Here is a 144,179-nt window from a genome sequence, read left to right on the forward strand (position 1 = left end):
CATAGTGTAGTGATTTTAGAGGAGGATGTTAAGGGAGAAATTGAATTCTGGAATTTAGCCATTGTATGCTATGTCCTTGGGATCAAACCTCCTGCTAGTATTGTTAATGGTTTTGTTAGGCGTGTGTGGGGTAAATTTGGAGTTGACAAAGTTGCAATGGGGGTTAATGGAGTGTTTGTGGTTAGGTTCAGGAATTTAGAGGGAAAACAACGGGCTATGAATGCTGGGTCAGTTCTATATGATAATAAATCTGTTATCATGAAGAACTGGTCCCCTGATATGGACTTATTGAAGGAGGAGGTGAAGGTGCACTAGTACAAAATAGACGATTTGCGTCCCCTAATTTGCGTCGCTTAGACACGAAAGCGACGCACAGTTGGAATTTGCGTCGCACGTGGGAGGAGTGCGACGCACAACATGGCCCATTTGCGTCGCACGTCTTATAAGTGCGTTGCAAAATACCTAATTTGCATCGCACCTATTTAATGTGCGACGCACATAAGCCACGAGGCCACTACCTACCCTTTTTATTCCATAAACCCTAGCGCCTCACACTCTCTCTCTTCAATTCTCATTCTCAGCCGCGCCTCACATTCTCTCTCATTCTCAGCCGCGCCTCACACACTCTCTCTCTTCAATTCTCATTCTCAGAAACTCTCTCTCTTCAATTCTCATTCTCAGTAACTCTCTCTCTTCAATTCTCATTCTCAGAAACTCTCTCTCTCCTCAAAGACTCCGCCGCTTCAAACTCTCACATTCCTTCTCAAATTCGGCCTTCTCACATTCCTTCTCAAATTCGGACTTGAACGGATTATTTCAGCCCATTTGCATCACATCATATTGGCGACATTCCTTCTCAAATTCTCATTATATTGGACAATTTCAGCGAACGATTTCAGCTTTGACAGGTTCGAAGTTGTTTCAATGTTTAAATCTGATATGTTTTTTCATTTTTAGATCTGATTTTCTTTTTCGTTTTCAAATCTGAAAATTCGTTTTTCATATTCAGATCTGAAAAACTAAAAATTTAGTTCATGCAAATGAAAATTAAAAACTCTATTCTTTCGTTTTTTTTTTGTTTTTTATATCGATTTTGTTTGTTTACTTTTTGGCATTTTTAGGGTTTATTTTCTGATTTAGAATTTACTCTATAATTTTCAGATCTGGAAGTGGTTCTTCTCGAAGTCGTCTCCCTCGAATACATCGAACCGTTGCAATGTTCCTTTCTAGATTTAGTTTTAAATTTTTTACAATGTAATTTGTTTTGTATATATTGTAGGTTTAGTTTTTTAATTTCGTGTTTTGTTGTATGTTGGATCCGATTTTTTAATTTTTGATATTTGTCTAGTTTTTGGCGATTTGTTTAGGTAAATTCTAAATCAGAAATGATATTTGGCGATTTGTTTTGTTGTATATATGTTAGATCCGATAATATTTGCAATGTTCCTTTGGCGATTTTTTCGTTTAATTTTTGGCGTTTAATTATCATCTTTGTTGTATGTTAGATCTGGTAACTTCTAAATCAGAAATGATATTTGGCGATTTGTTTAATTTTTGGCTCGTTTCTTTTTTCTCCTACGCAGTACTAAAGCATTCATGCTTTAGTATTGCGTTTTTTTATTTTTCACACAATGGAATTTGCGTCGCACCGTATACACAGTGCGACGCAAATAGCTACTATATCTGCGTCGTTTAACGTACGACGCAGATCATGTCTGGGCTATCTGCGTCGAGGCCTTTGGCGTCGGACCCATGTCCGACGCAAATAGGCGCCTCACATCCGACGCAAATCACCTTTTCTGTACTAGTGGTGGTACCTACATAGGTTCGATTTCCTGGGTTGGCGCTGAAGTAATGGGGACAGGTAGCACTAATAAACAAGATTGCAAGCCTTAGTAGGCAAACCTATTAGGACAGATCGAGCTACGACACAAAGGAGTGTATTGAGTATGCAAGAGTAATGGTGGAAGTGAACATGGGGTAGTGTTTTCCTGATGAAATTCAATTTATGAATGAGAAGGGGATAGTTGTAAAGCAGAAGGTGATTTATGAGTGTAAACCAATAATTTGTGGTGATTGTGGAGGGATTGGTCATAAAGTGGAGATGTGTAGACAGAAGAAATATGAATTGGCTATGAAGAAAATCAAGCCTAAACAAACTTGGGTGCCCAAAACCAGGGTGACAGAGGGTATAACACAGGTGGTGCAGGGTGCTGGGCCAGCTCCAGTATAACTGTAGATGCAGGCAAGGCCTGTATGTCATGATTCAGTAATGGTACTTTCTCCCAAGTTGCCAGTTCAGGATACTATAGTGCAAACTGAGGATCCAGGTAGTAAGGGGGGATGAGAAAGTTCAGGGGCAGGCTCAGGAGAAGCTAGTAGTTGAGAGCACAGGGAAAGAAGGTAAGCAGCAGGGAGAGGAGGTTCCCATTCCTCCAAATGGATAGAATCTGTTGTTGGAATATTAGATGTCTAAATATCCCTAATAAACTTAATGATGTTAAAGTCTTCTTAAATCATTATAATATTGGGTTGTTTGGACTTCTAGAAACTAGGGTGAAGACTAAGAATTTCTCCAAAGTCTTTCCTAGTTTCTGTAAGGATTGTTCTGTTGTTACAAATTATCAATTTCATGCTGGAGGAAGAATTTGGTTAATTTGGTTGCCTTCAGTATTTGTGGTGAATATATCTAGTTGTGCTGCATATATAATACATTCATTGTGATGTGCTTCATAGAGCTACTAGTGGAATCTTTGAGGTTACTATAGTGTATGGAACTAATGATGTTGTTGTAAGGGAGGAGTTATGAAGGGATCTTGAGAGGATAAGCCATCATGTGAAAGGAGCTTGGATCATAATGGGTGACTTTAATAGTGTTTCAAATCTAGGGGAAAGACTGGGTTCTGCAGTAACTTTGGAGGAAGTAGCTCCTTTTAGGAAGTATATTAGAGAGTGTAAACTACAGGACCATCCTACATCTGGCCCTTACTATACATGGTCTAATAAGCAGGCAGGGGAGCAGAGAGTTTTTTCGGAGATTGATAGAGTTCTAGCCAACTCTAAATGGCTTGTAACATTTAGGGATGCTTATGCAATGTTTCTTCCAGAGGGAATTTCAGATCATTGTGCTTGTGTTGTGAAAGTAGATAACACTCTAGTTGAGAAGGCTAGACCCTTTAAGTTTTGCAATATGTGGGCTCTTGATGAATCTTTCTTACATATTGTGCAAACTGGGTGGCAGGAGAGGGTTGAAGGTGTGCCTATGTACATGGTGGTGAGGAAGCTAAAGAAATTGAAACAAGGATTGAAAGGTTTGCACAGGAATAAATACTCTCATGTGGAGAATGATGCTGTTGTGGCTTCAACAAAGCTGATGGACATCCAAAAGAGTAATCATTTAGATCCTCATAATACTGATTTGGATAGACTGGAGCAGGAAGCTAGGAGAAGCTATGACAATTTCAATAAAGCCAAGATGAGCTTCATTAGACAAAAAGTGAAGTAAGACTGGATTCAAGGAGGTGATGAAAATACTAGCTATTTTTATTCATGTCTGAGGAAGAGAAGACATCAGATGTATGTTTATAGGGTCAAGGATGAAAATGGCAGATGGCATGAGAATCCTAAGGAGGTGGAGGGAGCTTTTCTGAATTATTTTAAGAGGTTGTTGGGATCTGAGAGTGAGGCTACAGGGCATGTTAGCAATTCAGTAATTGCTGAAGGGCCCAGGGTGGAGGAAAGTATGAAGCAGAGGCTGATAGCTCCTTTCAATAGTGAGGAGGTGAAGAATGCTTTCTTTGAGATTGATGAAAATAGAGCTGCTGGGCCTCAAGAAGGCTTGGGTCAGGTGGGGCTGGAGGTCACAAATGTTGTATTGGATTTATTTCAGTCAGGATAGCTTCTTAAGCATATTAATGCCACAACACTTTGCCTAATTATATTCCCAAAGTGGAACAACCTGAAGAAGTTAGTCAGTTCAGACCTATTGCATGCTGCAATGTTATATACAAGGCAATCTCTAAATTACTATGTGGTAGACTAAAATTGATATTGCCTAGCTTGGTGGATCAAGTGCAAAGTGAATTTGTAGCAAATAGACAAATTTTGCACAATATCCTTATTTGTTAAGATATACTTAGGCATTATAAGAGGAAAATTCAGCCTAGCAGATGTACTATGAAGATTGACTTGAGAAAGGCATATGATTCTGTCAGTTGAAGGTTTATTGGGGAGCTGCTGGAGAAATTTCAATTCCTAGAACAATTCAAAAGATGAATTTTAACATGTATTTTGTCTCCCTCTTTTTAGCATTAATGGGGGTCTAGTTGGTTTCTTTAAAGGGAAGAAGGGGCTTAGGCAGGGGGATCCAATTTCCCCCTTGTTGTTTGTTTTGGTTATGGAGTACTTCACAAGAATTCTGAAGAAAGTGGGCAATAAAGAGACATTTGGGTATCATTACATGTGTAAAGATTTAAAAATGAATCATCTGATATTTGCAAATGATCTTATGCTGTTTTGTAAGGGTGATACTCATACCGTGACACTCATGGTTAGAGCCTTAAAACCCTTTTCAGATGCTTCGGGTTTACAAGCTAACCACATGAAATCGGCCATTTATTTTGGCAATGTTCCAGAAGAGGTGAGGAGTAGAATACTTCAAGTGACATGGTTCCAGTTGAGCTTGTTCCCATTTAGATATCTTGGAGTTCCAATTACATCCAAGAGAATCTCTATTGCTGATTGTGATGTACTGATTGACAGAATTCTGAAAAGAATCATGTGTTGGTCTTCTAGGAATCTATCATATGCAGGGAGGACTACTTTAGTTAATGTTGTGTTTCTGAGCATTCATACCTACTGGGCTCAGGTGTTCTTAGCTTGCTTCCTCAATATGTTTTACAAAAAGTCACACAAATTTGTAGAGCATATCTCTGGGATGGTGCAACATACCTTCATAAACCCCCTCTAGTCTCATGGGAATGGGTTTGCAGGCCTAAGAAATGTGGTGGGCTAGGAGTAAGGGACTATGTTGTGTGGAATACTGCAGCTTTGGGGAAGTATATCTGGCAAATTGCAAAAAAAAGAAGACACTCTCTAGATAAGATGGATTCATAGTATTTATATTAGAAAAGCAGTTTTGTGGGATTATGTTGCACCAAGTAATGCAAGTTAGGTTGGAAGATGATTTGTAAAGTCAAAGAGAAATTAAGACCTGCATATCAGAACAATATGTGGCTTGATGGCAGTAAAGAGTATACAATTCAGGAAGGTTACCTATGGCTCAGGGGTGACCTGGAGAGAGTGAGATGGCATCATTGGGTTTGGAATTCAATGAATATCCCTAAACACTCTTTTATTGCATGGCTTGCTGCATGGCGGAGACTGAGGACAAGGGAGAGACTTAATCAGGCTGGTATCTGTAGTGATACAAGTTGTTTGCTTTGTAATGATGGGGTTGATTCCTGCCAGCACCTCTTTTTCCAGTGGGAGTTTAGTAGGAGACTTTGCCATGGGTAATGAGATGGCTGCAAATCTACTGTAGTGAGCAGGAAAACTTGTATGTTCCTTGGAGGAAATGGGGGAGAAAATTCAGAAAGAGACACCAACAGAAGGTGGCTTATGCTAGTCTAGCAGCCACAGTGTATCACACTTGGAAGGCACGAAACCATGCTCTTTGGCATGCTGTTGTGTGGAACCCTGAAGTTCTTATCAAGACAATTCAATGTGATATTATCATTAGAATTAAGTCTAAAATCAGTAACAAGTGGAGTGAAAGTGAGTGTATCTGGTTTGAGAATCTTATGATTGCTATTGTGTGAGTCTGTTGTGTAGCCTTACATGCACGCGATGCGTGCGTTAATTTAAAATAGCGTCTTATATCCACGTAAAATGTAAAGTTAAAATGAAAAAACATTCTCAAATTGTTTGCTTTTGTAATTTTTTTTATTCCATTAGATCATTAAGGGTAATTTAGTATTTTTTAACAGAGACACCATCTTCCTCCTCCCTTCGCTTATATAATAGAGATATGTATGTGTGCGATAAATATATGGATGATAACGAAAAACTAATAAAAAAACTATATTGTTTATCGTGATATTTAGTGTATTCAGTTAGTGAACTGTTATTTCGATTAATCAACTGCGTAAAATCACACTAATGAGTAAAGGAGTAGAACGACACTTCATATATTCTAATATTATATATTAAAACCAACGACAATAATAAGGAGTAGAGATCAATTGCAAGCTTTGTACAAATGCTTTATTATTAGAAGCATTATGATTGATATATAAGTTTGTAAATAGCTATGATGATAATGAGAATAATAATAATAAACATAATACGATGATGATAATAATAATAATAATAATAATAATACAAATAGATAAGAATAATAACAATGCTAACAATAGCAATAGTAATATAAATAAAATCAGGAATAATATAACAATAACAATATAAATACTAATAGTAACAACAATAATGCAAATAATAGCAATAACAATAACAAATATAACGCGTTATATATGCATTATGTTGTGATTTATATGAAAAAGTATAAACAAACTATTTCATCAATATATTTAATCTTGGAAAAATTGATTCTAATAATCCAACCTTTGGGCCGTTCGCTCAAAATAATCCAACCTTTTCATTATTATTTAATAATCCAACCTTTTTAGTTGTATCTGCTCATAATGATCCATGAAACCGGTAACCTGTTGAAGTTTGTTAAAAAAAAAAATTCCATTTTTTTTCTTCTCTAACCCTCCCTCCCTATCTCTCTTCCTCCCCCCTTACCACCCTACTCATCACTTCACCAGGAACCCCCTCCCCTGCCTCCCTCACCCCCCCCCCTGCCCTCCCTCAGCACCCCCTCCCCTCCACCGCCCTTCCCGACCCCACTGTGAGCACCCCACCCCTCCCGTGCCCTCCCCTACCCTACTTTGAGCACCCCACCAACCACCTCCCCCGTAGCAGCGCCTCCCCTCCCCCTCCGCCGCATCCCCCTTCGAATCCCCCTCCCCCTCCCGCTCCCCCGCATCCCACTTCGAAACCACCACTACCTCCACCTTCGAACCACCAATTCGCACCACCACCGCCAGCTTCTCCTTCCTTCGCACCTCCGTCGTCCTTCCTTTCCTCCCACTTCGCGGCGCCTTCTGCTGCGTCCTGCAGCCTTCGCGAACCACCACCACTCTCAAACCCAACCTCATTCTTTTTCGCGGTGCTGAGCTTTGCCGGCGAACCACCAGCGCCAGCACCACCGAACTCCCTCTTCCTCTCCCCTGTTTCGGCCTCCTCTGCTTTCTCCTCCTCTTCCTTCGTTTTCCTCTTAATTGAGGAACTAAAATCCTCCTCCCTTCGAATCTCTCTCTCTCTTCTTCTTATTGATGGTGGTGGTGGTGTTATTTGGGGTGGGGTGATATGGGGTTGTTGGCAGTGGTGGTGGCCGGTGTGGGTGAAATGGGGGTTGTTGGGAGGGCAGTGGTGGTGGTGTGGTGGGTGGGTGGGGGTGGGGGTGGGGTTGTTTGGTTATTTTAATTAAGATTAATACTGATTAATTAGATCACAACAAATCAGGGCAAGACACGTGTGCAATTAACCTATTCTAATGGTCACCTACCTGTTTCAACAGGCCACGGTGCATTGTTTGCAAATTGTCCTAAAAGGTTGGATTATTAAATAATAATCAAAAGGTTGGATTATTTTGAGCGAACGACCCAAAGGTCGGATTATTAGAATCAATTTTTCCTATTTTTTTATAATAGTACTTTAAACATTCCTAAATTATTAAATGGCTTTGACAAATAATTTGCTTTTGCAAGTAATCAAAATAGTAAAAGCAATACCGAGTGGAAGTGAACAAAAACAAAATAATCAACAATCAAAGTGGGGTGAGTTGAATTAACTTTTATGTCAAAAAGATAACTTTTATTACAATGATGAATTTCATGATTTATATTTGAAGAATCAAAACAATGATGTTTTTGATTTATTGAAATTAGTTACTTCCTCTGTATCAAATTAATTGCAACAGTTTTCAAATATGGTTGTTTCAAATTAATTGCAACAATCTTTTTTCTATACATGGTAAAGAATAGGAAAAATTGACGATAAAAGTCTCAACTTTGGGTGATAATTTTTAAAAGGTCTGAACTATTGATTAACCTGTGTAGGTCTCAACTTTATGGGGTATTAACTTTTAGCGGGCCTTAGTGACTTGAAATTGACTTAAAAGGTCATAACTTGTAAAACTTGGGTCACACCAGAAGGGTTACTTGAGGGAGGGAAGTAGGAACTAGGTGATATTTTAAAAAAAATCGTCAGTTTTAAGTCACCGAGACCCGCTAAAAGTTAAGACCCCCTAAAGTTGGGACCTACACAGGTTAATCAATAGTTCATTTAAAAATTATCGCCCAAAGTTCAGACCTCTATTGTCAATTTTTCCTAAAGAATATGAGTGTGAATTTACTAAATACCCTTAGTAACATTAATTAACCAATCTTATATTCTCCTAATTTAGACTAACAATCAGATTAGTAACTCCCTCCTAACTTAATGATTCCCACCAATTTTACTTTTTCACTCCTCGCCTTTCAACTACCCAACAAACATTTATGATCAGTTTTAACATGATCATAAATGTTCTTCATCAAACCCCCAACCCAGAACCCTAATTTACTTCACTCCTCAGCCGATTCCATCATTTTCTCTCGATCTCTCTCTCTTCATCTCCCTCTCTATGCATCTTCTTCTCTCTCTCACAATTCTTCTCTTTGTTCATCTTTTCACAGTTCTTTCTCTCTCTCACTGAAATTCCAAAAATGGTGAACACCCAACCCTAATGCATCTCTCTTCATCTCCCTCTCTATGCAGCTTCTTCATCTCCCTAATGATGCAGCGTTTGCTGCAAAATTGCAAGAAGAAACCATCATTTGCAGAGATCTAGCGAATTTCATATCTGATGGCTCTCTGTATGCATGGAAGCTATTTTACTCCGGTGAAGCGGAGAAGTGCTTGACCAAAAATTCCATGAAGGCGTTGGAAAAGGTGATTAAATCTGTTGAGAAGGAGGAGGAGAACAAAGTGGCACAAAAAGGCTACTATTGAACACACCAATCGGTAAGTCTCTCCCTCCAAAATCTAGATCTAGGGTTTCAGCAAGAAGATCGCAGGGGAAGGGTGTTAGAATTACATAACATAATTCGGATGAGGAGAGGGAAAAAATTAGGGTTGTAGGTATGAACAAACCGCCAATTGTTTACGGTTTATTGGCGGTGGGTGCACTTGTCCTTTGTTAAAAGAAATGGGAAAGGGAAGATGCATGAGGAGGTAAAGATGGAGGCTAAGAGTGAAGAGGAAGAAGAGGATGGGGATGACTGTGAGTTGATTTCATGGAGGAAGAAGACGGTTTCATGCGTCACTTCAAGATTTATGAGGAAAATTTATATGACTTTGATGAAGCAGGTGTTCCAAACATACCCTTGAGTCTCTTCCATGAAGGAGAGGATTAGGATCCAAGGCAGCATGCCTATCTACTGTTGCGAACAGGAACTCATTAGAGTTCCTGAGGTTCTGTTATCTTCTCTATCCTATTTCTAAGTAATTTGTGATTATATGTAGTTGCTACCTTATGATGATTTATGATGTTGGTATGTTGTGTGTGCTGAAATTTTTTGACATTGCCAAATCTGTTATGAGTCTCATGGCACCCATAAACATTATTCTCAGTCTCTGTTTGTTGTTTAAATTATCTATGGTTTCATGTTTGGATTGTGTTTGAAAATTGGTTGGATTTATTGTTGGATTGTGTTGGATTTGTTGGTTGGTTGACTTAACTATTGGATTAGATTGGATTGTGTTGATTGGTTGGTTGGACTGTTGGATTGGATTGTGTTGGATGGTTGGTTGGACTGTTGGATTGTGTTTGTTGCATGAGAATTTGGTTAAATTGCATTCCTGTCATGCACTACTACAAAAAAGGGCAAAGATAATTGTTAAATAAGGCTTTACATAACAGTTTTGAGGTGTTATCCAAGTCAATGTAATGTAAAGTAAACATAACACCTGACTGAAGTGTTAAGTTTGCTAGAGAAAACATAACAGTCATTTATAATACACGTTATATCGCTAGATAACACATTTTGTAAATAAGTGTTAGTTTACTATTTATATGAAAAATTGAGAGAAGGAAAATTTAACACTTATCTTGAAAAACTATTATGTTTTCCTATAATATATATAACATATGTTACTTCACTGTCACACTCGTGAAATTCATTTTCCATTTAGGCACATAAATGCATTGTTGTTTATTGATAATATTGCCATATGAGGCGCAATGCCCCTTATATGTAACTATTACGCTTATGGAAAAGTTTGGCAGAAGTTGGGCATTTTCAATCTAACGACCTTAGTGAACTTTGACAGAGAAAAACTTAACAATAGAAAAAATCTAAACCCTAATGCCAGTGCAAAGATGTTTGCACAATGGAGACAATAATAACCGTCGTCGTGCCATCAAGAAAAGAGTGTTTAGATTGGCTTTCTTAAAAAAGATTACTTAAAGAAAGATGGCAAATACATTCTCCTTGAACCTTGCAAGCTTTGCCAGTTCGCTTCCTCAGATTGCAAGATTTTGGACATTGATTATTGCTAAAAAGTAGTTATACCAAGCAAAATTATAGATAATAGGTGTCAAACTGCAGATTGCTAGGAGGTCATCTAATGATTTAATTATATAGATCTGATGTGCACAGTGTAGATAAATGTATGTGATGGCGAATTGGTATGCTCAAGTTTTAAATCCTAAATACAATGCAATTGTCACCTGTCAGTCATAGTCCTTCAATTTGTAGTTCTTCGAAATGTTGGTGGAATGTACTCTGGAGCGTCTCCTCTGGACTAGTACAGCCAAATCACAGTTAAAGTAAATTGTGCAATTATTTTCACCAGTAGTCTCCACAAGAACAAACTCCGTCTTCAAAATGATGAAATCTATTAGAATCTCAAACGATTATTTCTGCGATTGGTGATTTTGTTCAATCTCCCAAACAGAAACTCTATTACGCCTTTCTCCAGCAGCTAACCCATCCCAACCAACCTACGCAAAGATATCGAGATTCATGAGAATACACCATTAAAAGACCTCATCCACCATTAATAAATCTCAAAAGCTTCATGAAATTTCTTCTTCTCACAAACTAATAGAATAACAGAATTATGTTTAAAACTTGCTATTACTTTTTCTCACAAATAAATTTTGAAATGCTCATGGAGATGTGTGATTAAATACAAAGACTTGCATTACCCAACACTTCATGAAATCATTCTAACGCTACCCTAGCAGCAGAAAATGAAGATTAAATTACCAAAATTAATTAAATTAACATAATTTGAACATAGCGATAGAAAATTAACAAAATTAACGCTGCACTAACGCCACCAAAATAAGTTTTTTTTTTTTATGTTTTAGTAATATAAAGGGATAGAAAATTAAGAATTACCTTTAATTGCCGGTAATAATGGCGATTATGGTTGTCGATTTTTCCCGAAACGACTTGCTCGGTTGAATGAACTTGCGAATTCCACGAGGTCTCACTAGTAGAATAAATGCTATTTGCTGCGGTGATATTGCTGCGGTTTTACCTATACGCAGCAATATAACACAAAAAAAAAAATTAGAAATTGACAATATTGCTGCAGTTCTCGCCCAAAACCGCAACAATATTGTCTAACTGACACTTTTTAAAAATAATGTGGGCCCCTGAAAAGCTAATATTGCTGCGGTTTCCACGTAGGACCGCAGCAATATATTAAAAAAATATTTTTTTAATATATTGTTGCGGTCCTACGTGGAAACCGCAGCAATATTAGACTCCCCAAATTATTTAAAATGGCCCCTTTCTCGCTAAACCCTAAAGAAACCACTCAGACGCCCACATCTCTCACACCTCCCTCTCTCCTCACTCTCCTCTCTCTCCCTTCTCAAACTCACGCATCTCTCTCTCCTCTCACGCATCTCTCTTTCTCCTCTCAGATTTAACCACCCACGACATCAGTTTCACGCCTCCCGTCGTTGTTCCTTGCCGGCGAAACCACATCTGCGTCGTTCCAGTTCGTTCGTCGGTCCAATCCTTCGTCGTTCGTGCGGCGGTCCTGTCTTCGTCGTTCGTGTAGATCTAGAGAGGTCCAGTCCTTCGTCGTTCGTGCGGCGGTTCGTCGTTCCAGTTCGTCCTTCGTCGACCGTTTCACTTCGCTCTAGTCGCGGTCCAGTCCTTCGTCGCTCGTGCGGCGGTTCGTCGTTCCAGTTCGTCCTTCGTCGGCCCTTCGTTCTACTCGCGGTCCAGTCCTTCGTAGTTCGTGCGGCGGTTCGTCGTTCCAGTTCGTCCTTCGTCGGCCGTTTCACTTCGTTTTGCTCGCGGTCCAGTCCTTCGTGGAATTTTTTTTTTTTTTTTTTTAAGAGATGTTGTTATTGTTGTAATTATAATAGTTTTGTAATTATTTGTATACGATTACTTTCAGATTTAGTGTTCTATGATATTACTATATTATAGTTGTATGTATTTTTTCTTATAGTTTTTTTGGAGTGACATTTCTATTATTTTGTTGGGTGTTGTTTTTTTTTATGATAATTGTTAAAATTTCTTTTTAGATCTGTTTTTTTTTACTATAATTTTAACTTTTTTACAATCTGCCTTAAATATATTTTAATAATATATTTCAATCTGTTTTTTTGTATTTTTTTTTATGTTTTTGAATTTTGTATAATAATTTTTTGTTATTAATTTCAAGCAGTAATTTTTTGTCTTTCAAATTTAATGGTAAAATGCAAAAAAAAAAAGAAATTTTTTTACCTGCACCAATATCTATTGCTGCGGTTTTGACTAGGAACCGCAGCAATAGATGTATTATAAATCTGATATTAAATTATTATATTGCTGCGGTTTCACTTAAAAACCGCAGCAATATGTTCAAATATTGCTGCGGTTTTAAACCGCAGCAATATATTAGTTAGCTATTGCTGCGCCCTTAATTGTTGCGCGTCCAAATCCGCCGCAATAGACCACTTTTTGACCGCAGCAAATGGCATTTATTCTACTAGTGTCTGTTGGAATCAACCGAAGGGGAACCAAATATGAGTGCCGGAGCTGAGAACCGAAGGCGGGAACGGAGGTGGAAATCGGAGTTGAGCGAGCCGAGTACAGTTCTTGCCTTCTTGGTTCAGTACTTCAATTGCAGAAAATTGTAAATAAAAAAAAGGGTTTAGCAAAGAGTAAGGAATTTTGTTCCTAATTTCTAGCCAAGTAAACGGTTATTTTTTAATATAATAATAAAGCACCACGTTTTCATAAAAAAAAATAAAACACCACATAATAATTTTATGGCAAAGATAACACACATTAAAATAAGTGTTAACTAATATACTATCAATACAAGCTAAGATAACAGTTCTTCTGTCAGAACGTTAAATTTAGACTTTACATAACGGTTGCTAAAGATAAGAGTTAATTTAGCCGTGTTATCTTTGCCTTTTTTTGTAGTAGTGATGGTTGGATTGTATTGATATTTTTGTTGCCCTGAAAACTATTCCTCTGTTTGTTAGTTGGATGCTTGGTTGCTTGGTTGAAATGAGTCATTTACATCTTAATGAACATTTTGTGAGAGATAATAGCCACAACTAATGCTAATGATGAAGGGACTCAACATATCACATTGTGGGTATGAACATACCGCCAATTGTTTACATCTTAATGGTGGTGGGTGCACCTGTCCTTTGTTAAAAGAAAGGGGAAAGGGAAGATGCGTGAGGAGGTAAAGATGAAGGCTGAGAGTGAAGAGGAAGAAGAGGATGGGGATGAATGTGAGTTGATTTTTGGGTGGGAGAATGAGTTTGCAGTAGGGGGGCTTACCATGATTTGTTCATGGAGGAAGAAGACGGTTCCATGCGTCACTTCAAGATTTATGTAGAAAAATTTATATGACTTTGATGAAGGTATTCCTGACATACCCTTGAGTCCCTTCCATGAAAGGGAGGATTAAGATCCAAGGCAGCATGCCTATCTACTGTTGCGAAGAGGAACTCATTAGAGTTCATGAGGTTCTGTTATCTTCTTTATCCTATTTCTAAGTAATTTGTGATTGTGTAGTTGTTGCCTTATGATGATTTATGATGTTGGTATGTTGTGTGTGCTGAAATTTTTTGACATTGCCAAATCTGTTATGAGTCCCATGACACCCATGAACATTATTCTAAGTCTCTGTCTGTTGCTTAAATTATCTATCTATGGTTTCATTTTTGGATTGTGTTTGAAAATTGGTTGGATTTATCGTTGGATTGTGTTGGATTGGTTGGTTGGTTGACTTAACTATTGGATTAGATTGGATTGTGTTGATTGGTTGGTTGGACTGTTGGATTGGATTGTGTTAGATGGTTGGTTGGACTGTTGGATCGGATTGGACTGTTGGATTGTGTTTGTTGCATGAGTATTTGGTTAAATTGCATTCCTGTCATGGTTGGATTGTGTTGGAATTTTTGTTGCCCTAAAAACTATTTCTCTGTTTGTTAGTTGGATGCTTGATTCGTTGCTTGGTTGAAATGAGTCCCTTACATCTTAATGAACATTTTCTGAGAAATAATAGTCACAACTAATAATGCAAATGATGAAGGGACTCAACATATCACATAACCCATGTTCTGGGCTTCGAGTTTGAATGCACTTTGTGGTTCAAACTTGTTGAGGAATCAAATATGGGTTATGTGTTGATGACTCTGTTAATCCCTGATGCATTAGAGAAGTCAAATGATGTTAAGTTATCAATTTAGTGATTTGTCTGCCATATACAACTTGGGTGGGTAGTTCTAATAACATGATCTCATTTGTAAATAAAAATAGTAAAACATAAATGCAACTCTTAATTATCATTATCTTCATAACATGCATTACATTATATGACCGCTTCAACATTTACATATTTATACAAAAGACACATAACCATAACTTCTTAATATTCCTTCTACACAAAAAGATGTCAAACAAAAAAAAAATTCATCATGTTCCTCCTAATACTTAGTCTCTGGTTAGGTGTAGCAGTCATCAATAGTTGCATCAATAGCAGTCAGCAATGCCAAAAAAAATTAATGTAGCCCCCTCACCTAATCTGCATCCACTTCATCCCTTTCATTGAAGTTATGTACATTAGAAGATATAGGAACCTCCCTTTCATTAAGGTACTTAACTGCCTCACCAAGTAGGGATTGTTCAACCTCCACATTCTCTGGCAATTTCACAATTCTTTGTAAATGTGCCTTTCCATGATCAGGATTCTTGTAATTGTTACCCCCTTTGTCCTTCATAATTTCAGTCATCACATATAGTAAGTACGATTTTTTCACCAAATACCCCTGACAAATCAAGAAATTCACAATATACCCTCAATGTTTCAACAATTCACCATATACCCCTGACATTTCATTTTTGCACACCAAATACCCTTTTTTTAACGTCCGTTATTTCTCCGTTAGCTTTATTTATGATTTTGCCATTATTAATCCTAAACCCTAATTCTAATCTAACCCTAACCCTAATTAACCTAACCCTTATCCTTACCCTAATCTTAAACCTAAAACCTAAACCCTCACCCCAAACCCTAACCCATCCAGCCCACCACCCCTCCACCCCAGGCCCAACCCCCACCCCCAGTCGCACTCCTTCCCCCTCCCCTCCACCACCGCATCCCCTTCCCTTCCACCGCCGCATCCCCCTTCCCCTCCCCCTTCCTCTCCGCCCCTACCCCTCCCCCAATCTCGCAACCCCCGTAGCCCAAAAATTTGAAAACCACCACCCTTCCCCCTCCCCCTCCCTTGTAGCCCAGGAATTCGAAACCCCCCCCCCCACCACCCTCCCCTTCGATGCCGAAAAACGCAGACCAAACGGACGAGTGGTGTTTTTTAGGGGGGGGGGGGAGTTTTCGGGACCTTTCGCCATTGTTGAGAGCTTCAAAGGAGGAAAATGAAGATCGAAGCTATAGAAGGGGACTGGGGAAAGGCGCGTGAACCGTTTCACGAGAAATCGAAGGGGAAGGATGGCGTCTGAGGAAATCGACGGAGAGGAGGAGGAAATCGACGGGGAGGAGGAGGAGGAGGAGGAAATCGACGGGAAGGAGGAGGAGGAAATCAACGGGGAGGGGGTGGGGGAGGGGCAGCGATGATGGAGTAGGAAATCTACTGGGAGGGGAGGGGTGGAGGCTGTGGCGGTGGAGTGGAGTGGAGTGGTGGAGGAGGGGTGGGGGCTGAGGTGGATGGGAGGGGGAATGGTGGGGCAGGGCTGTCATGGGCTTAGGGTTATGGGTGTGTTAGGGTTTAGGGTTAGGGTAATAATTAGGGTTAGAGTTATGTTTAGGGTATTAGGATCTTAGGGTTAGTAGTTAATGGTGGCAATATTGTAAATAAAGCTAACGGCTACTTAACTTCCGTCAGAAAAAGGGCACCTGGTGCACAGTTTTGAAAAGTCAGGGGTATATGGTGAATTTTTGAAACATTGAGGGTATATTGTGAATTTCGTGATTTGTCGGGGGTATTTGGTGAAATAACTGTAGTAAGTATACCCATGCAAACTTAATCTTTTGTGCGTCATAAAAGTCATATGCATCTTGAACTCTAGCTATAAGCTCATCTACATTATGTGGAAATGACTGATTTTGAATTGATTGAAGTGCCGTAAATAAACATAAATCCAACAAATTGAGATCAGGGGATTGGGGTGGTTGGTTTACCATTTGTATGTCGAACTCATTCTGTGTTGCAGCTTGTTTGAATTCCATATCATCATCTGATATCTGTAGTCTTGCATTATCCTGCTGCAATTGAATGTTCCTTGGTAAAAAGACAGACCAATTTTGCATAATCTTAGGTATGACATTGTCAATTAGCATTCTTCTAATGACTTCTTTTGTGACTGATTCAACCACACCTTTGTTTCGATAGTCCCTGCTTCTCTGTTGCAACCTATTTTCTTTGCTTTTACATAATGAACAAAAGCGAAAATCCTATACTTTCCATCATGATGGATTTCCAATCCATTTGAATCATAAATTGGCCTCCCAATAACACCAATGAACATAATTTTTATCCTAAACCTCTTAGATTGACAACACCTATATGGGTCCAGAAGGTAAGAGATAAAATCTCCTCATTTCTGGGTTTAGGTAGAACCATTTCTCATCTATGTATATCGCATTTTGCATGTCATGGCATATTGCTTTTGTAGTTTGTGTAGGAGGATAGATATGGCTTAATACCCACTTCATTCTTGTCAATTTGTGTGCCTCTATCACTCTTGGATGTGTACTTGATGTGTGTGACCTGAGTTTCCTTTTTTTCAACAACCTTGCAACAGTAGAGTGTGGAAATTTGAGTGCTCCTGCAAAGCTCCTAATTGTTGTTCTAAGATGCAATGGGACAGATTGTAAAAACACATCAATATAGTGCTTAGGTTTCCTACCACATTTCTCATATCTCTTGTGCATAACATCAATTGCATGACCTTCAGTTTTTTGTAGATGTGATTTATAGTACTTTTATGTACACCTAATTCCTTTGCAAGTTTACTTTGAAATCCCCATTTCATTACCCCCCCTCCCCCAATTCTCATTTAGTAGTAGACAATCAACAAATTTTCTCCTTTGTGCTAGTGTTAGACATGTTCTGTGCCGTGTAATAATTGCATTTATGTGTGCTTCTTCTTCTGTAATTTCTTCCTCCTCATCTTCAATTGCTTTTTGTAGCTCAAAATCTTCCCACAGTAGCTGCTCAATTGAGAAGAAGCTTGGGTCATCAAGTCCTCCATCCTCCACAATGCAAATTCATTAATTATGTGATGCAAATTGATTTTTTTGAGATTTTTTTGTTGTACAAAGTTATGGGTAGAACTAATTTAACTACGGTGCTGTGTGGGCCCTGTGTAATTGTTGAAATTTTTTTTTTAAACAATGAAACAGTGAAGGTAGGAGAAGAAGAGGAGAGAGGAAGAAATTATAATGTAATGAAATGAAAATAACATTTGCTTTTGGCTCCAAAAAGCTGAAAATTTGGAGCCAAAAAATTTGACCATTTGCGGTCCCCACAGCCCCACTCCCCCTCTTTTTTTTCAGCCAGTTTTCCTTTCGTTTACCCCTTGGCCCCACTTTTTCTCTCATTATTAATATACCCACAAATTCTAAACTTTTGCTCTAATCTTACCTTAAGAAATTTTGCCTAGAAGTCTGTGACGAAGGATTGTTGCAATTAATTTGATACGGAGGAAGTATATGAATTTATAAATAATCATAAATCCATAGTCGATACAAGTGATACAATCATGTAGGTATTTTTCCGAAATAATCATAAAAGGGTCTTGTATATTAAATTTTGACTACTAAGAATTCAACTTTTATATTTGTCTAGTTTTTTTTTTTTGAGGGGATATATTTTTCTAGTTATTAAGGTGTCATATCATTGTACGCCAATAATTTAGGTAAATTAAAAAATTACGAAATTAGATTTTACATTTTGAAACAAATCAGTTTGAGTATTTGAGACAATTGTATTCTATAATTTAAAATTGTTTCATTCAGTTTGATTCGATTTAGTTTAAAATAGTTTTATTCAATTTCATTCAGTTCAGTAAATAAAAGTTTAATTCAATTCAATTAATAACAGTTTTATTCAGTTCAGTTAAAAAAAGTTTGATTCAATTCAGTTAAAAACAGTTTTAATCAGTTTGATTCGGTTAAGTTAAAAACATTTTGAAATAGTTTCCAGTTAGACTCAATTCATTTTCAGTTTAGTACAGCTTAAATCGATTTTTCATGCAGTTACTTTCAGTTTGGTATGTTTTCGGTTAAGTTTCAGTTTAATTTCAGTTCAGTTAATTACAGTTTACTTTAATCTGATTGACTTGTCGTTTTTAACTTTTCAGTTATGAGTCAATTCAGTTTAGTTTATTCAATTCATTTGATCAACAATTTGCGGTTTAACCATCGATTTTCAACCAAACTGACAGCACTTACTGCAAGCAAGACTGATCTAGTATCAAAGAAAGCATAGTTCATTCGACAGTTTGGTGGCGAGGTTTTTCTTACACTGACCAGTTGACCACCCATCTAAAGCCTGGAAAGTTTGTAGGCAGCTTCGGTAAGATGAGGGGCTTAAATCTCGACAGCAATTGACATAAGGTTTCACACTTTCACTAATGTATGTCTATCCAAGGAGGACTGTGCACCGGTCCAAAACCTAACCGAACTGGAATTTGTTTGGGTGCTTTTAGATGGACCTGATTTAGGACCGATAGGATTTCTGTAATATTTAATTCTTTATAAAAAAAGAAACAAAAGCCAACATTGCAGAAAACCCACAAGTCTTAAACTACTACTGTTCGTCTGCTCAAGTTAGAGCTAATCATTTTGGCCCGGCTCGCGGCTCGGCCCGATTTTGGGCAAACATTTTTTGGCCCGCGACCGGGCCCGGCCCAATTCTTTTTTTTTGGGTTTGGACGGGCTTTAAATGACTTTTTAGTCAATTTTTTGGCTCGACTCGATTTTGGTCCAAAAAGCCCGCTCATTTTGGCCCGAAATAGCGGACTTTGGACACAAAATTTCGGTCCGACATATGGGCAATTTTGGCGCGGCCCGAGCCATACTCATCTCCAGCTCAAGTCTACCCAGAGGTGATCATGAGCCGGACCGCGCCTAAAAACATTTGCCTATAGGTCGTACAGGGCCCAAATTTTGTGCCAAAAGCCCGCTATTTTGGGTCAAAATGAGCAGACTTTTCAAGTCAAAATCGAACCGGGCCGAAAATAGACTAAAAAGTCATTTTTTGCTTGTCCAAAGCCCGTCCAAAGCAAAAAAAAATCGGACTGGACCGCGCCCGACCGCGAGCCGAAAGTTCTGCCCAAAACCCGACCCAAAATCAGGCCGGACCTGGCCAAAATGATCAGCTCTAAGTATACCGCCTATAATTTCTATGTTAAAAGGTTCAATGAATCAAGTAGTATCAACTCAGATGAGCATATTGAGGTTAAAAAAACATAGCAATGTTCGAAATTACAAACAAAACAAAGCATGTACTACATTATAGAGAACCTCTAGTTCATCATAGAGTCCATGACTAATGACTCCAATATCTTTCTTGATCCACTGTTCATATTAAAGGATCCACGTTCACAACATCTTCCTCCAAGTTGTTATTTTCGAATTCTGTAAAAAACAAAACACAGATAGGTTCAAAAAAATCCCCACACAGAATAACAAAGTTATATAAATTAGAAATCGCTTGAATGTTAGGAACCTCATTTCACTAATTCAATTTCATTGTACTAAGCAGAAAAGTCTAGAAATAGTTCTTCACTCTTATTTGCAAGGATCCCAGTTTTTTTTAGTAAGTCCATACAATTCCCAGGTCGCGTCAAAGCATTTTGCAAAGATGAGACGAAAGATTTAGATAGACAGAAGTGAAAGCATGAAAATTCATAATGTCAGAAATAGGAACAGGTTCATAATTCCACCAGGTAGTAGAAAGCTGATTACATTGGACGCGCATATAAAATGTCTTTGAACATGCACCAATATGCAGGCATGAAGCACCACAGATTCTATTAGCAGTAATATGTAACAATGTAATAATGTCTCATCAATCTAATAAACTAATTTCCTTGCCCCCATTCAATGGTTTTTCTTTTTTACAAAGGCAAAGGGCAGGTGGAGAGAGGCTAGCAGAACATATGGATCTAGTCTCTAAGCTCAATTACTATCTCCAATGAAAGCTTATTCAGTTGAAATGGAAGATTTTGATTCAATTGGTAATAATGTGTATGGACAGTAATTTTCCAATTTTCTCTTCAAATTACAGTATACAAGTCTTCCGCGTCAACTCCCAGAAAAAGGAAAAAAAAGCATTAATAAAGACTAAGTAGAGAGGATAATTACCTTCCTCAAGTTCTAATAATTCTGGCAAAGTTTCCTCCAGATCAACTCTCTGTTCTCCTTTCGGTCGAAGCCAGTCTTGTGCACATACAAGAGTTTGTACCATCTTTCATTGAACATGAAGTGGAAGTTAAACAAAAATAAAGTTAAATACGAAATTAAAATGAAATTAACAAATCATTTTTTCTATAAAAAGAGATAAGATGCAGTACCATGGGAGGCAGAGCACTCCTATACGGATCAAGCTGACAACCTCCCACACTAAAACTTGTCGATAATGGAATGGCTAATATGTCCCGTGCCATTCGTGAAACGATCGGGAACCGATGTCCATTATTACCCCACCATGATAAAGTATCCGATTCTTCTTTCTCTCCAATTTGTTCATTCAAATACCTATCAAACTCACTTATCATACACCCACTAGTTCCTTTCATCATCGTAACTCTATCCTTGAGACTTTTCATGTAGTCAACAAAACTTCCTAAACCATCCTCCTCCATTGGCGACAATTCAATGTTTTGCCTACTTTCAGGTACCAAAGAGGAATGCATGCTTCTATACTCCTCGAATAAAGAATAAGCATAATTCTTCACAGCATTAGCCAACTCCTCGCCTTTTTCCTTACCATACATATCCATAAGTATCAATTGAACACCTATTAACTTGGAATGTGGATCAAGAATCACGGCAATATAAATCAACATGTTCATTTTCTCCACGTTGCCCCAATATTTATCATACTTTTGTTTCATTGAAATTGCCATAGCTTGAAAATCAAGATCCACATTTTGCACCCACTTTTTCAATATATCGTTTAAAGCCATAATTTCATATAGACCTTTGTTACTTGTCACATAGAGTGAATTGGAAATGCGGCGAGTAAACAAGTAGAAACCCTCCAAGAACACAACCAATCTCTCTATTTTTTTCCAATCATGAGCATCAGGAGGTCTTTCGTTAAGTGAAACACCCATCTCATCAGGTAGATTTAACGCACTAAAAACACGTTGAAATTTCATTGCCGTTTCTAACATCATATAGGTAGAGTTCCAATTGGTAGGGTCATCAAGACACAAGTAACATTTGCTTTCAACATTAAATTTTTGAGCAAGATCTTTAAACCTTCGCTTCCTTGCTGGAGAGACCTTGACAAACTTTACAGCATGTCTTACCCTTTCAATGCACAAACCGTTTAAAAGAGGTTAGGAGTATTCAAACACATGTGCAGCGAGTTCTTTTTGTATATAGCTCTAATCTAGCTAGCCTCCTGTTGTTTTATATTGGGCTACCTGGTCCAGCCCATGTTATTTTATTACTAACCTAGCTTGGCTTTCTCTTCCTTGTATATATTTTAAAACCCTTAGGCGCAGCTTTCTTTTTCTTAGGTTGTAATATACTACTGTATTACTTTTCTTGATATGAAAGAACACAAAAGCAAATTCCTTTGCACTCATCTCAACATGTCTTACTTTCCATCATTGGGAAGATGAATTATTTTTATCACAAAACTTTCATGGTATCAGAGCCAACTCATCAAAGTTCCTCACTTTAAAGTTTTTTTTTTTGCCTTTTATCACCATCTCTTTTCGAAAGTGCTGAACTTTCTTTATCATTCTTCATTTTCACCATGGCTGCAAACCCAGAAGAAAACATGAAAGAAAAAATCGACCAGTCACATGTTTTATTTCTTCATCATGCTGACCATCCTAGCTACATTCTCTCTCCTGAGCCTTTGGATGGAAACAACTACAACCAATGGAAGAGAGCATGTGTTATATCTTTGAAAGCCAAGAACAAGTTGGGCTTAGTTGACGGAAAATGCAGCAAACCAGACCCAAAATCTCCTATTTTGCCTCAATGGGAAAGATGTGACAACATGGTCATATCTTGGCTTATTCATTCCATGGCCAAGGACATTGCTTCAAGCATTCTGTATTGCGATTCGGCAGCGGAGATATGGTCCGAGCTTAAGGTGAGGTACGCTCACACAAGCGGTACCAAAATCTACCAAATACACAAAGAAATCACCAACTTCTCTCAAGGTAATATGTCCATCACCAATTATTTCACCAAACTTAAGTACTTACACGACGAGTACAACGAGGCCATGGACATTCCTCCTTGCACTTGCGGTTCTGCTTCGGCTTTTCTGAACCTCCTCCACAACCAACACCTTATGCACTTTCTTATGGGTCTCAATGATCCATACAACACCACAAGAGGAAACTTGCTCATGAAATCACCTCTCCCTTCTGTGAACCAAGCGTACCACGCTCTGTTAGAGGAAGAAAGACAAAGAGAAATAACTTGCAACACTGGGATAAACTCGGATTCTACTGCCATGGCTGTTTTCAACAAGAAATTTCAACAAAACTTCAACAACAACAACAACAACAGAGGGCAACACTTCAACAACAACAACAACAACAAGGGGCAATACACCTCGGGTCAGAAGGCCTATGGCTATAAAGGACACAACATAAAAATGAACAATTATTATTGTGATCATTGTAAGTGTCCAGGACACTCAACCGAGAGGTGTTACAAGCTCAACGGGTACCCGGCCAATTTCAAGTACAACAACAACAATGGAAAAGAAAAGAAAATGGCTGCCTACTGTCACAATGAAGGAATGAGTGAGGATGAACGCAGAAATGCAACGGCCAGCTCTCAAGGTCAGGGTATGATCAATCAAGACCAATACAACCATCTCATGGACTTGATTAACAAGCAGAATCTGGGCAACAGCACTACCACTAGTGCCGACAACACTACTTCAGCCATGTTGGCAGGTAAGAGCTTGTGCTCGATAAATTTTAATATGCAACATTTTTGGATATTGGATAGCGGTGCAACCGATCATATAACTCCCCACTTGTCGTCCTTCACTAATTACAAAAAGATTTTCGGTCCAAACAACTTTATTTCCACTGCCAATGGGCACAAAGCCGAGATTAAACACATAGGAGATGTGAAACTTACCTCAGATATAACCTTGTATAACGTCCTTCATGTCCCGGAATTCCAATTCAACTTAATCTCCATTAACAAAATTTCTTCAGATCTTTGTTGTGAGGTCTCATTTTCTTCTACTTTGTGTGTCATCCAGGGCCCTTCCATGAACAAGCCTTTGCTTCTTGGTAAACACAAAAACGGCCTATATCATGTGGATCCGGCTTTGATGATGAATGATGAAAATCAGAACACCAAGAGTCTCTCCTCTTTTTGTAGCTCTTCTTCATGTTTAGTTGATAATATTCGCTTATCGTTTTGTAAAGATGAAAAACATCAGAGAAAAAATCATCCCTTTTTTGTACCCAGAGACATGTCTTGTAATGTTTCACATACTTTTAATGAAAATGATGATGCTTTATTATGGCACTTGAGGTTGGGCCACTTACCCTTTCATAGGTTCAATTTTATTCCACATACTGACATTTGTTCCCTAAAAAACAATCATCACATCTGCCACATTTGTTCAAAAGCGAAACAGACCCGTAAACCTTTTCCCACTAGCGCCATTAAAACCACTGGTCCCTTTGAGTTGATACACGTCGACACATGGGGCCCTTACAAAAATCAAACTCACGCAGGTCACAAATATTTCCTCACCATGGTAGATGATTTTTCTAGATGCACTTGGACTCATATGATGCAATCCAAAACTAATGCCATACACATTATCAAATCTTTGGTGTTGTATGCGGAAAATCATTTTAATGTGAGAGTTAAGATCATAAGAACGGACAACGCTTTAGAACTTTGTGAAGGAGTTGCTAAAGAATTTTACTCTCAAAGGGGCATAACTCACCAAACTAGCATTAGAGACACTCCACAACAAAACGGAGTTGTTGAACGAAAACATAGACACCTCCTTGAGACCGCAAGAGCTTTATTTTTTCAAGCTAATCTTCCTATACAATATTGGGGTGAGTGCATATTAACGGCCACATATTTGATTAATAGGTTTCCGCTCACTAGTTTGAAAAATAAAACTCCATTTGAAACTTTCCACAAACACAAACCCGATTACAACCACCTTAAACCTTTTGGATGTCTATGTTTTGTCTCCACTTTAAAGAAGGATAGAAGTAAATTTTCCCCAAGAGCTAAACCTTGTGTTTTCATGGGCTACCCTTATGGTCAAAAGGGTTATAAAGTCATGGACTTGGATAGTGGTGAATTATTCACTAGTAGAGACATAATTTTTCATGAAAACATTTTCCCTTTTCACACTAATGCTCCTGTACCGAATGAAACTCCAAACACCACTCACACTCATACTCCTATATATGATGTTCTTGACCCTATCTATATCCCTACTGTGGTCCCTAATACTATCTCTGAAACTGCCCCAGACAACATAACAAATGCTGCACCAATTTTTCGTGCAAATGATGACACCTCACCTCTTTCCCCACCTCCTACCCACACCTTTCCACCAAATAATAACACTCCAGATACTTCCTATACACCATCTCCTTCCTCAACTCACACAAATAACACCACCCCCTCTCCTCACCAAGCCACACAACCCAGACGCTCCACCCGTGAACACAAACCACCATCTTACCTTGAAGATTATGACACCACCTTCCCAAACCAACCCACTACTACCCATTGGTGTAACGTTGTTCAATATCCAATGTTGCCTGTTAATTTTCGTGCATTGGTTTCCAGTATTGCTTGTCATTATGAGCCCAGGTACTATAAAGAGGCAGCCCAACACCGAGAATGGGTACAAGCCATGGAAGATGAGCTCCTTGCAATGCATCGAAATGACACATGGGACGTCGTCCCACTCCCAAAAGGCAAGAAAGCAATTGGGAGTAGATGGGTTTACAAATTAAAACACAAAAGTGATGGCACAGTGGACCGCCGAAAAGCTCGTCTCGTGGCCCGCGGTTATTCTCAAGTTGAAGGTGTGGACTACGATGAGAAATTTTCCCCTGTGGTAAAGATGACCACCATACGCTGCCTTATTGCTCTCGCAGCTGCTAGAAAGTGGGATTTACACCAATTGGATGTAAACAACGCTTTCCTCCACGGGGACCTACACGAGGAGGTGTATATGAAAATGCCGGAGGGGATGCCTAATCCTAACAACCATGTTTGTAAACTCAAGAAATCTATTTACGGCCTCAAACAAGCGAGTCGCCAATGGTTCGCCAAACTCACTGATGCCTTAGTTTCTCATGGTTTTACTCAATCCAGAAATGATTATTCTATGTTTACAAAGAGAAGGGGACCCGACATTACAATCCTTACCGTTTACGTGGATGATATACTCATCACTGGTAACAATCCACAGGAAATTCAGCAACTCAAAGATTTCATGGCAACCACCTTTAGCATCAAAAATCTTGGCAAGGCTCGCTATTTTCTAGGCTTTGAACTAGCCTACCTTCCTGATGGGATATCCTTAACTCAGCACAAATTCACCCAAGACCTCCTCTCTAACAGCACCACTACAAACTTCAAGCGTGCAGTGACTCCCCTCCCATTAAATTTAAAGCTCAGCCATGCCGACGGTGAACCCTTGCCCGATGCCACCCCATACCGCAGTTTAATTGGCAAACTAAACTTCCTCACTCACACCCGCCCCGATATCTCATATGCCGTTCAAACTTTGAGCCAATTCATGCAAAATCCTCGCACAACTCATCTCCAAGCTCTTCATCATGTCTTAGCCTACCTTCATCACACTAAGGGGCAGGGTATTCTTCTTCAAGCCACCCCTAACCTCACCCTCCAAGCTTTCTCTGATTCCGATTGGGGAAGCTGCCCCGATACTCGCAAATCTCTTACTGGTTATGTTCTCCTTCTTGGCTCTTCTCCAATCAGTTGGAAATCAAAAAAGCAAAATACGATTTCCAAATCCTCATCGGAAGCTGAATATCGTGCCATGGCACAAGCAGCCGCAGAAGTCACTTGGGTTGTTCGTTTATTGGATGAAATGGGAGTGCACAACCTTCAACCCGTTACCCTTCACTGCGATAATCAGTCTGCAATCCACATCGGAAAAAATCCGGTCTTCCATGAACGCACAAAACACATAGACATCGATTGCCACTTCACTCGTGAAAAAGTTCTTGAAGGGCTGATCCAGTTAACATACTTGCCTACTCAATCTCAGATAGCCGACATATTCACAAAAATTCTGCCTTCCTCCCAATTCCAACTGTTAATGTCCAAGCTGGGAATGGTCGACTTCTCTCTCCCATCTCAGCTTGAGGGGGGGTAAAAGAGGTTAGGAGTATTCAAACACATGTGCAGCGAGTTCTTTTTGTATATAGCTCTAATCTAGCTAGCCTCCTGTTGTTTTATATTGGGCTACCTGGTCCAGCCCATGTTATTTTATTACTAACCTAGCTTGGCTTTCTCTTCCTTGTATATATTTTAAAACCCTTAGGCGCAGCTTTCTTTTTCTTAGGTTGTAATATACTAGTGTATTACTTTTCTTGATATGAAAGAACACAAAAGCAAATTCCTTTGCACTCATCTCAACATGTCTTACTTTCCATCATTGGGAAGATGAATTATTTTTATCACAAAACTTTCACCGTTCTCCTCTATGGCATCCGAGACAATGACATTGATGACATGAGCAATGCATCTTATTTGCAGATACTTCCCATCACTGACACATCCAGTTTGTTGAGCCATCTTTCTTAAGTATGTACATGCAAAATCATTATAACTAGCATTATTAACCGTGACAGTGAAAAGCTTATCTTCTAACCCCCAAGATTCCAAACATTCCTTGATCCCCTTACCTATAGCCTCGCCTTGTTGAGTAAACATTGGACAAAAATTGATAATCTTCTTATGTAATTCCCAATCATTGTCAATAAAGTGAGCTGTGACACTCAAATAATTCTTGTCTTGAATTGATGTCCATGTGTCAGTTGTCACGCATATTCTTTGACAAGAATTATGTAGTTGCTCTTTCAATTTTGATTTTTCACTCAAATAAAGTCGATAACAATCACGTGCCAGCGAGAGACCCGAGGGAATGAGAAACCCAGGACATACAACAGATATGAAATGCCTAAACCCACTCTTCATCACATGTTGAAAAGAAAGTCCGTCCACTATTATCATGTAAATCAAGGCTTTCCTAACTTCTCTTAAGTTTACATCTACATGCTTTTTCATCATCCTTGTCCCCATCGCTCATTTCAGTTTGCTTTTTCACAAAAATATACTTGCGCCCCTCGGTTAACTTCTTCCCTGATGGTAAGTATTTGCTCGATTCTTCAAGCTCCCTTTCTATAGAATCATCAGAGACAGAATTTGTTGATTCATCAGAGGAGTATGCAGGTGCTCTTTTGGATTTGGAGCTCGACATCTATTGACACAACAAGATAAGTAATTATCAGCTGCTTTTTTTAATTTCTTTTTTAAAGTTAATTTTTTTTATTTTTTAAAAGTCTAATAAATCAATGGACAAGATTGAACTCAACAAAATAAAAGGTTGAGATTCAAGCAATTATAGTGGCTACATTTTCATTGTAGCCATTGTAGAATTGTCCATTCAATTTGCTTTTTTAACACTTTGAAAAAGTAAAAGCAAACCCATTGAAAATGGGTGAACTTTGGAAGTTCATTCACTCCCCCATCCCTTTTTGTTTTTTAATTATAGTTTGTTATTGGAAGTCAATACAAACAGAAGAATTACACCAATACTAATTAGAATCCAATACCAATTCAAACAGAAGAATTACACCAATATTAATTAGAATCCAATACCAAACAGAAGAATTACACAATACCAACCTATTATTCATGGAAACGACCCAATTGGGTCATTTAGGGGGAAAATTATCCAAATTCACTTAGCTTAGCTTAGCTAAATCAACAAAAAAGAAAAAAGAACCTAAAATATAACAATGCATAGAAATTTAATTCGTGGGTTGTTAAGCAATCAATTTTAAATAGGATTTGTGGATGGGATGACCCAAAACTAAAACCCAATTTAGGGGAAAAATGACCCAATTTCAGGGAACTTAAACCCAATTTACGGGGGAAAGTGACCCAATTTCACTTAGCTTAGCTAAACTCGATTAACATCCAAATAAGCCATAGATTTCCACAATTAAGCTAATAACATAGCATAAAAACCTGAACTACAAAACCCCAAACATGTAAAATAACAGATTGTATGGACATAAATGGATCAAATTGGCATATAATGACTTTTACCCTTATCAGGGCCGAACCTGGGGCGGGGCAGGAGGGGCACCCGCCCAGGGCCCAAAGGAAAAAGCTTTCAACTGTGGAGGTAGCTGCTAACTTTCAACTACAGAATTAGCTGCTTAAATAATTACAAAGCGTGGATTATGCATTAGGGTGCACAATGCTCATCGTGCACCCAAAAGAACATACCATTTATATAAAAGAACATGAAGTGTTCGGTAAAAGTAGCTGTAGATAAAATTGTAACATAATATATTTGTAAAAAATATTAGCTTTAGACATAAGCTACTCAGAAAGCTACAAATATTAGCTTTGGACAAAAGCTACAAATATTAGCTTTGGACAAAAGCTACTCAAAAGCTAAAAGCTACCTTGAAAAGCTACCTTGCTGAACACCAAAATATTTTTTTAAAAGCTAAAAGCTATCTAAAAACAGCACAAAAGCTACTAAAAGAGTTGCGCCGAACACGCCCTTTACTAATTAAGTTTTCAACTCTTTGGCATGCATTGCGTGCATATATAGTGGTGTCAAAACAGGTTAGTAAACAGGTTCTGGGTATACCCACGGCGAACCAGGTCAGACCCGGACAGGTCAGGATTATGATTGTCAGTGCCCCGGGTCATGACTGGTCAGGTTTTGTTCAACTGGGTCGAACACATTTGAATCATTGGATTCCCGGGTGCCGGACAGGTCTGAACGTTTCGTTTACAAGTCGATCCATTCCCGGGTATAATCGCCCTTTGACATTTTTTTAGCCGGGTTTGCGAAGGTCGTATTTAGGTTCCATGTGCGGTTGAGTTAAGTGAAATGTACTCGGGTTGAATTAGTAATGAACTTAGTTCGATCATTGTGAAACATCGGGTCCATTCGCTATTGAACGTCAATTCAACTTCGGGTAAGTCCTGGTCGGGTCATCTTGATTTTGTTATGTATTTTGTAAACGAATCATATTAATAAAAGTATTAATAAGATCGATATATATATATATATATATATATAAGTGAGTTCATATGAGAATGCATACTTATATAAGAAATGAGAATGAATATTACACGCTATAACTTTTATGAATAAGTGATGTAACTCTAATGAAAAAGTGATGTAACTCCAAAAATAAAATATTATTTGAAAAAAAAACAAATTTTTTGTTTTAATTCGAAATTTTTTAGAGGTATATAACTCTAATGAATAAGTGTTGTAACTCTAAACCAATCGTGTGGTTGAGATTCATTCTCATTTCTCATGTAAAGAGCATTTTCATGTGATCTCTCTCTCTCTCTCTCTCATATATATATATATATATATATATATATATATATATTACATATATATATATAATATATATATATATATATATATATATATATATATATATATATATACATATGTGTGTGCGCGATAAATATAAGGATGACAACGAAAAATCAATAAAAACACTATATTGATTACCGTGATGTTTAATGTATTCTTTTAGTCAACTCTTATTTCTAATAATCAACTGCGTAAAACGACTCTAATGAGTAAATGAGTAGAACGACTCTTCATATGTTTTAATATTATATATTATAACCAACGACAATAATAACGAGTATACGATCAGTTCCAAACTTTATATAAATGATTTATTATTATAAGCATTATGATTGATATATAAGTTTGTAAATAGCTATGATGGTAATGAGAGCAATACTACAAATAAACATCAAATGAAATGATAATAGTTAATCATAAGAACATGTAAAAGTAACAACAATAAGTTAAGTAAATAGTTAATCATAACTTATAGAATAAGTTAACTGTTAACAATAACAACCATAAGTTAAGTAAATAGTTAACAAGTAGTAACTTGTTAACATTTAACAACCATATAGTTTAATACTAGTATAAGAATTAACAACAATAACACTCCCTTGTCTTTATAAGCTATAATATTATTTAAGTTAATTGTTTTTATGTTATACTATAGTTTAATACTAGTATAGTATTTGTGGTATTCTCTTTAACTTTGTATATATATGTAAATGAATCGTATTAATAAAAGTATTAAATCAACATATATATACATATGTGTGTGTGCGATTAATATGTGGATAATAACGAAAACCCAATAAAAAACACTATATTGATTATCGTGATGTTAGTTTTCTCTAGTCAACTCTTATTTCGACAATCAACTGCGTAAACTACCTATTGAGTAAAGGAGTAGAGCGATCTTCATATGTTTTAATATTATATATCATAATTCATAACCAACGACAATAATAACGAGTAGAAGATCAATTCCAAACTTCATATAAAAGATTTATTATTATAGTAATACAAATACGAAGAGGAATAATAACAATAACAATAACAATAAATAGTATAACAAATGATAATCATACATTCATAGATTTACAACGACGGTTCATATGACTATATGAGATCTACGCCTACCGTGATTATAACGCGGTTCTGTTTCAATGTTGGCAAACCAATACTAAAATAGTAAATTATATCCCTAAATCATTACCCCATATAAAAGCTAACTATAAACTTATTAAAAGTAACATCAATAAGTTAATTGCTAAAAAGTACTTACTATTACTAAATATAGTATTTATGGTATTCTCTTAACTTTGTATATATATGTGACTATAAAGAAACTATTTTATTAGTAGGCTTAAATGTATTAGGACGATTATAATATTGGAACAATTATAGCGAATACGTGATTGATTATTTGATTATTAACGAGTATGAGGAGCATCGACTCTTAATATGCTCTAATAACATAACTACCGATAACATAATGAGAATTATATATTAACAACAAATATACGATCAATTACTAAATTTATATAAAATATAAATGACTCGATTATGGTACGCATTACGATTTGAAATAATAATAATAAAATCACACGATAACTATAATAATAATAATAATAATAATAATAATAATATAGATTATGAATATTTTAATTATTACTTTAGATAATTATGATTATTATTTTAAAATGTTGTTATATAGTATGAGATTTGGGTTTAGTTGTTGGTAGGATTATTATTTTCTTAGGCAAAATCCAAAATCATTAATAGCAAAATCTAAACCGTTAGATGATTAGAATCAAGGGCACATAAGAAAGCAATACAAAGCACATGGATCATCAATATTACCCGTTGGATACAAATCACAAAAGAAGCTAAACCGTTAAATCGTCTTTTAACCTATCACCTTTTCCCTCATCTCTCTCCAAACCCATATTTCCTGCCCAGCCTCCCTTCTAGTTCCTACTTCTCTCAACTCATGTTATCATCTCAAATGTAGTATTTTTTTCGTCTGTAAAGTCGAGTTCAAGATGGAGGGTTTTGGAAGCGCAGAGGTGGTGCAATACGGCTAGATTGTATGAAGCTTGAAGCACCGAAGAAAAGAACATCCCATATGTAGATTCATATGTTACTGAGGATTATAATAATGATGGAAAATATAGTTTTCAATCTGATTTTTGATTTTCTCTCTCTTCGTTGCTCGCTTCATCATCTTCTTATTCTCCAAACATACATAAAGTCGAGTTCAAGATGGTGTAAATTATGGTTATATGATGAACTATGTGTTCGTTTGCTTCTTCTGGATCTCTTTATTTATTAGCAATTTGATTTTAAAGCTTAGATTTGTATTTGCACTTGACTGATATTATCACCGGCGGAGGCATAAGCACCGATCGACGTCTAGCGGTAGCAACAAGGACAGATCAGCAACATCGAACAAGAACAGGGAAGAGAGAAAATTCACAACGCGCAGCCGGCAACAAGCAAGGCCTGCCACAGCTCTAACGACCAAACGAATCGCGACTTAGCGACTGGTGGTAGGTCCGACTTCCGAGGAACCACCGCAGGTAAGGAGAAACAGGGAGATGTATCAATTTTGAGTTTTCTTCCCTTCCTGCTTCATTGTTGTTAGATGGTAAGTTACTCTTTAGCTCTCGTTAATTATGGAGTATCAACTTTGATTTTGAAAATTTTGTCTTTCTTTATTTTTTTTCTATTTTCCAGATCTAAAGACCAGGTTATGTAGAAGATTTGAGCTAGAAGTTGAAGAAACATCTTTCTTGCAAATTTTTAAGTGAAGAATGAAGATGCAATATCAAGCACTAAATTGTTTTTTTTTTTGCCCAAATTTCTGTAAATTACTTAATTGTAGATTCATTTCTTTATTTTTCTGGATGTAAAGTTAAACAATCAATTCAAATTTGCTGTAACTTTTTCTTCATTGTATATGCTTTAACTTCTACTTCAATAAGAATGAATTTCATATTCATATGTTGTTCTTTAGTATAGGGTTATAGAGTTTGAAATTATTTGGTAGCAAATTTGGTAGAATATTAAATGGGATAATTTGGTAGAAAAAATGGAGAAATTTTGGTAGAATACTAAAATGGATTATAAATTTGGAGTATAACTAGATATTTTTTAATATTATTTGAAAATGAGGACATTGGATAATTAAATGAAAATATAAACAAGTACATGATATTCATAATTCTTAAATTAAATGTAATTTAATCAATAATCAATTATTTATTTAATCATTAAATATAATAAGTTTTATAAATTAAGATATTTAAATGATTTTGTAGATATAAAAAAATTATTGGATTTTAATAATATCTTGTTCATTACGGTCGGGTTCGGGTTTGAGAGCAGGTCTGTCTGAACAGGTCAGGATATAATCTTGTCAGGTGCCGGTCAGGTCTGGGTAATCCCAGGTCAGGTTTCGGTCAGGTTTGGGGATTGACCCTCACAGGTCGAACCAGGTTCAAGTCAGGTCAGAATCAGGTTGACCCAATGGTCAGGTCTGTTTCTGACACCACTATGCATATGAGACTAGTTATATTATAGTACAAGAAAGCACAAGCACACACAAAAAACAAATACTCCCTCTGTCCTTTTTCTATGCACCACTTAACCTTTCATGGTCTCCAAGACACGTCTTTAAACCAATATATCTTCAATCACGCTTAAGTAAAACTTATAAAAAGTAGATACTGTGAATATATCAATTGACACAAATCTAACAAGATTTCAAGTGACTATATTTTTTCTTCGCCAAGGTTTTTCCAACTCACAACTACTACATATAGAGCAAATTGCAAACACATTGTTAAAGTATAGCTATATAAGCATAAAAAACCGAGCTTTTACCCAACTTACATTACAAGAAAACGAATCCTGCCCTTCAAAGTCCATAGGTGTTCTGGTTTCTGGCCTCCTATTAACCAAGCAAGTTTCACCCTCAATATGAAGTTGGAACCAATGGATTAATGTAACTTAAGAACTCATCCACCCTACATAAATAAGGAGTCACCGGATGCATTAGAAAATAGAGAAACATCAAGTTAACAAAAGTGTGTCCATTAACAAAAGGGCTCAAATTGCAGATGAAACACAGGCTTTAGATTATAAATTGAAATAATGTACTAATTTGATAAATGCCAACTGAAATACTTGATAGTCCACAACCGAAAAACAAAGCCTCATCGTAAACTAATTTAAATAGAGTTTACTCATTAGATTTTATGCCTAAACATTGCGTGTTTATATTCAAATAACAGTAAACCAACACTACCATCAGTTCAGGATACATCCGAATACACAAAACTGGCATATTTCTCCTAAAATTTAAACTAGTCTTGTTTTTTTTTTTTTGGCCTTAATTAAGGAATAGGTGAACCCCATGTGATTTCAGTATAGAAAATAACTAAATCAGTTCAATGTGTACACAGGATATTAACAATGAGTACCATATATTAATCTCCATGATTCCATGGCAGTTACCAAAAATTGCCAAGTAAAATCATAAATATTTCAGCCAAATAACCACTAATAGTGGAGGACCTACATTGAGGCAATCGGTGGCAGTCGACAACCCCAATTCAAAATTTTAATTTACTTATATATCCATTAGAATTACAGAAAAAAACTACACCATTCTGTTAATTTTCGATTTTGCAACGCCAATATACCAATATCAAAATCTTTAATCAACACCCCAATAGTAAAATCCTAGGTCCGCCATTAAACTGCATGAGATCACCATGGTCCTTTTTACTGTATTAAAAAGATGGAAATGATCCATGCTTAATCCTTGGCAAAAGAGCACATAATTCACATAGACATTTCAACGAACACATTGTGGGCATGGCAATACGCCAATACCATAAGGCATAAACCAAACCCACTGATATAAGTGCCACGAAATTGAGGAATTTAAGCAAAAAAGTTACTGGGATTGTTGAAGAAACCACTTAAAGCATCGATTTTCGTATTTAGCAAAAAAAAAAATAACAAGCAATTTCAATATTCATATGAAGCAATTTAAAGAAGCAATTTTTTTGAAGAAGCCAGTTGAACAAGGGAGTGGGGAAAACCGAGGAAAAGAAAAGACTTACTGTGTGAATTGTGATTGTCGAAGGAAGAAATAAGTGAGGGAGATTACTGAGTGAGACTAGCGAGGTCAAAGAGACTCAATATTTTAGTCAAATACTTGGCGTTGGTAAAAGTTGACACGACATGATATTTTGATACAGAATATGAGGTTGGAGACAAGGATTCTAGACCCGTTTTATTAATTGCATCGACAATAATTGGATGCGAATTTAAACTAATTAGGTTCTATTGTAATGTTCAACCTAAAACCGCAACACATAACCTATTTATTCAAATTGGTAAAACATCAATGCGATAATTGGCTAATTTTACAACACATTTACTAGAAATCTAGAATAGGCCAACATTAATCATATTTAAAAAAATGGTGGAGAATTTTGCGATCATCTTGCCCAAAGAAGATAGAATGACAAAACAAATTAGTAAAACTTTTGTTATTGCCTCACTAATAAAAGAAAAGGGCATAGTATAGTCCTTAGTTGTCGTTTTTCAGCGAGTAGTATGTCTTCTTATGTAGATAATTTGATCTAAAATATCTAATGTATCAATGCACTTTCCTCTAAATCTAAAGTTTTTATTTATCTAATGGTGGTTTTTTTCAACGATAAATAATATTATGGTAAAAGGTTATTTGGTAACTCGTTTAATAAGGGAATTTTGTCCAGGTCAATGGTTGTGGACTTATATAACAATTGGGTTGGGTTTGGGCGGGCCAAGAATTTCTCAATTCGTTTAATGTTGACATGAACAAACCCTAAATGCTAAGATCCATTTAGCAGCCTTACTTAAGACTTATTGAAACTAAACCGACCCTCTTTGTTTGACAAGTATGATAATAATCAAACTTTTTAGAAACCTTTTCACACACCAAGAAAAACTACCAAAGAACAATTGAAACCACCGAATAATTTTAGTGGTACATAGCAATACATATCATTACTCATTCATTAGTCACCAAACTAGTTGTTGGCTTGATCAAAGTCCTGGACTCTTTAAAAATTCATGGTTTCATTAATGAATGAATGAATAACAATTACAATCTGGCCTAATATTCCCAGCTTTGGTCACTAAACGAAATTTAAAAATTAAAAGCTTATAACAAACCCACCCTAGTTGTTAACTTGTTATACTTGATACTCAGCTTCAACTGCTATCAATATCCACCATAAATATGTTGCATTATGTATTTGGCTGGTATAGATGGACTGAGTGGACTTGGATCATATACTCCCGTATAGCTTTTTCAATTTTATATATCAGACCGTCTAACACAAAACCAACTCCTTAGGGGCGGTTTGGTTCACATAGTGGTATGAGTTTGGAATGAGGAATGAAATCAAGGTGGTATAGGTTTGGAACTTGATACCTAATACTATGTGTTTGGTTTTTATTTGGGAATGAAACTTTTTTCTTCTATTTAATACCTAAAGGTATTGATATGAGCCAAACCCACCTCCCCTTGGGTTTCTAAACCCCATACCTTATGGGTTTGAGGTATGGGTTTTAAATCTATCAAATAATAAAACAAACACTAGGTATGGATTTCGCTCATTCTAAACCCATACCTGATACCAGAATCATGTGAACCAAACGCTCCCTAATAAATCGGAATGACAAATGGTCGTATTACTCTCACCGTGCTTGCACATTTTCCATGCTTTCAACGCGGAGACAAGTCACTGATGACATCCTCTACGACAATACCACGGCTTTCAAGAGAAACGATTGGCTTCTCTTTCTTGTAAGGAAATGCAGGAGGAGATGTAGGTAGCAAGAACGTAACAGGCTGAGTGTTAAGCATGAGCAAGACTGAGGCAATACTTGGTCTTTTAGCAGGATCTTCTTGAGTGCATAATAATCCAACATGTATACATCTTTCAACCTCGCCTTTTGAATAATTATTCCCCAGTGCTGAATCTACCAGCTTCAAATGATCCCCCGCATTCCATAGTCTCCATGCCTAAGAAATCAAGTGCAGTGGAAATTAAGCAACTGCGAAAAATCCCTTTTTAGGACTGTAAAAGTATAAAATTCATGGTGATTTTGAATGATATGAGCTTACATAATTCAATAAATTCTCATGATCTTCTGCATTTGGATCGAAGTAGCCATTTCTCAGTCCGCTAACGAGCTCTAAGAGTATGACACCGTAACTAAAAATGTCTGACTTGACTGAAAATTGCCCTGTTGTTACATATTCCGGAGACATGTATCCACTGCATCATAGTAATTATCTCATTGTTTAGCTTAATTTTTCTTTATATGACAATTATTGTTACAGTGGTATTTGAATCTATATAGTAACATTAAGTTTTGAAGTAAAGTTCTTACAATGTTCCTGCAACTCTGCTTGTATTTCCTTGAGTTTGATCTGATCCAAATAGCTTTGCCATGCCAAAGTCTGCAATTTTAGGGTTCATCTCTCCGTCTAACAAAACATTGCTTGGTTTGAGGTCCCGATGAATGATTTTGGGTCGGGAATCATCATGGAGGTATGATAGGCCTCGTGCAATTCCCACTATGATTTTATAACGAGTTTCCCACTTTAAATTTGCTCCTCGTTTTGCATCTGCATAGTATATAGTAAACATTTATGTATGATCAGGATTCAAAAGAGTAATTTTCTTGACAGGGAATATGCTTGCACATTACAAATCAAAATTCCATCAAGTTAATTATTTCATGCCTGAAACGATATGCTTCACTTGGATAAAATCAAACTTCGAAATAGGCTTATTTGCAGATTGCAGTATAAGTATAACATACCAAACAAAAAACGATCTAAGCTCTTATTAGGCACATATTCATAGACCAGCAACTTCTCATCTCCTTCCAAGCAAAACCCATAAACTTTAACAAGATTTCTGTGCTGAAGTTTGGCAGCTAAAGAGGCTTCAGTCTTAAACTCTCGAATTCCTTGGCCTGAACCAATTGACAGCCTCTTTACGGCCACTGCCTGACCGTCTGAAAGAGTGCCCTGAAGACATCAAATATGAGTGCTAAGTAAACAATTGCCAAGCAATAAATAATGAACATAATCTGATTTGTAACTTCGGTAACAGGATTGAAAGTTATACCATATAAACAACTCCAAATCCACCTCGTCCAAGCTTATGGGACGGGGAGAAGTTATCTGTTGCAGATTTAATTGCATTGAAATCAAAGTGCAAATTTTCCCTGCTTTCGATTTCATCCAACCCTGCAATGGTGATGAAAGTTCAGTGCATATGGTCACATTTAGTTTTATACACTGAGCATATTAACTTGTTTGTCTTCCTCTGTTTCTTTTGACCATGAATCAGCAAGAAGTATAAACAACTGATTTTGAAAAATACACATTGAAACAAACCTAACAAGATCTAATACGATATTGTTTTGATATGTGGAGATCAATCTATCAGGATTCAGGAGTAACATATAGCATGCAAATTTACAGTCAAATTCGGTGGAGACATCGAATCATAATAAGATCTCAGATTGGTCTGGGGAGTGCCATGAGTTGATGTCTAGAGAACCAAGCCGAATCCCCAACTACCTTAGAGAGGGGGTGTTGGCAATCTGCCCAACATCTTATGAAGTTGCTGCTGCTACTTCAGCCTTTTTTTCATATCCAAGGCAGCTTACCACAAGCACCCCAACCCAATCCAACTTTGAACACAAAAGACAAAAGAATGAAATAGAGGCAGTGATTGATCACTTAGATTGCGAAGAAAAAGAAAAGTCTTGCCAACACCAAAGTGCCTCCCGTCTAACTAAGGTTTTGTTCTCTTCATCCGAGCTATTCTACTCCAAACTATTTAAGCTATTTTTATTGAAAGTTTCTACTTTTTGATGAAAAGAACAATATCTATGTCCCTATAGCTCATGTAAAAAGGATTTACCTGTAGGCTTCACAACAGGCTTTCTTCTCTTCCAGAAAACAAAAACGACATTGAAGACCAAAGACGCACCAGCAACTGCTAAGGTAATACCTAATGCAACATGTCTCTCCTTTCCTACATTGTACAAACAGAACCATTTCAAAAATAAAAGATCAGTAAATCTCGATTCATATCTGGTATCAACATTTTCTGTTCATATTGATTTACAATGGTATATTCAACAGAAGATGTAGTATATATGATATTGAATTCAATTGTTGACTAACCTGGTTTGAATGATCTAGTATCATTCAAAATATACACCAATTTACAACTCGGTTGTAAAAGTACTCCAATAAAAGCCCCAAGAAATGGAAACCTGCTACGAGCTGTCTGCAAACAGTTCATACAATCTGTGGTGCTCAAATCAGGTGTGCAATCTACATACCCTGTCAATGACAAATCTCGTGCAACATCAACCACATCTGTAGCTGACTTAATTGACGAATTCCCATTGCTAGTAGTAGTAGCATCATTGATAAGTCTAGTGAAAGCACTTGACAATGTTTGGTTTAAGTCACTATAAATCATAGGAGGATGCATGAAGTTGTAATATATAGAGACATCATTAATGGAGACTATAGCGCGATTTGAGTATCGCACCATACACCCCACATACCACACCATATACTCTCTGCTAAACGGGCAATTCTGCTGAATTTCTCCAACAGCATTTGCGACACATTCTTGGCATGTCTGATTTCCGCCAAGGCTGTCACAATAGAAAAGGCCAAAAACTTGATCAGGTGTGTCTCCTGTGGTGAAGTTGTAGAAGTTGGTTGTGTTTGCTCTCGAGGCGAGACTAGATGTTAGAAGATAAAGATTGGTTTGGAATTCGCTTCGTTGATTGTAATGCTCGTAATCTGAACAATAGCTTACTATGTAGTCACCTGGTATTTGAGCATTAACACATTTATGCACAATAATTGAATGACAAAAGAAGTAAAATGTAGTAACTAGGAGATATGCAGGATTTTTGTTTGCTTTTTTCATTCTAATTTGTTTGCTAAATCTTTAAGCATTTCTTGAATGTGTGTTTTTGTTGATTTGTATTTGGTAGGAGACTTCAAATTTCCAGGTTATACTTTTATATTTTAGTTTAAATTACGATGAAGTTTCTTTGTTCAATTTTAGTTGGTTGCTTCCTGAATGATTGTTGCTTCCTGAATGATTCAGTTAGACTTTTATGGTGTTTGATTCCGTTGACTTGATGGATTCACATTTCACACAAGGAGAGCTCTGACAAAATGAAGATAAACCTAGGTTTGTTAATAAGTTTAACTAATTGCATTTCATAGACGTTATACTTGACTGATCAATAATTAGACACGAGCAACTATTTTAACTTGCTGTCCACACAATCTCAAATACTAATTCGGACATGTTTGACAGCTTTAAATCATTAAATATGTGCCACTCTTTTCCATTGATTGCTATTATCTCTATGGCCCGCCTTTTAAAAAACATAAAACTTACAATATACTCACAACTTAGTGGCACAGACAGGGGCAGATTTAGAATTTTGAATTTAGGTGGTCCTAATTAAACCAAGCAAATAGATAAATAATCACAACACAAGATTTTACATAGTAAAATTGTTTTTTTTTGTTTAAAAAATCTTGGTCATACTTAATATGACAATAGGTACAAAGTGAAAAAAAAGATTGGTTAAAGTTAAGAGCTAAAAAGATCCAAAGGGGAAAAGGAAAAATGCTAAAAGAGGAAAAAGAAAAAGGATAAAAAAAAAAAGAAAAGAGAAAAATAAAAGCTGAAATTGGTATCTTGGGAGTCGAACCGGTGACGTAAAAGGTCCGCATGCAATAAGTTGGTAGAGCTTTTACCACTGAATTAAGTTAGATTCTATAAATTCCTGACGTGCGGGAATTTTATTTGTTTAACTATAAATCTACCTAATGTTAAAACAAACAGAAAACTATTTTTGTTTTGATGGAGGCATGGAGCCTAGGCCACCCGGGACCCTAAATAGATTCGCCCCTGGACACAGAAATTACTGGATAGAAGATCTAGTCTCTTTTGTGCCGAAAATCTTCAAATGCGCCACCGATATCGGTCTTCTGTATGGATTCTACATGCTATATCATTATGTAATTTTCCTTTTTGCACCAGAAAATAAATAAAATTATGGGTTTGTCCTCCTCAAGCTAAAAGCATATAAGATCGTCTATACAACTTTTATCACACACCTGAGTGTATCATAAACAGGGCTGGCCGTGGGCCTGTGCAAACAGACCCATAGCACAACGCCTCAAATTTTTTGGGGCCTCGCATCCTACAACTTATTCATTTTTTTTTTTTTGGTAATAATAGAGCTGAAATAAATTAAGAAAGCTTTAGTACATGATAACTATCTATGGTCCGAGTGTTGGCGATTACTAGCCACCCTTTTACAAGCGTCTAAGTCTTGTTCAAAATACTTAATACATTCCGGGGGAGGGGTAGATAATTCCTGCCAAAAATTTAAACTTGCGTTCCTCCCTTAGCCAAACTTTGCCATTTCATCCGCAAGCTTGTTAGCGTCTCTCCTTTCATGCTCTAGCTCGATCCCTGTTGTTCCTTGGAGCAACTCCCTACAATCATGAGTAATATGATATAGATTACTTCTAATGTCCCTGTTAGTCTTTATTTCATTAATCGCATTAATACAATCAGAAGCAATTATACACTTGTCCCACTGATGGGTTTTTGCCCATTTCATGGCCATTTGGATGCCCATACAACTTACTCATTAATTCCCTTGTTTTTCTCTCTTTCTTAACAACAGTTGTCTTGTACTTTTCTTATTTTCCCGTTAAATTTTCAACCTTGTATAGGTAGAAACTTTTGATCTTCCCTTCTCCTGGTTACTCTTTCTATCTTAGAATTCCACAAAATTAATGGAACTTTCCAGTTTCATTCTTGTTTTTCTTATTTATTAATTTAATTTTCTCTCATAATCAAAGTTTCCAATTCACCATCTCACCTTCCTCTCTGAATTAATATCCATTTTAAATACATTTTCCTCAGTCCTTGAGAAACTATCGATATCAAAATTAACTTTAACTTCTCCTTAATTAAATCAGCTATTACCGACTAATAATATTATTCCCCTAATAGATTTCTACTCGATCTTTAATTCTTTACCTATCCATCAAGAACCTAAGGTCACAGTTATCGATTATTTTGTTTTTGGGACAAAAAACCAAATTCATTGGGGAAAAGGAGTTATGAGTGCTGTTGTGAAGATTTGACGAATTTTCTGTGCAAGCGGCTGCCAAGCAACTACCAAAGTGTAGAAATATAAGTTCATAAGATTGTCTTATTTTTGCTAATCTTATTTTTTAGATTACTAATGTTATCTTCGTAGTTGTCAAACATATAGGATATGTTTAGATGTATTGAATTTTGGTTAGTCCTGCTGTTTTCCATAATTTGTTTTTGTGTGTATTGAATCAGAAAGGTAAATTTTCATTTATAAGCTAGTTACATATCTTAACAGTTTGTTGTAGGTTAGACTTAGTCAATACTGTAACCAATTGTTTGTTTTATATTTTCATCCATTTTCTTCTCTTATATCTATATTTCGAGTTATCTATTAATTATTCTATAGTGTTCAGATAGTGAGATAATTGATTATAATTGCAATGTTTTTTTTTTCTTTTTCTTTTCAAAAAGGCATATATTAATAGTTAATCTAACTATTAGTAGTAGTACTGATGGGAATGAATTATGGTTAGGGTTAAAAATACTAAGAGAAATGTTAGCTAAAGAAAAAAAAGGCACCTATTGATACTAAGGGCCTAATTTTTCATATTAGAATAGGATCTTTAAAGTATTTAAGACGGTCCTGATCATGAGCATGGTGTACTCAAGACCATTTTTTGCTCATTGCTCATATGAAGTTCTAATTTTACTCATTTGGACGTGGGTAGAAATAGCGTCTCCCGACCAGACAAACTTGCTCAATTGATCGGGCAAGTAGAACATAGTCAACTTCCGAAGGTCATATCTTCCTAACCAGACGTTCGATTGATACGTGTGACCTACCACTAGAAAGCTCTTGAAATCTCGTTTTCAAACCAATTAAAGCTTATTTATAATCATTTTTCTAACAAATGTTATGAGTAATTTTTTTTTTTAAGGAAAATGTTATGAGTAAAATGGTTGAATTATTGTGTGTGTTTCATTGATGGATGCTTGAGCCTTTTGTAGACGTGGAAAAACAGTTGAAAATAGTTTTTGCCGAACGATCCCCCACTTTATCCATGATCTTTGTTGATTCCCCACTCGTGGAATTCATTTAAATCGTTGTTGATAGGAATGGCAACTGGTCGGATTTGGACCGGATTATGCATAATCTGATTCCGACCCTATAGAAAGTCGGATTTTAAATCTGAGTCTGACTCCGACTCCGACATCCGATTTTGAAAATTCGAATCCAACCCGACTTAAAATCCGAACATCCGACTCCGAGATCCGACCCGACTTAAAATCCGGACATCCGACTTAAAATCCGAACATCCGACTCCGAACCTGATCCGACTTATTTTTCTTCCAATTTTTTATAATAGAATAGTCTTTTATAATACAATAATTTAATCGTTACAATTTATTCTAATCATCATATGGAAATCTTATATAGTACAAATAATCTATGTAATACTATTATTTTTAACAATCATTTTTTCTATGGGAAAATCCTATATAATATAATTGGTTGAAAGTCAAAGTCAGATTATACATAAATGATACATTACATAAATAAGAAAGAAGGATTGATTGACTCAAAGTCGGAGTCGGATTTGGATGTCGAATTATTTTATGAGATCCGACTCCAACCCTCCTCCGACTCGGAGTCGGATTTTTTAAACGGAGTTGGAGTCGGATTACTTTTTTGTCAGAGTCAACTCGGATTTTTTCCTTCGAATCGGAACGGATTAGGGTCGGATTCGGACTGGATTGCCATCTCTAGTTGTTGATGATAGTGGGATTATTCCCCCATGTGTATTGAAAACCTTGTCACCATATCCTCTACAACCACGTTCTTCAAGATCTCACGCGTTGCTTGATGATTTGGCCCTCTAAGATCTCACGTCCTTTTATTTTCCTTGGACCGGGTTTTAACCTTTCTTTTTTGACTTGGAACTGTGTTTTTTCTTAGGGAAAAGCTAAAGTTCGGGCCGTTAGATAAAAAAAATATTGTTATATTTAATTACTCATATTTATTAATAATATGATAATGTATGATTCTAATACAATGCATTTAAATGTTTTGCATTGGAATTAAATGTTTTTTCCTTTTCTATTGAAGAACATTAATTATATGCTTTGCATTGAAATTATATATTATTCTCCTATGGTGAAGTTGTAGAAGTTGGCTGTGTTTGCTCTCGAGGCGAGACTAGATGTTACTCCCTCCATTTCACAATATATGGCACGCACGATATTCGAGGTCGAACTTTGACCATCAATTAATCTCAATTTATGTTAATAGAAAATTTTTAAAAATAATATTATTATAGTATTTTTCAAGACGAATCAAACGGTATAATTTTTATAATTTTTATTTATCGTATTTGGAAGATATTTGGGGTCAAAACAAATTTTCGTAAAGTATGAATGTTTTATATTTTGAAACAGAGGGAGTAAAAGATAAATATTGGTTTGGAATTCGTTTCGTTGATTGTAATGCTCATAATCTGAACAATAGCTTACTATGTAGTCACCTGGTTGTTGAGCATTAACACATTTATGCACAATAATTGAATGACAAAAGGAGTAAAATGTAGTAACTAGGAGATATGCAGGATTTTTGTTTACTTTTTTCATTCTAATTTGTTTGCTAAATCTTTAAGCATTTCTTGAATGTGTGTTTTTGTTAATTTGTATTTGGTAGGAGACTCAAATTTCCAGGTGATACTTTTATATTTTAGTTTAAATTACGATGAACTTTCTTTGTTCAATTTTAGTTGGTTGCTTCCTGAATGATTCAATTGACTCTTATGGTGTTTGATTCCGTTGACTTGATGGATTCACACTTCACACAAGCAGGACGCTGACAAAATGAAGAGAAACCTAGGTTTGTTAATAAGTTTAACTAATTTCATTTCATAGACATTTTACTTGACTGATCAATAATCAGACACGAGCAACTATTTTAACTTGCTGTCCAAACAATCTCAAATACTAATTCAGCCATGTTTGACAGCTTTAAATCATTAAAAATTTAGTATAAAAGGGAGTGAGTCCATATCTTCTCACGCATTTTCTTTTATTGCTTGTGTGCCACTCTTTTCTATTAATTGCTGTTATGTCTATGGCCCGTCTTTTAAAAAGATAAAATTTACGGTTTCTTCATCAGGTTCCCCAAGTTTTTAAAAAATTCACGTGGTACCTTCTAAGTTTTAAAAATACACGGGGTATCCCTAAGTTTAATAATAATTCACGTGGTACCCTCGAATACCCTTAATGACTACTGACGTTAACCGACGTTAGTCATTGACCCTAATTTTCTGTTTTAAACCCTAATTAACCCCTACCTCTAACCCTAACCCTAACCCACCACCCTCCCACAACCCTACCTAGGAGCTATAATCACCTTGACAATCACCCATTAACAAAGAGTTACAAATTTTGTAATTAGTAAAAGAATTTACTAACCTTTTAAACTTGGTTTTAAGTTGAGGTCAAAGTCCACTTATCAATCATGTTTGAAAGGATCTTAGAACCACTTGATTCATAATGGATATTTTGAAGTAGATCAAGTGCATAGCTTTTATTTTAAAATGTTTAAAATTTGTTAAAAGCTATTATGATAAACATACTTATTACTTTTGTATCTTCTATGTAGATATCATGTCTGGTAACAATAATAATTCACCTTTTAACTTACGTTCAATCCTTGAGAAGGATAAGTTGAACGGGAACAACTTCCTTGATTGGGAGAGGAATCTAAGAATTGTTCTAAGGTCCGATGGTTGAGAGGATGTTCTTGAAACCCCGATCCCAGTTTTAACTACGCATGCTACCTCTTCTGATGCTGATAAAGAGGCCCATAAGGCCATTGCAGATTGGTCAATAATTGTTACTTGCATTATGCTCGCGGCTATGGAACCAAGCCTTCAAAAGAGGTTTGCAATCTTGGATGCCTATATCATTATCCAACAGTTGAAAACCATGTTTCAGCAACAAGCTCAGCTTGAGAGGTATGAGACTCACAAGGCTATTCTTGAGTGTGCGTTAGTTGAAGGCAAGCCGGTCGCCACTCATGTCTTCGAAATGATCAGTTATTTAAAGGCAATGGAGAGGTTGGGTTTTCCTTATAGCCAAGAGTAGGTTACTGACATCATTCTGCACTCACTTCATGATGGGTTCAATCAGTTTCGATTGAACTTTAATATAATGGGGTTGTTTCTCCGTTTATTTGAATTCAATGTTTTAACATAGACAGGAAATTAAAAACATAGATCTATTGGATAATGAAGGGTTTTCATTTACAATTGAGAAAGGTTGTTTCTATGTTGGAAATGATCAGTTATTTCTATTCTTGTTTTGGATAATGAAGGGTTTTCATTTACAATTGAGAAAGGTTGTTTCTCCGTTTATTTGAATTCAATGTTTTATGCCAATGCTAAAAGGTTTAATGGTCTATATTTCCTAGACTTAGACAAAGATGTCCTTAACATAGACAGCAAAAAACATAGATCAAACGATACTAATTCTACTTACTTATGGCATTGTCGTTTAGGACATATAAACGTGAAACACATTCAGAAGTTACATAAAGATGGACTTCTAACATCCTTTGACTTTGAGCCATTTGATGTATGTGAATCGTGCTTAATGGGTAAAATGACAAAGTCACCTTTTACTGGAAAGGGTGAAAGGGCCAGTGATCTATTGGTGGTCTAATACATACTGATGTGTGTGGACCAATCAGCACAAAAGCAAGGGGAGGGTTTGGGTACTTCATTACTTTTACTGACGATTTAAGTAGATATGGATATGTTTGATGAAGCATAAGTTGGAAAAATTCAAAGAATTCCATAATGAAGTCGAAAACCAGCTTGGTAAGACAATCAAAGCACTACGATCCGATCATGGTGGTGAATATTTGAGCCAAGAGTTTAGTGATTATTTGAAAAGTTGTGGAATTCTTCCACAACTAACTCCACCTGGAACACCTCAGTTGAATGGTTTATCCGAAAGGAGGAACCGAACCCTACTTGATATGGTTCGGTCTATGATGAGTCTTGCTGATCTTTCAATATCCTTATGGGGATATGCTCTCAAAACTGCTACTTTCACACTTAATAGAACTCCATCAAAGGCACTAGAAGAGACACCTTATGAGATATGGAGTGAAAAAGTTCAAAGCTTGTGTTTTCTACATATTTGGGGATGTGAGGCTTATGTAAAGCGTTTACTTTCAGACAAACTTGTACCTAAGTCAGATAAGTGTTTCTTCGTGGGTTATCCCAAGAAAACTAAGGGCTATTACTTCTACAATCAAACTGAGGGCAAAGTGTTTGTTGCTCATCGCGGTGTCTTTTTGGAAAAATATTTTATTTCCGAAAAGGCAAGTGGGGGTAATATATTTCTCGAAGAAGTTTGAGAAAAGCAACAAATGGACATAGCTCAACCTATGTCAGATTCAGAAACATAAGTGCCAGTTGGGGAGCTAGAAGTAGTTCCTCCTTTGGAGGAAACTTCTCCCATAATTGACCAAGTGTTGGAGGATGTGCATCCCGTACACGAACCTCCTACTGTCCCACTCGAATCTAATTCGTGCGAAAATTCTCAAATTGTTGAGAAGAAAATTTCTCCTGTTGCAGCCCCTCGTAAGTCTAGTAGAACAAGAATACCAACCAAGAGGTTTGTTGATTTCTTGTTAACTGAAAATTCTGAGATAATGATTTTAGAATTTGAGGAACCTACTACTTACAAGCAAGCTTTGATGAGTGAAGACTCCGAAAAATGGCTTGAAGCCATGAGGTCCAAAATGGCATCCATGTCTGAAAATCAAGTATGGGACTTGGTAGATTTCCCGATGGGGTTACACCTATTGGTTGCAAATGGGTTTTCAAAGTGAAAACAGACAAGGATGGTAATATTCAGGTTTACAAAGCAAGGTTGGTTGCAAAAGGGTTCAAGCAAGTTCATGGTATAGACTATGACGAAACCTTTTCACCGGTAGCCATGCTTAACCGTTCGGATACTCCTAGAGATCGCAGCCTTTTATGATTACGAGTTTTGGCAAATGGATGTCAAGACCACTTTCTTGAATGGGTTCTTGAAAGAGGATTATATATATGCACAACCGGAGGTTTTGTGGATCCAGAAAATCCTAGGAGGGTATGTAAGCTTCAAAAATCCATTATGGATTGAAGCAAGCATCCGGAGTTGGAATCTTCGTTTTGATAGACAGTCAAACAGTTTGGTTTTCTCAAAAACGGAGAAGAGTCTTGTGTTTACAAGAAGGAAAGTGGGAGTAACATAGTCTTCTTGGTCTTGTATGTAGATGATATACTTCTCATAGGAAACAACATCCCCATGCTTGAGTCAGTCAAGGAATGGTTAAAACATTGTTTTTCTATGAAAGACCTTGGAAACGCTGAGTACATTTTGGGGATCAAGATCTATAGGGATAGGTCTAAGAGGATGATCGGACTTAGCCAACGAACTTATATAGATAAGATCGTCACTAAGTTCAACATGGAAAACTCTAAGAGAGGTTTCTACCCATGCAACATGGCGTGTCGCTTAGCAAGACTCAGTTCCTTCTCGACCTGATGAGATTAAGCGAATGAGTAATGTTCCTTATGCGTCAGCTATAGGTCCATTATGTACTCCATGATTTGTACTCCCAGATGTTTCATATGCCTTGAGCATGTGTAGCAGATTCAATCAAATCCAGGTGACGCACACTGGAGTGCAGCTAAGAATATCCTAAAGTACTTAGAAGGACTAAGGATAATTTTTTAGTGTACGGAGGTGAAAGTAAGTTAATTGTTGAGGGTTACACAGATGTGAGCTTTCAAACTGACAAAGATGATTTCCGATCCCAATTTTGTTTCATCCTTTTTCTAAATGGAGGGGAAGTGAGCTGGAAAAGTTCAAAGCAAAGTATTGTTGCTTATTCTACAACAGAAGTTGAGTACATTGCTGCGACAGATGCAGCAAAGGATGTCGTTTGGATGAAGAAGTTCATTCTGGAGCTAGGAGTAGTGCCTAGTGTTGGAGATGGTATTGTTTTACATTGTAATAACAATGATGCCATAGCTCAGTCTAAGGAACCAAGATCACATCAAAGGTGTAAACACGTACTTAGAAAGTTTCCTCTTATTCGAGAAATCGCTGAGAGAAAAGATGTAATAGTTAGCAAAGTTCATACGGATAGCAATGTCGGTGATCCTTTGATTAAATCATTGCCTCAACCTAAGCATGAGAGTCATACTAGGGCTATAGGACTTAAGCATATAGGAGAGTGGTTTTAATTATGTACTATTTCCTTTTAATTAGTTCACAAGTAAAAGTACTCTTATGATATGTTTGGTTATGTTTATCAATTAAAGGATATATTCTTATTTAATATTGGTTTAGTATTAAATAAAACGTTCACAGTATTTTATAACAGTTGAAAGGATTGTCAAATACGTGATTTGACAAATCAAACCCTATCTAGTGAACAAGAGTTATAATATACCTTGGTCCCTAGTCCAAATCATTAAAATTGAATGTAAACGATTCAGTTTCATGGACTATATTGCAAGTTGATTGATATCGCAGTTTCATGGGTTGTGGGGACATAGTGATGTCTAGTCACATGTATAGTTGATACTTGTCGGGCAGACCTAGTAGGAGTTCTCTAAACGGTTTACGAGAATCTCATTAATATATTAAGTGGATTCTTTGGACATGAGTATGACACTATTCATACTTAAGGATTAGTATGTTTTTAACACTGCAAAATATCGTGTCGTAAAAGGATGCTATAAAGGCAGTGATTGGAACTACTATGAATTGAGTGGGAGTTTGGTTATACAAGATGGGATAAAGTCCTCCTAAGAGTTAGGATTGGTGTCTTGGCCTCTTGAAGAGTGAGAACTGAAAATGCATGGTCGTGCTCAAATGGATTAAGAAGTTAATCATTTGTTTCGACAGTTCGAACTCGGATTTCAAGAAACAACTTGAATATTTGTATGGTTTACATACGATGTTACCATGTCATCAAGTTAGACATTAAGCAACTTAAGGAGTTTGAAGGCTACACACTAGTTCTTAGACAAGTGGGAGATTGAAAGATTTTTTCCTCGATCAAGTGTAACAAACTAAATATATATGGACATATTATAGAGATAATATATTCAATAATATATATTAGGTGACCGCAACATTTTGCTAGAAGATAATTGCGGTTTGTTGGACTAGTATAAATAGGGCCAACTACTAATATATATTGGGTCCTATGAGGTCACACAATGTGACAACCCTTGGATATTACCCGAATCCATTTATGAAATAGGTTGGATGGTTTTTAGATGCATGGGTGGATTGAAATGTAACTTATGAGTTTATTAGGCTCATAATGTGTATGACATTATGAGGCAAATAAAGCCTCATGAAGCACCTCCTTTGTAACCATCTTATATAGTAATACGGGGGTTACAAAGTGAGTACACTTACATTACATTTTCTAGAGAGAAAAATTAGTTTTTTTTTCTCTCTACTCTTCCTCTCTCTATTTGAGTGTCATACATCTAAAAAAGCAAGAGAATTATACTCTCTTCCGTACTAGCATACTGGGTGATCCAAGGGTTGTTCGTCGACCAACATTAGAGGAACGGCATTTGACGTTCTAAAGGATCTCCACTAGAAGGCTAGTGGTGTAAGAAGAATTCACGCATCAAGAGGTATTATTCTATATACTCTTATTAGATTCATGTTAATTTTTGCAAAGCTCTTGGGTTAGATTTTTGAGTATGTGATACTCATTTTCCGCATTAAGCATCTAAATTCCTACAGATTCCTGATGCGAAGCTCAGTGCTTTTTTAGTTCTTCCTCATCTCACGAGTGCAACCATTTCGGGTCTGAATTAGTGGGGTTTCCTCACTTCACTGGTTAGGGCTGAGAAGGTAACAAGAGAGAAGCCGGCGGGCAGTTGGTCGTGCGTATTGTGGCCGACGGGACGGTGCGGGTAGGCTAACGAGAGAGAAGAGGAAAAAATTAAAAATCGAAAGCGAGACCAAGAGATAGAAGGTAAATGGTGGTCGTACGGTTAGCGGACTAATGGAAGATAGAGAGAGAAAAGGGAGTGACACTGGAGGCTGATGGTTGTTTTAGGCTTTCAATATTTTGTGAGAGAATTGCCAATTGGAAATGGAGGGTTATGAGAAGGAGTTGGGAACCATTGATGATGGAGCTAATCAAAGGTGGAGATTTGAGTAGAGCAGATTTACATGGATTGTGGTCTTGTGGATTGATGACATGGAGATACTTCCCGCCACTTTATTGGGGTTTGAATGTTTCGAAATTATTTATGGTTTTACGCTTTTCATTTTTGAGTTTCGAGTTTGAGTTTTTTATTAATATTATCACTATTATTTCAAATCATAATGCTATCATAATCGAGTCATTTATATAAATCCAATGATTGATCGTATATTCGTAGAATCGTAGTTCATATATGTATAATACTCATTATTATTATTGTTAGTTATATTATTATAGCATATTAAGAGTCGATACTCATTAATAATCAATCGCGTATTAGCTAGAATGGTTCCAATATTATTCTATCGTACTAAAATATGTATGCCTACTGATAAGATAGATGTTTATAGTCACATATATACAAAGTTAAGAGAATATCATAAACATTATACTAGTATTAAACTATAGTATAACATAAAGACAATTAACTTGAATAATCTTATAACTTATAAAGACAAGAGTAACTCACTAAGTGTTGTGTTACCATATTGTTGTTAACAAGTTACTATCTAGTAATTAGTAAGTACTATATTTGTTAACTTATTTACTTATGGTTGTTACTTGTTAACAATTAACTTATTGAATTTACTTTTTAAGAAGCTATGGTTTGCTTTTATATGGGAGAATGATTTGGGGATATGTTGTTATTATTATTATTATTATTATTATTATTATTATTATTATTATTATTATTATTATTATTATTATTTTTGTGCAACATATGAACCCTAATTATAATCACTTAAGCCTCATATGAACCGTTTAGGTAAACATATGAATGTATGATTGTCATTTTCATAACATATTAAGAGTCGTTATACTAACTTATAATCAATAGAGTATTAGAGTGGTCTTACAATTATTTTCATACCTTCTGTTGTCCTTGAAAACGATAATTGTTATGTTTTATTTGCAGATAATGGAGTGGAAAAGATGAAATTTGATGAATTTTGGAGCGTTTAACTATGATTTGTTTTTCGAAAATGGAGACAAAGGATTTTGGAGTGTTTAACCGTACATTTTATGGGGGTTCTTCCACTAATGTAAGGATTTTTTTTTATAGTACTTAGCTGATAACACAATTGGGAAGTTATTTGATTCTATGTAATACGATTTTTTTGCTATTTTTTTTTATTGTTTTTAAAAAAAAATTAAAATAGGTAGTTAGCTTCACCTTTTCTTGCTCTATTTTATTGGTGTCCGACCCCTCTTGACATATATAATAGAGATATCAATGTACTACTCAAAAGATTAAAGGAAAAATTGATTCTAATAATCCAACCTTTGGGTCGTTCGCTCAAAATAATCCAACCTTTTGATTATTATTTAATAATCCAACCTTTTAGGACAATTCGCAAACAATGCACCGTGACCTGTTGAAACAGGTAGGTGACCATTAGAATAGGTTAATTGCACACGTGTCATGCCCTGATTTGTTGTGATCTAATTAATCAATATTAATCTTAATTAAAATAACCAAACAACCCCCCACCCCCACCCCCACCACCACCACCACCACTGCCACTCCCAACAACCCCCATTTCACCCACACCGGCCACCACCACTGCCAACAACCCCATATCACCCCACCCCAAATAACACCACCACCACCATCAATAAGAAGAAGAGAGAGAGAGATTCGAAGGGAGGAGGATTTTAGTTCCTCAATTTAAGAGGAAAACGAAGGAAGAGGAGGGAGAAAGCAGAGGAGGCCGAAACAGGGGAGAGGAAGAGGGAGTTCGGTGGTGCTGGCGCTGGTGGTTCGCCGGCGAAGCTCTGGCACCGCGAAAAAGAATTGAGTGGGTTTGAGAGTGGTGGTGGTTCGCGAAGGCTGCAGGGGACGCAGCAGAAGGCGCCGCGAAGTGGGAGGAAAGGAAGGACGACGGAGGTGCGAAGGGAAGGAGAAGCTGGCGGTGGTGGTGCGAATTGGTGGTTCGAAGGTGGAGGTAGTGGTGGTTTCGAAGTGGGATGCGGGGGAGCGGGAGGGGGATTCGAAGGGGGATGCGGCGGAGGGGGAGGGGAGGCGCTGCTACGGGGGAGGTGGTTGGTGGGGGTGCTCAAAGTAGGGGTAGGGGAGGGCACGGGAGGGGGTGGGGTGCTCACAGTGGGGTCGGGAAGGGCGGTGGAGGGGAGGGGGTGCTGAGGGAGGGCAGGGGAGGGGGGGTGAGGGAGGGCAGGGGAGGGGGTTCCTGGTGAAGTGATGAGTAGGGTGGTAAGGGGGGAGGAAGAGAGATAGGGAGGGAGGGTTAGAGAAGAAAAAAAAATGGAATTTTTTTTTTAACAACTTCAACAGGTTACCGGTTTCATGGATCATTATGAGCAGATACAACTAAAAGGTTGGATTATTAAATAATAATCAAAAGGTTGGATTATTTTGAGCGAACGGCCCAAAGGTTGGATTATTAGAATCAATTTTTCCAAAAAAATATAGAACCAAAGAATAAAAAAATTGTACTCAAATCTCATGAATCAAATGTAAAACACCAAATAAAAATTTTACTTTATATATATCACACTGTAATTAACAAATTATAACTAAGCAACAAACATAAGAAAAAAAATCTAATGAATATTTCATTTTAATTACAATATATTAAAATCCCTAAAATCCGAAAACTCATAACTGCCCCCACTTTGCACCCTACAAGACAAAAAACAAAGTTAGCATGGATAACAAATGAAAAAAAGGATGAAACAATTTATGTAATAACTTACCAAACTATCAACCATACCAAACGCTATATTTTGAAAAAGATAAGAAATTTAAATTTGGGCTCTCATCGAGCACATGGCCCCAAAACATTTACCCAAATTGTCAACTACAATTACTTGAATCCATCAAGAAACTATGGGCATCACCTCACTAAAGTAATCCAAAATTGGACAACGTCGTGTATGTACTCTAGTGAGAGTTCCCAACACAACAATTTGGGTTTCAATTATTATAATCAACAAAATGGGACATGTTTTGAGACCTTATATTTTGAACGGAGACATTTATCAAGCTCAACAGCAACCATCAATATAACATGCTCAAAAGTAGATCTTTAAGATTTGCTCTCGGAAAACTTTTGTCATCGAAAAGTTCAACATAATCCAACCAGCACAATTTTAACCTCAACATAATCTAACCAACAACCGTATCAAGCTCAACAGAATCCAACCACCACTTAAAAAGGTACTAACCAATCCCAAAGATTGGACAACCAACAAAATAGAACCATACCAAGCTCAACAAATCTCGCAAGAAAAGACCATATCCAACACATGAATACCAAATCAACAATTTTCACCCCAACAAAAAAATTCAAAACACAATGTATCAAATTTGCCACCAGTTAGAAAATAAATACAGCAACCAATGGTTGCACAACCAGCTCAAAATCGGAAATCTCACTAAACAACAATAAAAACCCGATGTTTAGCGACAATGAGGTACATCAGGCAGCAGATTCACAAGGTGGTTATTCCACCTAAAAAATATTTAGATTAGCAATTTCGTTTAAAACCAATAAGAAAAATTGTTAAACCGGCACACCAAACACACAACCTACCATAGGAAGTGAGAGAACATCAATATCATCATCCACACAATATGTCTCATCCATGGCATTTAAACAACTCTCAAATTCTTCTTCTTTAAGATACCCAAACAACCAGTTTTGCGTAGTGACAAAATCCTTTACATTCTTAGGAAGTAAAGATGACCTATATTTGCTCAAAACCCGCCCACCCATACTGAATGAAGATTTAGAAGCAACATATATGATTGAAATAGCCAAAATATCCTTGGCCATTCTAGAAATAGCAGGATATATAGAATATTGAGACTGCCAATACTTGAGCACATCAAAATCAGAACTACGCTGAATAAGAGGAGAATTAAGATAAGCATCAACATCAGATTGTGCTCCCCCCAACAGATGAATTACTCGCCTCAAACTGATATGACAAGAATCAAAATGACATACTAATTAATAATACTAGAGTATTTAATTGTAAGTAAGCTAGAATAAAGACAAGAAGAAATAACGTCAAACCTGTCCAACAACGAAAACTAGGTCAATGAAGAAGAAGATGAAGCACGATGTGTAGAAGCAAGAGAAGAAGCGGAATCGGAAGTGGAAGACGTGCTATAAATTGCATAAAGCTCAACAAAAGCATCATATACGCTTTGCACCTTTTCCTCCACATCACTAGGAACATAGAGTAAGTTGTACAAGTTCCTCACAAACCGAAGTTTGTAACGAGGATCAAGAACAACAGCCACAGAGATAATAATAGAAAGATATGACCAATACTTCTCATATTTATCCATCATTTCCTTACACATAGTACGAACACTATAAAAATAATGATTATGAGCAACAACCAACAACTTCTCAATTGCAACAATGTTAGCAACGTACAAATTTGCAGTGGGATAATCAGAATCGGAAAACAGAAATTTGCAAACAAACTCAATTATTTCCCACTCAAATGGAGTAAGACTGTGTTCAAAATCAATCTCCCTAGTTGAAAACAGATCTAAATCATGTCTAGTTGTTAATGCGCGTTTCATCATATTATAGGTGGAATACCACCTTGTACACATGTCATATTTAAGCTTACTAACAAAACTTAGACTTTGCATCATTCACACATTGTTCAAATTTACATTTTCTAAGATAAGAACCTTCAATGTAATTTACCGCTTCACGCAACTTAATCACACTCGCATCAACAATTTTCATGCCACATTGAACAATAAGATTCAAAATTTGTGCACAACAACGAATATGAAAGAATTTACCCATACATACAAAAGACAAGATGAATTCAAATCAGATTTTAATCAAGAAACAATAACATCCACTAGTAGAATAATTGTTTATTAATGCGGTAGTATTGCTGCGATTTTACCCATACGCAACAATATATCACGTAAAAAGAAAAGAAAAAGATAAAATAGACATATTGCTATGGTTTTGGCTAGAAACTGCCACAATGGATTTCAACGGAAAAATTTTCAAACTCAAGTTGACTTTTTGACCAACTCTATTGATGTGGTTTCCAACCAAAACCGCAACAGTATATTAAAATATTACTTATTTTTATTAATATTTAAACCTATTGTTGCGGTTCTTTAAAAAAACTGCAGCAATAGACTATTTTACGTAAAAAATGCACGCGGCCCAATTAGGGTTTTGTTCCTCTTTATTAGCCGTTTATTCTCTCTCATTTCCTTCACCAGCAGTTTAGGATTTTGTTTTTTTCTCTCAATTCTCTCTCATTTCCTTCATTAGCCGTTCAAGATTTTTTTTTCTCGCTCTCTCTTCTCTCTCTCATCTCTCTCTCATCTCTCTCTCTCCTCACTCCTTTCATAAAAATCTTTCTCGCCCGTCGCTGCACTCGATCTAGCATAACGACGACGCACGTCTCAGTAGTCGAATCGGCTCGATTGAAATCTCGGTGATCGACAATCGTGTACAACACCCCCTCGGGATTTCACCACCGATTCCGCCGACGACGCCCGGATAGTTGTCGGCCATCCGGATTTCAGGCTGACGGCTCGTTGTGGTGTTACGTTTTTCGGTGAAGGAGAAGCAGTTCATGATGGTGTTGCCTTTTTTTCGGTGAAGGAGGAGCAATTCGTTGTGGTGTTGCGTTTTTCGGTGAAGGAGAAAGTTGAGGGTTTATTTTATTTTTTGTTTTATTTTTCAATTTTTTTAATTTTTGTTTGTTGTGAATTAATACTACCTCTGTTTTTATTTAATTGCAATATTTACCTTTTTGCACAAACTTTAAGAAATGAGAAAAGAGAGTATAATTGACCCACTTGCCCCTGCTACTAATAATGTAATTAAATTGGGAGAGTAGATGAAGGGTAATATAGTCAAATTATCCCAAAAACTTTCCTAAAAAGGGAAATGTTGCAACTAATAAAAAACACCTAAAAGTAAAAATTGTTGCAACTAAATAAAAACAGAGGTAGTATAATGTTAGGCTGACGAGGATTTTTGTTTGTTGTGAATTATTTTTTGATTCGTTGTGGACTTGTGGTCTGCACACATTTCAATATTTTTTTGGTTTATTTGTTTTGTTGTGGTATTTTTTTTTTTAATTAGAAAATTAAGCTAATCCAAGAGCTAACCCCTACCAGGCTACTAGCCTGTAGGAACTATCAACACATTGGTCGGTAAGACATGCATAGCATGCTAAGGAAATACCCCAGCATAATGCTGGGGGGTAAGGATCGAACCCCTGACCTCAAGGGCTAAGGGGGAGCGCTCTATCCACTTGAGCTAGCTCCTATCCTTTGTTTCGTTGTGGTATGGACATTTCAATTACTTTTTTTTTTGGTTTCTTACTTTTTAGTTTTAATTTGTTTCTTAGTTTTTTCATTTCAGCTTTTTAAATTTTTTAGTTTGTTTTTCTTAGATTTGTAATAGTGAATTGTTGTAACTATGTTTATATTATAATTATATTATAACTATCAAAAATTTACGTCTAAAGAAATGAATTGCTGTAGTTTTGGGAAGAAACAATAGGAATATACCTGTATTTTTAATATTAAAAAAATAAAATGCATTTCACATAAAGACGATTAACTCAAATATCGTAGTGTTATATATCTTGAATTAGCTTAGCGGCTATCATTGGCACTTTCATTATGTACAATAATAAATACTTGGATTATTTAAGTAGATGTTTTTTGTTTCAAATTCCATTATACGTTGGAAGACAATTAGCCAAATGATTAACCCATCACCAATTCATCATTGATAGTTAACTGATTTATAAACTAAATCATCATTATCAATTGTCATCTTAATCTTTGACCACAGCCAATCACCAATTCATCATTGATAATTACACATTGGAAAATTATAGATTAATGAAGAATTTGAAATTGAATTGTTCGATATTAGCCAAACGTTGAATCTTTAATAAAATAATTTTAAAAGAAAATATGGCAACTTCAAAATGCGCTCTTGTAGACAAATATAGATACGTCTCCTGGCATTATAGTTGTGTTCGACAAGTTTACCGACGTGATAAAATTCCAACCGAGTTGGAATTTCCTGCAATGAATAATGTCTTGACCCGAAGTGAAAAGATGTACACGACATAACCGATATCAAGTTTCACCCAAATCGATGCGGGTTTCCTTAAGAAACTGAAATTAACTGAATCAGAACTGAAAATAACTGTTAGTAATCGATAAAAAGTCAACTAATTAACCAAAACTGTATGGGTCAAACCAAAAGACAACTATAAACTGAACTGATGAACTAAATATTGAATTAGCTGTATGGATTGAAATTGAACCGAAAAAGTTTAAATTGAATCAATTAAGCTCGGAAAAACAAACTGAATTAACTGAACTGAAATCAACTAAACTATTTGTTTTGAACCAAAACTGAACTAGTTAATTGAATTGACACCTCTAGTACAAGTGACAAGTTGATCCCCCGCCCAAAAAAAATGATACAAATTTAATATCAAATATAAAGAGTTCAAGCACAAGCATTCAGACATGCCATACAAGCTCAAGCAGATTTCGCAAAAATGACAAAGGATTTTATATCATTCTACAAATGTACATCATAGTTAGAAGAGAAGCTTCAAAGACAGTGCCACGGTGCAAATACTTACTATGATTGCATAGATTATTGGACTTCCTCGTGTTCCTGGAAGGAAGAGAGAGACATATCAGGATCAAGACTGAAAAATGTTTTCGTTCACATTCAATATATATTAAAGGGTTTTTTTGTCAGAAAGGACCTAATAAAATGCAAGTTTTGTGGGGAAAGACCTAATAATTTTTTTTTGTCTAAAAGGACCTAATAAAATACTTCCAATTGTGAACAAGAACCACTTTATGAATTTCCGGCCAAATTTACCATTTACCGGCGTTGACCCTTTTTTTTACCCCTAGTTGACTCTTTAGTAATAGTCTGTTTCTATTTTACAGCGCACAAATCCCTATTGAATCCTCAAACTTAATGTTCCCGTTGGCTTAACCTTCTCCTTCTTTATCTTTAATTTCAACTTCAACTTTTCAAATTGTGCTTCAACTTTCAATTTGTCAGCCTTCATCAAAGCCATTTCTTGCTTTACCACCTTCAACTCATTCAACAAAAACTTATTCTCATCAACAAGATCATTAATCACAATTCGTTGTCATTCTGTCATCTCATCATCCACCCATCGAAAGAATTTGCATCCCCTTGGATTTAAAATAGGAACAGAACATTAAAGAGTCAACTAGGGGTAAAAAAAAGGGTCAACGCCGTTAAATGGTAAATTTGGTCGTAAATTCATAAAGTGGTTCCTGTTCACAATCGAAAGTATTTTATTAGGTCTTTTTTGACAAAATTTTTTTTATTAAGTCCTTCCACACAAAACTTGTATTTTATTAGGTCTTTTCTGACAAAATACCCTATATTAAATAATGACAAATTTTGGTTTTTTCGTTTTTGTTGTATAGAGAGCGACAAAGGACAATAATATGCACGACTTTCTATCCCAAATCCTAGGTAAGACTTTCACACAACTTTACCAACTTAGCTAAATCATGTCCACCTAATTAATGGATAAAATTTATGGTAGAGGAAGGATATGATACTATCATACCTACATGATCGGACTTTGGATTGTGGTTCTAGGAAAAAAATAAGGTTATTGACTCATTATAAGTTTATAACCTTATTCTTTAAAATTCAAAGGGAAATTAGGTTTGTACCATAAGAGACACAAGTATGTTCCTTTTTCCTCAAATAAACTTGACAAATTGAAAATTTAATTAATAATAGTAATAATAACAAAAAAAAAAAAAAATTATAAGACATAAGACATACGAAAATTGAAATGGATATTATTGATCCAAGCAATTGTAGATGATTACCTGTGGATGTGAAAATTGAAATGGATATTATTGATCCAAGCAATTGTAGATGATTACCTGTGGATGTGAAAATTGAAATGGATATTATTGATCCAAGCAATTGTAGATGATTACCTGTGGATGTGAAATCTACTCGAGGGGAAAATCTTCGTTTACGAACTTGATGACGAATTTGATCAAAAGTTTCTGCAAATCTCCATGGAGGACTTGGCTCCTCACTAGATAATATATAGCTCAACCTGCAGCTCGGCATAAAAATTTGTCCATAAACCCTACCAGTATAGTTCCTTGTGAAGTTTTGATAACCAAATTCCAAGCATGTTTTGCACTCAAATGAAGTAATATCCGGGTTGCATTGCGCTAGTGCATATATATTTTCACTCGACGAGTATGTGACTTTCGTCGTGGCAAAATAACGGGAAGAGGTAAAAAATTCACGGCCTACATCGAAAATGAGGCCGGTGACCAGATTGTCCATATAGCCTGACTGAAATGGAGTTCATCTAATGCAGAGTTACTGCTTAAGTGATATAGCGTAGGCAATTCCTCCATAACAGAGAAAATCGAACGGTTTGAGTAATGTAAGGTGCATTCCTCATAGGCTATGAGGCTTTCTACACTAGAAATACACCATGAGACGTTGTTTGCAGCACTAGCAACACAACTCTGGCAAACACTAAGAGGTATGTCGTAACGACAGGAATAGAAGGCGTTTACTTGATCTTCGCCTATACCAGTAGTGTAGTTGTTGTAATAGGTGGTTGATGCCTTGGATGCGAGTTCATTGATGGATGTTACGATGTTGGATGAGTAATTGCTTAAGACACTGTATGTGCCAAAATCATTGTAACAATATTGCTGGATATAAGTAAGTTGGGCATTGGCTAGAAAGAAATATGAGGAGATGAACAAGAGGGGAAGCTTAAATTTTTGGAGAAAAAGAGGGATATTCATTTTTTATTATATAGTCTTAATGGTTCAAAGGTATTTGTGTTCATGAGTTTTGTGAACTGTGGTTCCCATTTTATAGGAGCATAACTTTCCATAATCCTGAGATGTCCCACTACTAGAAGAGTTCAATCCTGAATAATAAAATAATGGAATTTTTTCAACAGGATCTGGATCGTTGTCATCAGTTATTTCATTTTAGTAAATAAACATATACTTCCTCCGTTTCTCAAAGACTGAAAGACTTGTAGTTTTCACACATGCTAATGTAGAAGTTTGAGCGTTTATATCTCTAATTATGTATTGTATTTGTTTTTTTTTTTTTTGATTGGGAAATTAAGTTAGCCCAAGGGCTAACCCCTACCAAGGCTACTAGCCTTGTAGGAACTACCAACACATTGGCTGGTAAAGCATGCAAAGCATGCTAAGGAAATACCCCAACATAATGCTGGGGGTAAGGATCGAACCCCTGACCTCAAGGATCAGAGGGGAGTGCTCTACCACATGAGCTAGCTCCTCATCCTTTTATGTATTGTATTTGTAAAAATTAGATATTAATATACTACTCATCAAGAGAAATTTAACAAGATCCCACATGAGACATGACTATATTTTTTCTTATGTATAAGTCATGAACGATGGTCAAAGTTAAATATGTGAATAGTGTAAAATATCAAAGTGTAACAATTTTTGAGAAATGAAGGAGTATAAAACTATTGTCATGTGAGTCTTATTGGACTTAAGTCAAACTTCTAGATAATTTACTGGAATAATTTCCAATTTTTTTTTTGTTTAGAGAAGCGTAACTACATCTATACATATCCGTTGAAAACAATATGTTGCAAGATTTGTTTCATAGTTCATATTCAAAAAGAATTACTACTACTTCTAAAAAAATTTCTTAAAACCTGTTTTAATTGATCCACCTTTTGCAATTCCGAAAATAATTCAAAAAGTCGGTCATATATATGGAAATTCAGTTTTGGAAAAAAGTATTTGAAAGTTAGAGCATGTTCTTTTTGGTATAAAATAATTAAACTGAATTGAAGTGATTGCATCTAAACTGTACTGAACTAATTGCAACTGAACTGAACTGAACTAAATTATAACTAATAGTAGTGATAAGAATCTAATATAATATTATTTAATGAATAATAAATTCATAATAATGATTTATTGATAATAATAAGTTATTAAATAAAATAATAATAAATCATTTCAATAAATTATTAAATAATAATAATAAATTATTATGAGATAGATGGAGTAGTCCGTAATAAACAGTAAAACTAATAACTTGACGAACAAAATTAGAATATAGAAATATAGAATATACTTTATCACCCAACGCTAAAAAAGAACGTTACAAATTTAATAGGATGTGTACATTATTTTTAACAATTTTCAATTATTTTTTTTCATTTCAACAATGACAAATATTATTGTTGTTATTATTGTTGGAACCCAAGGGAACACTCAAGAACGGGGGGGGTTTGAATTGAGTGGTGAAATCTAATCGATTTTCGCAAAATTCCTTTTACAACTCAGTGCCAGGCTCTGAGCTAAACACTCGAAAATTGCTAATTTGCGTTTTTGCGAATAATAAACTTAAAAGATATTAGATTTGACACAAGATATAACGTGGTTCAATCTCACCTCTGAGATCTACGTCCACAAGAAACAAAAACTCTTTTATTTCTTTGAATCCTAAAATATCAAACTCTTGATACAATACGATTCCCCTCACTACTAACCCTAGTAATGACTCCCAACTCTAAGTGTTGGCACTCTCTATAATGTAAAAGTTACAGAAAAGAACGATCCTCAAAGATGTGCTTCTTAGTCAAGCAAATAGAGGACAATTACAGTAACTTAAATCTGACTCGATCAGTGCTATGCTCAGTGCCGGAGGAAACAGTTTTCAGCTCTTAATATTTTCGGTTTTTGTCTCTGAAAACTTGAGTTATGACAATGAATTATAAACCCTTTTATAGTACATGGTGTGGACGAAAATCCTTCAAAATATATTTATCATTTACTCCTTAATTTAAGGGACCAAAATTTCCTTTTTAGAAAAACAAACTTTATCCTTTTTCATCTTTATCTTTAATTCTAAAAAGATAAGTTTTCCTTAAATCAATGTTTATCTTATATTTTGAATAATCAATAGATTTTCTTTTTATCTCAAACTCTTTTATTATCTTCAATTCTTTTTATCCAAAAGCAATTTTCGAAAATCTTATTCTTTATAAAAACTGTTTTACACTTTTTTATGAAAACACGTTTTACTTAAAAATTATTTTACAAAAGCGTTTTTATTTTTATAAAACACGTTTTCTGTTTTTTATAAATTCATTTTGCATAAAATCTGTTTTACGTTATAAAATTCTTTTACAAAATAGAAAACTGTTTTTATAAATTCCTTTTTATTAAAAATCTGTTTTACGTTATAAAATTCTTTTATAAAAATATTTTATCAAAACACGTTTTTTAAAACTTTGTTTTTATCAAAACACAATTTTTATTAAAATCTTTTTCCAAAATTCGTGTTTATCAAATTCTTTTAGAAACTCGGTTTTATAAAATCTTTTTCTAAAAACTCGTTTTCCTTAATCCTTTTTATTTCTGATTTCGAAAACCTATTTCCCTTTTATATAGATATATAATTTCAATATAATTATTTACTTTCTTAACTCCAAGAAAATAATAATTATACTAACTTTATATTTCTATATTTAGCACATAGCATATCACTAAGTTAGAGCATATTACATTTTAATCCAAAGTAACTATTCTAAGGAACATATAAACTTGACTTCAATCTTGATTCTTCTTTTCTTCAAAGTCTTCATTTATTAATTCCTTTCTTCATGCATCTGTTGCAACTGTTACATACTTTCACACTAAAATATATTATATTAATTTTCATCATCAAAACATAATATGTGCATAAAACATAACATGTACATGCACAACAATTATTAATAGTATTATTATTATCATCTATTAAAAAGTTTGTACTTTGAACAATGACAAATATTATTACAATGTGTACTTCTTAGGCTTAAATTATCATTTCAATATAATAAGCCGAATCATACAGAAAAAAAGTATTAGCAAAATAAGAATTAGCAATATTAAAATAATAATAATAATATTTTTTTTCAATAATAATAATATTAAAAGCAATAGTAATAGGAGCAATAATAACAATAATAGTATACTAATAATAATAATTGTAATCATCAATGTTGTTAAAATCGAGATTCTAGTTTGAATCGAGAACAACCTTTAGAATCGAATCGTAAAATTGAATCGTAGAATCGTAAGATTCTACAAACATGTATAATCAAGATATTGCACTCAATCTTCATTGAATATGCTAAAATTATAAGTTAACATACCTAAAAATTGGAAAAAATAGTTGTTTACCCACTATATTGGCAATAACTAACAATATATATCTCTTATTTTCTTTGTTAGCATGATATAAACTTGCGAGGTTTTCGCTAGTCAACAGAAATATATAGAATCGTCTAGAATCGCGAATCGAATCGTCTACCATATTTTGAATCGTAAAATCGTAAGATTTTAAGATTTGAATCGCGATTTTAATAACTTTGGTAATCATGATATTAATATTTATAATACTAATAGTAATAGTAGTAATAATAATCATGATAATAATAATAATTATCATTGTTTTTATCATCGGGAAATTAAATGATTGAACTGAACTGAATTAAACAAATTGCAACTGAACTGAACTAAACTGAGCTAAAATAAACTGATTGAAACTGAACTGAACTGAAAATAAATTGGGAAGAACATGCCCTAAGTTGGTATAATATGCTGACGTCAAATCCCTACCGTCATGCATCGAGTCATACATGCATTATTTTGTTGGAGTATACTACAGTTTAATGGAATTTCAAAGTTAACCATGTATTTATTTATTTTTTGGCAGCTCAACAATGTATTAGTTTATAGCTTTGTAATAGTGCACTAAGTTTGTATGAGTGGAATGTTAAGAGAATTTTCTGGTTTGAAGGTGACAGCATTGTTAACATGGTGCCTATAACTTGGGTGTTGAATTGTTGATAACCAGGTCACTAGATTTAGAATACCGGAAAATACATATACCTGCTTTGCGAGAATTTAAAATTTTGGACGACCTGTTCATGATTATGAGGAATGACAAATGTAGTTAGAGATTTAGAAATATTTAACATCCATGTGGCATTATATAGGGGGCACCCATGTTATTATATTGTTTCTCCAAAAAAACATTACTTTTGTAATATTTAAACTTGTATATCTCAAAAAATACGTTTTTAAAAAAAATAAAAAATACAACAATGTTCATGTATTTTTATTCTCTACAAATAGACATCCATTTTGATATAATTTCATCACATTTTTATTTCATCCTTCTCTAACCATTATAATACAAACGCAATCTGTTTATATAGAAACATTATACTCCCTTCGGAGTCCACTCATGGTACACCCGGGTGTACCATGCTCATGGTACACCCAGGGGCATTTCTGTAATTGATTGCAAGTTGAGGGGCACGTTGGTAATTTCAGGGCAATAAATGACAAAAAGCAAAAAGCAAAAATCTGAATCCAATTCTTCTTTCTTGCTCATTTCTCTCAGTTCTTGCTCACCAGAAAAATCTGATTTTCAATTCTATCTTCTCGCTCTCCTCCTTCCAAACCTTCCAAACACAACAATGGAGATCTGAAATTCGCGAGATGAATGATGAGATGATGCTGACGCGGACTCGAGATGATAATGATGAGGCAACTGAAGAGACCCACAACCCATCCACGACGATGATGAAGACCCACGACCCAGATCTGATTATGTTTTTGCTCATTTGTTTTGTTGTTGTTGTTTTTCTCATTTCCCTTAAGTTATTCGTATTGCATAAACCAGATATTTTTGGTTGTTTAATATGATTAGGACATGAACAAAATTATGGGTGCTGATTTTGAATTATCATTGTAGGAATGAGCAAATGTATTCTGCAATAATTTTGAATTCTAATGTTCAAATGAGTCAAGCATCTATGCTTATTTAGAATGATTGAAGATTATGTGCTCATTTACATAATTTGTGTTGGATGATTATTGCTGCTTAGTCAACTCTTATGCTTGCTGTAGTTTTTTTTTCTATTCATTTCATCTCTTTCTTCATTTTCTTTTTTGCTCACCCGTAATTAGTTCGTTTTCGTAACTGCTCATTTGCACCAAGTTTGCTCATTTTCTTAAATGAGTAGAAATACTTGCTCATCTGATCATTTTACTCATTTGCTCATTTGATCATTTGCTTAATTTGCTCATTTGCTCATTTTGCTCATATCATTTGCCCATTTTGCTCATATCAGGTTTACTATAAAGATTCTCCTCCCTCTGTCCATAATATAGTGTTTGTTTCTTTTTTACACAGTCTCCAAGACGTAACTTTGACCTTTAATGTCTTCCATTCTGTATTAATAAAAAATATAAAAAGTTGATATTATGAAACTACACATTGAGACGAATCTAACAAGATCCCACATGAATATGTTTTTTTATATATACAAATGAGAATATTCGGTCAAAGATTTTAAAGTTCGACCACCAAAAATGAAGTAGGCACTATATTATGGGACGGAAGGAGTATGTTGTTTGTGCATACAATATATGTTGTTTGCGTATCAACATATGTTGTTTGTGTATAAACAAATAGTATTTGTGCATGTATAAACAGAGAGTGTTCGTATATTTTTCAAACACATCTGTTTATACGGAAACACTATATGTTGGTTGTGTATCAACATAAGTTGTTTGTGTATAAATAGATAGTGTTCGTATTATTTTTCTACATATCTTAACAATAGATAGAGAAGGGTAAAATAAAAATATGATGAAATTATATCAAGTTGGATGTCTATTTGTATTGAATAAAAATATATGAATGTTGGTATATTTTTTATTTTTTTTAAAACATATTTTTTGAGATATATAAGTTTAAAAGATAAAAAAATAATTTTTTTGGACAAACTACATCATGACATGTGTGCCACTTGTGTGTTGCCACATAGATGTTAGATATTTGGTAAATGTGTATCGGTTAGACATTTATCATTTTCCCATGATCTATACAAATATCCTAAAAGGCGTGCATAAACAAGAAATTATGCCACGTGGCACTCTCCCTAGGGAGTTTTGAATTTTGATTCATGTAATCTATGTACAATAAAAAAATTTAGAAATTGCGTAGTATAGGGGTTTGATCCCGAGACCTCAAGTACATACACTAAAGCTTAAACCACTAGACTAAGTTGTATTTAGTGTTATTATGATAAAGTGTTATATTAATAAATCAAATTTTTTCTTACCCAGGGAATAGCCCAGGCCTAATAACTAGTTATACTCTAAAAAGTGAGCTAGCTGATTATTCTGAGTTTGGTTATAGGGAATTTTCGTACATGAAAGAGTCTACATTCTACAGTATATGCCATGTACCGCTATGTACTGTATTATGTTTAAATTTTTTTATTTTATTAAACAAAATGGGGTGTGTTATATAGAGCAAAAAAAGGCTAAATACAACAAAACATATTAAAAAACTAACATACCCTTTAGGGGGATCATCTATGACAAATGACCCCCTTTTGGGTGCGGTCATCTATGATAAATGACCCCGCTTTGGGGGGTCATCTATGACAAATGATATCCCTATAGGGGTGGTCATCTATGATAAATGACTTTATTTCCCATTGTAGTACATATAATCGCAACCTAAAAAATATAAAGTAGACCTACCAACTTTGAATAATATGACAATAAATTTGAAACTTAAACAATTGAGTACTCACCAACTGTTGTTATTATTATTTAATAAAGCGACTTACATAGTTGAAGCCCAATTAAAAATAAAAAAATGGGTGCAGTGACGAGAGAGTACTAACATGTTAAATCGAAAAGTGTTTGTGGTGAGTGAAAATATATTCTCAAATTTGCTTTGGGGTGAGTAATAATTGTGAAATTATATTATTAAAAAAAAATTAAATTAACCATGATTAAATTAAACATAATTTTAGATGCTATATTGAGCTTTTTTTTGCTGTATATAGCACTTATAAACAAAATTGGCCCACCTTCGAAAACACCGCCTTCCTCTTCCCCACTCACCAATCACCATTTAGATATCGTAACCGCAATACCCATTACGCTACACTACATAGAAGTACTTCCCAATTCCTCCGTTTTATAGCCTCATTACCAGATAGTTATCTTTTTATAGCGACTTCATAAACTGATCCCACCTAATGGAATAAAACTAGTATTTGGGCTTGGACGTTGTCCCGAATTGGTATTATGTTTCCGAGCTTGATATGTATTTTTTCCATTCCTACTAAAATATACTAAGGCCATATACATATAACCTGATATTAAAAGATATTTATTGATGAAACACATAGATTATTACGTAATAGTTAATCAGATTTTGTCATTTAAAACAATTAGTTAAAGAATGCTAGAGACAAGAACTCTTATCTAGTAAAAAATAATATTCTTTAATTTTGGCATTATATTTTTGTGTGATTGCTCAATTTTATCTTTACAATATTCCAGTTTTGCAAAAAAAAAAAAAAAAATGATTACAGAACTTGCAAATTAGTTATGCAATATGAAAATTATGTTGCATAACCAGTCAAACACACTAAAAAAGTTCAAGGACAGTCTAGATATGTCTAGTACTGTCGGTATCATTACAAGAGAAAGCTCAAAGACACAGCTACACTAAAAATAATTGCAATTATTCCACCAAATATTGAACTTGCTCGTATTCCTGCAAGAAAAAAGTATTATAAATAAAGATTTTCGATGTTTCACACCTAATAGACTAATAGAAAAGTGTTAGGTGCAAGTGTTAAGAATGTTCAATCCCAACTCCCACATGGAAAGAATAGCAAGTGGAGAAGCTATTCATATAGTGGTGATCAATACATTAGTATAAGGCCTTTTGAGAAGGTGCTCAAAAATAAATCCGTGTGGGTTCGGCCCAAAGCGAAAATATTGTACTAGTGCATGTATAAGCGTGCGTCGACGGCCCAACAGCGAAAATATTGTACAAAATTATGGGTGCTGATTTTGAATTATCATTGTAGGAATGAGCAAATGTATTCTGCAATAATTTTGAATTCTAATGTTCAAATGAGTCAAGCATCTATGCTTATTTAGAATGATTGAAGATTATGTGCTCATTTACATAATTTGTGTTGGATGATTATTGCTGCTTAGTCAACTCTTATGCTTGCTGTAGTTTTTTTTTTCTATTCATTTCATCTCTTTCTTCATTTTCTTTTTTGCTCACCCGTAATTAGTTCGTTTTCGTAACTGCTCATTTGCACCAAGTTTGCTCATTTTCTTAAATGAGTAGAAATACTTGCTCATCTGATCATTTTACTCATTTGCTCATTTGATCATTTGCTTAATTTGCTCATTTGCTCATTTTGCTCATATCATTTGCCCATTTTGCTCATATCAGGTTTACTATAAAGATTCTCCTCCCTCTGTCCATAATATAGTGTTTGTTTCTTTTTTACACAGTCTCCAAGACGTAACTTTGACCTTTAATGTCTTCCATTCTGTATTAATAAAAAATATAAAAAGTTGATATTATGAAACTACACATTGAGACGAATCTAACAAGATCCCACATGAATATGTTTTTTTATATATACAAATGAGAATATTCGGTCAAAGATTTTAAAGTTCGACCACCAAAAATGAAGTAGGCACTATATTATGGGACGGAAGGAGTATGTTGTTTGTGCATACAATATATGTTGTTTGCGTATCAACATATGTTGTTTGTGTATAAACAAATAGTATTTGTGCATGTATAAACAGAGAGTGTTCGTATATTTTTCAAACACATCTGTTTATACGGAAACACTATATGTTGGTTGTGTATCAACATAAGTTGTTTGTGTATAAATAGATAGTGTTCGATTATTTTTCTACATATCTTAACAATAGATAGAGAAGGGTAAAATAAAAATATGATGAAATTATATCAAGTTGGATGTCTATTTGTATTGAATAAAAATATATGAATGTTGGTATATTTTTTATTTTTTTTAAAACATATTTTTTGAGATATATAAGTTTAAAAGATAAAAAAATAATTTTTTTGGACAAACTACATCATGACATGTGTGCCACTTGTGTGTTGCCACATAGATGTTAGATATTTGGTAAATGTGTATCGGTTAGACATTTATCATTTTCCCATGATCTATACAAATATCCTAAAAGGCGTGCATAAACAAGAAATTATGCCACGTGGCACTCTCCCTAGGGAGTTTGAATTTTGATTCATGTAATCTATGTACAATAAAAAAATTTAGAAATTGCGTAGTATAGGGGTTTGATCCCGAGACCTCAAGTACATACACTAAAGCTTAAACCACTAGACTAAGTTGTATTTAGTGTTATTATGATAAAGTGTTATATTAATAAATCAAATTTTTTCTTACCCAGGGAATAGCCCAGGCCTAATAACTAGTTATACTCTAAAAAGTGAGCTAGCTGATTATTCTGAGTTTGGTTATAGGGAATTTTCGTACATGAAAGAGTCTACATTCTACAGTATATGCCATGTACCGCTATGTACTGTATTATGTTTAAATTTTTTTATTTTATTAAACAAAATGGGTGTGTGTTATATAGAGCAAAAAAAGGCTAAATACAACAAAACATATTAAAAAACTAACATACCCTTTAGGGGGATCATCTATGACAAATGACCCCCTTTTGGGTGCGGTCATCTATGATAAATGACCCCGCTTTGGGGGGTCATCTATGACAAATGATATCCCTATAGGGGTGGTCATCTATGATAAATGACTTTATTTCCCATTGTAGTACATATAATCGCAACCTAAAAAATATAAAGTATGACCTACCAACTTTGAATAATATGACAATAAATTTGAAACTTAAACAATTGAGTACTCACCAACTGTTGTTATTATTATTTAATAAAGCGACTTACATAGTTGAAGCCCAATTAAAAATAAAAAAATGGGTGCAGTGACGAGAGAGTACTAACATGTTAAATCGAAAAGTGTTTGTGGTGAGTGAAAATATATTCTCAAATTTGCTTTGGGGTGAGTAATAATTGTGAAATTATATTATTAAAAAAAAATTAAATTAACCATGATTAAATTAAACATAATTTTAGATGCTATATTGAGCTTTTTTTTGCTGTATATAGCACTTATAAACAAAATTGGCCCACCTTCGAAAACACCGCCTTCCTCTTCCCCACTCACCAATCACCATTTAGATATCGTAACCGCAATACCCATTACGCTACACTACATAGAAGTACTTCCCAATTCCTCCGTTTTATAGCCTCATTACCAGATAGTTATCTTTTTATAGCGACTTCATAAACTGATCCCACCTAATGGAATAAAACTAGTATTTGGGCTTGAACGTTGTCCCGAATTGGTATTATGTTTCCGAGCTTGATATGTATTTTTTCCATTCCTACTAAAATATACTAAGGCCATATACATATAACCTGATATTAAAAGATATTTATTGATGAAACACATAGATTATTACGTAATAGTTAATCAGATTTTGTCATTTAAAACAATTAGTTAAAGAATGCTAGAGACAAGAACTCTTATCTAGTAAAAAATAATTCTTTAATTTTGGCATTATATTTTTGTGTGATTGCTCAATTTTATCTTTACAATATTCCAGTTTTGCAAAAAAAAAAAAAAAAAAATGATTACAGAACTTGCAAATTAGTTATGCAATATGAAAATTATGTTGCATAACCAGTCAAACACACTAAAAAAGTTCAAGGACAGTCTAGATATGTCTAGTACTGTCGGTATCATTACAAGAGAAAGCTCAAAGACACAGCTACACTAAAAATAATTGCAATTATTCCACCAAATATTGAACTTGCTCGTATTCCTGCAAGAAAAAAGTATTATAAATAAAGATTTTCGATGTTTCACACCTAATAGACTAATAGAAAAGTGTTAGGTGCAAGTGTTAAGAATGTTCAATCCCAACTCCCACATGGAAAGAATAGCAAGTGGAGAAGCTATTCATATAGTGGTGATCAATACATTAGTATAAGGCCTTTTGAGAAGGTGCTCAAAAATAAATCCGTGTGGGTTCGGCCCAAAGCGAAAATATTGTACTAGTGCATGTATAAGCGTGCGTCGACGGCCCAACAGCAAGACCCAAATTCTCGAGAGAAACAAGCTCGTAGAAGACCCTAGCTAGACGGGCAAGAAGGAGCTTGTTGGGTATTTGCAAACCCAATGAGTGCATGAATGCAGGGAACTCAAGCAGTACTTCAAGAAGGTGGAGATAATGGCAATTAGGCGGCATGATAATCAAGTGGCAGATGCAATCGCGAAGCACCGGGATTTTGGAAACCGTTGTATTGAAAACATTTCTATGAATGTTGTTAGGCTTATTCCTATCATTCCTAGCTACTGTCATGAACTTTTATCTTTGGATTGTAAAAGGCTGTTTGGCCATAACTCTTTAATTTAATTGCATCCCTAGTTCACCAAAAAAAAAAAAAAAAAAAAAAAAAAAGAAAAACCCAATGAGTGCAATACGGTTAGTGGGCTTGAGAATGCCTTAGTAAAAGGACATGGAGGAAAGAAAAGAAAAAGAGGAGACAGGCAGAATCCAAGTTGGGTTTGTGTCGCGTCTGTGTCGCACGGATCGTGATGGACATTTGTTTTTTGCGAGTTGTTTGCTTTTGGTTTCTGGATTTGTTGATTCTTAAAGCGGACAATATTTTACTAGTGTATGTATGAGCGTTCGTCGGCGGCCCAACAGCAAGACCCAAATTCTAGAGAGTAACAAGCTCGTAGAAGACCCTAGGTGGGCAAGAAGGAGCTCGTTGGGTATTTGCAAACCCAATGAGTACAACACGGTTAGTGGACTGGAGAATGCGTTAGTAAAAGGACATTGAGGAAAGAAAAGAAAAAGAGGAGACGGACAGAATTCAGGTCGCGTTTGTGTCGCACGGGTCGTGACATGCATTTGTTTTCTGCGAGCTGTTTGCTTTTGGTTTCTGGATTTGTTAATTCTTAAAGCGGACAATATTGTACTAGTGTATGTATCAGCGTGCGTCGGCGGCCTAACAGCAATACCCGAATTCTAGAGAGAAACAAGCTCGTAGAAGACCCTAGACGGGCAAGAAGGAGCTTGTTGGGTATTTGCAAAACCCAATGAGTACAACACAGTTAGTGCGCTGGAAAATGCGTTAGTAAAAGGACATGGAGGAAAGAAAAGAAAAAGAGGAGACGGGCATAATCCAGGTCGCGTCTTGCACGGGTCGTGACATGCATTTGTTTTCTGCGAGCTGTTTGCTTTTGGTTTCCGGATTTGTTAATTCTTAAATCTTGTTTCCTTAATTCGTAGCCTAGTATGATTATAACATTATTTGTTTCCTAAATTTAGACGGGCAAGACCCAAATTCTCGAGAGAAACAAGCTCGTAGAAGACCCTAGACGGGCAAGCAGAAGCTTGTTGGGTATTTGCAAACCCAATGAGTATAATACGGTTAGTGGGCTTGTGATCGCCTTAGTAAAAGGACATGGAGAAAAGTAAAGAAAAAGAGGAGACAGGCAGAATCCAAGTTCCGTATGTGTCGCATATGTGTCGCACGGGTCGTGACAGACATTTGTTTTCTGCGAGCTGTTTTCTTTTGGTTTCTGGATTTGTTAATTCTTAAAGCGGACAATATTCTACTAGTGTATGTATGAGCGTACGTCGGCGGCCCAACAGCAAGACCCAAATTCTAGAGAGTAACAAACTCGTAAAAGACCCTAGGTGGGCAAGATGGAGCTCGTTGGGTATTTGCAAACCCAATGAGTACAACACAGTTAGTCGGCTGGAGAATGCGTTAGTAAAAGGACATGGAGGAAAGAAAAGAAAATGAGGAGACGGGCAGAATTCAGGTCGCGTTTGTGTCGCACGGGTCGTGACATGCATTTGTTTTCTGCGAGCTGCTTGCTTTTGGTTTCTGGATTTGTTTATTCTTAAAGCGGACAATATTGTACTAGTGTATGTATGAGCGTGCGTCAGCGGCCCAACAGCAAGACCCGAATTCTAGAGAGAAACAAGCTCGTAGAAGACCCTAGATGGGCAAGAAGGAGCTTGTTGGGTATTTGCAAAACCCAATGAGTACAACACAGTTAGTGCGCTGGAAAATGCGTTAGTAAAAGGACATGGAGGAAAGAAAAGAAAAAGAGGAGACGGGCAGAATCCAGGTCGCATCTTGCACGGGTCGTGACATGCATTTGTTTTCTGCGAGCTGTTTGCTTTTGGTTTTCGGATTTGTTAATTCTTAAATCTTGTTTCCTTAATTGTTAGTCTAGTATGATTATAACATTATTTGTTTCCTAAATTTAGACGGGCAAGACCCAAATTCTCGAGAAAAACAAGCTCGTAGAAGACCCTAGACGGGCAAGCAGGAGCTTGTTGGGTATTTGCAAACCCAATGAGTATAATACGGTTAGTGGGCTTGAGATCGCCTTAGTAAAAGGACATGGAGGAAAGAAAAGAAAAAGAGGAGACAGGCAGAATCCAGGTTCCGTATGTGTCGCATATGTGTCGCACGGGTCGTGACAGACATTTGTTTTCTGCGAGCTGTTTTCTTTTGGTTTCTGGATTTGTTAATTCTTAAAGCGGACAATATTCTACTAGTGTATGTATGAGCGTACGTCGGCGGCCCAACAGCAAGACCCAAATTCTAGAGAGTAACAAGCTCGTAAAAGACCCTAGGTGGGCAAGAAGGAGCTCGTTCGGTATTTGCAAACCCAATGAGTACAACACAGTTAGTCGGCTGGAGAATGCGTTAGTAAAAGGACATGGAGGAAAGAAAAGAAAAAGAGGAGTCGGGCAGAATTCAGGTCGCGTTTGTGTCGCACGGGTCGTGACATGCATTTGTTTTCTGCGAGCCACTAGTAGAATAAATGCTATTTGCTGCGGTGATATTGCTGCGGTTTTACCTATACGCAGCAATATAACACGCAAAAAAAAAAGAAAAAATAGAAATTGACAATATTGCTGCGGTTCCCGCCCAAAACCGCAGCAATATTATCTAACAGATATTTTTTAAAAATAACGTGGGACCCTGAATAACAAATATTGCTGCGGTTTCCACGTAGGACCGCAGCAATATATTAAAAAACTATTATTTTAATATATTGCTGCGGTCCTACGTGGAAACCGCAGCAATATTAGGCTCCTCACATATATACTCTAACGCTGCTAAACTCTACATTACGACATTATCTTAAAACCATCTGTTAGGGTTTTTTTCCCACTCTCCTTATCTCAACCTCACACGCCTCTCCTTCTCTCTCTCATCCAAACCCTCATCCATTTTTCAAACCTCTCCTCTCTCCTCTCATCCTCTCATCCTCTCATCCTCTCATCCTCTTCCCTCTTCGTTCGATGTCGTTGTCGTTCACCTCCCACCAACGTCGTCGTTGTCTCCACATTTCATTCTCTCATCACCAACGTCGTCGTCATTCACTAAGCCGTCGGTCATCGTTCGTGGTCGTCGGTCCTCATTCGCGGTCGTCTTCTTCGCTGTCAAACCCTCACCAACCTCGTCGGTCGTCTTCTTCGCAACAACAAATGCCGATTTTTTTGTTTCTTTTTTAGATCTAACTTTTTTTCGTTTTTCTGTAGTTTTTTCGATTTTTAAATTTTTAGTGTTTTGGATCTAACCTCGTTGGTCCAGTTTGGTGATTTTTTAGATCAAACCTTGTCGGTCCAGTTTCGATTTTTTAGATCTAACCTCGTCGGTCCAGTTTGGTGACTTTTTTTTCTCGATTAGTTTGGTGTTGTGATGTTCTTAAGGGGGGATGGGGAAAATCAGGAAGTAAAAAGGAGATGCACCGCTCAAATCAAGCGATTGGCGCCGTCCAATCAGAGGTCTTTCGTCTTTCTGCTTTAGTTGTACTTCATTATCCATATTTCATCTTTTTGTAATTTTTCTTATTTTTTTTTAGTATATTTTTCTGTTTTTTTTTTGTAATTACAGTATTTTAGTGTTTAGTTACAGTTTTTTAGTGTTATACTAGTTTTTTCAGATTTTTTTTGTAATGTATTTTTCTGGTTTTTTTTTGTATTTGTTTAATTACATTTTCTTAGTGTTATAGTTACAGTTTTAGTGTTATATTTGATGTAGTTGTTTAAGATTATTTTTTTTCGATTTTCATATTTTCAAGTTTCTTAGTGTTTATAACAGTGGATTGTTGTCAATATGTAACATATTATAATCACAAAATATTTATACATCGAGAAATTTGAAATTTTTTTTTTTTTTGTACCAGGTCATATTGCTGCGGTTTTGACCTGAAAACCGCAGCAATATACTAGATTTTTTCTGATATAAAATGATAATATTGCTGCGGTTTTGTGCTAGAAACCGCAGCAATATATTGAAATATTGCTGCGGTTTTAAACCGCAGCAATATTATTAATACCTATTGCTGCGCCCTTAATTGTTGCGCGCCCAAAAACGCAGCAATATGGCACTTTTTAACCGCAGCAAGCTAGTAGCATTTATTCTACTAGTGAGCTGCTTGCTTTTGGTTTCTGGATTTGTTTATTCTTAAAGCGGACAATATTGTACTAGTGTATGTATGAGCGTGCGTCGGCGGCCCAACAGCAAGACCCGAATTCTAGAGAGAAACAAGCTCGTAGAAGACCCTAGACGTGCAAGAAGGAGCTTGTTGGGTATTTGCAAAATCCAATGAGTACAACACAGTTAGTGGGCTGGAGAATGCGTTAGTAAAAAGACATGGATGAAAGAAAAGAAAAAGAGGAGACGGGCAGAATCTAGGTCGCGTCTGTGTCGCCCGGGTCGTTACAGACATTTGTTTTCTGCGAGTTGTTTGCTTTTGGTTTCTGGATTTGTTAATTCTTAAAGCGGACAATATTCTACTAGTGTATGTATGAGCATGCGTCGGTGGCCCAACAACAAGACCCAAATTCTAGAGAGTAACAAGCTCGTAGAAGACCCTAGGTGGACAAGAATTAGCTCGTTGGGTATTTGCAAACCCAATGAGTACAACACAGTTAGTGGGCTGGAGAATGCGTTAGTAAAAGGACATGGAGGAGAGAAAAGAAAAAGAGGAGACGGGCAGAATTCAGGTCGCGTTTGTGTCGCACGGGTCGTGACATGGATTTGTTTTCTTCGACCTGCTTGCTTTTGGTTTCTGGATTTGTTTATTCTTAAAGCGGACAATATTGTACTAGTGTATGTATGAGCGTGCGTCGGCAGCCCAACAGCAAGACCCGAATTCTAGAGAGAAACAAGCTCGTAGAGGACCCTAGACGAGCAAGAAGGAGCTTGTTGGGTATTTGCAAAACCCAATGACTACAACACAGTTAGTGCGCTGGAGAATGCGTTAGTAAAAGGACATGGAGGAAAGAAAAGAAAAAGTGGAGACGGGCAGAATCCAGGTCGCGTCTTGCACGGGTCGTGGCATGCATTTGTTTTTTGCGAGCTGTTTGCTTTTGGTTTCCAGATTTGTTAATTCTTAAATCTTGTTTCCTTAATTCGTAGTTTAGTATGATTATAACATTATTTATTTCCTAAATTTAGCATAATATTGTTTCCTACGATAAGGTCATAATTATTTCCTAAATATTATCTTATTATCTTTTACTTTATCTTCTCTACTAGGAATAGGGTTTTTCTATCCTCTATATAAAGAGTGTTGGGTGCCAAATTTAAAGTGTGGAAAAGATGTCTCAATTGAGAATTAGCCAAGTATTGCAGAGTGCCTAATTGGGAGAAATTGTTAAGAGTAGTTACTCATTAAAATGAGCATATAATTGTGTAAAGCTGTATTTTGCGCTACTTGATTAGTGAGGGATTCTTATAGTACAATGATTTTGGCTTTTGTTATTCTTTAACTTTGCCTTTTAAATTTTTCTTTCTTTGAGTCTTGTCGTTTTTGTTAAATTTTCCTTCTACTAGTGCTCGCAGAGCTCGGGCGGGTGAGATGAAGCAAGGAACATAGGTTGCAGCTCACATGGGCACCCGGACGATCCGGACGATCAAGAACACGTACTCCGGATAGGTTCTGCACTTAATTTTGTGTTTTTGTGTTTTGTTTTGTTGCAGTTTTGAGTGGGTGTTGTTTTAGGGGGGCCTCTGTTAATTTTTAGATTATATGAAAATGGGCCTGGGTGACCCAATAAGGAAGAGGAGAGTTTAGCCCACTTACAAGCTAGGAGATTCCATCCTAAAACCAATTGGTGATAGGAGGAGTAACTCCTAATCTTATAAAGTGGTTTATTCTCTCCTCTTTCTCCAATTTGGGACACTCACAAGTGGGCATGTCATGGGTTTCAACACACCCCCTCACTTGTGAATGTCTTTAGAATTTAGAGCTAACTGGAAGGTAATCAGAAATAATCTTCTTAGGGGCTAGACATCATGTCGAGGTAAATCCTAATCTAGTAGCGATCAAATACCCAGTTTAGACAAGACCCGCAACCCGAGCTCTGATACCATGTTAATTTTTAGATTATATGAAAATGGGCCTGGGTGACCCAATAAGGAGGAGGAGAGTTTAGCCCACTTACAAGCTAGGAGGTTCCATCCTAAAACCAATTGGTGATAGGAGGAGTAACTCCTAATCTTATAAAGTGGTTTATTCTCTCCTCTTTCTCCGATGTGGGACACTCACAAGTGGGCATTTCATGGGTTTCAACAACCTCTGCTAAGTATATAGAGGAGTATAAAAGACCAAGATAAACCCTAAGAGAGGGGTGGTGAAGTTTGTATCCTCCAAGAGGTGATCTTGAGGGAAAATAGAGCCAAAAAGAAGGCCACGACTAAAGAAGAGGGTTGCTCATATAAGCGAGTTGTAAAGCTGATTGATTCTGCTATATTATGAGGATTAGATAGCAAAGAGTACTTAATTAGAGAGTGTTAGTCCGTAATATATTGGTGTATGTAGTTTGTACATATTATATTGAAACTTTTATTGGTTGAAGAAGGGGTAAAGTTACCCCATATTATTTGTGTTATTTGCTTTGTTATCACCTTGTTCTTCTCCTACCCCTAATTATTCTCATATGAATTGGTATAAGAGCTTCACGGTTTTTGAATCCTCGAAGTTGTGGATTTTGTGTTGAATCAAAAGTTTGAGTCTTTCGACTTGAAGGAGGGAGAAAGTTAGGGGTTGAGAAAATTATGGATGTAAATAATCAATTGAGGGCTTTTTGAAAGAAAGGGGGTCCGAAAATTTAGGGGTTGTATTACAACTAAGAAAGTTCATTGTTGTTGATACCTTTCAATGACAGAGATAAAGTCTTGTAGTCACATTGAAGATTTTGCAAATAAATTACTTGCTACATTGATTTTTTTTTCATTTTTATTTATTACTCTCTCCATTCCGAAATATAAATCTATTTCCTTTTTCAGGAGTCAAAATTTAAAATCTCTTTGATCAAAAAATCTTATCAATATATATTAAAAAAAACATACTCATGTAAGATCTTGTTAGATTCGTCTTAATATGTATTTTTTAAGTATCAACTTTTTATATTTTTTTTACGAATACGAAATTTAAGATATATAAAGCTAAATGTGCGTCTTGAAGACTGTGCAAAAGAAAAGAGTACTTATGATATGAGACGAAGGGAGTAATTATTTGAAACACTAGAACTAAATGTTATGCAAATATATTATCGGTATTGGCTACTTTATGCATTACAGGTGAAATTTTGGTTTCAGTCACGGATTAACTTTTTTCAAAAAGTTTCATCCTTTCTAAGATTCTGCCTACCCTCAGCCAAACTGAACTCTTCCTCTCTCTCTCACTCTCTTTCTCACAGTCTATAACGATGAACTTTTTCCTCGTAGGAGGATTTTTTATTTGTGTTAACTAGTTGTTATGACAAAAAATTTCAATAAAAAACTTGGTCGTTATTGCCAATTAGACAATGGTTATATAAAGACAACAGGATTGGTGAACGATAGACTTGGCAATCGGACCAATCGGATTGAATTCAGACCGGATCAATTCATATTGGACCGTTTTTGAATCAAGTTATTTAAGAAAAGAACTAATACTTAATATCATATCAGGCCTCTCACACACAAAAAATTATTTAAGAAAATAAGTAATACTAAATTTTTTTACTAACCCTATACAAATTCATGTGAATAATTCCTTCGTAACTTTTAGTTTTCCTTAATTGTTATCTTTCTTAATACATATTTTATTGTTTACAAGGCCCACAATACCATTTTCGCTCAGGGCCCAAAAAGTTCGAGACGGCTCTGTTGGTTATTTACCAAAGGTACTAGTATAAGGAGACTTTGGAATTGGGTTCATAAGTTACAAAGCGTGGATGGTGGACTAGAGACCACCTTCCTCTATGTGGTCCTGCTCCAAAATCCATAGATTGAAATATCAAACGCAATCTTCAAGAAAAGGAAATAATTTTTTTTAAAAAAAAGAATTGCGGCAAAACACTCCAACTAGATGATAATATCACATTAATTTATTTTTTTTTAAATAAACTACTATTATATATTAATTTTTGTTTTGGCAAACATTTATAACTTTTCAACAATTGCGGCAAATCACTCTCACGAGATGATAAAAAGTATGTATTTTTTAATGTCCTTATTCATTATTGTTATTTTTATAGATTTGTGCTTCTCAACTATTATATGTATGTGTTCTTTTATAATCAATATGTCGTTCATTATTGTATTTAATATCATGTTCTTTTATAATCAGTATGATGTTCTTTGTTTTAGAACTTCATGTTCTTTTTATATTTTTATTCGTTGTTATGACTATTTTCACAAAATTTTTTTGTTTCTCTCCAAATATGATCATTTTTTTTTGTTTTCCAGGTATTATATGACATGTTCTTTTATAAACAATATGTTGTTCTCTGTTTGATATATTCATGTTCTTTTCTAATTAATATGTTGTTCTTTGTTTGATACATCCATGTTATTTTTGTGTGTTATTATTTATGTTTGTGATACCTCTTAATTTTTGTAAAGAACATGGGTCATAAAAAAAAAGAACATATAATAAAAGAAGATACAACTAAATCACAAAAAAGGGACAAAAAAAGGAAAATGAACTACACAAAAAATAAAAAAACAACATCTTTGGGAGAGAATATGAGGGCAAATAGACATTTCATTTTTGAGAAAACATAATGGAAGGCAGATAAGTAATAACACCAATAAGGCATGAATAAAATCAATTTATTAAGCAAGTTGACTGAAAGTCTATATGGGCGTGAAATTAGGCTGCAATTGTTAAATCCAGACTTGCTTTTCATCCGTTAACAGATTTTACACATGGTCTACGCGTTTTGTATGTTTTGATCCGCGTTTTATACCGGGACCACACTCCGCTACATAGTCCCGAGTGCACATACAAATTTGCGCATAAGTTATTGGCCGGACCGAATTTTCAAAGAAAATTAGAGCATTATTAGCCATGACATATTTGCTAAAGTTCATGACACTATTCATTAATTTTAAATCTAATGGCCTAAAATGTCACCTTTCAACCTTTTATCTAAAGATGGCCAACACTGCGGGCCAATTCAACCCATCTCACCTCGTGGGCCGGGCCAGTAAAAAGCCTAGTCCAGTCCAACTCGAACCATGAAATTGGTGGGTGTGTCGTGGGCCAGATTTCTTGAGCACAACTCACTAAATCCCACTACTAAAACCGCCCAACCCGGACCATGAAATCGGTCCAACCCGACCCATGAACCAGACCAACTCATTCCAAGTAAATATTGAACCATATTGTGTATATTTTAATCAAATTGTATATATTTTAATCAAATTGCATATATTATAATTTAGTAAAATTTAAAAATTATTAAATTATTCATTAATATTAATATTTGTGTATAATTTTTAATTCATTTTAAAGATTTTATGTAACAATAATGAATAGTTTCAATGATTAAATAATTTTCAAAAAAAATTCTCATGCCGGCCCTTCAGCCCGGTCCAGCCCGCCAGACCCACGAACCGTGGAAACCGGTAACAGACCGGTGTGAGCCAAGATTTTGCAGCCCGCGGACCAGCCCGCCCAACCCATGAATTTCACGGTCCGGTCCTGGGCTGTGAAATCTCAGCCCAGCCCACTACGGTCCACGGTCCGGCCCGTCCAGCCTGCACCAGTGGCCATCACTATAGTTTTATCTTTTCATTTATCAAATACATTACTAATTTCTTAGATTATTAAATTTTATTTTAATTTACAAAATTATAGCAAAATGAATGTCATTTGGGGGTGTTGTTATTTAATTGGGACACTTCTACCTTTTGCTATAAATGGTAGGTAGGCCCACCTAATTATTACACTTCTCTCATACTTTTTCTTTCCTTCTCTCCAACTTTTTTACTATTTCATTACTTTTTCCATCGTTCTCTCTTACTTTTGCACTTTTTTCTTGGTCCGCGCGAAAAAAAATAAACGTCACTATTAAAAAAACAACGGAGGGATTTAAGTTATGCTATTTACATAATTATAACTAGTATTTTCTCCCTCTAAATAGCCAATCACATAGTACCACGCGGGACTTACGCATTTGATGCATGTGTTAGCCATATGTCTGCATTTAGTTCTCTTTTTTTTTTTTATAGCTTTTTTCACATTCTAATAAACTACGCCGATTTGGTCCTGCCAAGCACAAAACATCTTGTTTTAACTATATTCAGCCAAAATTTGGATATTTTCCCTCTTTAGGACCATTTGTTCCAATAGGTCATAACTCATAAGATGACCATGACCTATTTCCATGATTTTGCACAAACAACCTATTATTAGATCATTGTTAATAAGGTTTTTCTAAAGTTCATGGCATGAAGTTTTACAAAAGGTCAGTGCTAGTAGTGCTCTTAGTTGCTCTGCCCTTGTAGCTACTATGCGCCGTGTTGGATGGTGTCGAACAAGACCTTATGGGAGACCCCTACCTAGATGGCTAGTAGGTACCTTCGGTTCACCCATCTGATTTAAATCTATATCTTAAGCTTTGCTTTCCTACATAAAAAAAAAAAGTCATGATACATGACTTCAAGCAATAGATCATACCTCTTGATGATGATACCGGTGGACGATTATCTGCAAAACTCCATGGATGACTTAACTCTTTTGCAGTAAATAGGTAGCTCAACCTACAGATTGGTGAAACAATCTGTGCATAATCCACGCCATTAGGATCATTGGCGGAAAAATCAAACAGATAGTGCAAGCACGTACTACAATTGGCCGGCATCATATCCGGATTGCATTGTGCAAGTGCGTATATACTTTCACGCGACGAATATTTGGCCTTTTTCATGGCAAAGTAACGCGAGGAAACAGGAAATTTAGAGATGACTTCACCTATGAGATCATTAATTGTGTTATACAAAGTTTGAAGAAATTGGCCTTCCCCTTTTATAGTCCGATGGTTAGATACAGCTATGAGCCTTAAGTCTTCTATAACAGAGAAATTTGAACGATTGGAGTAATGTAAGGTGCACTCTTCGTAATATACGGAGCTTTCTGTCTCTGGAAGGCATTCGTGGACTCTTTCTGCGGCACTTGATACACAACTTTGGCAAGTTTGTGGAGTCACATCGTAACGACATGAAAAGAAGGCATTAAATCTGTCTAGGCCAGCGCCAGTAGTATTGGTGGTGCTATAGTAAGTATTTGATGCTTCGGATATGAGTTGTTTGATGCCTCGGTCCATGTTTGCCATAGAGATGTTCTCCGAAAAGTCGATGCCAAAATTGTATAGGCCACCATCATCATTGCCACAATATTCCATCATATGATGAAGTTGGGAGTGGACAGAAAAGAAGAAAAGAACGATAAGGAGAAGAGCGAGTTCAATTTTTGAGAAAATGGTAGTAGCCATGTCGGTGGTATTAGATGTTTTGTACGAACCTTTACTTAGTGTTCGACGCTATATAAAAATGGCGGAGATGTTGTTTCAGTTATATAGAGGAGAATTGGTGAAAGAAGACATAGATAACTTTCAACTATAATGACAGGTTGTAGGCTTGTAGAAAATGATTAATAACCATTTCAAGACAATCATAGAAATTACAGGTGGATTTGATGACTTCGTCCAAATACTCCAATTAATTATTTGTCTTTTTCAATCCATCACTTTGCCGTAATGCGCTAGTTTAGATGATCTTGAACGCAAGGAAAGTTTCTGCTTTGTGTTATAACGAAATTGCAAATTAAAAGTCAGTTAAAATCATATTATCTTTGTAATTCAACAAAAATACCACTACTATTAAGACAATTTAAGCCAACTATGAAAACATAAAGTGAGATTTTTTTTTAACGTAACAGCGCATCTTGTGTGTGGCCGGTCACACGCGAAATTACAGGTGTGGTCGCACGCGATAGCCTGTTAATAGTCATATCTCGCTCGTTTCTCATCGGAATCGAGCTTTTGATCTGGCGTTGGAAAGTTATCGAGCCACATTTTTATCTCCAACTTGAATCCTCCAAAAATATTAAGCGTGTTGTGAGATATGACCTTTTGAAGTTGACCCTTATGCTCAAACACTTATGAAGAGATGGAGTTACTCTTATGACCATATGGAGTTACTTGTATGAGTATGCGATTACTTTTAACAATAAAAGGGTACCACTCCTATAAAAAAATGTGATTACTCTTATAAGCAAATGCAGTTACTTTTGTGAACCTTTGGGGTTACTAGTATGATTAAATGATATTACTCGTATGATTAATTGTAACAACCCTGAATTTCCAATAGTTCTAAAATCAACTTAATAAAAATAACTCGGAAATCCAAAGGTGCTACGCCGCGATAATTATTAATAATAACCGCAAGGCTAATGATTCTAACTAAAACATTAACCAAAAGTTTTAACTAATTATTACAGATCAACTAAATAGAATGTAAAATTAATTATTACAAACCAGAACATAAATCTTATAAATAAATAACAGCGGAAGTCTTTTTAAAAGTCCTATTAAATCAAAAGGGATCCAACGCACTCTTTAACCAACTGGAGCTAACTATCTTCAAGTCTCTCGCACATTAAACACTATAATATCAGCCAAAGGCTGAGCAAGATTTAATACTGTAATAAAACAAAACCATTCAATGTGCAGGTAAGATATATAGGAATATCTTACAAATTCATTTAAAAGTTGTACAGATTATATATATATATAAAATTAACTTTCTAATAACCTCAAATACAATCTTTCTTTCTTTCTGAACTATTCTGTAAAACTTTCAAATATAACCTTTCGTAATCTGTGAGTAGGAAGTATATAAAAATCCAATGAGCTAGCTAGGCTCACTAGACAAGGTAAACACCAAAGTCCCTAGTATGCATACCCCTAACTTGATCACGTACCAAGAAGGAAGACTAATGGCAAGTGTATTGATCAACATACACCCAACTACTAAAATATATTGTTGAGACACTGTTAACTCAACATACTTCCAAACCCGGAGAATACCGCTTACCGGCAACCCCACAATAAAACTCTATAAACCCTCGTAAGGGTGAGGAACTTCCTCCTTTCAAAATCTCAACTTGGTAACATTGAGGAACTTCCTCCTTTTAATATAAATCTCATGAATAATCTCATAAACTCTTTCAATATAAATATCGAAAACCATTTAAATCTCCACGTATAAATTTCATAAAACAATCTCATCGTAAAAATAAATTTCCAAACATTATAAAACAGTTTCTCAACTAAAGAACAGTAAGAAATCTTACCTTAGTAGCAAACACAGTCAATGTATCTCAATCTCAAGTCAAAAAGGTTCCTCTACAAACCCGCAATCTACAATATAATAATATAGTATAAGTCTCTTGACTATACTCCACTTAATTCACCTATAAATGACATAATCCCAAACTAGTATAACAACATAACACTATCTCACTATACTTTAGCACAACTATGGCACACCACAACACTATAAAAGAGCAACTTAGACAAAGTAAATAAATAAATGACAAACTAGTTACAGCAATAAAGACAAGTAATCAACAAGGATTTTAGTAATTATGCCTCAACTAATAACACATTGTACATGTGTATGCATAATTGTTAGGGCACCATTAACCATGAATGAGAAATAAATCTCATGGGATGATTGAGAAAAAAAGAGGCTTAATCATGATTGAAAAATCAATCATGGTTTGAATGGGGTTGATTGGGGCAAAAAAAGGGGATGGGGGTGAGTGGAATGGTGATCAGGCGTGGGAGTGGGACCCACTGCCTGGTCACCATTCCACTAATTTTTTTTGCCTCAACAAGCAGCAAAATGCTGCGTTTTGCTGCTTGTTGAGGCAAAAAAAAAATTCAACGCTGACACGCTGCAGCTGGCAGCTGACACGCGTGTCAGCACCAACTGCAGCGTGACATTTGTCACGCACGCCATGTGTCGGATTGCTATTGGTTTTTTAAAATATAACCGTTGTAAATTTTACAACGGTTATATTTTAAAAAATATAAATCAAAAAAAAAAAAAAATACCAACGGCTCTATTTTTTCGAGATCTATAAATAGAGACCCATTTTGCTATATTTTGGGCACACTTAATTTTCTCCATCTTCACTAATTTCTTCTCTTTGTTCTAATCTTCTTCCATTGCTCTTTATTTTCAAATTCTTATAATTATGGATCCTAATCATCCTAATTATATAAGAAATCAACCCCAAAATCGCTCAAAAAATCAAATGCCTAGGCAACAAAATCGCTTAATTAGCTCTCAAAATAAGTCAAATTATCGCCAACCTTCTCAAAATCAATCAAAATATCGTCAACCCTCTCGATAATTACCAAATCAAAGGGGAGAAATTCTCAAAATGCTTCTCCTCAATATGATAACCTCTACCATGAATCTCCATCTGAAAATGCCAACCTTTCATATCGTCAAGTTGATCCTAATTATGGATTTTCTCAATACCAAGAAGATGCATCTCCTTACAACGATGTTGATGATGATGGTGGTGAATACGAAGAAGGTGGTGATGGTTTTGGTCAATACCATCAAGATGATGATTCTGATGATGATGATGAGTTTGTTCAGGGAACTCAATCATTTTCGCAATTACTATCAGGTAATCAATCTCAACAACCACCGCAAAGACAACCCGTTCAATCACAAAACCCACCTATCCCAGAAACAAGTTCTTCTGTTAAGAGGGTTTGGGATCAAGTTGAAGATGAACTCCTGGTCTCCGCATTTATGAACACTTCTCTTGATAAGGTGAGTGGGACGTACCAAAAGAAAAATATCTTCTGGGGAAAAGTTTGGGAAGCTTTCGAGGAAGGAAGAATAGCAAACCCAACAGAAATTGCTCCAAGAAATGTTGATATGGTGAAAGGTCGTTGGAGTAGACTTGCTCCACGGGTTTTAAGGTGGGCTGCATTTTACGATGAAGCTCTTGCAAGAAAGAAGAGTGGTCAAAACGATGATGATGTTCTGAGAGAAGCTCATGCATTGCATCGTAGGAAAAATGGTAGGTTCATCCTCGAACATGCTTGGAAATTGTTGAGGAAGTTTCGGAAATGGAGGTCAATAGTTATAAAATCAATGGATAGTCAACGTGGTCGCCCCAAAGATCAACAAGAAAATGTTGATTCACCTGCAAGCGGAGGAAGCGGTAAGAGGACAAGAGTTGATGGAAGCGACTCAATGCCCGAGACACCTACTAGTGCTGAAGGAGGTGAAGATGACCCACGTCCCTATGGTACTAAGAAAGCGAAGGCTAAGCTCAAAGGGGTGGCTGGTCAGACAATTGAGTGTTTTGCTACATTCAGTGAAAGGCTTCGGATCCATGCAGAGGGTAGGAGTGTAGATATTGAGAGAGAAGACAAAAGATGGAGGTTCAAGCAAGGAAGGTTGCTGCAAAGGAGGCAGAAATAGCGTTGCAAACCAGGATGCAGCAAGTGCAAGAGTATCATAAGAACATGGATTTGCTACAAGCAATGTATGCAAAGGAAAATCGAACAACATTTGAGGAGGGTATGATTGAGACATTAACAACATGGTTGACCAATAATCCAATTTTTTAGTGATTTAGTTTAAATGTTAGTTTATGTTTTAGTTTAAATTTTAGTTTATTGTTTTAGTTTAAATTTTAGTTTATGTTTTAGTTTTAATTTTAGTTTATGTTTTAGTTTAAATTTTAGTTTATGTTTTAGTTTAAATTTTAGTTTATGTTTTAGTTTAATTTTTAGTTTCTGTAAAAGTTAACATTTGTATGTTTAAGTTCACTTAATAAAAAAAGGTTTAAAAATATTCTTGTGTTAATTATTATATGAATTGACATATGAATACAACTTTTTACATGATTGTACTATTTTTTACATTATTGTTCAGCTTTCAACATTATTGTACTGATGATAGCACTACTGTTTTACTTTTTACATTATTGTTCTGCTTTTTACATTATTGTTCTGCTTTTAACATTATTGTACTGCTTTTAACATTATTGTACTGCTTTTAACATTATTGTACTGCTTTTCACATTATTGTTCTGCTTTTAACATTATTGTACTGCTTCTATGTATTATTGTACTACTTTTCACATTATTGTTCTGCTTTAAACATTATTGTACTGTTTTTCACATTATTGTACTGCATTTATGCATTATTGTTCTACATTTTACATTATTGTACTTCCCCTTTACATTATTTTATGCTATATAACTCAAGGATCCTTCTTCACAATTTTCTCACACCAAACCCAGACACAATATTGTTCACCATTTTCTCACACCAAACTTAAACACAAGAATGAACCCCTTCAACTTCTCTCGTTCAAGTTCCTCTAGTTCCTCTAGTTCTGATGAAAGAAGATCATCACGAGCAATAATTGATCAAGAAATAGATGATTTCTTGACCAATATTGTTCACCACTTGCTCCAACTCTTATATCAAATGTAACTCCAACACCAAGGAATAGAAGAGCAAAAGTGACTGATGATAATGAAGCAGGTCATTCACGTCCTAATCGAGGCAGGGTGGAAGGTCATAGAAGATTGTTCAATGATTACTTTGCTGATCAACCAGTCTATCCAGCTCGTTTATTTCGTCGAAGATTTCGAATGCAGCAACATGTCTTTGTTCGGATTATGGATAATGTCATTGCAAGTGATGAATGGTTCACTCAAAAAAGAGATGCTACGGGTCAGTTAAGTTTATCGCCCCTACAAAAGTGTACAGCGGCTATTCGAATGCTTGCCTACGGGGTAGCGGCGGATTCGCTTGACGAGTATGTGCGAATTAGTGAAAGTACAGCTCGAATAGCATTGATGAAATTTACGAAGGGGGTCATCAAGAAATTTGGTGCGGAGTACTTGAGACGGCCTACTCCAGACGATTTGGCTAGACTACTCAGATTCGGTGAAGACGTGGATTTCCGGGCATGGTTGGTAGCATAGATTGTATGCATTGGGAATGGAAAAATTGTCCGACTGCATGGAAAGGACAATTTCAAGGAAGAGCTGGTGTTGCTACTTTAGTTCTTGAAGTGGTTGATGATCGTGACTTATGGATATGGCATTCTTTCTTCGGGATTCCAGGTTCGTGCAATGACCTAAATGTTCTTCACCGATCTCCTGTGTTTAGGGATGTTTTAGAAGGTCGAGCACCCCCCGTGCAGTTTACGGTGAATGGTAACCAATATGATAAGGGTTATCACAACAAGAATGTCAGACTTTAGCGTCCGCCAAAATCAGACGCTAAAAACACGGAATCAGACGCTAAATATATTAGCGTCCGCCGACGGACGCTAAACGGCTGATGCAAAACCCTTGGTCGCTAATTCTCCAAATAGCGTCCGCAAAGCGGACGCAAAATATTTAGCGTTCGATATTTGAAATTTAGCGACCGCTTCACCGGAGACGCAAATTAGCGACCGCCAAAGACAGACGCTCATTAGCGACCGCTTAGGCAGTCGCTAATTAGCGACCGTTTTAAGCCGTCGCTAATTAGCGACCGCCTTGGCGGTCGCTAATGTCCTTGGTAGTCGCTAATTAGCGACCGTTTTTCCTAGACCCTATTCTTGGAAGCTTTTTCCTTTTAATTAATTGATAATAAATGTAATAAGATATAAAATAATGCGAATACCATACTTCTTTTATTAAGGCAAACAAATTAATAAATTCAATTATTATTGATAATAAATGTAGATACAAGTGAAAAATAATTCGAGAACTAAATTCTAGTATACTTGGAACAAAATGTAATACAAATCTCATATAATTACATGTACACTAATTTAAACTCCACAACAAAAATCTGGAACAAAACTAAATATTTTGAGTCACCAAAGACTTTAGAAATGCAGCCCACATAGATTAGTCACTCTACTAATCAAAGTGAATTGATCTTTTAGCTAGGATAGGGTTCCTCAATGAACTGAACTTGATCTCAATCACAATCACAACATATCTTTGATGATATCAAGATTTAGAGTGTCACGGATAATAAGATATACCCCAAGAAACAAGACTAATGTGATACCCGAAGTCATTATTTTCTGCTCCACTTCCATAGGGAGCTTCTTCCCTCCTCTGGCTGCCTCTATAAGTATCAAAGCCAGTGTACCCCTTGTGAATCATCCTCGTCACTGCTCACTTCAACTAAGCTTCCGTTGCTGAAATTCTTCTCTTCTTTCTCCTTGTGAATCATTTCTTCTGTTGGTTGCACTGCCTGCAGTTTAAGTAAACTAAACAAGTGCACATAAGTGCATGCAAATATGCATGAAAGGAGTTCTAGTAAATGTTTCAAAGCTAACAATAAAAAAATTTAAACCATGGCAATCAGGATGATTCTATATAATTACAAATAATTCATGAAATTAATAGTTCAAAGAATGTTGAAAAACAAGAAACAATGAAAACACTTAAGTTTAGATGTCCGTGTGAGACCTGGAGATGAAGAACCGGTTGATCATATATCGATACATAGCTTTCTTGGTGGTCCTGAAGATCTGCAAGATTGCGAGATATGGCTCCCAAAACCGCTCCGAAGCCCTGCTTGTTGAACAAAATAGGTGGTCAATATTCAATAGTTTCAGTATTACTCACCAGGGAGAGAATACTCAATTTTCCAGGATTACAAGCTAGATTAATTCAAAGCTGTCATAGGAAATTAAAAATTTAATGACATATAACAAGTCCAGAAAGTTCCGTAATTTTTCTGTCAGGCTTACTGAGAAGCTAGCACTGATGAGGTAACACTTAATGTAGTCATTAATTACTATACCAAAACTGTAGATTGCTACTACTGCTACTGTATGTCTCTCTTTACACAAAAATGACCTAATCAAAAATATACAAAGATGTTGTAAATGTTAAAAGTCAGTAATCATAGAAGCTATGGCGTTGAGATCATCTTATACAAAGTCGTCTAATAAGGTGTTTAAAGTTATAAACGCATTACTTTCTTCTCTCCATTACAATATTGCTAAGTGTTCATTAAACCTTTAACTAGTAAATTTGGCATGAGTTATATCATGAAATCTGAATTTTTTTTCATTTTCGTAGGCCCAATTATTAAAACAAACACAAGATTACCGAACTTTGTGAGACAGGCACTAATATTGTACAAGATTTTGCTGCAACCAGTGCCTAAAATTAGATGAGAGGATCACAAACCTGATCTTTCTCAAGGAGGGTATCCCAATCATTTTCCTCTAGCAGTAACCTAGCTTCTTCATAAGGCAAAGAAACACGATAATTAAGATCTCCAAACCAAAGGACTCGGCTGCCATTAAATCAGAGTAATTATATTATTACATATTAGATCAACAAAAATGGTGAATGAGCTAATACAGACTATAGATTAAGTTAAATTGCTTTTGATTATAAGTAGATGAATACAAGCATACTCATGATCAATGATCTTCTCAGGTGCCTTTTTGTCAGAGTTCTTGCATATCTTTGGGAATTGCATGCCTTTCAAAATCTCTGTACATCTGATTCCTCTTCAGCTCATCTCCTTCTTTCTGTCCTGAAGCCAAGTGAGAACATACAAAGCACAAGCTTGTTTAATTTCAACTACACAAAACCTTTGTTCCAAAAACAAATGCATTAAAACAGCAATAACAGACAACTCGGCCAAGATATAGAACCATTTTATAGACCGCATTACATAATCACATTTGTTTGTGGATACCAAAGGTAGATGATAAATGCCAACTTCAGCTCTCCGTAAAATGCGGTCTATAAAATCTGTGATGAGAGATTTGTACTTACCAAGAAATGAATATATCTCCAAACCTCTCACATACTGAAAGTACAGACAAATGTCTACACAAAGACAAAGAACGAGACCTCAATGTTTGGTTGTGAACAAAGCATTTGGTATAAATTAAAAACTACAATTAACACTCATGACAGACAAAAATAAAATAAAAGGAAAGGGATATGGTGAAACTTGGTACTAAAGGGCAACCAAGTTTTTAAAAACCCCACATTTTGACTTCTACTAGATAGTACAGATCATAGCACCACAACCAAAACGCATTATGCACAAAGTGGCTGCACAAGGCTCAATGCACCGGACCAACAGCTATAAACAAAAATGGTCTCCATAGGAAACACCAATTAGATTAGTGATCACAAGTAAGAAATGTAACAGATGATCAACAACAGCAAGAGCATTCTCTCCACATGTCACCCCATCAGTCATTCGCATAAATCATCTTCCTTCACTCACCCCTATTCACTGCAATATGAACCTGTATACCCAATTATTACCTATCCTCTTTAATCCTTTTATCCATGTAATCCTTAGTCCACCTCGAGTCCTCGACTGCTCTTAACATTAAAGTGTTCAGGTTTATATTAGATGTAAACCAGATCAGAGTTTACATTAAAAGCACAAATTACTAGGAAATCAGTAACACTTAGACTAATGTTAATTATTAGAAAGAATAATGAATCACACTTCAGGTTTATGATCCAACTTAGGATTGATCAAATCAGGCTCTAGTTTATCAGAATTTAACTTCTCTGCAGGTAAAGTGTTCACTCTAGAAAAACTCCTTCACTCACCCCTGTTCACTGCCAACTCTATAGCAGAATCATAAGGCATGATTAGCCTGATGATAATAACAATAGTCAAGGCAGCAAGGTGATCACAACACGCTCTATCGAATTTGATTATACATGCAAAGTTTGTCTCGTTACTGTATATACAAGCTAAACTAAAACGATCAGCAAAGGAGAAAGTCTTAAAGCTGTTAAGCAAAAACCATATGAATCATGCTAATCGTCACCTCTCATATATGACCTTTATTAATTCTCTCAGCTAGATACTAACTAAGAGCTACCATACATACTATCTTGAAGTGTCTGATATACTGTGTTTGATATACTGTGAGATGTTACCAAACTAAACAACATACAAATCATAATATATCATGTATTCGTCCACTACATCAAAATCAACAAGAAAATCATGATAAACCTGCTGAGCATGCAATCAAAAGAACATTGGAAGCATCTTGATTTGGGTGACAACTAAAGAAAGCTACCAATTCATAGAAAGAGGAAGGCAAGAAATACTGGAAACGGTAGGAAAGTGAAGTGAAAATCCATGTATCAGTAACAGCCTTCGTAGTACAACAGTTATAGGGGCACAAAGTTTAAAACAGGGGAAGAATTAATAGATTTAAAGTCTTCGGAAACCAAAACTCACCAAAGTGAAAAATTATCGCACGCCAGAAAAACTGAAACTAACTTTCAGATAAGAAAAAGGCAACATATCAAAACACCAGATTAAAAATTCGACACAAAATCATATATAATCCCCAAAAACCACACATCTGATGAGAGAAGAAAAAACCTCGAAATAATTAGGACAAAAACCCGACGAAAAAATAAGAAAAAACCAGATCTGAAACAAAAATCGAGAAAACGAAAAAAATATACGAAAAAAGGATTCGCAAATAAAAATCGAAAAAAGGTTTTGAAGGAGAATTAGAAAAACAAAAAAAATAGATCTGAAACAACCCACATAAAAAACCCCAAAAATCACTAACCCTAAAACGAAAACCTGCGACGGTGATTGGCTCAGAAATCGATCGAACCTCCTTCACATCAGAGAAAGTGTGGTGCGGACCATTGAATACCGTCGACGGTGAGAGAGAAAAAAATACCGTCCATTGAATCCCGTTGTGATGTGAGGTGAGAGAAAGAAGAAGAAAGAGGACGGTTGTGAGGTGAGAGAATAAGCAATAAGGATAGATAGAGATGGGGTTGGAAGGGTCGTGTTTTTTTTCAATTAACGTCCGTCAAGTTAGACGATAAACTTGAAAAACGGACGCTAATTAGAGTCCGCTCCGAAGACGGACGCTAATTTTACAAAAATGGACGCTAATTAGCGTCCATTCAATACGGACACTAATTTTACAATAACGGACGCTAAGTTGCGTCTGATGAGGCCGGATGGTAAATTCAGACGCTAAAAGCGCGGATTCTTGTTGTGTATTATCTCACTGATGGTATATATCCGAATTGGGCAACATTCATTCAATCAGTTACATGTCCTCATACTCTCAAGGACAAGTTATTTGCTCAACACCAAGAAGGAGCTCGAAAAGATGTAGAGAGAGCATTTGGGGTGCTGCAATCTCGGTTTGCTATTGTTCGTAAACCATCCCTCGCATGGGATGAGGAAATTCTCAATGACATCATGTTGTCTTGCATTATCATGCACAACATGATTGTGGAAGATGAACGAGATACATATGCCCACTACGCAGATACTACCGAATTCAATTCCAACACAAGTAATAATGGGGACGAATTTGAATATTATCATGATCGGATCGTAGATATCAACCAGTACATGGCCAATAGAGATGCAATTGAAGATCAACATGTGCATCATTCCTTGAAACGTGATTTGGTTGCTAATATATGGCAGAAATTTGGTGGGAATGCTAATTAAGAGCATTTTATGTATTTCTTTCTTAATTAAGTTTTATGTTTTTCGTTTTGAGTTAAGTTTAACGTACTTTTTTCTTAATTAAGTTTGTAATTGTCGCACCAATGTATCATTTTATGTATTTCGTTCTTAAGTTTGTAATTGTCGCACCAATGTAGCATTTTGTGTCTCATATCATTAAAAAGCTAACTAATTTCGTATTTAATTACTTAATGAAAACGCTAATTACATATGCTACGTATTAATAAAAGCTAATTATGCAAATAACTTAATTATTAAAATGATAATTATAATTTTAAATTTATTAATTATTTTAATTAATAATAAATTATTTTAAATTTATTAATTAAATTAATTAATAATAAAACGCTAACTAATTCATATCATTAAAAAGTAAATAATAAAAATATTGTATGATGGTGGTTGGGTGATGAGAGAGAAAAAGTAGTTGGGTGGGGTCAAAAAGTAAGAGAGAGAGGAAAAAGTAGTTGGGATGATTGAAAAATGGTTCATGGTTAAGGAGATGAGTGGGAATTGATTGTGGGATGTTATTTTTTAGAGAGAGAAAGTTAGAAAGAGAGTGGGATGATTGAGTTTTTCAATCATGAATAATGGTGCTCTTAGTAAAGTTTAAAACAATAACTAAGCTCAATTATATGAAAAGTAAGTCAAACTCAATGAATCATGCCATGATTTGCACAGTACACAGTGCACACTATCACGCCATGAATTACACACTATTATTGAATCAAGTTACAAAAACTGCTATGTTTTGATGAATCCACAACATACACCCTTTTATAAATTCAACCCATTAACAGTGAGAGTCCGAAGACTAACATAGCTCACAACAACAAATTTTAATGAACTTCCAATTGTTTGTTAAAAGACCAGATATAGCTACTCACAAGTACAACACTAATACACACCAAACCAACATAATAAGAATTTCATAATAAATTTCGAAACTAACAACTAGCAAATTAAACCCCCAAATCATGATAACTTAATCAAATTAACCATCAAACATGAATCTCTCATATAAATTTCGCACACCATAAATTTCCCCCAATTCAATTTATTTAAGAACCCTAATTTAACAAATTCAGAAATTAATTAATTAAATACGAAAATAAAACTTAGGTTATAACTTACTTGATTAGGGGAAGTAATAAGGATGAAACTACACTATAAAAGACCCGAAAAAACTGTTCCTTGATCCGATTTTCGACCCGGAATCCGCAAGCCCAAAACTAATTCCTCTCTGTCAAACTAACGAACCAAAGATGAAGATGGAGATGATGAATCAAGGTTGATGTTGTGTGATAATGGTTGAAGCAAGAATTAAAGGAAAAAAAATAAAAATAAAAGAAACAAAAGAAGAACTGTACTTACAGGAAGAATGGAGGATGACGTTTTGGTGGGGAAAAGAATAAGGAGTATGGGGAATGGTTTTTTTTCTTTTCACTGATCCCTTGTTATAGTTTACGTTTTGGAATTAACTTTTCCGTTTTTTTTTTTTCACTTTCTCTCTCCTTATATAGTAACTAGTCTTTTGTGCACGCGATGCGTGCGATGATATTTTTAGGCCTAATACTAAGTAGTAAACAAACTGAAAATGCAAGTTAGTATTTAAGTTCACCTCCATTTTGTGAATAAGATTCTTCCATGTTTTTTTTATGTTGTTATTCATTTTTGTGATTTTGAATAATTTTTTGTTTCTCAAGTCTTATATGCGCATGTTCTTTTGTAATCAGTACTACTATGATGTTCTTTACTAAATATCGTCATGTTCTTTTTTTTTTTTGGTTTTATTCATTTTTGTAATTTATAATAGTTTTTGATATGGATTTCAGTAATTTCTCTATGACCCCAAAATTGTAACTGAAAAGTATAATACAATTTCAGTTTTTTTTCCTTGTCTAACTTCTAAATTCTGATTTCACAAATTGATATTTAAGAATTTTCATCATTTTAATTTTTCTCCTTTTCTAAATGTTCACACTTTGAGTTTCAATTATATTTGAAAGGAATTTTCATACACAATCTGATTGCGCATGAAATGGTCATTTTTAATATTTCCCCTTTTTTCTAAAATTGAACACTTTGAGTTTCAATTATAGGTGAAATGGAATTTCAAAATTTTCATACACAATATGATTTCACATGAAAAGGTTTTCGCAAATTAATGTAAATTTTTTCTTTTCTGAAAATGGATTTTTTGCCAAAGTTGTTCGCAAAAAGGTTTGATATTGTTTTGTTTTTCAAAATTTATTTCTGAACATGGATATTGTGCAAAAGTTTTGGGCACACTTTTATATTGGAATTTAAAAAAAAAAACTAAATTTGTAACTTTTTCATCAGTGTCATAAATGAATCAAATTTCATACACATCTTGTTTTCTGATTTTATATGAAAATGAATAAAATTTAAGTCTAATTATATAAAAGCCCTTTTCAACTAATTGCTATTATCTCCATTTTTTCAACTACATATCAGTCAACTAATGTGAAATAATTTTAATTTGAAGATTAAAAGAATTATGTACTATTTGAAAGTTCGCAAATCGCCAATGGACGAATGTGTGATATTCTGTCAAAATCTTATGTTTTTCTCAAATTTGTGTTTTAGGTAATTTTTGTGAGTATGTAATTGTGAATGGTTATTAAGAACAATGATTTGTAAGTGAATTTTGTGAATGTTTTGGTATGTATTGACGTCCTAGTATATTAGTTTTAGTTTGTAAGTTAATTTTTAGTTTTTGTAAAGTTTCCTGATCATTTGAGTGGTTTGCATGATTTTTACAACGTGATTTTCTCAATTCTGAGTGATTTGTAAAGTTTCCTCATATAAGTGATTTCTGAGTGATTTTGAAAATTAATTTCCGATGGCTTCGTTTGACCCCCATTTTGGTATTGATATTTCTTTTGTAATTTAGAAAGGGAAGGGGGGCAAAATAGTCAGTTCAAAAGAGGACACCGTTGCTCCCCCCTTCCCTTATGTAATAGAGATATGTATTAGATAGTAACCTAGTAAATCTAGGAATCAAATTTTTTTTTTTTTTTAACCACTCCAAAGGTAAAAGTCAAAGTTAGTAAAAAAATATATTTTTAATAAAAAGAAATCTGAAATGATTTTCATTAAATAAATTAATACAGATAATTATTGAACGGGTATAAAAATACGGGGTGTTACATTAATTGAAGTTACTTGTATAAATAAATGAGGTTTCTAGTATGAATTAATTGGGTTACCCATAAGATTACATGAGGTTACTCATAGATTAAATGACATTACTAGTATGAATTAATTGGGTTACTCATATGATAAAATTGGGGTTAGTCATATAATAAAACGGGGTTACTTTTGTGAACAATTGGAGTTACTTGTATAAATGAATGAGGTTACTAGTATGAATTAATTCGGTTACTCATACTAGTAATCTCATTAATTCATACTAGTAACCTCATTTATTTATACATGTAACTTCAATAAATCATACAAGTAACCTCATTTTATCATACGAGTAACTCCAAATATTCACAAAAGAAACGACATTTGCTTATACGAGTAACCACATTTATTTATAGGAGTGACACCCTTTTATTGTTAAAAGTAACCACATACTCATAGAAATAACTCCATTTGGTCATAAGAGTAACTCCATTTGTTTATATGTGTTTGTGTTAAAGGGTCAATTTCAAAAGGTCATATCTCACAAAATACTTAATATTTTGGGAACACTGAAGTTGGAGATGAAAATTTGGCTCTATAGCTTTCCAACACCTGGTCAAAAGCTCGATTCCGATGAGAAACGAGTGAGATATGACCATTTGAAAATGAGCTAACAGGCTGACACCGTGTTGCGCATGCGGCCACACCTGTAACTTCCTGTGTGGCCGACCGCATATGAGAATTTATATCACACAATAAAATCCTAATTCATCGAGAATACATACTTAAAGATTTTAGAAGCAGTGGGGAACGTCGTGATGAAAGTTAATCTAGAAAATTCTAGATAGGTCATGTAATGTAAAGAAAAATCTTATATGCATGTCTTAGATTTGTCTAGAAAAATCTTGTAAAATATCTATGTAAAAAAAAAATCTAAGTTTAGAATATTTGAGTGTGTGTTAGAAATATCAAGGTCTAGAAAAAATCTAGAAACTAAGTACAACAACTATAAATATGTTGTATGTGTATGAGTTACAAAATGAGCTCAAATGAGAGTGAGCAAGATGAGCTCAAATGAGAGTGAGCAAGATGAGCTCAAATGAGGGGGAACCAAACAAATGAGCTCCACACAAAATATTAGGAAAGGTAGAAACAAAGGGTTCTACCAAGGTTAATGAGAGACATGAGCTCTCACAAACACACTTGTACAATTAATTATCAATAAAAATTCAATTTTACGATACTATTCGGGTCCATCAAAACTTCCGTATGCGCCACATATTCTATCATGGTATCAGAGCCGGAACGTGATAACGCCAATGTCGGAGTAGCAAGAAGAAGATAAAAGATACAAATTATGAAGTTGAAGGTTGAAGTAAGATAAAAGAAGTTGAGGTAAGTGTCAAATTTAAAATATGTGGAAGATTTTTAAATTAAAGGTGAAGATAAAAAAAATTGTGAAGATGCATTAAGGATAAAAGCTTGAGGAGAAATTAAAAATGAAAAGATATGTGAAGGAAAGATTAAAAAGAATTGAGAAATAGTTTAGTTAGTGACATGAGCACTAACAAAAAAAAAATGATGGGGGAGGTTGATGACATGAACATCAACAAATGAAATTAACATTGGAAGAAAAGGAAAGAATAAAAAAAATGGGAGGATATTGGTGACAAGAGCACCAATAGTTGGAAAAAACAAAATGAAAAGAAAAAGAAGAAAAAGAAGAAAAAGAAAAGAAGTTCAAGAGAAAGAGTTTGGAATTTGCTAATGACATGGGCATTAGCAGAGATGATTGGTGACATGAGCATCAATAAAAGAATGATATTAGATAAAGATATGTGAAGAAGAAAAATGAAAAAGTTCAGATTAGGGGGAGTGAGTTGGTAACATGGGTACCAACATAAAACAATAAAGATGAAGAAAATGTGATGAAGCTAAGAAATAAAGGTAGGATGGTTGGTAACAAGAGTACCAACACAAAGACAAAAAGAAAAATCAAGATCGGAGATTGTTGATGACAAGGGCATCAATGGAAGAATAATTTGAAGTACAAGAATTTTCAAGATTAAGGGGGAGTGATGAAAGTTAATCTAGAAAATTCTAGATAGGCGGTCATGTAATGTAAAGAAAAATCTTATATGCATGTCTTAGATTTGTCTAGAAAAATCTTGTAAAATATCTATGTAAAAAAAAATCTAAGTTTAGAATATTTGAGTGTGTGTTAGAAATATCAAGGTCTAGAAAAATCTAGAAACTAAGTACAACAACTATAAATATGTTGTATGTGTATGAGTTACAAAATGAGCTCAAATGAGAGTGAGCAAGATGAGCTCAAATGAGGGGGAGCCAAACAAATGAGCTCCACACAAAATATTAGGAAAGGTAGAAACAAAGGGTTCTACCAAGGTTAATGAGAGACATGAGCTCTCACAAACACACTTGTATCATTAATTATCAATGAAAATGCAATTTTTATGATACTATTCGGGTTCATCAAAACTTCCGCATGCGCCACAAATTCTATCACGTCGCACAAAAGATCTCTCTAAGGTGTCCAAAACACCGAGTTGCTATATCTATTGGAATCTTATGCTGTCTCGATCATGTGCAATTTCTCAGTCGATCCGTTAAAACTACACTACTACTTCGAAAACCCACACCCTGATTTGGTCTCACTGCTATACATCTGCATGGACTTGCACTCTATGCATCATCAATATTCTCGTGTATCCGAATCATTAATCAATAACCCACCTCAAAACTTTTTTAAAAAACTATTTCAAGGTAGGGAGAAGGACCCTTACTATACTCTCAAAATTTTTTGCTCATGTATTTGCAGGCCACGTACTTGGAAGTAGGGGGTAAATATAAAGGAATACCCACCTCCAAATGTCCCTAGTAGGGATATTATCTCATGATCTTGAAGTTATTAGACCAAAAACCTTACCACTAGGCCAACCCTTACTTGATAAATATGATAATCACGTCGCAACTTATTATTTATCACTTTTTAGGAAAAGTAAAATTTTCATATTCTACCAAATCCAAGTAAAATTTTCATATTCTACCAAATCTACTAAGTTATTCATGAGTCATGAACCCCTCCCCCCTCCCCCAATAGATCCACACGAGGTATAAGTGGACATCAACAAGCACGTTAGGGCTATTGATTTCAATATGCCATAGTTAGAGCATTTAAATTTTCAACAAAGACATAAAACCATTCTTATATCAGCAAATTAATCGATCAGAATTATTTTTCTACTTTTATATGCGGTAAGTTCTTTCACTTTTCAGCAGTATACATTTCAGCAATTGAAGAGAGACAAGTGAGATCATAAGGGTCTTAAAACACCCTTCAAATTACAAAAACGTAACACCATTTACTTATTCAAATTTTAAAATCAAAAGCATACCAGATATTTACAAGTTGACAACAAAAATTGCCATTCAAGCGTGATTGTACTCGTTACAATAAATCAAATTAAATCCAAAGTCTTGAGAAGAACGGCTTGTCAAGCATTGCTTAAGATTGTATTGTAACCTTATGGCTATCGAGGGGAACTTGTGGAGATCCTACAGTGGTATTTGGTTGCCCTTCGTTTTCTGCAGTGAAGACATATTTGAATTATACTGATGTTTATAGCCAACTAGTATCAATAAAACTACGTATGACTAGCAAAACTCCGAACCATAAATCATAATCCTAGAACGTTGATTGATTTGAACTCGATACACCGTTCATATGACTGCCAAACTCACATAATTTTGCTAAATTTAATGGATCACAAAAAGATAACGTACAAGTCATATAAAGGCAATGAAGATTCGCCATAAACAGTTACTTATTTGAGATCTATTTCCATAGTCCATTCCAAAATTTCTGACGATACATTTTTCTGCCATTTTTTTTACATGATTGTTACTATTTTTTTTTCTCATTGCCATTTCATTAGTTCAAAATGCTGAGTAAAACAACAACTCTGAGAGAGCAAAAATATAGCCAACAATAATATTTTAAACCAAACAAAATATATCAAATAGGTGCTCTATTAATCAATTCTTACATAGTCTTTATTGTCAATAATAAACTAGATTTAAGCAAACAATCATGAATAATTAGTGAGTACCAGTAAATTAATTAAACCGATCCAGTTGCATATATTCTCTCCTTTTCTCTCTCTAAAACCCTAGCATCCCTTACCCCTTCTTCATCAATTAGGGGGCTGCCATGGATGTTTTCATCCATGGTAAGCCCCTTTTTCCCTTTTATTTTCAGTTTTTAGTTCATTTTCTTGTTTTGTTCAATAAATTAGTATATCTTTATGAGATTTTCTCAAACCCTTTTATGGGGTTTTTAGTTTCTGTTTTGGAAATTTCCTTCTCCCCTATGGGAGTTGTGAGCGAGTATGGTTCTTTTGTTTTTAGGTATGAGAAAATATTATCATTTGTTGAAGTTCGAGACTCAACATGAAGAATCAGGGTTTCACAACTTCTGTAAAATTATGGAAGACTATTGGAGTACGTCATCCCAAAATTTCCGCATCTGCAGATCGTATGCCGAACCAAGCGAACTCACAGATGCATTGCTTCAGATGAAGATTTTTATTAAGGCAAAATTAAGTCAAATCTGCGATGTTACATTTCTAGGGTGATGTATTTCTATTAGAATTTTATGTTTTTCAGAAATGACTTGTAAGTGCCGTTTGGCGAAATATTAATGAAATCCCTTTTCTTTCAAAAAAAATAAAATTAAACCGATCCAAAACTTCTCTGCATCTCTAAAACAAGAAATCGTCGACAAACATGGGGTTCGAAATAAAAACCTAAACTATGCCCGTTCGTTATCACAATCATTTTCATGTTTTTGCTTTTTTATGATTTCGGAATCCTGATATAAGTTGTCAAAAAACTTAAGATTAGCTACACAAATACTCCCTCCGCCTCATTTTAATCTACACACCTACACTTTTCACGCATGCGTGCCAATGCAAAACTTTAAAGATATATATCTTTAATTTTGTATTTGTAAATATTATAAAAAGTACATATTAATAAAATACATGTTATGATGAATTTAACAAGATCCCACATGACTATATCTTCATCCGCCTATAAATCACAAATGATGGTCAAAGTGAAATTTGTGAATAGTGTAAAATATCAAAATGTGTAGATTAAAATGAAATAGAGGGACTCAAGGGAGTAGTAATCATGTTTGTTTTGAAAGCTAACAACAACAAACTGGAAACCACTTTTTCTGTTTTTCATAATTTGGTTTTTGGTTTTCATAAAACTAAAAATTGATAAAAAAAAAACGATAATGAACAGAGAGGATGACACATGCACCATCAGATTTATCAGACAATAATATACTCAAGAGTCAAGATATCCAATGAGGACCCTGCCCAAAAATACCTAGTATCCAATTTTAATTTAAGCAGTAATCAATTTTCTTTTTTGTAATAGTAAAATCACCTAAATCGTATATCAAAAATTAAAAATTATTATCTAAATCTGATCCTTAACTTTTTACATTCCACTCTGAACTATCTAAATCATAAACATTTGGACGTATTGCCAAAGTTTCCAGTCGGATCGAATGGATTATGTATCGGATCAATTTTCTAAAACAGACCTAGCAGGCCCGTCCCTGACATTTTGGAGGCCCTTGGGCGAACTAAGAAAAATGGGCCCTCCCTAATGTCAGCTACGATTCTTGACGTATATTGATTTAAACATATTAATGGTCAAAGTTTGTTTGAATATGAGTTACGTAACTCATGAAATCTAGATTCATTCTAGGTTATATCTTTATAAATATCAATTGGATCAATGGTTAATTGTTGCATTTTTTATGAGTGTCTTCCTAAATTAAGTAATATATTGCTTCTTAAATTTACCACGTCATCCCCTACGTTGACTTTTAGTTGGAGCTCGGGTTTGGATTACGAAATTTGTAAGTGCTTATTACTTCTTTAATATTTTTCAGAGTTGAATTGTGAAAAAAGAGAAATAATAGAACTTCTCACTTTTCGACAGTTCTACTTTGACATTTGCGTTTTTTTATTAACATCTAGTATATTTGACTATCCTACTTTATTGATTCGTACATTTTTTGTATAATAGAACATTTTGAATGTAAAATTAATATACATTGAGATAAATTTAATAACATTTCATATAACATTTTTAATATTAGTAACTTCATAATTGAAGTAGAGCAAAAAACAATGTAAACATAAAAATTAAATAATTATATAAATCGAAGAAGGTGTGAAATAGCAAAAGCATAGAACTCTAATGAGAAGGAAAAGAACCACTTACTAAAAATTAAGTAGCTATCTAAAATCATTGGGAATAAACGAAAACCAAAAAAGAAAAAAAGAAAACTAAAGCTTTAAAATCATTGAAAACAAAACAAAAGCAAAACAAAAAATAGAAGCTAAAAGACACAAAATAAAAACAAAAAGAAAAAAATTGCAAGTGACACATAAAACTAATGGGGGTTTCGAACCAGGGGCACAATCCAGTGATAACAAACCAATGAGCTGCCGCTATAATATATCTCTATTATATAAGGGAAGGGGGAGCAATGGTGTCCTCTTTTGAAACGCCTATTTTGCCCCCCTTCTCTTTCTAAATTACAAAAGGAATGTCAAAATCAAAATACCAAACATAAATTTACAACACTCACTCACAAATCACTTAAAAGAAGAAACTTTACAAATCACCCATACAATTGAGAAAATCACGTTATAAAAATCACGCAAATCACTCAAATAATCAGGAAACTTTATTAAAACTTAAAATTAATGTACAAACTAAAACTAATAGCCTAGAACGTCAATACATACAAAAATATTTACAAAAATTTACTTACAAATCACTATTCTCAAGAAACTACTCACAATTAATGGTGGGTCATGATAAAAAATAAGGTGTATTTGTAGTGAAATCAGAATTTAGAAATTAGACAAGGAAAAAAATTATTTACTTTTTTTATAGTGTTCCTATATAAATGAAATTTTACATATATTTGGACGTATTTTTTCTATTATATAATAGCGATAAATTATCAAGGTAAAAAGGTTTATATAAAATATCATTCAAGAATTAAAGTACAACATATCTCTATTATATAAGGGAAGGGGGAGCTATGGTGTCCCAATGAAGAACTATCTTACCTCCTTCATTCTAAATTACAAATTCACTTACAAATCAAAGGGGTTCAAACAAAATATCAAAAATATAATTATAATAATCACTCACAAGTCAACTAAAATCATAAAATTGCATAATTTACTTATGCAAATCACTAAAATGAGAAACTTTACAAAACTTAAAATTCACTTACAAACTACAACCTATGAAAAAATTGACTTGAAATCAAAGTGTCTACTTTCTTTACAATTTATGAAGTATTGTACTTAATTCAAAAAAATAAAAAAATTAATATTAGAAATCATAAATAAATTCAAAAAAATTCTATTTTATTCATAGAATTTAACTTTGAAAAGTAAAAAAAAAAAAAAAAAAAAATGGTGAGAGACTTAAGTGACAGAAACTAAACCAATCAAATTTTGCAACTAAAAACAATTATACTTCATATGTCTAATGTTCAAATTTTGACTCTTATATTGAAGAAAAATGAGTTTCTGCTCGAAAAAAAACTTCAAGCACGCATCACGTGCAAAAAATTCTAGTATAATTATAATGTAACGCAAATTTATTTATCCTAAAATAGCATATTACAAAAACAGCAATTTGGGCCTTTTTTCCTGGGCCCTGGGCGGACGCCCCTCCTGCCCAGGCTCAGGGACGGGCCTGAGACCTAGTGCATATACACGGGTTAAGATATTAATTTTCGGAGCCAATAAGTTTTTCAAAAAGAAGAAGAAAAGGAAATAACATGGAGTATTCATCACATCCAGGTATATTATAAGCATGGTACACCCAATTAATGCTATTTGTTTTCTCATTATTCAACTAGGCGACCGATTTTTGCTCATTTGAAAATGTTTAAATAAATAATGTATAAAAAAATAGTCTTAGATGTACTATGGTCATGGTATACCCAGACCGGGTGTATAATAAAAGTGGTAGAAAGAACATTACCCTTAGATTTGTCTTCTTTGATACAGCCAAAGCCTACGCCAATACAAGTAACAATACAGCCAACAATACCCAAAACTACAATTGCGCCTACAATGATAAGAGGTTTCCAGATGATCCAAACCGTTCCGCCAGTTTCTAAGAAAACAAATGTTGCAAGCATGCAAGAGGATTAGTGGTGTAAATAAATAAACCATGAAATTGACCAAAAATTGAATGAGATGACTAGATAAAATGTGTGGTGTTATTACTTTTATCATGAATAGGGATTTGAGCAGCTGCTTGTGAAATAAGAATGAATAGTTGAGAGAGCAACAGAATACGTTTGAAGATAGCCATGAAGTTTTTCTTAAAAGCACTGAATTTGGATGCATATGTTAAGAATAATATTAGGGTTGAATTGCCTGGCTTCTCATTGATAATTTACAATATATATAGGTATACACATAAGGAAACTTATATACAAAGAATAACAAATATGTGGAAACTTCCTTCTAAAGAGATATTCCTATCACCCCCCCTCAAGTTGGACATGGGTAGGATCAAGAATGCCCAACTTGGATAATAATAGATCAAACTGTGATTTCCCAAGAGCCTTAGTAAAAATATCAGCAAGTTGAGCCTTGGTGGAAACATATGAAGGGGAAATGAGGCCATCAACAATAGCATCACGCACAAAATGACAGTCGACCTCGATATGCTTGGTGCGCTCATGGAAAACCGGATTCTTCGCAATGTGTAAGGCAGACTGACTATCACAGTAGAGAGGAATAGCCTTGGGGTGCTGAATACCCAGGCTCAATAAGAGGGCCTTCAACCACTTCAACTCACAAGTGATGGAGGCCATGGAGCGATACTCAGCCTCAGCAGACGAACGAGAAACCGTGTGTTGCTTCTTGGTCTTCCAGGAAATAGGGGAAGAACCTAAGAAAACAAGCCAACCAGACAGGGAACGACGTGTAATTGGGCAGGCGGCCCAATCAGAATCACACCACCCCTGCAGCGAAAGATCACCCTCAGCACACAAAAGAATGCCCTGGCCAGGAGTACCCTTCAGATAACGAACCACACGAAGAGCAGCCTCCCAGTGCTCACTACGAGGGGCCTGCATAAACTGAGACAAAACATGTACGGAGTAGGCAAGGTCAGGACGAGTCACAGCCAAGTAAATGAGACGACCCACAAGTCGTCTATATGCAGCAGGGTCGGATAATAAGGGACCAGAAGCAAGAGCCAGACGATGATGTTGCTCAATAGGGAACCCACTCGGTTTAGAACCTAACAAACCAGTCTCAGAGATAATATCCAGTGTGTATTTCCGTTGACAGAGAAAAATACCGGATGAACTACGAGCCACCTCAATACCAAGAAAATACTTCAGCGGTCCCAAATCCTTCATTTTAAAGCAATCAGACAAATAAGATTTGAAGGAAGATAGAGCAGCGGAATCGTTACCAGAGATGATGAGATCATCGACATACACGAGCACATTGAGTTGAACGGACTGACGAGTGTAAGTGAAGAGAGAGTAATCAGAATAAGACTGAAGGAAACCATAATCACGCAAAGCAGTGACAAGTTTGGCAAACCAACAGCGGGGAGCTTGCTTCAGACCATAGAGGGATTTGCGCAAACGACACACCAGATTGGAGTTGGAACAAGCGAAACCGGGAGGAAGCTTCATATACACCTCTTCTTCCAAATCCCCACGAAGAAAGGCATTGTGAACATCCATCTGATGAAGCTCCCAATTCTTAGAGGCAGCAATAGTGAGAAAAGCCCTAACAGTAGTCATTTTTGCAACAGGAGCAAAAGTCTCAGTATAGTCAATGCCAGCCTCCTGATGATTACCCAGAACAACCAAGCGAGATTTGAGACGCTCAACAGCACCAGTAGACAAGAACTTTGTGCGATAAACCCATTGACTCCCCAGAGCACGTTTCCCGGGAGGAAGCTCCTCCAAGGTCCATGTACCATTTGCCTCTAAGGCCTGAATTTCATCCTGCATGGATGCTTTCCAACCATCACTACGCATAGCCTCCTTAAAGGACCTCGGCTCAGAAGTAGAAACAACAGCTGCAACAAACTTCAAATAATTTGCAGAAAAATTTGAACAATTTATATAGTGAGCCATAGGATAAGGAGTACCTGAAGGAGAGGATGGAGAGGAAGTAGAGATAGACGGGCCGTCAGAAACAACAGTGTGCATGACATAATCTTTGAGCAAAACCGAGGGAACCTTTGAGCGTAACCCACGACCAAGAGCAGGAGAGGCGAGGGGCCCAGGCCCAGATGAAGCAGGAGAGGGCCCAGATGACGCGGACAAGCTGGGCGAAGAAATATCGGGCGGCCCAGATGGGCCCAGAGAGGACACGGGTGACATAGGTGGGCTAGGCGGGGATATAGTGAGCTGGTCATGAGTGTTTGTGGGCTGGGCAGCAGGGTTGTGGGGCTGGGCAGCAGATACAGTGGGCTGGGTTGCGAGAGATTTGGGTTGGGCAGCGATATTTGTGGGCGGAGTAGGAGAAACAGTGGGCTGGGCGACATTATTTGTGGGAGACGAGAGGGAATTTCGGCTAGAAGTAGGAGAGATGGGCGGCGCAACATTGGGCCCAACAGTGGGCTCAAAAGGGGGCGCATTAGAGGGCAACAAAATAGGTTCTTCAGAAATGGGAGAGGGAATGGGTGAGGAGGAAGTTGTGAGATCAAAAGGGTCAGCAAAATCAACATGAATGAATTCATCATTGGGCACTAAATTGTGAGCATCAATATTAACATCTTCAGGTGAAACAAATGGATACACATCCTCAAAAAATTTAACATCCCTAGAGACAAAAAACTCTTTGGTGTCAAGATTAAACAATCTCCATCCCTTCTTCCCAAAAGGATAACCAACAAATACACACTTCCGACTACGACTAGCAAACTTATCACCTTTGGTTTTGTGATTATGAGCAAAACAAAGACAGCCAAGGATACGAATAGCAGCATAGGCAGGAGGAAAGCCAAATAAAACATGAAAGGGAGATTTGTTGTGTAAGAGAGGAGAGGGGGTACGATTGATCAAATGAACAGCAGCAAGGATGCTTTCCCCCCAAAAATAAATAGGGAGATTAGCTTGAAAACGTAAGGCACGACCCACATTTAAGATATGCTGATGCTTGCGTTCTACTCTCCCATTCTGTTGAGGAGTAGCAACACAAGATGTTTGAAAGATAATGCCAGATGCAGAAAAATATTCAAGCAAGCAATTGAATTCAGTTCCATTGTCACTTTGAACAAGTTTGATAGTCTGAGAGAATTGACGATCAACCATGGCTATAAAACTCATAAACATGCCAAATACTTCAGTCTTATCCTCCATTAAATAAACCCAAACAGCTCTAGAAAAATCATCAACAATAGTCAAAAAATAACGAGCACCACAAGAAGATACATGTCTGTAAGGGCCCCACAAATCACAATGAATCTTTTCAAAAATACGACTAGCTTTACTATCACTCAAAGGAAACTTCTCTCTAGTGTGTTTAGCACGAAAACAAATCTCACATGCTTTATTCGACAAACTACCCACATGACCACAAAGAGGAGGGAGTAACTTCACCACTTTCTCCGAAGGATGACCCATACGACGATGCCACAAATCAAACTCTGCAGAAGCACCAGTCACAGCCGCCACATGCACACTGTCATCACCATTGAAGTAGTAAAGCCCGTCCACCTTACGACCCGTTCCAATCAGCTCCTTCATGTGGTCCTGTATAGCACACATAGAAGAGTTAAATTGAACAAAACACTGCAAATCATTAGTCAGTTGAGCAACAGACAGTAAACTACAACCAAACTTAGGAACAAGAAGAACATTAATAAGAGTGATAGAGGCAGACAACTTCACCGAACCCTTTTGAGTAGCTACAACAGTATTCCCATTAGGAAGACCAACAGGACAAGGAGAGATAGAAACCAAATCAAACATGCCAGAGACAGTACCAGTAACATGATGCGTGGCACCACTGTCAATAATCCAAGAAGTGGAGAGAAACTTACCACTAAGACGATCATCAGAAACCTTAGCAGAACCAAATATACCGGCAAGAGCCTTCCATTGCTCAGGAGTGAAAAGGGTGGAGGAAGCATCACTCGAAGAGGCCGACGAAGCAGAACCGGCCACAGCATGGGCCGTAGCCTTCACGACACCACGACCACGACCACTAGAAGGCTTAGAAGAACGAGACTTAGGATCCCAACCTTCAGGATAACCCACCAACTCATAACAAGTACTAACATCATGACCATGTTTCTTACAGTGAGAACATGCTAATAAGGTCCAACATCGAGACACATCATGGCCCGTTTTATGACAGTGAGAACAAGGAGAGCGGTCCGTAGACCCTCTGCCACGACCTGCTGGCGCGCGAACCGAGAACCCGAGGACAGCAGATGGGGATTCCTCGACAGTAGGTTTGACCGTACGCACACGTTCTTCCTGTATCACCAAGTGATACGCACGGTCAAGGGAGGGAAGAGGCTCGGTGGACAGAATTTGGGTTCGAAGCCGCGCATAATAATCAGAATACAACCCCATAAGGAAATCATGCAATTTTTGTGTTTCGCGACGAGATTCATGAGCAGCCCCGGCAGTACAAGAGGAACAACATGTACAGGTTATCAATGGTTCATGTTTTGACAATTCTTCCCACAACACATTTAGTTTACCATAATATTGAGAAACACTCATAGACTTAGTTTGTTCGCAACGCGCAATACTAGATTTGATTTGATGAATTCTAGGGCCATTGACAGCTGCAAATCTAGTTTTAAGATGAAGCCATAATTTACGAGCCTCACGAAACTTAGTGAGCGTACCTTTGACATCGGGATCAATAGTATTCATCATCCAGGATACGAGCATGGCATTAACTGTGAGCCAATCCGACTCGGTATACGGTGCGACAGGTCCTGTGATGGTACCGTCGAGAAAGACCATTTTGCGCCGTGCTTGAAGTGCGAGTTGAAAATCCCCGACCCAGTCATCATAATTATCTTGGCGAAGACGGGTGGGGGTGATATAATCGCCGGGGCGATCACCGTGGCTGAGAAAAAAGGGGCTAGTGATATCGAGTTTGGGTGAAGAAGCTTCGCCGGAAGCTTTGTCGCCAGTCATTGATAAAACGGCCGAGAGATAGAAGACGGCCGAGAAAGAGAAAAAAAATCTTTTAGGGCTCCGATACCATGTTAAGAATAATATTAGGGTTGAATTGCCTGGCTTCTCATTGATAATTTACAATATATATAGGTATACACATAAGGAAACTTATATACAAAGAATAACAAATATGTGGAAACTTCCTTCTAAAGAGATATTCCTATCAGCATATAAGTTTATATACAGAGAGATCCCTTGACATTGAGTTATGCCAAAATGTATATAATAATGTTTAAACTAGGAATCTTGTAGTACCATGAAGGCGTGATCATCGTCAAAATTATTGGTCCGTTGACCAATGCTTATATGGAGAAGTTTAATTTATTTGCACGAACAAAATTATGTGTTCTTTTCTTTCAGATCATGTCCTGTTAACGTAACATAATTTATTTTTTTTAATCTTTTGGACTATTTGGTTTAGGGTTTAAAATATCAAATTTTCAAATTTCGGAAATTTTCATTCCAATTTAATCATTAGTATTAACAATTATAAATGTTATTTTAATTTAATCATTCTTTTTATTGAAATTGTTGTTCATTTGTTGGGGTTTTCAAATTTTTGCATCTTCAAAAACTTTAACATTTTTCTTGTCAAATAAAATTTGGGTCACATTATTAAAACAACACCATATTTTATTTCATGTAAGATTATGCTCTTTTTTGCTAAATTGAATGTTCATTTATCTGGTCATGGTCTCTATAATGAACTAAATTTCATCTATTTACCAGTCCATGTTCCTCGAGGTGGTTTTGTGTTCATGATCGACTAACTGCAAAAAAAATTACCCTTTTATTATCTAGCAATCCACAAGTTTGGAGATCACTTCGTCACGAATATATTGAAGTTTTGCTCTTACATATTACGTGAGCAATAAATACAAAAAAAAAAAAACCAACAAATATAAGAAAAATAACTCTTTATGCAATATTGAAAAGACACCTCAAAACTTATATTATTTCCGATTGTTTTAAAAAAGGGTGAAAGGGTTTGGTGCGTGGAGAACGGATTAGAGTGAGAGAAGCGAAGATGGAGCGTAAAAGTCGAGAATCAACAGGAGTTACAGATCCTTATCAAAAAACAGGAGTTACAGATAAGGCTTCGCGGTCGCGAATCGCGACCGAAGAATTTCGGTGAACTGTAGAATTTTTAGAGAAAAGAAGATCTCGGAGAGAATTAAAAAGACTACATTTTTATATATTTTTCATACTCACATAATGAATAAACAGAACAACCTTTAAATAGGCATACAAAGCACTACTAGTAACATGTTCACTATGTAGCCCACTACTTGCTATCCCACTAACTAGACCATTATCTAGACCACTACTTGTTAGCCCACTAACTAATTTTGGAGCATAATCCAACATAAAATTCGGTAGATTTCGGTTTCGGTAAATTTCGGCAGACTTCGGTTTTTTTGCGATTTTCTTCGGTTTTCTTAGTTTTACTTTGTTTAGGTTTAATTTCTCCCCTACAAATATATGTATAGCCGTTTTATTTTCATCAGGTGAATAAGCACAGAAAAGAGATTCTTATCTAGAGAGGTCTAAACTCTTTGAGAGAGGTTTGAGAATCTAAAGAGATTGAGAACTCCTTCTGTAAAAGTCATCTCATACTATTGTAAAGTCCTAGTGCAAAGCAAGTGTTTTTCGCCCGGATCTCGGATTTTCTTGCTGATTTCTTCAGTGTTTTTTTTTCTTATTCTTATTATTTTCTGTTATAGTGAGTGTTAGATCCTTACATAAACTTTAAATTTATTCGTGTGAATTCGCTCACTATGCATTCAACTTTTTAAATGTAAGCCTTGTTATATTATATAAACTAGTATTCACAAGGAAAGTTTAAGAGAGCATTCTCTATGTCAATAGTGTATCTTAAACTGTCTAATAAAATAATATGTTGAAGAACCAGCTTCATATGGACTTCTGGAGTGATTAAATTTTTTTGCAAGGTGTTATCTCCTTTAAGAATGGGCCGGGTAATGCCGGCATTGTTGCATGAACCAATATTATACTTCCCCCGTCCTTTATTAGTTTACCCACTGACTTATAATACTATTCATCATTGTTACTTTGACCATCATTTATGCTTTATATGTAAGGAAAAATAAAATCATGTGAAATATCGTTTGATTCATCTCAATATGTAGTTTTGGAATATCAAATTTTTATAATTTTTACAAATACATAATTAGAGATATTATTACTCAAAGTTTTGCATCAACAAATGTGAAAAGTCAAAACGAGTAAACTAATAAAAAACGGAGGGGTAGAAATTATTGATCTTTTATCTGCTTATCTTGTCATTCATCATTGCTTTCCTTTTTATAGTAGAACATGTGAGATAATATTCGATCAGAAGGTAGCTAGGTTGTCAAATTTCAAACACCAAGCCGCGTGTTTGAGACTTCTAATTATTGTATTTGTTTTGTTTTGACACATTATATAAAGAGAAGCATACTGAAGAATTTTTATGATGATATTAATATATATGTTAGTATCTCACTCGGCCATGTGCCGGAGAGTTGACTTACTCCCTAAACAATTAACAATATAAATTTGGTAGCATCTTTATTTAAATGAAAAGAACAGTCATATTTATCTGTAAGTGACGTAGTAATATGGTTTATCTATTCATAAAATATAGAGATTATCTAACCGGCCAGTCAAATTAGACTAGTTTGATCATAAGTTATGGTGTGAAACTAGTTGCATGATGCTAATCTATTAGACAACTACTAATTTACATTGTTTATGGTCTAGACTATTTCAGAGTTGAATTATTGCCTAAGTCCATTTTTCCGGAGAACATCTCACTCTGCCAAACCGATGTTTGTTAGCTTAAATCTCTTTTTTCAATCATTAGTCATTAGTGACCGCCCAACCCCTGTATTAAAATTAGACCGTCTCTTTTAATAATTTGTGACCCCTGTAATGTAGCTATACATCATTATGGTAGGCAACAATTTGAGTTGACTCAAATTTTGTTTTAGAGATGAAAGAGTACAGGGAGATCGAATTCTAATTGTTGTAATTTGACCTAATAAAGAAAAGTTAGAGGAATGCAAGAGAATTGATACTCATATGTTTACTATAATAGGTCAAATACCTCACATAGAAATATAAAAGACGTTGTTCATGTCTGGCTTATGGCCCAGAACTCAAGTTCTATCCGGAACTCAAACTCCAAACAATGAATCCCTTTATTCAATGTTTAACTCTAATTTCACTCGAAGTCTCCTTTCTCAATACAAAACTTAACTTTAAGCTACCAATGAAAAATTGCACTTAAACATTTCCCCAAAACCCTAAAATACAGACTCAATAAAACCCTTAATGGGAACTCATGTTAAAGTTACTAGGAATTCAATTGGCTTAGCCTTCGGATTTTATACCTTATGCGCTATTTTTGATTTTCAGCCAGATGAAGATTTAAGACTTTTTACACCCTTCCTATATACAGTGATATGAGCAAGTAAAAATATCTACCTTGAACTCCACATACACAATGTAAGTAAATGACAATATTCCTTAAATAGAACATCGTAGTGGAGTGTGTGTGTGAAGTTCCAGAACAAGAACACCACAGCAGGAATATAAAGACTTAAGTAACTGATTAGAGCCTTTAGATTTTGAATCATTGTAATGGAACTCATGTTAGTTGGAACAATGGAACAAGAACATGAGTCTACATTCAAAACTAGCTAGGAATCTAGGATTGCATTTATAGTCTAGGCATCACGTACCGAATGTTTAGACCTCGCATTGTGCGATATGCCCTTGTCTTATGCCGACAAGTGTGCTAGCGTTCTTCTTGTACAATGGCATATGTTTGGGCCCATGCCCACGTTATTGATGAAAGTACCAAAATACCCTTGAAGCATGAAATCAATATGTTGCCCCTAAGGCTTCCCCTAGGACAGGAAGTACATGCCATCTATAAAGCCCACTGACAAAACAACCTTCATGACGTCATCACCTTCACCAGGTGACATCATCCAAGTACTACTTATAAATAGTTTTTGGACCTGGTCAGTCAGGTACAGTGGCGAATCTTCACTAACTATTTAACAGGGGCCGAGTTGATAAAATAAAAGTTTTAGTGTAAAATTTTAAATGATGAATAAAAACACTAATACATGCCAAAATATTAATATACTATATATTATTAATGGCTACAAAGAGCTTGTAGCTAATGTAATAAATCAAAATCTCAAAGGTGCAATTTTTAAGAAATTGTTTCAATTTATATGTTTGACCATTATTCATGTTCAAAATATTGAGTAATTTTTAATGAAATTGAAGGTATAGTTCATTAGCAAGTAGATAAATTATTCCAGTTAAAAAAAAAATTACCAAATTGCTTTCTTAAGTCAAAAAAAAAAGAGATAAACGTATATTTTATGATCGTTTGGAATGAGTTTGAGAAAATAAGAAGTACTATTATAATTAAATAAAAAAGAAAGTTTTTTCGAGAAGAAGACTAAAAGATAGTACAATCAATGGAATTTTTTCTTCTAAATTAGGCAAATTGATATAAGCCAAATATAAAGGGGAAGAAGAAAGAAGTATAAAAAAAAAGAACGAAAAGAAAAAAAGAGAAGCATTTAAAATGAAGAAAAACAAAAAAATCCAAATGTGTTGATGCAAGGTTTGAACTTGCAACCTCTAGGGCTCAAACTTCCTTTTACACCTTGCTTCAAGGCCATTGTGCCACAGTTTATTTTGTGACATAAATTACAATTTACTTAATTTATCTTATACATTTATGGGGGGCCAAGCCCCCACCCACCCCAACCAAAATCCGCCTCTGGTCAGGTAAGTCTTTTACACATATTCAAACGCATTTTCTAGTACAAATTTCTGATTGATACCTGAGTTCTGATACGACTTAAGCATCGGAGGGACGATCCCGGGTACCACCCCCAAGGTAGCTCACCGTCGTTGTTTTGTAGGACCTCGGCCCAGGAAGACCTTGAACTGTCATTTTCGTCTACCCTAAGCTGGACTTGGACTCCCCCGAATTACGAATTCACTCTGTTTCTTGAATCCCGAAATAGTTCGCTCCGTCTGTTGGGACCCTTACAAACAGCTACAATTCGAATACAATGACATGAGGAAACTCTACCCGAGAAGCTAGCACCCGAGAAGCAGTCTCGGAGAACACTCAGATCAATCAATTGAACCGAGAAGGCGCAATCGTCGAGGATGACAACCTTGACACTCTTGTTAGTGGAATCCCCGTCACCACACTGCTCGACCAACCTCCACCTCCTCTGACTTATGGTAACTTGCACAAGCTCGAACTCCGAATAAGTAGGCACATCACGACCATGATGAGGCAGCTCTTCGATAGAATGAAGGCTGCCCAGCCTAATCCCCTAATTGAGGGATCAACCTCGAACAAACTGAAGCTCGACAGGCAAAGACCGAAGCATGCCCTAAACGAGCACGTACCTGGTCCGTCGAAGAACACTCGAGCCGCTTTGCAAGGAAAATCTATCATGTCAACTAACCGGGAAGACGCTTGAATTATTATAACAGAGAAGCAAATGAGAAAGAAGAATTTTGATGCCCGTCAAATTATTGAAGAGAAGAGAAACCAATCCCAGGCAGGGGGCTCATAATTTTAAGAACTTACTCGAACCTCTAGGATGTCGAAAGAACAAACACACCGACACCACACCCGACATTACGTCGAGCACCATGGCGGGGGGAATGAGGAAGTCGCTGAATCAGGATATCGAGCTAGCTCAGTTGTCCCAAATCTGTCGCCTTTCAGTCGACATATCATGGAGACCCCTAACCCGGGAAAAATCAAGATTCCCATGATTGAGCATTATTCCGGTATCACTGACCCTACTAATCATCTAGCTGCATACAAGGCGCAAATGACTGTGCAGATGTTCTGCGAGTCAACTTGGTGCAGGTACTTCCCGACTACATTGAAGGGCTTGGCCCTCAATTGGTTCACCAGTTTTCCGTCAGGCATCATCATAAGCTTATCGGCTTTATTCTCCCAATATTTCATTGCGGCCAAGCGCCACAAGAAGACCAACATGCACTTGATGTCGGTCTCTTAGCAGAAAGGAGAAATCCTAACTTGTTACATTAAGAGATTCAACGAAGAATCCCTCAAAGTATATGACCTCCATGATAGAGTCGTTATTACGGCTCTGATGAATTGCCTCCACCCAGGTCGATTCGGGTTCGAATTGGCCATGAGAGAAACTTTAACCTTGGCAGATGCAATGAGGCAAGCACAGAAGTACATTCAAGCGTCAGAAATTTGCAAGAATGTGCACGACAAAGGAAGTAGTAAGAGAAAGACCGAGACGTCAAATCCTAAGGATGTCATGTCTGACAGGTTGAAAAGACATCGACCTTCAAATGACAACCACTATCCTCATTTCAACCTCAATCGAAGGGAGATATACCTCGAGTTGGATGAAAAGTCTATCCTCCGTCGACCCATTCCTATCAAGACGTCAAGCTATAGGAGAGATAAGAAGTTGTGGTGTGAGTACCCTAGAGAATGTAGTCACACGACCAAGGACTGTAAGGAATTGAAGAAATCCCTTGACAAACTTGCTAACAAAGGCAAGTTAAATAGATATTTGGAAAGACCCAAAAGGAGAGCGCTGAAGTGAGAAGAAGAAGGATCAGGAAGCCAAAAGCGATGATACCAAAGGATACGTCGGAGTTATAGCTGGTGGCTTGATGAGTGAGGTTTATCTCACTCATAAGGTAGCTTTTCGGTCCATTTTATCCCTTTCTCTTGTTGTTTTCTGACTTCTTATACCCATTTCTATCATTTCTATCTTATTTTGGACTTTTTCACTATTTCTGTCGATTTTCTCTCATTTTCCATGATTTTCCTTCCTATTTTCTATTATATATGCTTTAAATTGCGTTTTTCTTGCATATTGGACTCACATGTAGGAGAAGAATGAGCGCAAAGCAAAAAGGATTGAAAAGAAAGGAGTTAGTGTAATAGTCTTGTTTTTAAGAGCGTTTATCAATGTTATACATACTAAATCAATTATGTTTCGAATATTCTTATTTTATTTGAGTTGGAGTATGAATATTTATTTTTGTGGTATTTGATATATATTTATTTTAAATTTTATGAAGTTATTTATATTATATATTTTGGATTTTAGTTATTTATTATTTGAGTGGCATTTGTCGAAAGTGGGAACCTAGAGTCGGTTTCCATCCTTGTCTGTCCTTTGTCGAATTTTTTTTTTTTGTAAAAGATAAGACCAAACCCATTATATTCTCCATCTCTCTCTTGTTCCTTCTATAAGATTAAAACCTTAAAACCCAAATAAATCACCCCCTTTGTCGATCAAATGGGTAAACAAAAAACACCAAAAGAAAATCTCCCGTGAAACCCTCTCCTCCTCGCATCCTCTCTTCGCCGATTGCTTCATCAAGCTGCTGCTTACCTCTGCCGGAGTTTCTTCTGTAGCATTTTTAGAGGAGGAAAGAGAAACTTGAAAAGAATTAAAAAGACTACATTTTTATATATTTTTCATACTCACATAATGAATAAACAAAACAACCTTTAAATAGGCATACAAAGCACTACTATTAACATGTCCACTATGTAGCCCACTACTTGCTCTCCCACTAATTAGACCATTATCTAGACCACTACTTGTTAACCCATTAACTAATTATTAGCAACTAATCCTAACTATTAGGAAAACTATTTGACTAATTTTGGAGCATAATCCAACACACCCCCTTGCTCCAAAATTTGTAGGAGCCAACATTAAACATTATGTCACAATCTTGATTCTTGGTAATTCTTCCCACATGATGGACCTTCATTTTTTTATCTTCATGGATCACTTCTCTCCATTAACATGGAAGTACTTCTCTTCCTAATGTAATGTACTTCTCATTACCAACTTTAAATTTATTGATGCACTTCTCATAAACCTTCAATAAATGGAGCACTTCTTTCCATAAACTCTATTTGACGTAGTCTTGCAAATTTGACCACATCCACCACTAGAACTTTGGAAATCGTCTCTGCGTTGAGTACGACTTCCACACACTCGTAAAGATTACTCGATCTTCAACTCAAACAATTTTTTATACCCTCTTTTTTCACAATAAAATCCATTTTCATGGGCTAAAAGGGAACCCAACAACACATCACACCCAACCATTACTTTCATGGTTAAACACAAAAAATTTCACTCAAACAAAAAAATTGCTCACAAACAATGAAATCAAGCTGCATTGCTTGTTTCATTTTACTCAATTTTGTTTTTAATACTCTCTTTCTCTCTCTATCTCTCTTTTTTTTTTTTTTTTTTTTTTTGCTTCATCTCTTTTCCTTTCCCGAATCTAACCTGAAGCTCTTGATACCATGTAGAATTTTTAGAGGAGGAAAGAGAAACTTGAAAAGAATTAAAAAGACTACATTTTTATATATTTTTCACATTCACATAATGAATAAATTGAACAACCTTTAAATAGGCATACAAAGCACTACTATTAACATGTCCACTATGTAGCCCACTACTCGCTCTCCCACTAATTAGACCACTACTTGTTAACCCATTAACTAATTATTAGCAACTAATCCTAACTATTAGGAAAACTATTTGACTAATTTTGGAGCATTATCCAACATCTTCCCCCTCCTTACTGCTCGTCGGAGATTCCTCTTGATGCCGCCTCTCCTATGTTCTCTTTTTCTTCGTTGTTCTACTACCGCGGTATTGCTCGCGTGCCACTGCGGTGCTGCCATTGTTGTGCCGTTGTTTTTGGTTGTTGGTGCCGCCATGAGCTGGTGCTTATTCCAGCCACTTTTCTGTTGTTGCTCGTTGTTGTTGTTGTGTTTATGTTATTATATTGCAGTTGTTGTCCCTTTCCTTCTCTTCCGTAGTTCTGTTGGTGCTGTGTGTGGTGGTGCCGCCCTAAGTCGACGCTACTAGGTAGTTCTCCTTCCTAGTTTTTCCTCTACAGTTATTATTGTTGTTGTAGTTGTTGTTGTGTGGTTGTCTTTGCTTTCTTGTGTGTTGGGTTTGTAGAATTTTTAGAGGAGAAAAAAGAGAAACTTGGAGAGAATTAGAAAGACTACATTTGTTCTACTAGTGTACCACCGCAGTAATAAGCAATTATTCTACTAATGACATAAAGGAATTGAAGTTGACCAAACCAAGGTTGAGGTCATTGAGAAACTACCCCCTCCCACAAATGTAAAGGGAATGAGGTCCTTCTTGGGTCACGCCAGTTTATATAGACGTTTCATCAAGGATTTCTCAAAGATCGCCAAACCACTCACATCTTTGCTCCAAAGGGAGAACGAGTTTGAATTTGACAATGTTTATTTAGATGCCTTTGCTAGAATAAAAAATGCTCTCATTTCAGCCCCAATTGTTCAAGCACCAGATTGGAGCCTTCCCCTTGAGCTCATGTGTGATGCAAGTGATATCGATGTTGGGGCAGGATTGGGCCAAAGAAAGGAAGGGGAAGCTACACGTCATCCACTATTCAATAAAAACACTCAATGATGCCCAAAAGAGATACACCACCACGGAGAAGGAACTACTAGCACTGGTGTATGCTTTTGAGAAATTCCGGGCATACCCCTTGTTGATCTGCCGGGTGTTATTGCTCCAAGAGTTTGATATCAAGGTGAGGGATAAAAAGGGGTCCGAAAATCTTGTAGCGGATCACCTCTCAAGAATCCTTTGTGATGAGGGTGATTTCCAGGCTCTTCCCATTGATGACTATATGAGGGACGACGTTTCATATGCTGCTGAGAGCACAAGCTTACCATGGTTTTCCAACATCGTCAACTACCTAGCTTGTAGCGTGATTCCTCCGGATTTCACAAAGCAACAACGTCGAAAACTTAGGCATGATGCAAAGCAATTCATTTGGGATGAGCCACTATTGTACAAGAGAAGGTCGGACGGTCTATAGAGGAGGTGTGTGCCCAATGAGGAAGTTCGAAGCGTCTTGGAAATGTGCCACTCTTCACCTTGTGGGGGGCATATGAGCTCCAACAAGACGGTTGCCAAGATACTGCGAAGTGGTATCTACTGGCCAACCATGTTTAGAGACACTTGGAGCTTCACCAAGAGTTGTGATAGGTTCCAAAGGATGGGGACCGGAACATTTGAAGGAAACATGAGATGTCGCTTAACACTATTCTTTAACTTGAAGTGTTCAATAATGTGTGGGAAATTGGCTTCATGGGCCCATTCCCCTCCTATTGTGGTAACTAATACATCCCCAGAGCCGTTGATTATGTGTCAAAGTGGGTCTAGGGAATTGCATATCCAACAAATAACTCCAAAGTAGTGATGAAGATGTTCAAGAAGATAATCTTCCCAAGATTCGGTTTTCCGAGAGCCATCATAAGTGATGGTGGCTCTCACTTCGTAAAAAAGGCATTCCAATCATTACTTGCAAAGTATGGAGTTAACCACAAGTTGGCTTCGCTTATCACCCTCAAACTAGTGGCCAAGCCGAGGTTTTTAATCCCCGTAATTTTATAGATTTTATAAATATATTTTAGTATTTATATATTTATATATATTTAAACATACTTTAGTTTGAAATGATTTAATTATTTAAAGAAGATTAACCATTTTCAAAGTCAAAGGATTTATTTTAAGGATTTAAGGAATTTAAAATACTTTGTTTGGGCGTGCTTTGAAAAATGTTTGAAATACCAATTGGATTTGAAAAAGAAGTTTAAATAGGCTTGAGGAACCCAAATTCTAAGTGGATTAGGAAAAGGATTTCCATTGATGTTAGGAGTTCTAATTCATCAATCCTATTCATCATCAAACTTTATTTGAACCCAATCTCCTTTTGCTAAGCCCAAAAGGAAAATCCTCTTTATAAAAAATTAAACCAATTATTTTTACCACAAAAATTTTATCTCTCCTCCTCACAAATCAAAGCAGTAGACCCATACTTCCTCTCTCCTCTTCCACGTGATTTTCTTCTTCCTCCAATTCTCGTTCTTCTTCTTCAAGAAATACTTTCTTCTTCACCAAGAAACATCACAAACACCACAATTTCATGCACCACTACAGTGTTGTGCTGCTGCCGCCACTGCTAAGGGTTGTCGGCACCTCCTTGTTCCTTGTTCCTTTAATTTGTTGGTTAAATTCTTTTCTTCCTCCTTAAGTTTTGATTAAAGATTGTGTTTTTATGTTTTATTTTTGTACTAATCATGATTAATAACTTTAATTTTACTGTTTTAATGATTAATCTTGGATTATATATATCATGTATTAAAATTTAATTATTATTTTTAGATTGAGTTTTTAATTATCAAAGCATGAATTTTTAGGGTGTTAACTATTGGAAAATCATAGTAGCATGTTATAAACTATGAGATTGTTTTAAATTATGAATTTAAGCATGTATAGGTCTGTTTAAAGAATGTTTTATAATTTTATAAGTTGCTGGAATTTTAGAAAGGGCTTTATCAATGGAGTTTTATGGATTTTAATTACTAGTATAGTAGTATTATGCTAGATAAAATAAGTAATTGAAGTTATAATGGTGAATCAACTTTAAAATATTTTTAAAGAGGATTCAAAGTATTTTAAAGCTGTTGGATTTTTTTTAGAGTATTGACTTTGATTTATATTGGTTGTTTTAGGCGGTGATTATTCAAAAGGTGACTTTTAAGGTGATTAAAGGTAGCCAATCAATTTGTTTACACAAGGTACATACATACATATGTGTTATGTGATATAATATGACGCTTTAAGAAGGAAAAATTGTAGTATCATGTATAGGAACTTTGTAAGTTCATATGTGATTTCTAGTATTATTGGATTTTACATGTTTTATGCTTGTGTGCAAACATGTTGATTTTGAGTTGATTATCATGTTTGTATGGAATATTGATGCATGCATGTTTGTTGGGAACTTTATTATTAATTCACATGGTTGAATTAATATATTTGTTGAGATTGAAGCATGTTGAATCATGTGTTCCCTGACATTATTGTTCTCACTATTTTATAAGGATTGTGGGCCTTATTTGGTAAGTTGATGATTTATGCCTTTGAAAGGTAAGTTGATTGTTGGCTAGGTTCAACAAATAAGAAAGATTGCAATAAAAAGGAGTTAATCTTGGATTTTAAATTGTGAGATCACTTATTAAATCCTAAGATAAAAAGAAGTTCAGTTGTAAATGTTTGATTTGATGTTTCCGTGTTACTTGTGTGTCATAACAAGTAATAAATTGTAAATCACGTAAAGTGTAACTTGGATAGTTATAAACTTTAGACTGTTGCACGTCTAAAGTTGGACAATCAGGAGTTGGAGTACATGGTGGTTGCCCATGGCTTTTTATAGGAAACAGATTGATCACCGTTCCTAATTTTCAAAGGTTCCTCGATATCGCTGGTCATTCTGGAATACGGAGTCGCGGTCGCCACAACAAGAATCCGCGCTTTTAGCGTCTGAATTTTAACGTCCGCCTAAAAACAGACGGTAAAATCGAATTTACCATCCGCTGGCTATCCGACGGTAGATACCGTCCATTTTTACTAATTTACCGTCCGCCTATGATAACAGATACTAATTACCGTCTGCTCCTTAAGTTTACCGTCTGATATACAGACGGTAAAAGCATTAAAATTTAAAAAATATATATTAAACATATACCGTCCGCTTTTTTATTTTTACCGACCGCTAAAACGGACAGTAAAAAGGTCGTCAAATCTGTTCAAACAAACGAGTGGGTCGTTAATAAAAAAGCAAACAGTTCATGAAACGCTTGTCACTCTCTCTGTTCCTCAAACGCCGCTTCAGGCCTTCTCTCTCTCTCTAATTCTCTAAATTCTAAAACGCCGCTTCAGGCCTTCTCTCTCTCATTCTCTAAATTCTAAGTTTCACCCTATCTCTCTCTTCAATCTTCTGACCCCAAACTCTCTGAAACGCTTCTCAAACTCATCCTTTAAACGCAAACGCCAGGTGATTTTCGTTTTTCTGGTTATTTTCATTTTTCTTGGTTTTAATTTTCGGCTTTATGGGTTTTGATTTTCATCTTTGTGGGTTTTGATTTTCAACTTTGTGGGTTTTGGTTTTCATTTTTGTGGGTAAAATTTAGGTTTTTAGATCTATAAGTTCGTTCATTTTGTTTGTTTTTGGGTATATTCCGATTTTGACCGGGTAGGGTTGGGGTTTTTTTGGTTGCGGCGGCTAGGGTTTCGCGATTTTGGGGTGTCGGCGGTTAGGGTAAGGGGGGTTGGTTTTTTTTGTTGCGGCGGCTAGGGTTTCCCTTGTCACTGTTTTTGGTTAGGGTTGCGGTGCTAGTATGATTTTTTTTATTTATTTTTTATTTATGATTTTTGTATGATTTATGATTTTTTTGTATGATTTACACAAGTATATGATTTTTTATTTATGATTTATTATATTTTTTATTTCTGAATGCTTTGTTATTTTTGAATGTTTTTGTATATGATTTTTGTTTTTATTTTTGATTTATGTACAGTATAAGATTAATGACACTGTTTCTTTTTTTTTTTTACCAGATTGGAAAGATGGAAGAAGCAAAGATTGAAGAGAGATTTTTCAGTTACTTTATTGATTAAATTAATTCTGTAATTTATCACAAATTTTGATGTTTATTTCTATTTATATTGTAATTTTTGTAATTGATATAAAACTGTATTAATAATTGTTGTAATTACTCTTATTGTGATTAATATAATTATTTTTTCCTTTAAAATCTGTTGGATTATGACAAATAACACTATTGTTGGTTATTTATTAAATAAATTATTTACTTAATATTATTGAAAGATTGAAAAAAAATCAATTACTAATATTGACAAAAAAATAAAAAAAATCAAACAAAATAAATGTTGTCTGAACAAAGTATTTGACATTAGCAGACTTTTAAGGTCACAAAAAACAAAATAGTAGTGCATGAATATTGGAATTATCAGGGATGGAATTACCGTCTCATAGTTGGACATTAGCGTCCGTGTCTTAAGACGGATGCTAATTAGCGTCCGACTCTAAAGACGCACGCTAATTAGCGTCCGACTCTAAAGTCGGATGCTAATTAGCGTCCGTCTTTAGAGTCGGACGCTAATTTTGAAAATTCGAATTAGCGACTAGGGGTTTTGCATCAGCCTTTTAGCGTCCGTTGACGGACGCTAATAGATTTAGCGTCCGATCCGCGTTTTTAGCGTCCGATTTTGGCGGACGGAAAAACGTGACATTCTTGTTGTGCACATTTCGTCTTCCTAGGTGAAGGCAAGTTTAGTTAGACAACTCGGTGCAATAACTATTCCATCAAAGTAATAAAGAGATGATTAAAGTGTAGTTCTGTAGAAGTTATCTGCAAAATGTTATATTGTTATTCACCAAATACCCCCGACAAATCACGAAATTCACCATATACCCTTAATGTTTCAGATATTCACCATATAACCCTGAGTTTTCAAAACTGTGCACCATATACCCTTTTTTCTAATGGACGTTAGGTTGCCGTTTGCTTGATTTACGATTTTGCCATTATTATTCACTAACTTTAATTTAAACCCTAATCCCTAATATTTAAACCTAACCCTAAAATGTAAACCCTAACCCACCCCTCCCCTACACCAGCCCCCACCCCACCCCAGCCCCCACCCCTCCCCCTCCCCCACTGCCGCAGCACGCTCCCCTTCCCCCTCCTCTGCACCCCCGTCAGCCTGCCTCCGGCCATCTTCCCGATAACGTGCTCGCGTACCACCTTGCTCGCGTCGACGCAGCTCCTGCGCCGTGCTTTTCTCCAACTTCACTGTCATGGGTGTCGGGGCTGTTGCTCGCATCGACGCTGCTCCTCCGCCGTGCTTTTCTCTCCTCCTTCACTGTCACGGGGGTCGGGGCTGGGGAAATCACGGGGGAGAGGGGATGGGTTGGAAGAGGGAGGGAGCTGCGACGGAGGGGGATGGGGGAGGGGGAGGCGTGGGGGTGCTGCAACGGTGAACGAAGAGGGGGGGAGGGGTGGGGGGTGCTGCACCGGTGAACGAAGAGGGGGAGAGGGAGCGGTGCTGCGGCGGTGGGGGTGGGGGAGTGGTGCTGCGACAGTGGGGGAGGGGGAAGGGGAGGGGTTGGGGCTGGGGTGGGGTGGAGGGGAGGGGTGTGGGCTGCCAAGGGGTTAGGATTAGGGTTAGGGAAAGGGTTTAGGGGTAGGGGTAGGGGTAGGGGTAGGGTAAGATTAGAATTAGGGTTAGGGTAAGATTATAATTAGGGTTAGGGTTTAATGGTGGCAAAATTGTAAATAATGTTAACGGTGAGATAACGACAATTAGGAAAAGGGTATTTGGTGAACGTTTTCGAAAACTCAGGGGTATATGGTGCATTTTTGAAACATTGAAGGTATATTTTGAATTTGTTGATTTGTTAGGGGTATTTGGTGAAATAACCGTATTATTATTTTATCCCGGCTTATTATCATTAATATCATGATAGAAATGTTTATGTAATACTATGTAGTACTCAATTTTGCTGATTACGTACTTTGTTTGTGTATGTGATCATGGCTTTGCCTTATTGATCCTGTGATGGCCCATTTTGGTGAGCAGATTCTTTAGAGCATTGGGATCTACAGGTTTGCAGATGTTGCATCATGAGGATCTGGGAATGGAGAGCTTGTGTAACAAATTATTATTTCTATTACTTTAGTAGGAACATATTATATATTAACTTTAGTTTGAAGTTAACATTTGTAGTGTGTTTGTTTTAAGTACTTATTTATTTATTATATTAAAGTATGCAGTTTAGTTATATTTTTTCGGCTGTAAAATTCTTAATAAGCCGATACATTATCACACGAGCGATAATGCTTTGGTAATTCTATATGTTTTATATTAAAAAGGTATTTTTGGAAACATAGAATTATCGGGGTGTTACAACTATCTTGGAGAAGACGGTAGAGAGGGCAAGAAAAGATTGGTCTTTGAACCTCGATGATGCCTTGTGGGCATATCTCACCACTTTTAAGACACCTATTGGCACCACCCCTCACAAGCTTGTTTATGGCAAGTCTTGTCACCTACCGGTTGAGCTAGAGCATCGCGCACATTTGGCTATCAAGCACATCAAGTTTGACTTGAAGAGCGCCGGTGAGAAAAGGTTGTTAGATCTCACTAATAGAAAAAAAGACGATTTGCATCACCCTATTTGCATCGCATGAAAGGCAAAACAACGCAATAACGTAATTTGCGTCGCACATAAAGAGGAGTGCGACGCACAACATGTTTACATAAGCACCACATATGTCCCATCTGCGTCGCACATGCCTTACATGCGTTGCAAAAGCCAAATGTGTGTCGGATACCCTGACTCATGCGACGCAAATCGTCTCTACATTAAAAAAAAATTTCAAACTATCTGCGCCACACGTCTTTTAGGTGCGTTGCAAAATACCCAATTTGCAACGCACCTATTCATATTAAGGCCACTATACCCTTTTTATTTCACGAGGCCCACTATACCCTTTTTATTTCAGAAACCCTAGCCCTCATCACGCCTCTCCCTCCCTCTCAATTCTCATCGCCTCTCCCTCCCTCTCAATTCTCTGTGCCTCTCTCCCCCTCTCTCTCTCTATCTCTCTCTCTTCAAACTCCTCCATCTCCGTCGAACACATCACATTCGTTATTTTTTGAACTCCGCCGCTTCAAACACCAACAACGACATCACATTCGTTATTTTTTAAACTCTGGCGCTTCAAATACCAACAACGACATCAAATTCGAAGTAAGTAATGAAAATTGAAAAAACACCAACCCTTTCTCAGATCTAACGTTCGAAGAAGAGTAGCGAATTTCGTTCGTTCCATTTACCGATTCTCAGGTATTTTTAGTTCAAATTTTATTCTGAATTTCTTTGTTTTGCCATATTTATGTTTATTTTTAAATTTGAAGAACTAGATTTGAAGAACGAGATTTGAGAATAACGAGATTTCTTTCTGTTAGATTTGGTTTTTAGCGATTTAAAGAAAGAGATTTGAAGAACGAGATCTGGTTTTTGGCGAATTTCTTTCATTCCGTTTCGCAATTTGTATTGAAAAAAATATATTTAGTGAAATTTCTATCTGTTAGATCTGTTTTTTTTTTAGCTTTAGTTTTTTTAATTTTGTTTTTTTGTTGTATGTTAGATCTGAATTTTTTATTTTTGATATTTGTTAGATTTTTTTCGTTTCTTAATCGAAGCAAGACAATTTGTACCCTTGAGGTTCACTGGTTATTATTATCTCGTATAATTTCGTTTCGTTTCTGTTAGATCTCGTTTTTTGTTGTATGTAAGATCTGGTTTAATTATTATCTTGTTTTTAAATTATCGTCATTGGTTTCACTGGTTAGATCTGGTTCTTTTAATTTCTGTCTCGTTTCTTTTTCCTCGAATGCAGTACTAAAGCATTCATGCTTTGGTACTGCGTTTTTTTTTATTTTTTACATGAGGTCATTTGCGTCGCACATGGCGCAAGGTGCGACGCAGATGACTGACTTGCGTCGTACCCCCTGCTATGTGCAACGCAAATTCCACTTATATCACTTTATATCCCGCCTATAGTTTGTACGGGCTGGGAAGACCAATTTGCGTTGCACCGTATACAACGTGCAACACAAATAGCTAAAACATCTGCGTCATATACACATACGACGCAGATCAGTTCTAGGTCATCTACGTCGAGACTTGTGCCGTCGGACCCAAGTCCGATGCAAATAGGGGTCCCAGGTCCGACGCAAATCGAGCTTTTTCTACTAGTGTCTTCATGCTTTGGAGGAGCTTAGGCAAGAGGCCTATGATTGTGCAATCATTTACAAGGCAAGAATAATGGCCTCGAGCATAGCGCACCATACAGTCCTTGAGCCACATGATAGCCTCGATTTGTATAGGACATCTCTCCAAAATTGTTGAGAACGCAACCTCAACACAATCATGGCATTGTTGGGCATTGATGTCACCTCAACACATGTATAGGCCATGTACGTAGTTCATCGATCCCTAGTCCAACCGTTTAATTGTTGAAAAAAGAGATGGAAGCTTGGTTTGCGAGGTCGGTGCAAAGGAGATTTAGGTTGTTTTGATACGTGCTATTTGTTGTATAGTTGCAAATAATATTATTGCAGGCTTCATGGACAGACTCAAATTGGGAGAAACCTGGTAAGATTAATTGGAGAAGAGGGCTTAAGATGATGATTAAGAGAATTTTAGGAAGCTTCATCTCTTCAATATTGTTGGTGCAAAATCAGTTGGTTGACTTTGTAAACAAGTCAATGCACACCATTTAGATATGGAGCGCCACATGAGTCTTAGTCCTTGGGGGTTACCGGTTTTAATTGGATAAAACCTTGCTAACGTACTTTATTGTAATCTAATTGATTAAACTACAACGCCTAATAAATTCAGGCGATAAGCATTAAATAGAATTAGACATGCAATAAATCTATTAATTAGAGCCAAATATTCTCATTCAAATCACAAACTTCTAAAATAAAATTTTATAACACATATGAGGATAATCCAAGATGGACAATAGGGAAAACACAAAGATAATTACCTCCATAAGTTTCGGCTAAAAACTAGAGATGAACAAACTTGTCACATGTACATGCTCTAGATCTAAGAACTAAATTATAACCCCAGGAGGGGGTTGGCTAGGCTAGGCTAGGCTAAGGCTACGTCAGAAAGAAAGTTGCACGTTGTTGTGTGTTGTGTTTTTTGTCTTTTACTTATGGAGGCTAAGGCTATGTCAAAAAGAAGAGGAAGAGGAGGAGGAGGAAGAAGAAGATGACGAGAGAGGAGATCCTTTCTCCTCAAAAAACTCATCTTCTTTAGAAGACTTATCCTCCCCGTCAGACAGTTCTGACGGATATGATGGTGATGATCAAGATGACGAGGAAGAGGAGGAAGAAGATGACGAACCTCCTGCCCAAAGGAGAAGAGTTCGTGGAGGCTTCTGCCAGGAAGGCAACTACTATGCCTGCGTGGGCGAGTACGGCCCTGTCGAAGGGGACACCAAAGGCATCGACTTTGAGGCTGACTCAGACGTCTTCAAGCCTAGGTCTTCTAAGGAGGATTTATATTATGCCTAGAAATTTAGGATTTAGTTTCTAAATTAAGTTGAAATATTTTTTTTAAAAAAATCAATCTCTAGATTGTAATTTTTTTTATTATGAAATGAAAAATTAAAATTTTCCTATTTTTTTTGTTCATAACTTTACATGAATTATTTATCTGTTTAAGTCTAATGAAAGGAATTAGACGTTAAAAATGAACTATTAAATCAAATAATGCATGTTAAATTTATATGGTTTAAGGTTACACATAAAGTGTCTCTTGGGATAATAAAAGATTGTTAATCATTTAAACCTTGGGTACAAAAATTACTTCCAATGGTAATGATGGCAAATCCCACTTGCACACGCCATTAATGGTTAAACTCTAGAAAATAAGAATACAAATCAAGAGTTAGTGGGCAAGTTTTATTAACCCATGTTTACCCAGTAAGGGATAGAATTTGAGAATTAAAATTATTTAAGTCTCTAGTTAAGATGACGTGATGACAATAACAAGTGATGCTTAGTTATCCCTAAAAATTAGGAATAAGGATTAACAAAACGTATTATAAATACACTGTGTGATTGTTAAATTATATCTCACTCCTAAAAAATCTTTACTTTCCACAAGAATCCTAAACTCTAAAGAAATGCCTAACCAACAAGTTGTTACTCCTCCAAATTTCCCCGGAGAATGTTGGAGACATAGGTTCAACACACACATTATTAAGGAGGATTGGGAGGAATTTAAGGAAGAAGAGATTAAGAAATGACAGGGCAATATCCTCAAGTGCTTTGGAAAGGATTCAAAGATCCAACCAAAAGAGGTAGAGGATAAAGGTTCAAGCGCTACAAGCATAGAAAGTCATATAGACTTCCTGGCAACGAACTTATGGCCAAAACTAGGAAAAGAGGACTTACTCAATCTCCTAGTGATCTGTAAGGCATGGGGTGAAAATATTGCAAAAATATTTTCCTCCCGACCTTGCCTTCATGTATCACAGATCCATCATCTGTGAAGTGAAAACATTCTAGGGGTCTACGTGAGGAAATGTTGAGTTGTCCAGTTGGATATTAACACAAGGTTCAAAAAGCTCATATAGTATAAGTGCACATGCCTCTTATGGCAAGAACACATGTTGGAGATGGGATTTCCAATGCCTTTGGATGAAGAATATTCAGATGATGATGATCCTGATGTGGATGAACACGAGGAGCCACAAATCATCATTAGCTTTTCCCATCTTAGGACTTAATGAATTAAGTATTAGGATGAAATGATTTGCTTAATTAATATGATCAATATCGTATCTATCATACATAGTATATCCCTTTAGGAGACTATGTAATGACTTTTAATAATTAATAAAAATATTTGTTAGATATATTATGTTTATAGTTTTATTTTCACAAAATAATTCTATTCAGTTTTTACTTCCCCCACCGTATCAAATTACGTGTAATTCAACTGTTCAATAAAATTGAATGATGAACCAAGGAAGTAACACCTAGGACCTAAGGTCTAAATATAATATCATCATGAGGTTGGCCAACAAATTGGTAAAAAAGGCCTCTTAAACTTCTCGAAAAAAGGTCCAAATATTTAATTATTTACTGACCCTAGAAGTTATTATAAAATGACCGTTAATAAAATAAATCGGTTATTTAAAGAAGGTTGTTTAACAAGCATCTTCATCATTTCACTTTCATCTCATAATAAATCAAGAAAGATGGATAATGAAGCCTATGCAAATGTAGCGGCTGAATTTGATGATGACTGCTTCAACCATCATCGTGCTCTTAACATCATAAATGAAGACAAAAAAGCCTTCATAGCAACTAAGACATCACAATAGGAGGAAAAAATGGTAAGGATATTTGGAGATAATCCCATAGTGGAGCTAGAAAACTTGGCATTTGCAGAATTAAGCGCCACAAAAGTTGGTGCCAACATGGATCTGTTGTCTACCCACATATGGCCAAAGCTAGCAGAAAGATCACAAGATCGACTGCTAAGGGTCTGTAAAAAGTGGGGGAAAAGAGGTAAATAATACCTTTAATTTCCCAAGGCCACATACTTTGAGTCGGGCATATGCAAAGTGCCTAATTCTCACCTGCATCCAAACTTGTGTCAAGGTGGTGAGGGTAGAAGAAAGCCAAGATGAAATCGAGGGAAGGACAATACACTTCTAATGTGTATGTCAACTTTGAGAACTATGGGCCATAAAGAATTTCTCCTCATGGATGTATCTGTCCCTAATAAACAAGAGGTATGCATAGGACAATAACTATCACAGGATGATCTTCAAAGCCAAGTTCAATTACGTCCCTAAAGATGGCCACTATTTGCGATCATAAGGTATATGGCATGGCGAGAAGTAGAAGATGAAGAATATCATGTCATGGTAGGACTTGTATGTAGAGAGCATCTCAAAATGCTATCTATAAATGCATTTAATCAATTAAAAATGTAATTTGTCTACAAATAGATGTAGGGGTGTAAGTGGATTGGACTAGATTGGACTTTGCCAAATCCAAATCCAGTCCAAAGTTTTTTGGACTCGAGAAATTGAGTCCAAGTCCGATCCAAATATTTTTTGAGTCTAGTAGTCCGATAATTTTTTCTTGAGTCCGAATCCAGTCCAGTCCAGTCTGATTATTATATCTTTTTTCCCGATTTAGATTCAATGATTCACAACGTTTTTTGAGATGCTTGAGCATTTGACATCTAATTCAATTATCAATATCCACAAATTAGATTGAAAGCTTAAATTAAAGTAAAATAATATGAATAATAAAAAGTTGAATTAGATTCTTACCTTGATCTAAGTTGAGAGGAAGCAGAGAGACTGAGAATTAATTTGAGGGAGAAATAGAGAATGCGAGAGTCGATACAGCAAGGTAGAAAGAAAATGAAGAGTAAGAGGAAGTGAGTAGTAAGGACTGAGGAGTGAAGTGAGATAGAATTAGTCGGCTACTAGCCTACTACTGTAGTACTAGTAGTATAATTTCCTTATTTAAAAAATGGAGCTAAGTGCAATAGTTTGGCGCAAAGTAAAATTGTCTGGCGCCAGTTGAAATATTTGAAGAGGGAAGATTGAAAACTCCAAAATTTTAAAAATATTATTAATTTTTTTTAATGTATACATTATATATGTATTAATATTATAATATAAATATATTTTTGGACTGGACTGGACTTATTGGACTCCAAAGGGATGAGTCCAAATCCAGTCCAAAAATATTTGGACTCGAAAATTTGAGTCTGAGTCCAGTCCGAAAAATTTTCAGTCCAATCCAGTCCGACAAGTTTGGACTGGACTGGATTGGACTATGGACTTTTCGTAGTCCACTTACACCCCTAAATAGATGAATTTTAATCTTAATATTTATGAAATTACTTCTAATAGTAATTTTCTTAAATGTGTTGTTAATCATTTGATTTTTTTTAAGCAATTAAATTTTATTTCATCAAAATGAAATAAAATAACGCGTGTCTATCTATGCTTATATTTTTCAATAAACTGTCCCTATGAATGAGCAGTTAAGAAAATGAGTGGATGGAAAAAACTCAAGTCCTTATATATATATATATATATATATATATATATATATATATATATATATATATATATATATATATATATATATTATTAATATATATATATATATATATATATATATATATATTCAATCTCCAAAAGATTTAAGATTTAAGAATGGATTACACTCGCTTATCCATGTTTCGTCAACCTGCTCTAGAATATGCACCATATCCATTAAAATTGCCGAATCATCATCAGGCATTATTGGATATTATATCTGGAGATAAGGATGAATTTATGAAGAGAAAATCCATTAAATGGACTTCCTCTAATAATAAATGTTTTGGCAACAATCCTATTATACAAAGAATCCTAAACATACATGGGGATCTTAAGCCTTCCAAATAGGGTCAATTTAGATCGAATGCAAGAATGGATATTTCCAAAACTTGAAAAAGATGATCAGGTGACTTCCCTATTGGTTTCCAAATCCTGGGGCAAGACCATAATGGAAGAAATATGGCAACCTAACATGTCTTAGAGATATCTAAGAAGGATTTTTGTCAAAGAAAATACAAAAAGCGTTAAGGATTTTAGAATGGTGGATGGATCATCTTCAAGAGATCTAGTACAATACAAATGTGCATGCCAAATATGGCGTAATCTCATGATTCATGATGTGGATCTTTATTAGATATTACAAGATTATCCTATAGGATTACATCCCAAACGAACCTTCTTGATGGATATCACAATGGCTAGAAGAAAAAGGCAGGTAATACATGAAAGGCTGTTCTTCTCAACTAAATTTAGCTATCCTAGAGAAAGATATGCTGACCACATTAGAACAATGGAAGAAGCCACATTCAGAATACTATTGAATGATATTGGCTATAATCACTAAGCACAACTCTTTGCTAATAATTTGTGTATTTTGCGCACATCACCTCACAAATCAGGGGGGCAATTTGTTACTACCATTTTTAGATGATGACTAAGTATTTACTATGGTACGTTGTATTAGGTCCCGAAGGGTTTAATATTTATGTTAATATATAAGTCCAATCATATTAGGAAGCCCATGAAAGAAAGTCAACATAAGTCAAGGACCAAAATCCCATAAAAGAAAGTCAACAGAAGTCAAGCATCAAAGGATATGTTCAGGAGATGGAGGTCAAACGACGACGAAGACGTGGGCAATCAGCAACCTGATCATGGGGCAAGTTACGTGCATGGGTATTTATACGTGGTTATTCCAGCGCCAAAAAGTCAGTTAGCACTTGAATCAAAGATGATTCAAATCATTTCCCTCCAAGATGCATGGATGTTATGTATCATGTGGGCATATAAATACAAGTGAAAGGATTACGTAAAAAATAATAAACATAACACACAACAACGTGCAACTTTCTTTCTTTCTAGCGTAGCCTAGCCAACCCTCTTCTGAGGTTATAGTTTAGTTCTTAGATTTGGAGCATGTACTAGTGACAAGTTTGTTCATCTCCAGTTTTAGCCGGAACTCATGGAGGTACTCATCTTTGTGTTTTCCCTATAATTGTCCAGCCTGGACTATCCTCATGTGTGGTATAAAAGTTAGTCTAGAAGTTTGTGATTTGAATGAGAATACTTGGCTCTAATTAAAAAATTAATTATTGCACGTATTGTTTTATTTAATGTTTTTCGCCTAAATTTATTAGGCGTTGTAGTTTAATCAGTTAGATTACAACAAAGTACGTTAGCAAGGTTCTATCTAATTAAAACTGATAACCCCAGGGACTAAGACTCTTTTGGCGCTCAGTATCTAACTATTGGGTGTGCATTAACTTATTTGCAAAGTCAACCAACTGATTTTGCACCAACAAGTGTGTGTACTTGATATCAACATCGACTTTAACATTATTAATTAATGTAGAGAAAATAGATAATTTACCTTATCATATTTGAATATTCTTGAGTTTCTGAGGACTTGGTACCACATGACTAATTCCCATAGCATACTGATACAGCCATATTAAGGGTTGAATTTTGATAGTACAACTTGAATGGCGGCACAACTTGTAATACAGTTGTGATTTTGATTTGTGAATGACTTCAATTTAAAAATTCTTAGATAATATCTTTAAAAGACTACCGTCCCTTAATAGTCAATGTCACTTAAAAAATGAGAAGAGATCTTCATAATTGAAGACATCAACAAACTGTAATGCCATATGAAATCTTGTTATATTTTGTTAATGTATATTTTCAACAAATAATTTTCACCAATCTTACTAATAACCAATTCTTATCATTATTTAGGGATACTGTCATACCAGCTTATCTCACAATAATTTGATGTATCATATATATTTCTACGCGCCTAACATAACTCGGCCATTAAAAAGAGAACGATTAGAATTATTTTAGCAACAGTTTACCATGTAATCTCTTTTTTCTTTACTACTTCACGCATAAATATTGCAATGGTCAAAAGTGTATCATGAAATATTTGAAGACAAGCCATCTGTACTAATACTAAAGTGGATTCTCTCTGAAAAAATTCCTCCTAAATAATAAATGAATACATTGAAAATATAACTAGGAGCCTTATTATTATGCATTAAATAGAGGTGTAAAAAACTGGACCGATCCATGGGTAAACTCGCATGCGGCCAGAGGCGGATTCAGGATTCACTAATACTAAAGTGGATTCTCTCTAAAAAAATTCCTCGCAAATAATAAATGAATACATTGAAAATATAACTAGGAGCCTTATTATTATGCATTAAATAGAGAAGCCAAAAACTGGACCGATCCACGGATGAACCCGCATGCGGCCCAAAGGTGGATTCAGGAGTTAAGGTTTGGGGGGCCCTCATCAATAAATCGATCATGGCTACTAAATTAGGACTATGCAATATGCCTAATACAACACAAATAATTTTATTGCAGCAATGGAAAACGATGAGAAATTTAGATTCCACATCAATAAATCTAACATTAATATTGGTATACTAATTTTTTTTAAATAGTGTTGTATTTAATAATTGGTAGGAATGGGTTTGGAATTGAACAATGACCCAAACCTAACCTGTTTCCGACTCAAAATAACCCGCACCCAACTTCACCTGCTAATGACCCAGTTAAACCCAACCAGTTATTACCCAACCTAGTTACCACCCACTCCAGTTGTGACCAAACCCAGTTAGCGGCCGACCTAGTTGTTACCAATTCCAGCTATCACCGACCCAGTTGTGACCAAAAATAGTTAATGACCCAACCCAATTTTGATTCAACCCAGTTACCACCCGACCCAAGTAAACCTGACCCAATACAACCCGCCAATTAGTAATTGAGTACTTTTTTTGGTCAATTTATATATTTTTTGGACAGAACATATTTCGTCGCTTTTTTTGGTCAAAGTAATTAACAAATATTATTTATCAAGACATAATTAAGATCTCTATCATTTGTTCAGACGTAGATCATTCAACCACCTCATTTAAATTTGAAACCCCCAAAATTCAACCCCTACGCTGTTGTTTTTTGTTAAGTTTTCATTTTACGGTATTTTAACGGAAAACCAAGTGGTATTATTAAATTTTCCTGTTTTGGTATATATGACATAAAAAGTATGAAAGAATTTGCCAAAAAAAATAAAATAAGTTTTATTGTGTATAAAGGAAATATCTTATTAATAAGTATTGCAAATGTACTCTTTTTATCCCTCCAAATCTTCACTTGCTTACTTAGACAACATAAATAAAATATCTATTGGAAAAAATAGATAAAATAAAATAAGATCATTGGACAAACGAAGATAAAATAAAATCATGGACAAAAGATATCCTAAAAACTTTCGTTTCATTCACTACTCACAACCACCAAGGCAGCAAGTCGACAACTATAAGGCATAAGCCCTATCCTTTGCGGATGATCAGAAAACAATGTTTTTCAGAGTCCAAATCTCCACTGACGCAAAGACTCGTGGGTATGTCATGGCTATCCTCAATGAGAGTGTAATCCCATTCTTGTTCAACCATAAAACGAGTGAAAGTCCCATCCCCACCCTCCACAAAAACCTTCTTAGTAATCTCATCACGTTCAACCATGTGATGATGTGAACATCACCACCAGCCTGCATTTCACCACCACCAGCAGCCTTTAACCCACCACCCATCAGCCTTTAAACCACCACCAGTAGCTTCGTAAACACATTAACATCCTTCTTTTTATCCCTTTCTTCACTAACTTTGTCACGATTTTTAATACCACCTCCTCTATATTAGTGATCTCCTATAACCCACTCTCTCGTAAATCACCTTACCCTTTCCTTTGATTTATCCATTTTCGCAGTTGATGAACCTGAATTTATTAATTCAAAAGATTCTAAATAAAGAGAAATATTAAAAACCAATTTTTTTTTGAATGAAATAAGGAAAGCAACAAATAAATTATCTAAAACAATCTATAAATAAGGACAAATGGTAGAAAACACCAAAAGAAAAAACTCCCAAAAATAAAACATAAAGTAGTTTTTAAGTGCCAAAATTAAATTTTCTTTGAAAATAAGTAATGGCTCTCAGGTTCACAAGTTAACCTCATCATCGAGCAGTCGACCGTACTTAGACAACACAACTTCACAACACAGGAAAGCCATCAAAAGTGACACGAGCATCCATAATTATTTCTCTTTTAAACAATATCAAACCCAATATTACCAGTCAAGTGTATATCATGTCCAATACTCCAATAAAGACAAAAGAAAGGTAGCTCCACATCGTGACACTTAGGGAAAAACATGTGGGTAAAGTAAAATGCAGCCAAAAACAGTCACAAACAACCAATCATCTTTTGCTTAAGGGACATTTTATAAACCAAATCAAACAACCACAATTAGCCATCCCACCCTTTTCTTCCAGCCTCTACTCTCGACCAAATCTCATCATTATAAACCATAATTAAATAAATTTAGTCAGGGGCAAAGGTAAAACACAAAAGAAAGAACAACTACGGCTCTCGGGTAAAAACATCACCTCACCATCGAGCACTCATTTATTAAGTAATCTTACCAACACAACTTAACAACACAAGAAAGCCATCAAACGTGACATAAGCATCAACAATACTAAAGCCAATCTTACCAATCAAGTACATATCATGTTCAATCAAGCCAACAAAAGATATGTAGAGATGCATCTTGATAATAAGGGCAAAACATGTGTGTGAAGTAAAATGTAGCCAAAAACAGTCGCAAACAAGTGAAACCCCAATGATCTTTGCTCAAGGGACATTTATTTATTAAGCAAAAGGACATATAACAACTAAACCAAACCAAAAAATTCTGTTTAGGCTTTATAATTTATGGGTTAGGGCTAGGGTTTGGGTCCAGGGTTATGGTTTGGGTCTAGGGTAAGGGTTTGGGTTTAGGTTTGGGTCTAGGGTAAGGGTTTTGGGTTATCATTTACACTACTAGAAATATAGTACTTTCTCAACACAATTGTCTCAACACTTTAGTGAAGTGTTGGAGACAATTGTTAAGGCACGGATTTTCTCCATACTTTATTGTGTTGCAATATTTATCGTCATTTAACAGTCTTGAGAATTTACATAAATCTGCATGCGAAACACATGTCAACATAAACCGCCTATTTTCATTTTTTTTTAAATGATAATATCCATTAATCATGTGTATTAGGCGGTAACTACCTTACTAACTGATACGTAGTGGCCTAATGGAGTATATTGAAGAAGTTCTCTGTTCGTTGAAGGAGAGTTTCTGAAAAAAAAACCTAAACTAATGTAACCTGCAATTATACATGGTTGGTGGCTCAGTGCAACGGGGTATCAAACTGAATTATATTGCGCTACATACTCCATTGATTCAATCTGCAATTACTCAAAGGTCGATGCAACCCCAGAGATTCAAACTTTATTGCACTACATACTCGATTGGTTCAATATGCAATTACTCAAAGGTCGGTGCTTTTTTGAGCAAATTATTTACATTTTTGTTGTTTATGAAACCAAAAAAATCCAGATTAATCCAAATTATTATTGAACTAGTTCCAACTTTCGACGAAGTCGTAAATTCTCCAAAATTTTTTATCATATTTTGTCCACGCTAAAACTAAGTGTAATTTTTGGGGATTTTATTTAAATTCAATGGGTTTTCTATGATACTATGCTAATTTTGTTTTATAGTTTGGAAGTAGACTCGATTTGTTATTTGGGGTTGAGTTATTTCGTTTAAATTACTAAAAAGGAGTTCAAAGCTTCCCCCATTTTCCGTTTATATGCATAATAAATTTGGGATCGAGTTCTTAAAAATTTCAGGAATTAATATGCTTTTTATATATGCAATTATTAATTTGTGGTACATTTGTGTCTTGCTGAATTATAATATTCGTGGCTTGGGGTAGTGTTGCATTTTCACTTTGTAAGTACTATTTCTTTTACTTGAGCCAAAATATGTTTGGTATCTGCTTCTTTAAGAAGCCACATATTACTTAATTGGGCATATCTGTGACTGTAATTTATTTTGAATGATGTGAAAAAAAAGAAGAATGAACTTTGTGCATTAAAACCGCAATTTTTGGGTTGTGTAATACTTGTGGAGGCTGGAGGGATTACTTGTTTTGCATCATTTTCCGAGCTCATGTCTCTACTTCATCTTGGAATGGAAGTGGCTTTCTGACCATCAGGCACAGGGGCTTGGACTGTCTTTTTTGGATGATGTTTAATTCTCGTTTGCTTCTTTTCCATGATCCCTCAAATCAAATATTATAGAGCTCTTTAATTCCCATATAACTGTTCTTTCTTATTGTTTGTGCTTCAAGCTTTGGAGAAGCATGTTGTCTTTTTATCCGGTTTATATGGCTCATTTGACTATATTTACTTTACAGGATCGGTCCATGTAACACTACAACCATTTGTATGTTTGACTTATACTGAATTTGCATAATAGAGCTTCCTGTTATAGTTTATGTCCCTGATTTTTCACGAGGGTGTGATGTTTAAGTCGCTTGTTTCTTCTATTCTCTTACCATTGTGAGCTGCGTTATCTGCAATCATACCAATTTCTTAGCTCTTTTAGGTTATGTAACTGCTCATCTAATGAACTTTGTGCATAAATAAAGAACAAATGTTAGAGTAAAGCTCACTGTAATCATAGAATAGTTAAGGGGATTACATTATCTGCCTCTTCCACTTGAAACCCCAGAAGCAGTATTGTAAATAGAGAAAGTAAGTGCATCCAGCTGAGCAGATAGCGTCCTGTTCCCTCTCTCAAAGGCATCAGAACCTTGAAGAATATATGCATGACCAACCAAGCCATTAGTAAAAAGATCAGCTTTCAGACAGCACTGAAGCCTCACAAACACTTCATATATTATATGGTTTGCTAGCAGATCTTTGAGTTTAATCTTAGATATCAGATGATTCCAGTGAAAATTACAAACCTTTATCCTCTGTCATGTCAAGAAACGCTTGTAATTTTATGGCCCTTTTGTAGTACATCATTCCTCTGACTGTCAGCATCAAAGAGAAAACAGACGTCAAACAGAAAATGAACACATATTTAAATATATTATAGTTGGCTTTGGACACGACATTTTGGTCCGGTCCTGCCAATAGGCACTTTTTTTTAAGGAATGTCCGATACGAACCCGATCCAACCATGCTCATAATCACCTCTAAAACAAATAGATAATCTCTTAAAGGACAATGAGAATACATCTCATACATCTAAGGATTCATAAACAGTGGCTGCAGTTATTACAAAGAAATTCGGTCCATATCCCCAGGGATGTTTCAGCTCTTGTTTCTGTTAACCTGATAAGAAAAATCGTTGCTTTATTTTGATTTTTGCTCTTATTAGGTTATCTGAAGATGACAAGAACATATGTTCACCCTCTTAAGTTTGGTTGGTGCTCTTATTGGGTTATATGTTGGAAAGCAGTGTTAGAAGACCATCATACTGTGCGCTTCTGCTGGAGATCTTAGATAGGACTTAGAAATCGGATATCTAATGCATGTTCTAAATTCTGTTTGAATGATCAATTGGTGTACAGTAGCTATAGTTGTCATGATATTTGTAGTATTTACAAAGTTAAGATGCATCTAGCTCAAATTTCATCTTAACCTCGTTAATAGAGAACCTAAATATAGAACATACCATAGCAAGCAGACCAGGTCATATCACTTAAATTTAGGTTCTTAATTTACTAGGTGAATATGAAATTATAAAAGCACAATTGATATTTGACAAGTAAAGCTTAAATTTCATGTGACATCTGTCAGGCAGGTGCACGGTTGTGCTATATAGTACTCTCTAGTAGGGTGGAAAAAAACGATTTGAGCCGGGAGATATCAATTGGCATCAATACAATGCATGGTATTGGGACTTGGATAGTTCAAAAATAAATAATCATATATTGTTCATTTTTTAGCCAAATAACATATTTGATGTTTAAAGCTCCTGGATATATTTGTCTTGTCAAAGCGATTTAGCCTCTAAGCCATGAGTATGAAGTAGGATGTCTTTGTTTAAAGTCGACTCTTTTTGTTGCCTCCATATTTTTTTTGGTTGCACTTCTTGAAGACTAGGTATTCATCTACTCATCATGTACCACATTGAAGCGACCAAAGATTCCAAATGTGGTTCAAGCAAACCAATATGTCATGACTCATGATACCTAATCTTAAAGGGATGCCCGGTGCTGAATACTGAATCAAAGAAAAGTTATATTCTTAATTTCGAGTCTGAATTGAGGATGGATGATCTTCACCATAGGATCTAGTTGTGGAACGACGACCAAACAGACATTCAAAGGGACATTTTCCATTAAGCAACATAGAAGGAGTGCGATTAATGATGTGGGCCACAGCAAGAACACAATCCCCCCAAAAGTAAATAGGAAAATGAGCTTTTAATCGAAGGGCACGGGAGACATTTAGAATGTGTTGGTGTTTACGTTCTACCCTTTTATTTTGTTCAGGTGTGCCCACACAAGAAGTATAAAAAAGGACACCAGACATAACAAAGTAATCAAGCAAGCATAGGAATCCAGTGTCATTATCACTTGGAACAATCGTAATAGTTTGAGAAAATGGACGCTGAACCATAGCCACAAAATACATGAACATAGACAACACTTCTAATTTATCAACCAATAGATAAGTCCATACGGTTCG

At 35.7% G+C, this 144,179-nt stretch overlaps 5 protein-coding genes, 2 long non-coding RNA genes and 2 pseudogenes across 10 annotated transcripts; 4 read left to right on the forward strand and 5 right to left on the reverse strand.

Moving 5' to 3' along the window:
• Nucleotides 1–20,031: 20,031 nt before the first annotated feature.
• LOC104903801 (zinc finger BED domain-containing protein RICESLEEPER 2) lies at nucleotides 20,032–22,187 on the reverse strand. Its single transcript, XM_048635968.2, has 3 exons — nucleotides 21,183–22,187; nucleotides 20,974–21,076; nucleotides 20,032–20,244 (listed from the first exon to the last, which is right to left on the reverse strand). Exons 1-3 carry the CDS (start codon nucleotides 22,008–22,010, stop codon nucleotides 20,189–20,191), a joined length of 987 nt encoding a protein of 328 aa, XP_048491925.2. The 5' UTR covers nucleotides 22,011–22,187; the 3' UTR covers nucleotides 20,032–20,188.
• A 10,072-nt stretch (nucleotides 22,188–32,259) lies between these two features.
• On the forward strand, nucleotides 32,260–33,473 carry LOC125493120 (uncharacterized). The gene is made up of 2 exons (XR_007269554.2): nucleotides 32,260–33,119; nucleotides 33,209–33,473. It is a non-coding gene; the product is annotated as an uncharacterized LOC125493120 (long non-coding RNA).
• A 3,789-nt stretch (nucleotides 33,474–37,262) lies between these two features.
• On the reverse strand, nucleotides 37,263–40,663 carry LOC104904133 (cysteine-rich receptor-like protein kinase 10). The gene is made up of 7 exons (XM_019251913.3): nucleotides 39,750–40,663; nucleotides 39,484–39,597; nucleotides 38,680–38,801; nucleotides 38,369–38,579; nucleotides 37,934–38,171; nucleotides 37,665–37,818; nucleotides 37,263–37,562 (listed from the first exon to the last, which is right to left on the reverse strand). The coding sequence occupies exons 1-7, from the start codon at nucleotides 40,513–40,515 to the stop codon at nucleotides 37,263–37,265; spliced, it is 1,905 nt and encodes a 634-aa protein (XP_019107458.2). The 5' UTR covers nucleotides 40,516–40,663.
• Nucleotides 40,664–59,605: 18,942 nt separating this feature from the next.
• LOC130590224 (cysteine-rich repeat secretory protein 1-like) lies at nucleotides 59,606–66,033 on the reverse strand. Its single transcript, XM_057392265.1, has 4 exons — nucleotides 66,005–66,033; nucleotides 61,421–61,842; nucleotides 61,017–61,385; nucleotides 59,606–59,685 (listed from the first exon to the last, which is right to left on the reverse strand). Exons 1-4 carry the CDS (start codon nucleotides 66,031–66,033, stop codon nucleotides 59,606–59,608), a joined length of 900 nt encoding a protein of 299 aa, XP_057248248.1.
• Nucleotides 66,034–72,296: 6,263 nt separating this feature from the next.
• Nucleotides 72,297–84,938, reverse strand: LOC104904135 (putative cysteine-rich repeat secretory protein 7). Its single transcript, XM_048635970.2, has 2 exons — nucleotides 84,026–84,938; nucleotides 72,297–72,848 (listed from the first exon to the last, which is right to left on the reverse strand). The coding sequence occupies exons 1-2, from the start codon at nucleotides 84,837–84,839 to the stop codon at nucleotides 72,769–72,771; spliced, it is 894 nt and encodes a 297-aa protein (XP_048491927.1). The 5' UTR covers nucleotides 84,840–84,938; the 3' UTR covers nucleotides 72,297–72,768.
• Nucleotides 84,939–87,090: 2,152 nt separating this feature from the next.
• On the forward strand, nucleotides 87,091–89,188 carry LOC104897424 (glutathione S-transferase T3-like; annotated as a pseudogene).
• A 664-nt stretch (nucleotides 89,189–89,852) lies between these two features.
• Nucleotides 89,853–90,664, forward strand: LOC125493118 (uncharacterized; annotated as a pseudogene).
• Nucleotides 90,665–91,098: 434 nt separating this feature from the next.
• On the reverse strand, nucleotides 91,099–92,918 carry LOC125493119 (SPX domain-containing membrane protein At4g11810-like). 4 transcript variants are annotated; one of them, XR_008967544.1, is made up of 4 exons: nucleotides 92,829–92,918; nucleotides 92,604–92,712; nucleotides 91,875–91,979; nucleotides 91,099–91,672 (listed from the first exon to the last, which is right to left on the reverse strand). XR_008967544.1 is itself a non-coding variant. In XM_057391756.1 (4 exons), exons 1-4 carry the CDS (start codon nucleotides 92,838–92,840, stop codon nucleotides 91,537–91,539), a joined length of 285 nt encoding a protein of 94 aa, XP_057247739.1. In that variant the 5' UTR covers nucleotides 92,841–92,918; the 3' UTR covers nucleotides 91,099–91,536. The 4 variants fall into 4 exon arrangements, 2 of the variants coding, with proteins under 2 accessions (XP_057247739.1, XP_057247738.1); XR_008967545.1 differs by having other exon boundaries at nucleotides 92,604–92,659; nucleotides 92,829–92,892; XM_057391756.1 differs by having other exon boundaries at nucleotides 91,099–91,656; nucleotides 92,604–92,659; nucleotides 92,837–92,918.
• Nucleotides 92,919–125,117: 32,199 nt separating this feature from the next.
• LOC125493121 (uncharacterized) lies at nucleotides 125,118–126,307 on the forward strand. The gene is made up of 2 exons (XR_007269555.2): nucleotides 125,118–125,371; nucleotides 125,935–126,307. It is a non-coding gene; the product is annotated as an uncharacterized LOC125493121 (long non-coding RNA).
• Nucleotides 126,308–144,179: the final 17,872 nt, after the last annotated feature.

This window comes from Beta vulgaris, chromosome 9, assembly GCF_026745355.1.
Source record: "Beta vulgaris subsp. vulgaris cultivar EL10 chromosome 9, EL10.2, whole genome shotgun sequence".
In the NCBI taxonomy this organism is placed as follows: domain Eukaryota; kingdom Viridiplantae; phylum Streptophyta; class Magnoliopsida; order Caryophyllales; family Amaranthaceae; genus Beta; species Beta vulgaris.

Bases quoted from the DNA above. Each gene is read 5' to 3' on its own strand.
- LOC104903801 (XM_048635968.2), bottom strand. From the start codon at position 22,010: ATGATGTTAGAAACGGCAATGAAATTTCAACGTGTTTTTAGTGCGTTA. The intron at 21,077-21,182 runs GTACTGCATCTT...GTTCAATGAAAG, and splicing joins GGAGTGCTCTGCCTCCCATG to ATGGTACAAACTCTTGTATG. The intron at 20,245-20,973 runs GTAATTATCCTC...TGTTTTTTACAG, and splicing joins ATTATTAGAACTTGAGGAAG to AATTCGAAAATAACAACTTG.
- LOC104904133 (XM_019251913.3), bottom strand. From the start codon at position 40,515: ATGAAAAAAGCAAACAAAAATCCTGCATATCTCCTAGTTACTACATTT. The intron at 39,598-39,749 runs GTTAGTCAACAA...TGTACAATGTAG, and splicing joins TACTAGATCATTCAAACCAG to GAAAGGAGAGACATGTTGCA. The intron at 37,563-37,664 runs GTAAGCTCATAT...TTGATTTCTTAG, and splicing joins ATGAGAATTTATTGAATTAT to GCATGGAGACTATGGAATGC.
- LOC130590224 (XM_057392265.1), bottom strand. From the start codon at position 66,033: ATGAACAGGTCGTCCAAAATTTTAAATTC. The intron at 61,843-66,004 runs TCGCAAAGCAGG...GAATATCCCTCT, and splicing joins TCGTCCAAAATTTTAAATTC to TTTTCTCCAAAAATTTAAGC. The intron at 61,386-61,420 runs GTAACTCTGCAT...CATTTCAGTCAG, and splicing joins TACGCTATATCACTTAAGCA to GCTATATGGACAATCTGGTC.
- LOC104904135 (XM_048635970.2), bottom strand. From the start codon at position 84,839: ATGGCTACTACCATTTTCTCAAAAATTGAACTCGCTCTTCTCCTTATC. The intron at 72,849-84,025 runs GTATGATCTATT...TTTTTCTTGCAG, and splicing joins ACCGGTATCATCATCAAGAG to GAATACGAGCAAGTTCAATA.
- LOC125493119 (XM_057391755.1), bottom strand. From the start codon at position 92,901: ATGCAATTCCCAAAGATATGCAAGAACTCTGACAAAAAGGCACCTGAG. The intron at 92,713-92,836 runs GTATGCTTGTAT...ATTTAATGGCAG, and splicing joins GAGAAGATCATTGATCATGA to CCGAGTCCTTTGGTTTGGAG. The intron at 91,980-92,603 runs GTTTGTGATCCT...TTCAACAAGCAG, and splicing joins CCCTCCTTGAGAAAGATCAG to GGCTTCGGAGCGGTTTTGGG.